The sequence below is a fragment of the Helianthus annuus genome, chromosome 15, assembly GCF_002127325.2.
Source record: "Helianthus annuus cultivar XRQ/B chromosome 15, HanXRQr2.0-SUNRISE, whole genome shotgun sequence".
Classification (NCBI taxonomy): Eukaryota; Viridiplantae; Streptophyta; class Magnoliopsida; order Asterales; family Asteraceae; genus Helianthus; species Helianthus annuus.
The window spans coordinates 3,306,563-3,442,202 of record NC_035447.2 but is presented as its reverse complement, the minus strand read 5'-3'; the positions used below and the strand labels follow the sequence as shown (position 1 = coordinate 3,442,202).

General features: G+C 36.0%; 9 protein-coding genes, 1 long non-coding RNA gene and 1 pseudogene across 23 annotated transcripts; 6 read left to right on the top strand and 5 right to left on the bottom strand.

Annotated features, from left to right (window-relative positions):
* The first annotated feature begins 7,926 nt into the window (after positions 1-7,926).
* Positions 7,927-12,679, top strand: LOC110910122 (translocase of chloroplast 159, chloroplastic). Of its 2 annotated transcripts, XM_022154839.2 has the most exons (3): positions 7,958-8,172; positions 8,245-8,880; positions 9,587-12,679. In XM_022154839.2, the coding sequence occupies exons 1-3, from the start codon at positions 8,139-8,141 to the stop codon at positions 12,481-12,483; spliced, it is 3,567 nt and encodes a 1,188-aa protein (XP_022010531.1). In that variant the 5' UTR covers positions 7,958-8,138; the 3' UTR covers positions 12,484-12,679. The 2 variants fall into 2 exon arrangements, with proteins under 2 accessions (XP_022010530.1, XP_022010531.1); XM_022154838.2 differs by having other exon boundaries at positions 7,927-8,880.
* A 2,212-nt stretch (positions 12,680-14,891) lies between these two features.
* Positions 14,892-20,348, bottom strand: LOC110910120 (stress-related protein). Its single transcript, XM_022154835.2, has 3 exons — positions 20,148-20,348; positions 16,489-16,719; positions 14,892-15,514 (listed from the first exon to the last, which is right to left on the bottom strand). The coding sequence occupies exons 1-3, from the start codon at positions 20,184-20,186 to the stop codon at positions 15,053-15,055; spliced, it is 732 nt and encodes a 243-aa protein (XP_022010527.1). The 5' UTR covers positions 20,187-20,348; the 3' UTR covers positions 14,892-15,052.
* Positions 20,349-29,617: 9,269 nt separating this feature from the next.
* Positions 29,618-34,008, top strand: LOC110910119 (alkylated DNA repair protein ALKBH8 homolog). Of its 2 annotated transcripts, none has more exons than XM_022154834.2 (4): positions 29,618-30,069; positions 31,950-31,978; positions 32,691-32,894; positions 33,583-34,008. In XM_022154834.2, exons 1-4 carry the CDS (start codon positions 29,835-29,837, stop codon positions 33,886-33,888), a joined length of 774 nt encoding a protein of 257 aa, XP_022010526.1. In that variant the 5' UTR covers positions 29,618-29,834; the 3' UTR covers positions 33,889-34,008. The 2 variants fall into 2 exon arrangements, with proteins under 2 accessions (XP_022010526.1, XP_022010525.1); XM_022154833.2 differs by having other exon boundaries at positions 29,620-30,069; positions 31,947-31,978.
* Positions 34,009-34,784: 776 nt separating this feature from the next.
* Positions 34,785-78,747, bottom strand: LOC110910115 (beta-glucosidase 11). 4 transcript variants are annotated; one of them, XM_022154822.2, is made up of 13 exons: positions 78,469-78,747; positions 78,320-78,383; positions 76,182-76,237; positions 39,995-40,070; positions 39,722-39,793; positions 39,562-39,649; positions 38,936-39,212; positions 38,725-38,840; positions 37,387-37,604; positions 37,245-37,273; positions 36,339-36,426; positions 36,098-36,188; positions 34,785-35,155 (listed from the first exon to the last, which is right to left on the bottom strand). In XM_022154822.2, exons 1-13 carry the CDS (start codon positions 78,625-78,627, stop codon positions 34,924-34,926), a joined length of 1,566 nt encoding a protein of 521 aa, XP_022010514.1. In that variant the 5' UTR covers positions 78,628-78,747; the 3' UTR covers positions 34,785-34,923. The 4 variants fall into 4 exon arrangements, with proteins under 4 accessions (XP_022010514.1, XP_035839978.1, XP_022010517.1 ...); XM_035984085.1 differs by lacking the exons at positions 76,182-76,237; positions 78,320-78,383; positions 78,469-78,747 and adding exons at positions 40,175-40,230; positions 41,279-41,342; positions 42,389-42,652 and having other exon boundaries at positions 39,505-39,649; XM_022154825.2 differs by lacking the exons at positions 76,182-76,237; positions 78,320-78,383; positions 78,469-78,747 and adding exons at positions 40,175-40,230; positions 41,279-41,342; positions 42,389-42,650.
* LOC110910116 (beta-glucosidase 11) lies at positions 44,086-55,089 on the bottom strand. Of its 6 annotated transcripts, none has more exons than XM_022154829.2 (13): positions 54,435-55,089; positions 53,424-53,487; positions 51,870-51,964; positions 51,290-51,365; positions 50,808-50,884; positions 49,763-49,848; positions 49,416-49,674; positions 48,162-48,277; positions 47,204-47,424; positions 45,924-45,952; positions 45,703-45,790; positions 45,131-45,221; positions 44,086-44,413 (listed from the first exon to the last, which is right to left on the bottom strand). In XM_022154829.2, exons 4-13 carry the CDS (start codon positions 51,348-51,350, stop codon positions 44,161-44,163), a joined length of 1,281 nt encoding a protein of 426 aa, XP_022010521.1. In that variant the 5' UTR covers positions 51,351-51,365; positions 51,870-51,964; positions 53,424-53,487; positions 54,435-55,089; the 3' UTR covers positions 44,086-44,160. The 6 variants fall into 6 exon arrangements, 5 of the variants coding, with proteins under 5 accessions (XP_022010521.1, XP_022010520.1, XP_022010518.1 ...); XM_022154828.2 differs by having other exon boundaries at positions 51,881-51,964; XM_022154826.2 differs by having other exon boundaries at positions 51,881-51,936.
* On the bottom strand, positions 57,122-67,090 carry LOC110910117 (beta-glucosidase 11). Its single transcript, XM_022154831.2, has 13 exons — positions 66,919-67,090; positions 66,743-66,809; positions 64,266-64,327; positions 64,115-64,190; positions 63,957-64,028; positions 62,897-62,984; positions 62,536-62,797; positions 61,813-61,928; positions 59,956-60,176; positions 58,971-58,999; positions 58,317-58,404; positions 57,745-57,835; positions 57,122-57,466 (listed from the first exon to the last, which is right to left on the bottom strand). The coding sequence occupies exons 1-13, from the start codon at positions 67,060-67,062 to the stop codon at positions 57,235-57,237; spliced, it is 1,548 nt and encodes a 515-aa protein (XP_022010523.1). The 5' UTR covers positions 67,063-67,090; the 3' UTR covers positions 57,122-57,234.
* Positions 78,748-87,579: 8,832 nt separating the features above from the next.
* LOC110910114 (mitochondrial zinc maintenance protein 1, mitochondrial) lies at positions 87,580-90,808 on the top strand. The gene is made up of 3 exons (XM_022154821.2): positions 87,580-87,923; positions 88,601-88,950; positions 90,554-90,808. Exons 2-3 carry the CDS (start codon positions 88,698-88,700, stop codon positions 90,628-90,630), a joined length of 330 nt encoding a protein of 109 aa, XP_022010513.1. The 5' UTR covers positions 87,580-87,923; positions 88,601-88,697; the 3' UTR covers positions 90,631-90,808.
* Positions 90,809-94,915: 4,107 nt separating this feature from the next.
* LOC110910113 (60S ribosomal protein L22-2) lies at positions 94,916-98,154 on the top strand. The gene is made up of 3 exons (XM_022154820.2): positions 94,916-95,055; positions 95,171-95,419; positions 97,834-98,154. The coding sequence occupies exons 2-3, from the start codon at positions 95,193-95,195 to the stop codon at positions 97,976-97,978; spliced, it is 372 nt and encodes a 123-aa protein (XP_022010512.1). The 5' UTR covers positions 94,916-95,055; positions 95,171-95,192; the 3' UTR covers positions 97,979-98,154.
* A 593-nt stretch (positions 98,155-98,747) lies between these two features.
* Positions 98,748-109,187, bottom strand: LOC110913151 (annotated as a pseudogene).
* Positions 109,188-115,021: 5,834 nt separating this feature from the next.
* On the top strand, positions 115,022-120,437 carry LOC110910111. Of its 4 annotated transcripts, none has more exons than XR_002575875.2 (6): positions 115,022-115,329; positions 117,339-117,785; positions 117,859-118,932; positions 118,995-119,226; positions 119,294-119,417; positions 120,190-120,437. It is a non-coding gene; the product is annotated as an uncharacterized LOC110910111 (long non-coding RNA). The 4 variants fall into 4 exon arrangements; XR_002575874.2 differs by having other exon boundaries at positions 117,330-117,785; XR_002575877.2 differs by having other exon boundaries at positions 115,023-115,329; positions 117,394-117,785.
* An 11,175-nt stretch (positions 120,438-131,612) lies between these two features.
* LOC110910110 (protein SENESCENCE-ASSOCIATED GENE 21, mitochondrial) lies at positions 131,613-132,975 on the top strand. Its single transcript, XM_022154819.2, has 2 exons — positions 131,613-131,770; positions 132,572-132,975. The coding sequence occupies exons 1-2, from the start codon at positions 131,730-131,732 to the stop codon at positions 132,786-132,788; spliced, it is 258 nt and encodes an 85-aa protein (XP_022010511.1). The 5' UTR covers positions 131,613-131,729; the 3' UTR covers positions 132,789-132,975.
* Positions 132,976-135,640: the final 2,665 nt, after the last annotated feature.

Sequence of the window (135,640 nt, the reverse complement as noted above, 5' to 3'; positions counted from 1 at the left end):
AATTTTTCTTTTTAAAATTGAGTCAAACAAAGCCGAGCCGAACTAGTTCGTTTAAAACCAAGCCGAGTCCAAGCTTAAGTTTTCAGCTCGGTTTTAAATTCGAGCCGAGTTGAGGCAACTCGGTTTATAATCGAGCCAAGCCCGAGCTTACCCCGGCTCAGCTCGGCTTGGCTCATGAACAGCCTTAGTGTAAAATAATAAAATAATATAAGTTTTGATTTAATTACCTGGTTTCCGATGGATTTGTGTCGGGTGTGTCGTTTTATTGACGTGTAAGTTGTGTAATTAATTACGGATGTTGAGTTATAAATATGGGTAGAATAGGTTTGTAGGTGATTTGGCCACAATATGTTGGGTGAAAGATAAATGCATATGTGGAATAATGTTATGAATGATATTGATGGGTGATTGTGAGTGACTCTTAGGTTATAATTGATTTTTGGGGTTGATTGTGAATGACTCTTAGGTTATAATTGATTTTTTGGGTAATTGAATAGTTAAGCAGATTTAGTGATTTACTTTTTGCTAATCATTGATGTATACACATCTTGCAAATAAATTTGGTGGATTATGATTCGCACCGCAAATCTTTATGGCTATGACTTATGAGTGGTAAAAGGGATTTTTTGATGGTTATGGAATATATTATATACTAGGTTAGAACACGTGTATCACACGGGTTTGAATAAAAGAAATATAATTAGTAATTAATATTATGGGTATTAGATTTTAATAATCCTAAGTTTTACTACTTGGCCGATAATAATCCCAACTTTAAAAATTCCCTCCAATAATCCAACTTGTGAAAGAAATATAATTAGTAATTAATATTAGGGTTAGTGTAATTTTGATAATTACCCTACAATTTTGATAATTACCCTACACGACCAAAATTACTCTACCTGAACATTTACAATGGTTTAGGTTTTTTTAGGTTTTTGGGGGGTGGGGGGTGTTTAGGTTTTTGGGGGGTGGGGGGTTAGTATAATTTTGATAATTACCCTACAATTTTGATAATTACCCTACACGACCAAAATTACTCTACCTGAACATTTACAAAATTACTCTACAAAAACTCAAAATTACTCTACTAGAGTAATTTTGAAGTTGGTGATAATTACCAAAATGACACCGCCACTTTTTTGACTTTTCTTTCACTTCGTACGTTTCGTACGTTTATTTTATTTTCACGTGAACTTAACTCATTTATAAAACCCCTTGTTATTCGCACAGAAGCCAAGTCAGGAAACTCTTGGAGAGCGAAGCCCACAAGGAGAAGAAGAAGAAGAAGATGGAGAATGTTGAACTTCCATTGAGTTTAATAGAATCCCACATACTACCGAGACTTCCCGCAAAGACGGTAGGTCGATGCATGTGCGTGTGCAAACAATGGAAATCGTTTCTATCCACACCTATGTTTGCTAGGATGCACCTCCACCACGTAACCATCAACCAGTGGCGGATTCAGGATTTTTTCCAGTGGGTTCAGTAGTTACGGTGCTCCAATTTCAGAGGACCAGACATAAAAAATTCCGGGTCGGTTCAACGGTTAGGGTCGGGTAATTAAGGTTCATCACACATAATATGATTATGATGACTCTTAATAAGCATTGTTTATTTCTCACTTCTATATCATATTCTATTTTCTCCTACTATTTTCCTTACCTTATGTTAAACAAATAAAATTTTAAGAAAATTTAATGGAACAAATCACATTGGAAGAAATTGGAAATTCGCCTCACATGATCTTGAATTTTTGTTGAGGAATTAGTCAATCACATATCATCTAAGCTATTAATTTTGCATATCTGGCAACAGTTCAAAACAAATTACATCAAACCACTTTCATTGACATGATTATGTGAATATGTGAAGGCAATGAGAAGACTAAATGAATGAATTGACATGTACGAAGCAAGATATTTAATTCAAGTCTCTAAGAAAAGTTACTGGAACCTAAACCCTCAAAAGAAAACCAAAAACAGATGTACTGTTTTTTAAAATTATTCTTCTAATTTGTGTTTTAGAGTTAAGGAAAAAAAGATAAAGACTTCAAAAATTAACCTGATGTCCTGTTTTTAAAAATTATCCTCCTAGTTTGTGTTTGAGAGTTAAGGAAAAAAAGATAAAAACTTCAAAAAATACCCTCCAAAGGGATTCGAACCCGGCATGTAAAATTAAGTAGAGAAAACCTAAACCATTGCACCATTCCTGAGTTTTGTTAGTGGGTTCATCTAGAATATTATTTATGGGTTCATGCCATAATTTTTAATAGCATTTCTACTAAAAAATTGAAACCGAGTGGGTTCGTGTGAACCCGTAGACGTCAACGTAGATCCGCCCCTGCCATCAACGACTATAAACTTCTACGACTTAACCACCTATACGGCCCGTCTGATTGGGAACCCCTCTACGATGGTTTAAGGACCATCCATCCTAAACATAGCCCTGATCTTAGTGATTGTCATATTATAGCAAGCTTGAATGGATTGGTATGTTTAGCAGGCTGGCCTTTTAAGCTATCGTTTTGGAATCCATTGACGGGTGCCTACAAGAGGTTGTCATCTTTACTCGACTATCCTTTTTTTGAGTTTCATTGTAATGATGTTGTCGGTTTCTATACTGACTATTCCAATGATTACAAACTTTTATATTTGAGTTACCCGGGTATCCACGGGGCTTATGTATATTCCAACAGATTGGATTCGTGGAGAAAGATTGATTTTTTAGTCGGCATATCCGCCTGCAGTGAAAGGCCTGGGGCTACTTTGTGCGGCGAGTTCCTTTATTTTAAAGCGAGTAATAGATGGATTATATGTTTTGATGTAAAGACAGAAAAGTTTAGGAAAATAAAATGTCCACTGGTTCCACGTGGTGCAAAAAGTTATCGAAGAAGTTTAGTCGTTCTCCATGGATGCATTCACTTGTGTGTATCCTATACAATCAAAATTAACTACTTACGGTGGAAGCATGGCGATATATGGAGGATGGATGGGTGGGTGAAGGTGGCTGGTTTCAATGACCCGCAACCACTTCATAAGAAGATGTTTACAAGGCCGCGCATATGCACAATGAGTACTGGCAACTGGCTTGCGGTTTTGGATGAGGAAAACAAATCGCTTAAAAAAATGAATTCGGAGGACTTCACAAGACACTATCCGTGTCTCTTCTCCGAGGTTGGGGTGTGCATCTAGTCGAATGATATATATTGAGACGCTTGTGTCACCTGTGAATCCATGATTGGTAATGAATTGCTTGTTTAATCTCTCTACCAAGTATGTTTCCGTTTAGGTTTTATATCATTTTTTCAAATACATTGTAATACTTGTTTAGGTTTTATATCATTTTTTTATTACATAAAGAAATTAGAGATATAAAAACTAGATATTAGTGTATTAGTAGATTAGGTAAAGGATCAAATAAAAAAAAAATATTAACGTACGAAACGTACGTATTGAGGGAAAAAGCAAAAAGTGACGGTGTCATTTTGGTAATTATGAGCAACTTCAAAATAACTGAGGAAAAAGCAAAAAGTGTTGTGTAGAGTAATTTTGAGCATCTGTAGAGTAATTTTGGGAAATGTAGGGTAATTATCAAATTACTCTAGTAGAGTAATTTTGACTTCTGTAGAGTAATTTTGGAAAATGTCTTGCAGAGTAATTTTGTTAGCATTTAGTTATAGGGTTTAGCTTTATGGTTTAGTTTTTAGCTTTTTTTTTTTTTTTTTTTTTTTTTTTTTTTTTGGGGGGGGGGGGGGAGGGGTTAGGTTTTTTTAGGCTTTTTGGGGGTGGGGTGGGGGGGGGGGTTAGTGTAATTTTGATAATTACCCTACAATTGTGATAATTACCCTACACGACCAAAATTACTCTACCTGAACATTTACAATGGTTTAGGTTTTTTTAGGTTTTTGGGGGGTGGGGGGGGGGTTAGTGTAATTTTGATAATTACCCTACAATTTTGATAATTACCCTACACGACCAAAATTATTCTACCTGAACATTTACAAAATTACTCTACAGAAGCTCAAAATTACTCTACTAAAGTAATTTTGAAGTTGGTGATAATTACCAAAATGACACCGCCACTTTTTTTGACTTTCTTTTAATTCGTATGTTTCGTACGTTTATTTTATCTTTACGTGAACTTAACTCTAGTAGATTAACCTATTTGCCAAGGACATATATAAATAGAAATAAAAAATATGTTTAGGTCATGATTCGAGTAAACGATATGTATGTTTTAGTGGGTAATAGGGTCTGCTATAGTGGTATCGATAATACCATACTCGTCTTACACCCATGTAATTTTTTGAAACTAATCTAATTCCCGATATTATACCTAAGTACCCGTCCCAAATGATTCAGATATGAAGTTTACCTGTCCCAAACACTATGATGAATTGAGGCCCGTTTGACATAATTAATATTAATATCCTTTTCATTTGTTGATAACCAAATGTACATACATGAAAATTGCAATTTTTGGGCCCAAAATAACACATTAGGTGTGGGCCTAACATGTTTTCTATACTATAGCCCCAGACCCCAGACTATTGTCATATGCATCATTTGGGCCTGGTTTAGTTCAATAACGTCTTAAGCATATATTATTAATAAATAATGTAAAACTAGGTTTTCCCCACCGCGCTTGCGGCGGGGAATCCGATACCGATATTTTGGGTTAATTTACCATCAGATACCGTACCGTACCGAGCACTTTTGGTACCAACTTTTTTTTGCGATTCTTGGGATTGTTGCTTTCGGTCTAATTATTATTCTCATTATTGTTTATTATTATTATTATTATTATTATTATTAAAACCAGCTTGAATAAGTCTCGACATAGTTATTATTTTCTACGGTAATGTTAACAGTTTTACGTCCCACCGTAACGTAGGGATCTTGATTATAGTTCCTTTGTATATGAATAAATAAATTTCAAACTGATACAATGAAAGCAAATTAGATAATTAGTGTTTGGATTTGAAAATTCACACATCAGGTAAATAGAGTTAAGTTCCTGTGAAAATAAAATAAACGTACGAAACGTACGAATTGAAAGAAAGTAAAAAAAGTGGCGGTTGCATTTTGGTAATTATCAGCAACTTTAAAATTACTCTAGTAGAGTAATTTTGAGATTCTGTAGAGTAATTTTGTAAAAGTTCATGTAGAGTAATTTTAGTCGTGTAGGGTAATTATCAAAATTACACTACCCCCCCCCCCAAAAAAAAAAAAAAACCTAACCCCCCCCCCCCCCAAAAAAAAAAAAAAACTAAACCATTGTAAATGTTCATGTAGAGTAATTTTGGTCGTGTAGGGTAATTATCAAAATTGTAGGGTAATTACCAAAATTACACTACCCCCCCCACCCCCCAAAAACCTAACCTCCCCACCCCCCAAAAACCTAACCCCCCCCCCCCCACACTAAAAGACATTTTACTCTACAAGACATTTTTCCAAAATTACTATACAGAAGTCAAAATTACTCTACTAGAGTAATTTGATAATTACCCTACATTTCTCAAAATTACTCTACAGATGCTCAAAATTACTCTACAGATGTTCAAAATTATTCTACAAGACACTTTTTGCTTTTTTCATTCGTACGTTAATTTTGTTTTTATTTGATCCTTTACCCAAGTAAATATATATTTGATATTTTTATATTTTAGTAATCCTTAATTTCAAAACCAAGGAACCCGAACCAATTAGCTCGACAAAAACTGAAATACAAACTACTATACATGTTAGGAAAATGGATCAACAACACGAAACACATCAGAAACTAACACATGATCCACAAAAACCAGTCTGCTTTGAATTGATTTTAATAATGATGGTCATCTCGAAATTTACATGAAATTTGTAAGTCAATACATACACGATCAATCTACCCAAACACGACCTAAATTACCAGCCTAAGTAAAGAGTACATGGTTTGGTTTGGTTTGGTTTGATATGTAAATATTTACAAATAATAATATAAAAATCGAGTATTGAGGGATAAGGGGTAGTTAAACGAGAACCAAACATTTATAGATGAGGTATTTCATATTTGAAAGCATAGATGAGGTATTTCATATTTGAAAGCAAAATGGGGAAACCCAATCCTTAACGTTATCTTATATGGCCACGTCCAAACAAACTTTTAAGTTTAGTTATAGGAAAAATAAAGAAAGTGACTCAAGTTTAAATTGTAAAGTTATAGGAAAATAAAGAAAGTGACTCAAGTTTTTAATTTTAAAAAGGAAATTTTATAGCAAAATGTCTACGGGTATACATCCATTCACGTGAACATTGTTGCTATTTAGCTAAAAACTAAAGTTTTTGTAATTAAAAAGGTATTTTTTGTTACGTATTATAAATAAATATAAGTATATAACTATCTATAAATACACACAAATATTACAATCACATAAACACTTGTTAAAATCGTTTAAACCGAATCTATTCGGCCGGTTTGAAATATATAGTCCGGTTTATAGAGTTGTTTTGATGGTTAACAGTTGGAGCTGAAAGTTAAATCGCACTGACCATCCAACATTTTTATTATTGTTATTTAATTAATTTTTTTGTTCATTTTAAGAATTTAAAGTTATATATTCGAATCATATCCTCTTTTACTGCCTTTGGTCTCTTAGTATCTGGTGGAATTTGCTGTCTTGGATGCAGATTAGCTTCCCCCTGGAGTGCAACAACATTAAGGAGCTCTTTGATTTCCTTCATTCTAGGCCGGGCTCACCTATTTGGAAGAAGGCGATGTTAACGGTTGCCTTGGCTACAAGTTGGGGGATCTGGAAAGCTCGTAACGAAAAAACTTTCGAAGGAATCTTTATTCCTGTTAATAAATCAGTTGATCTTATTAAGGAGGAAGCGTTTTTATGGATTCGTAACCGGTCCAGGTTTAAGAATTTGGAGTGGGTCAACTGGAGGATGTTTGATGTCTCCGCTCTCATGTAACTTTCGTTAGTTTCCTGTTGTTCTGCTTTCCGTTTTCGGTTTTTTGTTGTGTGTTATTCAGACTCTTGCTGGCTCTTTATATATATATATATATATATAAAGTGATTTGCCGTTCAAAAAAAAGTACAAAAGCCCTAAACTATCAAACAATCAGTGAAATTGGGTGGTGGTGTAATTTTGAAATGGTAGTTATGGGTGGCAATTGTTGACACGATCTAAAATCCGACTCGAACTTGACACACACACAAAAATAGGTTTGGGTCGACTAACATGACCCGTTTAAAAAACAGGTCGGGTTCAAGTTGGCCTGTTAACCCGTTTAAGTATATATATATTTTATTTGTTTTTGTTTTTCGTGTTTTTTATTTTAGATGTTTAGTAATAATAATGTTAGTATTGACATATCATAATATTTATTTGTCACACTTGTACCACTATTAAACATGGTTTCGATAACCCGCTTACAACTCATCAACATGCATGACTCATTTAAAACAACAAGTTAAACACCTCGTATTCGGGTCGATCGAACTTTATGTGTGTGCGAGTTAGGATTGAAATCTTTGACATGAATACTAATACGGGTTGGGTTTGGGTCACACATTTTAGCCCGTCAACTTGTCATCCCGACACGACTGACACTCTTAACCATAGTTAACACATCAACTCAAAAGTTCATTAAAACTAGCCAAATCAAACCATGAACACCTATAACAAGCACATACTAGATGCGTTAAACGGGCTGTGTTCACGAGTTAGCGAACCTAACCCAACCCTAACCCAACCCAAACCCAAAAACTTTATACGAACCCGACCCAAAAACAATACCAAACAAACGAACAATCTCTAATACACTGATTTCTAACCTAAATAAAAACGGAGAAAAAATCATCATGCTAATTAAAAAAAAAAAAAAAAAAAAAACTCAAGGGTCTATGAGGGCAAATTCGTCATTTCACATAACACACCTGCCAGTTAGAAAAGCCCCAAAAGTCCCAAACGGCCAACCAGACAAAAAAGCTTGTATCTAAAATCTTGTAGCGGCTGCGATGAATTCCATCCCTCTACATCAAAACCTTATCTCCCTCCGTATCTAAAATCTTATCATAAACCCTAATTATCCACCTCTTCGTTGCTTCAATTTCACAAATTTCCACTTCTTCAACACGTTCACAACTCATGGATTCAAAGCCAGAAGACGCGTCTCAATCAGGTTCCGTTTCTGTCATTTCTGATCAAATTGAATCTGTTAACGTTACGAATGGTGTCAATTCTGTTAACGTAGGTGATAATACGATTAATATCGATGCTATCAAAGATGTTGATAACAGTAGTAGCTTAAAAGTTGTTTCTGATGATGAAACCGAGGGTTTTTCCGATGCTATTGAGTCAATTTTGGATGAGAATACAGTTGTAGCGGTGAAGGAAACTCAATTGAATGCAGATGTAGATGTAGGTGAGGATAAGGATAACGATGAGACGTTTTCGGAGCCTATGGAGTTTGTTACTGATAAGGTTGATGAGGTTGGAGATGATGCCGTGAAGGATAAGTTAGGGTTTGTGGAGAAGAGTGTGGATTCGAGTGAAATTGAATCGAATTCGAACAATTCGAATGGTGTGGTGGAGGATAAGGAGGATTTAGCTGGTGAAACTGCTTCTGAGGTTGTGGTTAATGGTGTTAGGGGTAACACGGAAGGTGATTCGGTTGTGGAAGAGGTAGGAGATGAGGAGGATGATGGAGATGAGGATGTGTTGTTAGTTGGTGGTGCTGATGATGATGACGGTAATCCGGTTGTTGATGCAAGTGATGTGAAAGTTGGTTCTGAAGGTGAGTCGGTTGTGGAAGGTGGAGATGTCGGTTTGTCGATGCCGCCGGTAGTTAGTAAGGTGGATGATGAAACGCCTGTTACCGATTCCGCTGGTAAGAATGATTTAAAGGTTGCTTCTGCAGTAGCTAGTAAGACTGATGATTAGGCCTGTAAACGAACCGAACGAACACGGACAGACATGTTTGTGTTCGACTGTTCGTCATTTAACTTTAACTGAACAGGCGAACACGCACATATAATTGGACAAATTTTTATGTTTGTGTTCGTTTATGTTCGTTTGTTTAAAACCTAAACGAACAGTTTACAAACGTAAACGAACATAAGTAAACAAACTTTATCGAACATAATTTAACAAACATAAAACAACACAAATGAATATAAATGAGCAAACATAAACGGACATAAAGTAGCTTTTTTATGGAAATTATTGATTAATTACGACAAGTTCTATTGGAAAGCCCACTTTTAAAAGTGAAAAGCCCAAATATCAATTAGTTATATGTATATAAGTAGTTAAAAAGCCTCTTTTTTATATTTATATTTATATACATATAACTCCATATGTATTTATTAAAATATATAAACAAACATAAATGAACGAACATAAACGGACGTTCACGAACGTAAATGAACAAACAACACGTGTGTTCATGTTTGTTCGTTTAATATTATGAACAAATAATTTTGTTCATGTTCGTTCGTTTATTAAATAAACGAACTTCCCGCTGAACAAGTTCATGAACGTTTGGTTTGTTTACAAGTCTACTGATGATGAAATACTTGATTTGGAATCTGTAGGTGGGAATGATGTGAAGGTTACTTCTGAAGGGGATTCTGTTGTGGAAGCCATAGACGTCGATTTGCCGCTGCCAGGAGCAGCGGGGGTGGCGGTAGTTACAAAGACAGAAGAAAGCGGTAGTGATGACGTGGAGGTGATGGATAAGTCTGGTTTATCTGAGAAGATGGATCCGGTTTTGGAAGAAGTGGTGGATAAGGAGGTTGTTGGAGTAACTGAAGGGAAGTATTCACCTTTAGATGTTGAAGTTGAAGATGTAGAGAAAGAAGTTGATTATGCGGGTCAAGAAAACGGGTCAGTGGTGGTCAAGACTGATGTGGATGATCTGGAAAATATTACTGGTGAAGCAGTGGCTGATGATGCAGATAATAGTCAAGAAAACGGGTCGGCTGATAAATTTGTTTTAGAAGAATCTGCTGAAAAAGACGATGATGATGAACAAGATCCACAGTCACAAATGGTTGACGGTCAGATTGTCACCGATTCAGATGAAGAAGATGACGAAGAAGACGGGAAAGAACTCTTTGATTCAGCCGCTTTAGCCGCCCTTCTGAAAGCAGCGGCAGACGGCAGTTCAGAAGGCGGCAACATCACATTCTCTTCACAAGATGGTTCTCGGCTTTTCACAGTCGAGCGGCCCGCAGGGTTGGGTCCATCGCTCCAGGCCATGAGAGCCGCCCCGAGGCCGCAACGGGTCAACTTTTTAAACCCTTCGGGTTCCACGACGGTCGACAACGAACCTAATTTAAGTGAAGAAGAAAGGAAAAAACTTGAGAAACTACAATCCATCAGGGTGAAGTTTTTACGACTTGTTCATCGATTAGGGCTTACACCAGATGAACCAATGGCTGCACAGGTTCTTTACAGGCTGGCACTCATTGCGGGTCGACAAACGGGTCAATCGTTTAGTCTTGATGCTGCTAAACGGAAAGCTACGGAGCTTGAATCTGATGGAAATGATGATGACTTGGACTTCTCTCTCAACATCCTAGTCATGGGTAAAGCTGGGGCCGGTAAAAGCGCGACAATAAACTCCATCTTCGGAGAAGAAAAAACCGCTGTCGGTGCGTTCCAGCCTGGCACGGATTCGGTGAAGGAGATACGTGGCGTGGTAGGTGGAGTTATGTTTCGGGTCTTTGATACACCCGGGCTTCGGGCATCCATAATGGAACAAGCGTATAACCGGAGTGTATTGTCATCGGCTAAAAAAGCCATGAAGAAAAACCCAGCAGATGTTGTTCTTTATGTTGACCGTTTAGATGCACAAACCCGCGATCTCAACGATATTCCATTACTGAAAACCATTACCAGCTCACTGGGTTCCGCCATCTGGCGAAGCGCTATTGTAACGTTTACACATGGCGCTTCCGCTCCACCAGAAGGATCAAACGGGACTCCATTGAGTTATGAAATGTTTGTGACTCAACGGTCACATGTGGTTCAACAATCTATCGGTCAAGCTGTTGGTGATTTGAGAATGATGAGCCCGAGTTTGATGAACCCGGTTTCTTTAGTTGAAAACCATCAGTCTTGCCGTAAGAACCGTGAAGGTCAAAAGGTGCTTCCCAATGGTCAAACTTGGCGGCCGCAGCTACTTATGTTGTGTTACTCGATTAAAATTTTAGCGGAAGCGAATGCGTTGACTAAACCACAAGACCCATATGACAGCCGGAAGCTTTTCGGGTTCCGTATGCGGTCCCCACCACTGCCGTACATGTTGTCTTCGATGTTGCAGTCGCGTCCCCACCCAAAGCTGTCGGCGGATCAGGGCGGTGATGGTGGTGATTCGGATGTTGACCTGGCTGAGTTGACTGATTCTGACAATGAAGATGAAGATGAGTATGATCAGCTTCCGCCTTTCAAACCGTTGAAAAAATCACAGCTTGCTAAGCTTAGCAAAGAGCAGAAAAAAGCGTACTTTGACGAGTATGATTACCGAGTGAAGCTTTTACAGAAGAAACAATGGAAAGAAGAAGTAAAACGAATGAAAGAAATGAAAAAGAAAGGAAACGATGGTTTGACTGGTCAAAGTTACCAGGAAGAAGAAGGCGAAGGAGACGCACCCGCATCGGTGGCGGTCCCATTACCCGACATGGTGTTACCACCGTCTTTTGATAGCGATAACCCCGCATACCGATTCCGATTCCTGGAGCCGACTTCGCAGTTCCTGGCCCGACCCGTTCTCGACACCCATGGTTGGGACCATGATTGTGGTTATGACGGAGTCAACGTTGAACAATCCCTCGCAATCGCTAACCGATTTCCCGCTGCGGTTTCCGTTCAAGTTACGAAAGACAAGAAAGACTTTAGTATCAACATGGACTCCTCGATTGCCGCTAAACACAACGAAAAAGCATCCTCGATGGCCGGTTTCGACATTCAACCAATTGGGAAACAGCTCGCTTACATAGTTAGAGGCGAAACGAAATTCAAAAATCTGAAGGGAAACAAAACCGCAGCAGGAATGTCGGTCACGTTTCTGGGAGAACACACGGTGACCGGGTTCAAAGTCGAGGATCAATTGACACTCGGGAGACAATACTCGATCATCGGGAGTGCGGGTACGGTCCGGTTCCAAACAGATTCGGCTTATGGAGCCAACATTGAGGTCCAGCGTCGCGAGCTCGATTACCCGATCGGTCAAATCCAGTCAACAGTTGGATTATCTATCATAAAGTGGAGAGGGGATTTGGCATTAGGGTTCAACAGTTTGGCTCAGTTCTCAGCCGGGCGGAACTCAAAAGTGGCGGTTCGAGCCGGGATTAATAACAAGATGAGTGGTCAGATTACGGTTAAAACTAGCAGCTCGGAATACCTTTCACTCGCGCTTGCAGCAGTTATTCCTTCCGTTCTTGCGGCTTACAAGAAATTGCGACCTGATGCCGGTGAGAGGTACTGAAATTTTATGGTATTTTTAAGATTATTGTTTCGGGTTATGATTATTGCGGTTCTATTGAATAATAGTTATAATAATAATAAATGTGGTTAATTTAAAAATGAAGCAGTTGAAAGCTTCTGTGTACTGTTTATTCTTGTGGTATGAACAAGATGAGATTAAATTTTGAGGGAATACAATGAATCTACGTTTGTTTAAAGTTGTTGGTTCTGTTGTTTTGTGCATCTTGGATTTTTTGAATCTTGTATGAAATATGATGTGTTTATGAGTTGTTGATTGAGGTTTAGGTGCTAGCGTTTCGCGGTAAATGGTTGAGTGCAAAGTAAGGGGCTGTTTGGCAACATCTGATGGTTAAGTGCTGAACCAGTAAGAGGTCTAAACCATTAAGAGCCTGTATAATGCTTAACCGTTCAGAGGCAAATATCTGACCAATTCAGATTAGAGGTCTTAACCATTTAGACTCTGTATAAATCTTAACCATTCAGAGGCAAATGTCTGAACCATTCAGACATCTGCATTTGAAACAAACAGTCTGAACCATTAAGTGCTGAACCAGTAAGAGCAAGAGGTCTGAACCATTAAGAGCCTCATTAAGAGGTAAACAAACAGTCTCTAAGTCGCTCGACGGACTTTGTAATGCACCAGACCTATAACTAGGGGCGGCAATACTTGACTAGATCTAAAACCCAACCCAAAAAGAAACAGGTTTGGGTTGACTAACATGACCCGTTTAAAATCGGGTTGGGTTGGCTTGTATAAAAACGGGTTGACCTGTTAACCCATTTAAGTATTTAGAAAAAACGGGTTAAACGGGTCATTTTTGGGTTGACCCGAATTTATGTGTGTGTGGGTTAGGGTTGAAATCTTTGACACGAATAATAATATGGGTCGGGTTCAGGTTGCATATTTCAACCTGTCAACCCACCAACCTGACACGATTGACACCCCTACCTGTAACCAATCTTTCGGTTTTTAATAAATTAAAGAGATGAATATGATGATGATGATATATCAACCGTTTTAGGGGGACGAAATTCCATGAAGATAATCATATATATGTTCGTTTATACCACCACATTAATCTCAGTTGCTGTATATATATTTTCAAAAGTAATTATATTTTCAGTATCATCATCCACACAAAAGTATACAACAATGAGCTTGGCATGTGATGTATGTGAAATTGAACTCTAGTGATACATGTTAAATCACCAACATAAACAATTGCTGATTTGTAGATATATGTTTAAATATATATAGAAACATACACACATGCCGGACCTATAGTATAAAAAAATAACTCAGGCTTGGGCCTAGGGCCTCCACTTTAAAGAAAATTAATATGCTAACTATTAATTATGAGTGCAAACTTATTGTTTTAGATTTGTTTGATTTCTTCTATAAGCAAACCACTCTGTGTTATAGTTGTGTTTAGGGTTATAAATGAACCGAACATTCAGCGAACATTTCGTGAACCGTTCGGCGGGAAGTTCATTTTTATTTGCTTGCGCTCGTTTGTGTTTGAGACCAGTGTTCATGAACTGTTCGTGAACAACTGAATTTCCTTTACGAACGAACACAAACATAAACTTAAGTTCGGTATGCGTTCGTGAACAGTTTCGAACATGTTAATTTCCTTAACGAAGGAACACAAACATAGCCTTGTTCGTGGTCGTTCGGTTCGTTTACAACCCTAGTGTTAGATTTTTGCTTGATTTCAAACACGGATAAAGGAGTATCGCTTATAATAATCAAAGAAGAAAAAAGGCCCCAAAATTTCATTTCGCCTTGGGCCTCCAGAAAGGATGGAACGGCCCACATCAACTACTAATCTCTAGTGATTGCGCTTCTTGTATATTGTATCAACACATCATTGTCCATACACCTTCAAATCACTCAGCTGCATTAGTGGATGTTTGAAACGACTTGTTAAAACTCTTATAATAATTATTGGGTTCTACCGTACGTACCGAACAATTCTGACTGGTTTGGTTTAAACGACATAAAATTTTAATCAAAATTGACTAAGTGTTCGATACAATCGGTCATCAAGAACTCAAAGAGGGAAAAATCGGAGAAGAAGAAGAAGAATCACACAAAGAAAAGGGAGATAACTCTCAAAATCATTCGCTACCTTCATTCCTCTAACCACTTCGCTTATAACTCATACAATTGAATAGCTACACTTACTACCCTCATACTATGCTATTATTACACTTAACCCCCTCTACTATATGATACCTAACCCGAAGTATACTAAATACCCCCAACTTAACAGTTACACTACGTAACTAATTATCTCGAACTTAAAATCACAATAATCGCGTGTCAAGAGAATCCCATTACCATACGCAACGCCAAACACCCTTAATTCTTTCTTAAATCACTACTTAACCTAAAAGACAAAATACTATCAGAAGATCAAATCATAAATACAACCAAACTATACTTTTTGACTTGTATTCCACTAGCACAAAAACCATCCAACTAAATATACATATAACAAAATTAACCAATAACATAAATAAAAAAGAAGACCAACATATCATCATATGCGATTTGTAACAGACAATCATGTCTCGACCGGAACACTTTGACCAACCGTTGACTCATTCTCGCCATCTTTAAACACCTTTGCGATTTTATCAATCGGAACCAACGGTAGATACTGTGCCACCACGTAACCTCTCTCCGCGGTATAACAGACTGTGCAGTTGTATTTTTCAAGCAAGAAAGCGGCTGCGGGCACGGCTATTTGAGCTATTTGAGGGAATAATGGAAGTTTATGCATCGACCGCCAGGTGGAGACCGCGTATTTTTCGACTACTGGTTCGTAGGTTTGGTAGAGCTCTTTAGCCGTGGGCTCGTACTTTTTGTACAATGCTTTAGCCACTTTTGTAGTTGATTTGAGTGCCTCGGAAGTCAAATCTCTAGTCACTCCCGGAAGGTTCTTCCCCGCGTATTTCGCGTGGTTTGAAACTTGTTTTGTTAGTGTTGGCACATGGCGGTTGAGCGCGACCAGTGCCTCACCCACCTGCACGTAACGACAACGCCAACGTGTTAATTTTCATCAAAACATTTTGGTTTGTTTCGCTCAAGATTGACTCGCTAAAAGGTCAAATTAAACTCGAGCCAAGATTAACCCAAAGTTTGAACTAGTTTAATAAAGGAGCTCGAGTCTAAGCTTTATACAATTTTTTTTCTATAACCAAAGAACTCATAGGTAGCTTGCGCTAGGCAAGTAAAACACGGCTTACGTTACCCAGTGGAAGTTTTTAAATACAAACCAACGGAAGCTGGATTTGAACACGAGATAACTGAAAGAGGGGCTTAAGCGCATACCACCGCACCAATGTTTAGTTAGGTTATTACATTTTTAGTAGGGTAAATTGCATTTTACGTCCTTTAAGTTTCAGCAAAATTTTAGGCGTTATCCTTTAACTAACGAAATTACAACGGATATCCTTTATGTTTTAATTTATTTATAGCAGATCTCCTTTATGTTTTAATTTCTTTATAGCGGATGCCCTTTATTTTTTTAATCTTTTCAGGGGGGAAATGACACCACCTGTAAAGAGATTAGAACATAAAGGACATCTGCTGTAATTTCGTTTGTTAACGGACAACGCTTGAAATTTTGTTGAAACTTAAAGGACGTAAAATGCAATTTACTCTTTTTAGTATTCATACGATATATTATATAGTTATATGATAAATATGATAAATATGATTATGTATATGATAATAACTAAAAAAAGCGAATACTATATATTACGTCATGTAAATTATAATTATAAGTATATGGAATTAACTATATAATAATTAAAAAACGAGTCGAGTCAAACTTAAGTTTTCTTGAAATGCAACAAACCCAAGCTCTGAGCTCGAGAAGACTAAACGAGCCAAGCGCTCAAAGTAAGGCTCGACTTGTTTACACCCATTAATACTTTCAACCCATGTATTTACACTTCACATGGAATTAAATGCAACATGAGCAGAAACATGTACCTTTATATCAAGGAACTTAAGGAGGTCCAAAGGAACGCCCTGAAACTTTTCGTAGATTGGTCCGATGACGGTTTTAACGGTGTTCTCCGCGCTTTGGACGCTAGGCTTAAACCGGCCGGCGTTCTCCTTGCCATATTTGTAAACGGTCGACAAACAAACAACAGAATAGATCACCAAGGTTTGCACAAAACCGAGATACTTGAGATGCTTCTCTCCTCCATCCTTTTGTGCCTGTGATTTTTCACAATTGAATTATAATCAAATTAATCTAGCAAAATTAACAAAAGAGTTAAATGCCATTTTAGTCCCTGTGGTTTGGGCCATTTTGCCAGTTTAGTCCAAAGGTTTCATTTTTAACCTGTGGGTCCAAAAAGGTTTCACAGTTGCCATTTTAGTCCACTTGGTTAACTTCATCCATTTTTTCTGTTAACAAGAAGGCCAATTTGGTCATTTTGTATGTAATTCTGTTAACTAAAAGGGCAATTCAGCCATATAAAATGACCGAATTGGCCTTCTCGTTAACAGAAAAAATTGATGAAGTTAACCCAGTGGACTAAAATGGCAACTGTGAAACCTTTTTGGACCCACATGTTAAAAATGAAACCTTTGGACTAAACTGGCAAAATGGCCCAAACCACAGGGACTAAAATGGCATTTAACTCTTAACAAAATTCTAAAAAGTATAAAAAACAGATCTGATCTGAAACATACAAAATCAAAATTTTATCCAAAAAACAAAGTTGATTTCGAAAATTCTACTGCAATCTACGATTTTTACGATATCATGATCCTGGTTTAAACAGCAAAATAGGAAAAAAAAAAAAAAAAAAAACAGACTAATGTACATTTGTGCTTGATATATTGTGAATTCATACAAAAATCACAGCAACATCTTCGTCATTCAAACATCACAACATGAAAAAATAAATTAAGGCACATCTGTAATTGCATTTTATAATGTAACAGATTGAATTCATACGAATATCATTTCGTTTACATCAAAATCAGTTTTCTAGACATCAAGTACGATTTAGAGCAATGTCTTCCAATGGCGGATCTAGAAAATTCTTATAGGGGCAACGTTTCAAAAAAAGGGGTAACGAAATCGAAAAAACGTCAAATGTTTTCAAAATTTACACTACCACCGGAGCATCAAGGGGTAGGTTTAACCAAATGGGGTAGCCCAGTTGGCCACCGACATCCACCTCTTCCCAGAGGTACCGGGTTCGAATCTTGGGAGTGACATATGTCGCCCAGGGTAAGAACTCGGCAAGGGGAATTCACAGCGGAGCTAGCTTGGTCGGGTAGCGGCTCCCGGAGTGAGATCACTCCGGCGTTGGGAGGACCGTGCACTATCCCCCCCCCCCCCACATCAAGGGGTAGGTGGGGGCTACCCCTATTTATTAGCTATATCCGCCCCTGATATCTTCGTTGTTTAAGCAGTGAAATACAAAAAAAAAAGCAAATTAACGCACATCTGTAAATACATTCTATATTCCAGAACAGACCGAATTCATACGAAATCATCTCCTTTAGATCAAAAGAAGTTTTCTAGATATCAAATACAATATACAGCAACACCGTCGCCGTTTAAACAGTGAAACAGAGAATAAATCAAATTAACACACATCTGTAAATGTATTTAACAATTCATACGAAAATCATTTCGTTCAGATCAAAAGCAGTTTTATATATATATATATATATATATATATATATATATATATATATATATATATATATATAGAGAGAGAGAGAGAGAGAGAGAGAGAGAGAAAGTATAATGTACTTCACGCCTTAACGTACATTAACGTACTTCACGAAATATATAACATGCGTAATTATTTTTTTGACCAAAATAACGTGCGTGATTTTGGATCCCATGCGTGATTATGTGGTCCCATGCGTGATTATATGTTCCATGCGTGATTATACCCCTGATCCAACGGTTACCATTGTCTCCTACGTGAAGTATGTTAACCTTTCTCTCTATATATATATACATATCAATGCACGTTACGCACATCTGCATTTGTGTTTTATTACGTAACAAAACGAATTCATACGAAAATCATTTCATCACATCAAAAGCAGTTTTCTAGATATCAACAAGAATTTACAGCAACATCGTCGTCGTTTAAACAGAATAATACATAAAAAATCATATCAACTCACATCTGCAATTGCATAACGAATTCATACGAAAATCATTTCCTTCATATCAAAACCATTTTTCTAGATATCATGTTTAATTCACACCAACAATGCCGCCCTTATAACATCAAAATACAAAATAAATCAATTTAACACACGCCTGTAAATGTATTTTATCACGTAACCGAATGAATTCACGCAAAAATCATTCTTATCCGATTATCAAATACAATTTACAGCAACATCTTCATCGCTCAAACCGAAAAATCATATCAATGCACATCTGTAATTGCATTTTGTTACAAAACAAAACTATTCATACGAAATCACTTCCTTCATATCAAAAATAGTTTTCTATACATCATGTTCGATTTACAGCAACATCGTCGCCGTATAAACAGAATAACAGAGAAGAAATCATATCAATTCACATCTGCATTTGTATTTTATAAAGTGTTGTAAAAATCGCGACTAGGCGACGATTAGTCGGCGATTAATCGCTACTCGTCCAGTTACTGAGTAATTTTTCTTAAATCGGTCCATCAACCGACTAGGTCCGACTAGGCAAGCCAAAAGTCGACGATTCCAGCAAAAAAGCAAAAAACCTGTATATTTGGGCCAAAACCTCTAAATTCCGGCCAATTTCCAACCAAATCATTTGAATTCCAACAATTAATCATGTATACTTAAATAAATGAGTTGAGTAAGATTTAAAACCTAGCTACTTAAAATATTTACCTATAAAAATGTATATATTTATACATAAAACTGAAAATTACATATAAAAAACCCGATCCGATTAATCCTGATTAATCCCGAGTAATCCCGAGTAGTCGCTAGTCCCCACTTCACCGGTCGACTAGCGACTAGCGAGTTCTCCAACCTTGATTTTATTCCATAACACAGCAAATTCATACGTAATCGTTTTCTTCCGATCAAAAGCAGTTTTCTATATATCAATCACAATTTACAGCAATATCGTCGTCGTTTAACCAGCAAAATACGAAAAAAATAAATAAATCAAATCAACGCATATCCGGGTCATGGTATCGGGCCGGAAATGCATTGAACCGGAGTTGAACCGGCGACCAGGCGGTCGGACCGGAAACCGGCCGGTCGGACCGGTTTTTTATATATTTTTTCAGATTTAACCCTATTAATTTTTATAATATTTACGATACCTTCCGGTTCTTACATCCGGTCCGACCGGTGGGGCCATTGAACCGGTAGGAAGACCGGTTCAACATCCGACCCGGTTCTGAAAACATTGATAACAATTCATACAAAATCATCTTGTTCAGATCACAAACAGTTTTCTATATATCTAGTACGATTTACAGCAACATCATCATCATCGTTTAAACAAATTAATCATATCAACGCGCATCTGTAGTTGCACTTGTTACGTAACAGAACGAATTCGTACGATTTACAGCAACGTAGTCGTCGTATCAAACAGAATAATACGAAAAAAGTTAGATAAAGCATACGAGGAGAATGAATACCAGAGGCTCCGTGGTCTGATTGGCTTGAGATTCCGCCATGATCTTGAAGAAGAATAGCTTCAAGAGAGTTTGACGGAAATATATTTGTATAGGAAGAAGAAGAAGAAAGAGGAGAAAGTAGAAAAAGGCGCTAACTAACGTCTAACAAATGCGATGTTCATGCGCTTTATACATCTGCTGCGGAAAACTCGAGGGTCTAAAATGAATAACCCATTTCTCACCGTTCATTCATTACTATTACTATATATAACAATGAGTAAAGTTAAATGCCATTTTAGTCCCTGTGGTTTGGACCATTTTGCCAGTTTAGTCCAAAGGTTTCATTTTTAACCTGTGGGTCCAAAAAGGTTTCACCGTTGCCATTTTAGTCCACTGGGCTAACTCTCCATCCATTTTTTCTGTTAATGAGAAGACCAATTCGGTCATTTTATATGGCTGAATTGTCCTTTTAGTAAACAAAATTACATACAAAATTACCGAATTGGCCTTCTCATTAACAGAAAAAATGGATGAAGTTAACTCAGTGGACTAAAATGGCAAGTGTGAAACCTTTTTGGACCCACAGGTTAAAAATGAAACACTTGGACTAAACTAGCAAAATGGCCCAAACCACAGGGATTAAAATGGCATTTAACTCATTACTTTTTGAGTCCCTGTGTTTTAGTGGTTTTAACCACTTGAGTCCAAAATAAAAAAGTTTAACGCCCTGAGTCCCTAGCCATTTATTTTATAACGTTTTGAGTCCAATTTTGTTAATTTTATAACGATTTGAGTCCAAAAAATTGGACTCAAAAGGTTAAAATTTGGACTCAAATGGTTAAAGAAAATGCTTATAGGGACTCAGGTCGTTAAACTTTTTGCTTTTGGATTCAACTAGTTAAAACTACTAAAACACAGGGACTCAAAAAGTAATTTATCCTATAACAATTGTTGTAGGTCTTAGCTACAGTATAAGAATTGACCAAAATTTAAAGCTTATTTACAGCATTGCCATAATTTCTTTTTGTGCCAACTTCTAATAGAGAAAGGACTAGAGAATTGTTACTACCCAAAGCTTGCCATATGGTTTTTCTTTCTCTTGAAGCAATTTTTAGTTTTTGGAAATATGCATATGTAGTAAAAAATGTTGGATGGTTATATGAAATTTTAGAGAAAAATGCCCGGATAGTCCCTGTGGTTTCGCCTTTTTTCACCTATAGTCCCCAACTTTTTAAAACTACCTGAATAGTCCCCAAGTTTTCAACTTTCGTTCCCGGATAGTCCCTAAACCTAACATCAGTTAGTTTTTACAGTTAAGTGAGTGTAAAATGACAAAACTACCCTTACTGCCAAATTAATAACTAAAAAATTAAAAGAAATATAATTAATATTTTACAATTTATGTGGGACACCACCACCACCACCACCACACCACCACCACCACCACCACCACCACACCACACCACCACCACCACCACCACCACCACCACCACCACCACCACCACCACCGTTGCTTATACTCTGCAACTTAACACTTTTACTTCTTTTTTAATCAAATTCAGTTGCAACTCTCAATTCTAACACTATTGTGGCAAACAACAATATCTACGATACAACCAGCAGCTAACCAATTCAATGATACCTTCTTTCTTCGTTTCTGAAACAAATCATAAACACTCAGCTTCTATTACTCACAATTACCTCAACAACACTCACACATACCAAATATCAATTAGCCTAACAATTTCAATCTAAGATCTAATAACCTGCAAATCAACTTTTCAATCCTACTTTCTTTTGTTTTATACAAACAACAACAGTAATATTCAACGATATCAGTAACAAACATCAATTCTTTTTCAACCTGCAAGTCCACCGTATTTCATCACCGGTCACAAAAAGTTTTAAAAAATGCTTTACCGGAAAAACGAAATTTTACGATACACTTGGTCGGAACCCTAGATTGAGTCACCAGAGACGTCTTTTGGTCGGAATCAACAGAGACTTCATCGAGACCCGTTAGCACCAGTGTCGTCTTGCGTCTTCTCCGGCGGTGGACTGGAACCCCAACTGGTAGGAATCGCAGCTATGACTCCGACCGTCGTCTATTCAATGTTGAACTCTCTTCTCCGTCATATAAGCACCCTACGTCGCCGCCAAGTGCCTGAACCCTAACCCTCAGTCAACATCCCCGTCGTCGCCATGGACCACGGTAGCCACCGTCTAACACAGTTGCACGCTACCGAACCCTAGCCGCCGCTTGTGGTTGTCTGAATCAGAACTGTCTCGATCTTCGTTTTTGGATGGAGGCAATGGTGAGAGAGGGAGAGGTGTCGTGGTAATGGGGGAAGTGTGGGTGGGGATGATGTGGGTGGGGATGATGATGATAAAGTAGGTAAGAGTTATAGTGGTGGGACCCACTTATATTTATAAATGATCTATTAATGTTTTACTTTTTAATGAAGGGTAGTTTTGTCATTTTACACTCACTTAACTGTAAAAACTAACTGATGTTAGGTCTAGGGACTATCCGGGAACGAAAGTTGAAAACTTGGGGACTATTCAGGTAGTTTTAGGAAGTTGGGGACTATAGGTGAAAAAAGGCGAAACCACAGGGACTATCCGGGCATTTTTCTCGAAATTTTATAATTATGTAAATTTAGATCATTTCAAACGTATACACACAAGGAATTTTTTTTATGCATATACTAATTGTGTATGGTATTTTAACTACCAATATATTTTAATTAAAAAATTAAAACTTTTATTTGATCATAACTTAATTTATTTAAAAAAAAATAGATAAGTTAGTAAAATAGTTACATAATTATCGTAGTTTACAAAATATTTTACATGAAATATTATATTTTCTATAAGATAAGATGTATAAATTGCCTATATTAGAGTTCGTAAGTTTTTCACGGTTTTACGTCCAATCGTAACACCTATGGTTACTTTTCGAGCCGCACGGATATTCAACCCGCCGCGAAGCGCGGTGGAAAGCGACATCTTTCTTTATAATCTAGAAAGATTATTATCACTTCCCTAATTTCTATAAAGTATATCATAAGTGGAAACCAATAAATTGCCATTTTAGTCCATGAGGTCTAACTAAAACTGTCACTTTAGTCCAAATAGTTTTTTCCTGTCATTTTAGTCCAAATAGTTTTGTTTTCTTCCATTTTAGTCCCTGACTTTTGTCATTTTTTGCCATTTTCATTGACCACCACCTCCCACCACAACCAGGGGCGGACCTAAGGTCAGCCCAGGGTGGGCGGGCGCACCCCCGGGGAAAAAAATATTTAGTGCTAAGTTCCGTCGAAAATCTCATCCGCACCCCTTGGAATTTTTCGTCCGCACCCCTTGAATTTTTCGACCGCACCCCTTGGAATTTTTCGACCGCACCCCTTGAAATTTTTCGTCCGCACCCCTTAGGTAAAAAGTGTTATCAATTTATATATTTAATTTTTTTAGTAAACTCTTATTTAAAAAAAAAAAACTACCTAAATTATATAATTTTTAATCCCTAACTAACTAAACCCAAATACTCATACCTTTACCAACTTATAATTCATAACTAGCTAGCTCACTAAGTCTTAGCCCATTTAACCAAACCTAAACAATATTTCAAACTATAATAAAATAATTAAAGCCCAAAAGCTTTACAAATTCTCTCCCGCTCCCTCTCTCTCTTTCGTCCCTGCACTGCCAACGAATAACATCACCTAGCGACAACAGTCCAGCAGCCGGCGACCACCGTAATCGGCCACCATACCACCGTCGTTCGACACCAAATCTAACCAGAATCCGAACACGGGTAAGTTTCTTTGTTATTTTGATGATTTTGGTTGATATTATAGGAGAAAAAAGGGTAATAAAGTTGTTAAATAGGTTTGAAATTTTGTGTGTTTTAACGTTGTTTATGGTTGTTTAGATGATTTTTAGGGTGATTATGTTGCTTATATATTTTTAGGGTGATTACAACTTACGTTATGATTTTTAGAGCTTCAATAGTTGAAAATTAAATAGAGAAAGAATTGCTTAAGAAATTAGCTTTAGCTGATGTTTTGAATAGATTTCAAAAAATGAAAACCCGCAGGGCGTCGACGTTTTTTATTATTATATAAATTTAGTTTGGTGTTCGTTTGTTTTACATGACCCGACCCGACCTGATACGAACCGATTTTTTTTACTTATATACCTAGGGGCCTAAAATTTTTAAAAATGTTCCGCACCCCCATAGAAAAATTCCTGGGTCCGCCACTGACCACAACCTTCTATCATCGCCACCACATGCCTGCACCGTCACCACCCACCATTTCCACCACCACCGGCCACTTTTCCACCACCCACGCCATTAACCAACACAACCGCCATCATCGTAAAACCAACAACCACCGCCATCATCTTCACTGTAAATCGACATAACACCATCCTCATACTATGACCTGCAAAAAAGAAAGAAAAATGTGGTTTGGCCAAAATTCACCTAAGTTAACTAAATTTTTTGAATGGAGTTAGTGGGTTGGATGAAAATGGCAAAAAATGACAAAAGTTAGAGACTAAAATGGCAGAAAACAAAACTATTTGGACTAAAATGGCAAGAAAAAAACTATTTGGACTAAATTGGCAATTTTGATCAAACCTTAGAGACTAAAATGACAATTTACTCCATTATATTAACCAAGTTTTAAAAGTGTTCCAATTAGGTCGCACAAGTTTCAAAAGTGTTTCAATCAGGTCACTCAACATTCATTTTTCCTTAAAATTAAGGGTTTTTTCATCCATTTCATAGGTAACCGTGGTGATATGGATTTTTGTTTCTTTTTTCCCTTTTATTTGATGCTAACGTCGAGTGATGCCGTGGATTTCAACTTTATTTTTTTTTTATTTTTAATGTAATTAAATAGTTTTTATTTTTAATAAATATAACTTCATATATTAAAATAATTTGACTCCAGCATCTTATACTTCATTTTTTCTTGACACATATAAAAAATGACATGGCTCGATTTGAATGTTAAGTTATCTAATTGGAACAAAAACAACATCAATGACTTAATTAGAACACTTTTAAAACTTGGTTACTATTCTATGAACTAATTTATGTACATAAAATTAAAATATATTTCTCTTTTAGTGGTTACTTTTCAATATAACATAAATGAGAGGATCAAATAGGAAGATTGATTTGGGTAGAAAGTGTAAGAAACAACAATAGAATGACACGTGACAAATAACAAAAAAGATAAGGAATGACATTTTAGTCAATCTCATCTCATCTAATCTTTTCTCTTTCTCTACATAATCAAAAACCACCATTGAATTGTGTTTTACAATCTGGGTTTTACCATTGTCAATTGCATTTTACGACCCGAATTGGTTACTTTTCAATATAACATAAAAGCCGAAAACAGGACATCAAACAACTTCTTAGCAACTGACTAGGCTTAAAAACATTCGTGTAAACCCCAATTGCTTGCTTTTCAAGCCTCAAAATCTCCGGTAAGATTCCAAAAAACTTTCTCTACTTAACCGTCACTGATGCTCAATCCGTTTTTACTGTTGTAAAATACTTTTGTAGTTCATATAACTGTTATTGGATCATATTATGTCATATGTGCACGTCTGTGTTGCATTTTGTGGTTGTTTGTTTATGGTTTGTTTGTACGGTAAGATAGATTAATATAAAATATAACCCGAAGAAACTTGCAACCTTGATTGATCTTGTTTTTTATGTTTATATATACATGTGATGTTGTTATGTTTGATGATGATAAATATAAAATATAAATATTATTTTGATATAACAAACTCAAGGATAGGGTATTTAATGGATATGGTTCATATGGTGGGTTCGAATATAAAAACAAATACCGGTACTTGTTTGGATTATATCTATACCGGTAACAATGTTTGTTATTAGGTCGAAATCAGTTCGATTTCTTACGATACTGGATAGTATTTATTCGGTTCATCATTGTAAGAACAAAAAAATCAACTCTTACTAAAACGTGGGTTAAAATAAGCATGTCACAAACGGTCTGTTCAGAATTTAATCAAGTATTATGTTATCTTACTAAAATTACGAAAAGAGTAAGGGGCTATTTGTTTACCTCTTAATGAGGCTTTTAATGGTTCAGACCTCTTACTGGTTCAACACTTAATGGTTCAGAGTGTTTATTTCCCGAGCAGATGTCTGAATGGTTCAGACATTTGCCTCTGAAAGGTTAAGATTTATACAAAGTCTGAATGGTTAAGACCTCTAATCTGAATTGTTCAGACATTTGTCTCTGAACGGTTAAGCATTATACATGCTCTTAATGGTTCAGACCTCTTACTGGTTCAGCACTTAACCATTCAGATGTTGCCAAACAGCCCCTTACTGATTCAGCACTTAATGGTTAAGACCTCTTACTAGTTCAGCACTTAACTATTCAGATGTTGCCAAACAACCCCTAAATCAGATCACTCTATATAAAATAACTACATTGTGAGTCAGTTTTGATGACATATTCGTGTGTGTTTTGAGAATTTATTTACAACTCGTTTTAGTAAAGTATGTATTGAGAAATAGATAAAAATAATCAGTTCAAAATTTATTTATTTGAAATTGAAATATTTATCCTATTTTATCCTTTATTAATTTACAATTTATTTAAAATTGAAATATTTATCCTTTATTAATTTACAAAAATTTCTACCAAATAAAAACACTATTCATTTTTTCTTTTCTTTTTAACTCTTTTACTTTTCATCTTTTACAATTTTAATCTAACTAGAATTACGACCCGCCGCAATGCGGCGGGGATTCTTAAGTTATAACTAAGTCGATTTAAGACCTGCACGTTATTATTATTATTATTATTATTATTATTATTATTATTATTATTATTATTATTATTGTTGTTGTTGTTGTTTTTTTTAATATAAATAGAGATTAAATATAGCTATAAAATAGCTGGTTTTTAGGTTTATGTTAATATAAATAGGGTGGCCGATGGGGTTTCGGTTCGTGGGATGGGGGACCAGTGGGTGGGGGTTACAAATATATAGAGGGTTGTTGGGAGACCGGGGTGGCGGTTTGGTGGTATTGGGGGGACCGTTTGAATTTTAAAATTCAAAATTTGAAATTTTGACCGCCTGACGTGGCGGGGTGAGCAAATGATAGTCCGCCAGCTCGCTTGGCCAAACCGCCCCACGCCCGGCTTGAAAGCCAAGCCCCAAGGGGCCACGCCCCAACCCAAGCCCACCTGGGGTGGTGCCTTGGGTGTTTTACTCCAACCCAGCCCCAACCCAAGCCCCATACCCCACGGCCTAATCTAATCTTTTCTCTTTCTCTACATAATCAAAAACCACCATTGAATTGCGTTTTACAATCTGGGTTTTACCACTGTCAATTACGTTTTACGACCCGAGTTTTTGAAATGTAAATTTTCAATATAACATAAAAGCCGAAAACAGGACATCAAACAACTTCTTAGCAACTGACTGCAAAGTTTAAAAACTATATGTCGCTGAAGAACTACCTTCAATTCGTATAAACCCCAATTGCTTGCTTTTCAAGCCTCAAAATCTCCGGTAAGATTCCAAAAAACTTTCTCTACTTAACCGTCACTGATGCTCAATCTGTTTTGACTGTTGTAAAATACTTTTGTAGTTCGTATAACTGTTATTGGATCATATTATGTCATATGTGCACGTCTGTGTTGCATTTGGGGATGTTGTTATGTTTGATGATGATAAATATAAATAATATATTATGATATAACAAACTCAAGGATAGGTTATTTAATGGATATGGTTCATATCGTGGGTTCGAATAATATAAAAACAAATACCGGTACTTGTTTGGATTATATCTATACTGGTAACAATGTTTGTTATTAGGTCGAAATCGGTTCGATTTCTTACGATACTGGATAGTATTTGTTCGGTTCATCATTGTAAGAACAAAAAAATCAACTCTTACTAAAACGTGGGTTAAAATGAGCATGTCACAAACGGTCTGTTCAGAATTTAATCAAGTATTATGTTATCTTACTAAAATTACGAAAAGAGTAAGGGGCTATTTGTTTACCTCTTAATGAGGCTTTTAGTGGTTCAGACCTCTTACTGGTTCAACACTTAATGGTTCAGAGTGTTTGTTTCCCGAGCAGATGTCTGAATGGTTCAGACATTTGCCTCTGAAAGGTTAAGATTTATACAAAGTCTGAATGATTAAGACCTCTAATCTGAATTGGTCAGACATTTGTCTCTGAACGGTTAAGCATTATACATGCTCTTAATGGTTCAGACCTCTTACTGGTTCAGACCTCTTACTGGTTCAGCACTTAACCATTCAGATGTTGCCAAACAGCCCCTTACTCAGCACTTAATGGTTAAAACCTCTTATTAGTTCAACACTTAACTATTCAAATGTTGCCAAACAACCCCTAAATCAGATCACTCTATATAAAAAAAACTACATTGTGAGTCAGTTTTGATGACATATTCGAGTGTGTTTTGAGAATTTATTTACAACTCGTTTTAGTAAAGTATGTATTGAGAAATAGATAAAAATAATTAGTTCAATATTTATTTATTTAAAATTGAAATATTTATCCTATTTTATCCTTTATTAATTTACAATTTACAATTTATTTAAAATTGAAATATTTATCCTTTTTTTATCCTTTATTAATTTACAAAAATTTCTCCCAAATAAAAACACTATTCATTTTTTATTTTCTTTTTAACTCTTTTACTTTTCATCTTTTACATTTTTAATCTAATAGTTTTCATCTTTTACATACCTAATAGTTTTCATCTTTTACACTTTTAACCTTGTAGTTTTCATCTTTTACATATTTGTCAAAAACAATTTCCATTTTTAATCCCAACACTTTTCCACTTTCAACTTTGGCCCCCTATACTTTGCATCTTTTACAAATTTGTCATACGATTCGTTCTAGATTTTTTCGAGATAACACGTTGTAACGCGCGCGTATGGTTCAACGATTTTACGGCTATTTTTTATCGTTTAATTGCTCACTCGAAACTCGCGGGTGCTAAGCCAACTTAGTTATTCTTTTCTATGTTTTACTTTTTCGGTCCAATTTTTACGAGTTATCACGCCGTAACGTGCATGCATGATTCATTATTTTTACGTTTACCTTTTGTTAGGCTTAGGAGCTGTCTGTTTATTTTTTAATGAGACTCTTAATAGTTTAAACCTCTTATTGATTCTAAGGGTGAGAGGGGCACTCCTCTCTTAGGTGAGTCCACTCTCTTGCTCACGGCCAATCAACACGCGCCACGTCAACTCCCCTCTTAAGTCCATATTTTGCACTCAAACGTTGGCATCACTCCGCTCACACAATTATTTTTTATAAAAAAAGAAGAAAAAAATACGATTGGTGGAAAAAGAGTGAACCCATATTAACAACCAATCACCCCCTCTCTCTCTCCTCTCTCTCATGCGGTAACCTCTCACCGATCCCCCTCCCCGCTTATGTTCCCCGAGCCGATGGCGGCGGTGTTCCTGCTTGAGGACTGAGGTCCCCGCTCCCCTCCCCAAGAAGTGCCCCGCTTACCCTAACACTTTTAATGGTGTTTGTTTCGTGAACAAATTTCTTATTGGTCAATAGTTAATATTAGTATTCATCCAGTGTCCCCCAAAATCAACACAACATTACAGCAAACCCTAGAATTTAAAACCCATTCAAAATGGACGATTACAAGAAGCTTATAGAAGAAGCATTCGGAGAGTCGTCGGAAGATAGCGACGACGATGATCGTCTCCGGCAGCCGGAAGACTCAAACATTTCCGGTGAATCTGAATTAGTGTTCGGTAAACTGCCTGAATGGGAACGAATCAGTGAAATCAAAGGGTTAAGTTTATGTAGAGATTTCTTAACTCCTCATCAACAATCAACTTTACTAGCATCAATTCTACAACAAGGTCATCTTCTTATCTCTGTTTCCTATGTTACCTCAGATTATTATTATTATTATTATTATTATTATGAGTAAAATGCACGAATAGTCCCTGTGGTTTGGTGAAATTTCACCTTTAGTCCCCAACTTTTCAAAATTACACTCTTAGTCCCTGTGGTTTGACAAGTTGTTACTCGGATAGTCCCCAAAGCGGATGGAGGTTAGTTTTTCTGGTAAAGTGGGTGTGAAATCACAAGGACTATCCGAGTAACAACTTGTCAAACCACAGGGACTACCCGAGTAACAACTTGTCAAACCACAGGGACTATCCCAGTAACCTTCATCCGCTTTAGGGACTATCCGAGTAACAACTTGTCAAACCACAGGGACTAAGAGTGTATTTCTGAAAAGTTGGGGACTAAAGGTGAAATTTCATCAAACCACAGGGACTATCCGTGCATTTTTATTATTACTAGAATTACGACCCGCCGCAATGCGGCGGGAATTCTATAGTCATAACTAAGTCGATTTAGGACGCGCAGATTATGTTGAACCTGTCAAACGGGAAAAAATAGACAATGTAAAAACGTTCACCCACACACGTACGTTGCGTCGTGTTAACTCGCAAAATTTAGAACGAAATGTAAAAACGTTAAACCAAAGACGCACGTTTGCGATGTGTTAAGTCACAAAATTTAGAACGAAGCACAAAGAGAAAATTTTGCAGAAAATGAAAACTATAAAGGACCAAAGTTGAAAGCAAAAAAAGTTGTGAGGATAGATTGCAAAAGATAAAAAGTTTTGTGTTAAAAGTAAAAAACAAATAGTTTTGGGTTAAAAGTAATTTATGAAATACTTTTGTGTTAAAAGTAAAAAACAAATAGTTTTGGGTTAAAAGTTGTGTGAAAAGTAAAAAAAATAATTTTTTTTATGTAAAACCCCCAAAGCGAAGGTTACAACACATAAGTAAAAAAATGAAACTGGTTAAATCGCAAAAGATAAAACTTTTGAATTAGAAGTGAAAAATCAAATTAATCAAAGGGGTTAAATTGTATAAGATAGAAACTTTTGAATTAGAAGTGAAAAATCAAATTAATTAAAGGGGTTAAATTACCAAAGATTAAAACTTTAAACTCAAATTGTCAAAGATTAAAACTTTAGGGTTAAAAAGGAAACAAATACTATCAAAGTTAAAACCTTAAACTCAAATTGTCAAAGATTAAAACTTTAGGGTTAAAAAGAAAACAAATATTAAAACTTTAGGGTTAAAAAGAAAACAAATATTAAAAGTTTAAACTTAACTTGTCAAAGATTGAAAATTTAGGGTTAAAAAGAAAAAATCCAATTTTTTTTTGAGAAACTCTCAAAACCATTGTTACAACTACCATATGCATAAAGTATTTGCTTTTTAATAAGGTTTTAATTATTATTTATTATTTTTTTAAATACAAATAGAGATTAAATATAACTATAAAATAGCTGGATTTTAGGTTTATGTTAAATATACATGTAAAATGGCGTATATACCAGGTATTTTGATATAATGTACTTATAATTTTTTTAATTTTTTTTCTAGTGTATCGCTATTTTATATCCGCTATTTATCGTTATTCGCCATATAGCATATAGGTACTTATCACTATTTGTCTCTAGTCGCCATTAACAACTATGGCCCGAGCTCGTGAAGCTCGGCTCAGTTTGAGCTTTTAGTGAGCTGATTTGAGTAGCTCACGAGTGGCTTGGCTCGTTTTGCACTTCTGGATTACTGTTAAGTTTGATTATTTATTAATGATTAATGATTACATTGATTAGTGATTAGTGAATACTGTTAAGATTGAGTAATGATTAGTGATTACAGTTTTTGTTCTAATATATTTCTTCTTCTGTAACATATGGCTGCAGAAGGATGGTTCACTGATTCATCTCACAATCAGGTTTGACAATCAACACTCTGTTAACAAATGTTTATCGGAAATACCAACGCATAATATCGACATTGTTACATCATTCCTGGAATTTGATCACAACTTAATAACTTATTCTTGTATATAATCGTATGTTAGTGTTGCAAATTGATTCTTAACACGAGATTAAGAACAGTGATTCGTTCACATAGTTTAGCTCATTTAAGGTGTTTAAATGAGCTTTAGTTTTGCTTGTGGGTGTACCTATCTACACACCATTTTGCCTATCTACACACCATTTTGCCTATTTACACACCAAAAAAGGTGTTTTTTGTCCTTATATGCACACCCTGCAGTGTCGAACTGTGGCCAAAACGCGGCGTTTTGGTCCGGTTAACCAGACAAAGACTAACGGGTCTGTTGACCGGACCAAAACGCCAAGCTTTGGCCGCGTTTTGGTCCTATCAACCAGACAAAAGACAAAAGACTGACACCCGGTCTGGTTGACAGGACCAAAACGCGGCCAAAGCTCGGCATTTTGGTCCGGTCAACAGACCCGACAGACACCCGTCAGTCTTTGTCTGGTTAACCGGACCAAAACGCCGCGTTTTGGTCACAGTTCGACACTGCAAGGTGTGCATATAAGGACAAAAAAACACCTTTACAGGGTGACTATCTACACACTTGGTGTGTAGATAGTTTGGCCCTTTGTTAATCATGATTTGTGGTAATCACATTGCAGGCTATGAGGTTTGGTGATCTTCCAGCATGGGCGAATGAACTTTCGACGTGTATACGAGAGCTTATCCAGTATAGTAATTACGATCCTGAATCAACGGACATAACTAGTGAAATGGACGGACAAGATTGCATATTTCCTTCAACGCTACTAAACAGAGAGCCTCTCTTTAATCAACTCATTGCTAACTCATACCAGCCAGGTGAGGTGCGATTATCATATCATTATATATTTGCATAAATCTTTTATTTACAAAACCGGTGATTACGTTTTTGTGTTTGCACATATGTATATGTTCGCATACATATTTGGTTATGGAAAACACACTAATTTGACATTTTGACCAAAGTTTGTTACTTTTTGCATGCTATTGACACGGATAAGTTCATTTTTTAAGAGTAAAGTACACGGATGGTCCCTGTGGTTTATCAAAATTTTGGATTTGGTCCTTAGCATTCCCAAAGTACATGGATGGTCCCTGTGGTTTGCACTTTGTAACGCATTTAGTCCCCAACCAACAAATCTAAAGGTTTTAGCATGTCCAAGTTAGGGACTGAATGCAATACAAAGTGCAAACCAGAGGGACCATCCATGTACTTTTGGAAAATGCTGGGGACTAATGCGTTAGTCGTTACAAAGTGCAAACCACAAGGACCATCTGTGTACTTTTGGAAAGCTAGGGACCAAATCCAAAATTTTGGTAAACCACAGGGACCATCCATGTACTTTTGGAAAACGCTAGGGACTAATGCGTTACAAAGTGCATACCACAAGGACCATCTGTGTGCTTTTGGAAAGCTAGGGACCAAATCCAAAAGTTTAGTAAACCACATGGACCATCTGTGTACTTTACTCTTTTTTAACCAGTCTCATTTTTCATTGTTCAAAATTTCAGGGTATTTGTGCGCATGTTGACCTAATGCGGTTTGAAGACGGAATAGCCCTGGTCTCATTAGAATCATCTTGTGTGATGCATTTCAGCCGTGTTGAAAACGAAGCTGTTACCGATAGAAAACAACCCGAGCCCAAGATCCCTGTGTACTTGACACCCGGATCTTTACTCTTAATATCAGGTGAAGCGCGATACCAGTGGAAGCATGAAATTAACCGCAAACCCGGTTTTCAGATATGGGATGGCTTAGAAATTGTGCAGAAAAGAAGAACTTCTATTACATTAAGGAGGCTCTGCAACAGTGAGTAGTACCCACCGCAATCTGTATGTTTTAGTTGTGCTGTGTTCTTTACAAAGTTTTACATTATATATAAAATTGTAAGCTATATATTTGAAATTCTTGATCCTAAAGTCATCATCATCATCATACTCAGTGTATCCCACCCAATGTTGTAGAAGGCGCTAGGCGCTAGTCGGGCGGTGAGGTACAGCCTAGGGATTAATCGGGATTAATCAGGATTAATCGGAATGGGATTTTTGTATGATTTTTTCAAAATTATATATATATATACCCAATAATATAAAAATAATACTTCAAAATTCACATAAATACTTCAAGTTTTAGATGGTATGGTTCGATTTTAACCGATTTTGACCAATTTTGACCGCCTAGGGCCGATTTTGACCGACTAATATTGTCCGATTAATCCGATTTTTGACCGCCTAGGACCGATTTTGACCGATTTTTTACCATGACCGATTAATTGACCGCCTAGCTCAAAATTAGGCAGTAGATGACCGCCTAGGCCGAAATCCGCAACAATGATCCCACCAATAGCAAAGCTAAGGTAGGGTCTCAGGAGGGTGAGATGTAGACAGCCTTATCTCTACCCCGTTGAAATTCTTGATCCTAAAGTCATCATCATCATCATACTCAGTGTATCCCACCAATAGCAAAGCTAAGGTAGAGTCTGAGGAGGGTGAGATGTAGACAGCCTTACCTTTGCCCCGTTGAAATTCTTGATCCTAAAGTCATCATCATCATACTCAGTGTATCCCACTAATAGCAAAGCTAAGGTAGGGTCTGAGGAGGGTAAGATGTAGACAGCCTTACCTCTACCCCGTAGGAATAGAGAGGCTGCTTCCAATGAGACCACCGGGTCAAAATTTACTGACGTTAAGAACCAATATAGGTCACCCTACTATAAAAAACAACAGGGTCAAACCTTTTATGGTACCTTTTTACTAGTCAATTGAATCAAATGGTAACACAGTGAAAGTTTGATACAACAAAATTTAAACATGACAACATAATATCCGAATCCAACATATGAATGGTAAAAGCTAATATGAAGAAGACAAAGTCTCTTTCACATTCATAGTTTCAAATACGCCACTTGTGTTCTTTCCTTGCAAAAAATTGGCATACCAATGTGCGGATAGCTTAGGATATCGAGTCAACTCTTTGTCATTCAAGTCAACGTAGTACAAACCATAACCGGTGGTATAGCCATCCAACAACTCAAAAAGATCAAGAAAAGACCAAACGAAATATCCCTTCGTGTTCGATCCATTCCTATTACCATGTCACAAATGTAAAAAGAAAATCATAAGTGTCTTTAACGGTAACAAGCGAATTGAGGTTTATCGGATTATCCCTAACAGACCAACTGGGTCAAATACTTTTTTTACTTATACAAGAAACATGTCAAACGGGTTTAAAGTCATCCAAAGTGTTTTAAATTTGTAATAAGGGGGTGTTTGGGATTGCGTTTTCAACCTGATTATTTGATTATTGTGTTTTGAAATCGCAAAAAATCTATTTTGAGTGTTTGGTAAAAAATTAATAAAAAGTGATTTTTTACGTTTTGTAAAGTTCAAAACGTGATAATCCATAAGTAGGTCACCCCTTGCTGCAGGAAAATGTGATAATCCAAAAACTGATTTTTTACGTTTTCACTTGTTTATTTTTTTAAAATATATATAGTTGCCAAACACTCAAATAGTTGATTATCTGATTATTGTGATATCAAACAACATAATCAAATCCAAACAATGTTGATTATCTGATTATTGTGATATCAAACAACATAATCAAATCCAAACACTATCTTTCTGCAGCACGTTTTGTTACAGCTAATTATCTGATTCTGATTATTCAAAACGCATAATCTATTTTCAAAACTCAACCCCAAACACCCCCTAAGATGAATGTTATTGTAATAACATAGTTTTTTTTATAATCATATCTAATGTTGTAACTATTAATATAAAGTGGACAAAAACTGTTTACAGATCAACCCAACATCCCAACGCAACCAAATGAACCGTTTCATCCTAACTTGTGTTAATACATTACCCAACCCGCTTATTATACTATATTTAGGAAAACGCATCATCCATTATTACGCGACCATTAGTAACAAAGCCACTTTTTATGGTACAAATCACCTCTTTTTATATAGAGATACATGATTTAAACAATTTATCATATGCAACAAACAAAATTGAGGTGTACCTTAGTGTATCCAACACACCACCGATGTAGGCATGCAAGAACTCTACCCTCGGAGTGTCTGTCATTGTTCCATTACGGGATTCTACTTGGCCTGTCAAAAAAATCTTTATTTATTTAGTTATTTTTTTCACTTTTTAATGAAACGGATTCTTTTCACTTATGTGGTCCTAACTAAAAGTAGGATATAACATAAGATGAAATAATGCTAAGACTTTATAAGTAACTTATTTGATGTATATACCATTTTCATGGATGTAAATAGGAGGATTTCCATATTCTTCCTTCAGATAGTTAAGTAGCTTTTGCAGGCCCAATGGAACCACCTCAAACTGAGATACAGATATACATGCGTATTATATATATAGGGTTGAGTTCATTTCAGAACTCTAAATAACTACAGAACTTTCAGAACTCTAATAACTCAGAACTCTAAATATATATATATAGGGTGGGGTTCTAGAGTGAACACTAGTGTATTTGCGAACTGAGTGAACAAATCCTGGTCATTGATCTACACACGTGTATGGCCAGGATCTCATCATCAAATCGTAAAATACACTAGTGTATTTCAACATCAAATCCTGGCCATTGATCTACACACGTGTATGGCCAGGATTAGTTCACTCAGTTCGCACGCTACACTAGTATTCACTCTTGAACCTAATCCTATATATATATATATATGGTAAGGTTCATGCGAGAACCACCTTATTGCGAGAACCGCGAGAACTAATGTGAACACAACCTAAAATAGCTAAAAAACCTAAGAAAACCTAACACCCCCCCCCCCCCCCAAAAAAACCTAAACCCCCCCCCCCCCCCCCCAAGCTAAAATGCTAAAAACTAAACCCCCAAAAAACCTAAAAAATATAAATTTTGAAAAAAAAAAAAATTTTTTTTTGGATACTAAAAGTAGCGATTTTTATATAAAAAATAGTAAAAAAATAAAAAAAAATTTTGGGTGTTTTTTAGATTTTTTTAGGTATTACTGTTTGTGTTCACACTGGTTCTCGCGGTTCTCGCAATAAAGGGTGGTTCCTAACGGATCTTTGTCCTATATATATATATATATATATATATATATATATATATATATATATATATATATCATACACATACACATACACAAATGACTAAACATTCAAACCTCATTTGTAGTGATTGCACTTCCATAGACTGCATTCCAAAAAAAAAACACAATATGTCAGTATTTAAGTGAATATTACAAAAACAAGTGAAGTTACCTTAAAGAAGATGTATAATAAAAATAAAATTTAAAAATATTGTACCAAGTGTTACTGCCATGTCAGCAAGAAAGTCCCTGATCTCCATTTCAAGATTACTGGGGTTGTCCTTGACATAATTTGTGGCATAGTGGTTTATGCCAATAAAGTCAAGTGAACCCTTGATTCTCTCTGATTCATGTTTGGTAAAATTTGGAATTCGATTGCCTGCGTTTTTCTTCATTATTTCTGGGTAATCCCCGTTCACCAATGGATTCAAAAACCTGAAATAGGAACCATGAAATGAATATATATACGTGAAGGTTTGATTCAACGATGCTATAATACGATAAACTATTAGATGTGGCAGTTTCGACTCATTGACTTATGGACGGGTTATGTTTATCAGGGACGGATAATGAGTCAAACGGGTCAGATGTTTCTTAAAGTGTATTTTATCACATAAAACTAGATTTGCTTACAAGCTTACAATACTAGTAACCCAAACGCGACATGTGTAACCTAGGTATCTAGACGGGTTACATAAGTAGGCGGGTCAACATGTTTTAGAAAACGTATAAAAAAGTTTCAGTGTTCAATATCTAGTTTCTGAATTTAAATGGTTCGGCGGGTGGAAAACGGGGTGGTCGTCAACCCAAACCCAACACAAATAGCTAAAGGCCATCTCGTTTATGACCCGGGCCCGTTTTGCCCTGACCTTGTCTAGGGCTGTTCATAACGCTCGCGACTCATAGCTCGGCTCGTAGCTCGCTCGAAAGAAGCTCGAGAAAAACTAGCTAAAAAAACTCAAGTTGAGATGACGTGAACCAAGCTGGCTCATTTTGTAACCAAGCCCAGCTCAAGCTAAGCTTGGCTCGGCTCATTGGCTCGTTCTTAGGCTCGTTTAACTCCGACGTAAAGCTCAAGCCAAGTTTAACCGCCTGAATTAATTTTGAGTTTGAGCTCGACCCCACCCTGGCTCGGCTCGACTCGTTTACAGCCCTACTTAAGTCCCTAACTTGTTAAGTTCATGTCGTGCTGGTATTGCTGCCCCTTATAAACCTCCTATATCATTTTATTCCATAATTAGAAAAATATTAATATAAAAGAGTGAGTTAATTGCCATTTACGTCCCTGTGGTTTGTCCAATTATGCCATTTCAGGCCAAATTTCAAATTTGTACCATTTCCCTCCCTGACATTCTCGAAACATGCCATTTCAGTCCAAGAAACTAACCCCTGCTAAAAAAACCTGCTGGTTAATGGAGGGTAAAATTGTCATTTCCATTAGAATTTAGTAAGCAAAGTAAACACAGGTTTTAACAGGGGTTAGTTTTTTGCCACAAATTAAATATAAAAACGACTATTTTGGACAATAAGTTTTCGGTTATAATTGATCACTCACCAACCCAAATAGAAATCATGTGCTCTTTGGGTAGCTTTCACATCTTCAATTGTATTTGAATAAGGTTCATACCAATACGCAAACAAATTTATTCCAACAAAACCATGTTGTGTGGCCTGCATCGTCGCCAATATTTCTTACGCAAACAAGTAGTGAATAACTATTGAATAAACGTTACGGGTCGGGTCTCGATTCTTGGAAAAGATTTTACCTTGTATTTTTTTCGGTAGAGTCTTACTGTCGATGCATGTGCCAGCAACAAATGGTGACCTACAATGTATGGTTCAGATGTAGAGTCACCACCATTAGTACAATTACTTATCTTGTACACACTTGTCCCAAACGGGTAAGAACAACGTCCAGGTGGCGACACGCCCACATCATAACCACCTAAAGCAAATACATTAGCTTCGTTAATCGTAGTCCAGTGCAAAACCCTATCACCAAATTCTCTGAAGCAAACATCCGCATATGCAACAAAGTCTTTCCTGCAGTTGAATAATAGTAACCCATAAAGAACTGTTATCATAAGTCATAACTCAATAGTTGGAACGTTCACTCGTCAGCAAGAAGGTTCACTCAACAGTTGGAACGTTCACTCGTCAGCAAGAATGTTCACTCAATAGTTGGAACGTTTACTCGTCAGCAAGAATGTTCGCTCAACAGTTGGAAACGTTCACTCATGAGCAAGAACGTTCACTTATGAGCAGGAACGTTCACTCAAAGTATGTGTGGGAAAGAAATAAGTTTGGAGATATGTATATGTATAGATCTACCTACATGTTAGTGGCAGAATCCATAGGTAGTATGAAAGCAAAGTTGAAGTTAGAAATGTACACTGCTTTTCTACTAAGCCATCCTCCATATTCATCTTCAAGAATCTGTGGTAGATCATCATGATGTAATGTGATATGTGGTTGTATTCCTAAACAAAATATTAACGACTTTGAAAAGGATGATCGTATTTTAGCTTGACCAAAATTCAGTTATACTTAACCATGGCTGATAAGCTTGTCGATAAGATCATTGTAGTATTGTAATCCCTTTAAATTCACGGGTCCTCTGCCATCTGCAAAAAGAAAAAAAAAGATTACACAAGCACGATAGGCTAAGAAAATCAAGAGCAATGGTGATATATATGCGGATTAGACACCAAAAATAAACACTCAAAAAATAGCTACAATTTAAGGTATGTGTTTAGTGACGGCATCAGATTCCTAATTGATGGAGAAAGGTCTACAACTGATATTTGACAATTACGTTAACATACTTGGGATCAATCTGGACCAAGAGATGGAAAATCTATAAGCCTCCAAACCCGTGTCTGCCATAAGTTCAACGTCTTCCTGCACAGTCAGACTCGACCATATTATTTAACCTGCTATAAATTGAGCTCTTACAGTAACAAATAGATGAGTTGCGGGTCGTGAAAGACCTACATGGTATATACCTTGTATTTATGATACCCGTCACATGCTACATCACCATTTGCTCCATCATAGTTGCCTAAGATTTTGGATCCAAAACATTAACACTCAGACCTTAACAAACATAAATTTATCATAGATAGAATCATCATGCCCTTAGTTTTACATTCGAACAATCACAAGAGGTCCATTCATGGCATATTCTTTCTCATACAAGAAAAGCATACAAAACCGACCCCTCAATTCAGTGGCGGATCCAGGGGTGTTTTGGGGGTTCCCGGGAACCCCCTCGGTTTGGAAAAAGAAAAGAAAAAAATAGTGGAAATTTTATATGATTTAAAAAAGAATAGTGAGAATTAGTGAAAATTTACCAAAAGGAACCCGGTGAAACAAATTTCTGGATCCGCCAACAAAGAGCTCATGGTACTCCTTTTATCCATAACCATTTTAACCAAAACAAATTAGTGATATTTGAAGTCTAGTATTCCTTATGAACCCAACATATCTCCTATCGATGTGGGATTTGCATAGGGTGTTACACAAGGACCCTCCTATTCTGTCACCGTTAGATGCGATAGACTGCTATAACCACGGAAAAACACGACATGGCACACATTTTTACATGTATCGTTGGTAAAAAAGATGACGTGGCAAGATTTTTTTTCCGGTTATAGTAAGTCAATTGCATCAAACAATAACAAATAATAAAACTTGTTACATCACATTATTGTAGTAGTTATGAAGACTTATTAGTAAAAAAATTTTGAACAACAACTCCTAGCGTTTGGTTGGTTGTGAGCAGTGGCATATCTAAAAACTTTTTTTCACTGGGTTTCTTTTGGTAGATTTTCACTAATTCTCACTATTTTTTTTTTCACAAATCATACGAGATTCTTACTATTTTTTTCCCATTTTTTCTAAACCGAATGGGTTCCTGGGAACCCATAAAAGTGGTCTAGATCCGCCCCTGGTTGTGAGCACACGAGTTAACCACCATAATGTCCCATTGAGGACAACTCATTAGTAAATCATACTTCAAACCGAAAACACACGTCCAAACACCCGAATGAGTCGACTGCAAGTACCAACTAAACAACTGAACGAAAACGATGCCGTATTGTTATTACCTGCATGTGCAAATGTGTCCCAAATGCTGTAAGTACGTCCATCTTCCAACACAGCTCCTTCAACCTATTATATTATACATACATATTAATTAACTAAAAGTGGTGATGAATAGTAAAACTAAAGTTTTAGTACTATATTAATTTGATTTTTTCTAATATATTTATTTTGATTTTTTTTTTTCTAATATGCTTTTTATTGAAAATGGATACCATGCCGCTATCGTATCAAATTGAACCGAAACCGACAATGAATAGTAGTTTACTTTTTTCTATCGTAAACTACATGAGTGCCCACAAAAATATTTAAAAACGCATACTTTGTATCTTAAACTATACGAGTATCGATACAGGACTAACCAAACCGATTTTAACCGAACAACATCGATATCAATATCGGTAGTATCAGAACCCGTATTCTTTTTTATGGTTTTCGATAGAAATTCGTAAACTATACGAGCGCCAATTATCGTAAACTATACGAGTATTGATACGGGACTAACCGAACCGACTTCAACCGAACATCGGTACAAATGTCTGTAGTATCGGAACTAGTATTCTTTTTATGGTTTTCGATTTATATAAAACATGTATTCTTTTGGCATATTCTGACTTTATTTTTTTAGTTTGAGTTAATTACTGTTTTCGTCCCAGTGGTTTGTCAAAAATCACTGTTTCAGTCCTTTAGTTTAAAAATTGCGATTTCAATCCCTGTGGTTTCACTTTCGTAACCATTTCAGTCCACCTTGTAATCATTTCAGTCCCTGTACTTTACAGAATAATGGATTGAAATGGTTACAAAAGTGAAACCACAGGGACTGAAATGGTTATGAAAGTGAAACCACAGGGACTGAAATCGCAATTTTTAAACTAATGGACTGAAATAGTGATTTTTGACAAACCATACGAAAACAGTAATTAACTCTTTTAGTTTTTTCTTTAAGCTGCTATAGCTAGTGCCCGTACCAGAACAAACCGAACGGATATCAACTGAATTACCACCCCATAGCGCGGGGAAAAACCACTAGTTAATAATAATAATGATAGTTAATTTAGTAACTGTAAAAACAATTGAAAATGAAATAAAGAGCTAGCAAGCATAACGTCGAACACCTGGTAGGCAGAAGTTCCGGCACCAAAAACGAAATCAGCCGGAAAATCATCTCGTACATACTCATCAACAACACCGTATGCATTGTCATTGTATCCAATCACCATAATAATAAGAAGAATCACAGCGAAATTCGACATCATCTGCTTGCAGTGCTACTGCAAGTGATGAATCTAATCATATTTAACGGCTGGAATTGGTTATTCGCTATCCAATCTTTTTGGACACTAAAAAATAAAATTATTTGTCGTCATGTCACTATTTCTCATGTATGGATTTCAATAGATTTTTTACTTTTATTGTCTATAATCAAATATTCTTGCATTACTTAAAAAGGAAATGTGACATTTTCGTTTTGGTCCCATCTATTTTGTTAACTACTTTCTTTTACTTAAACTTTTATAAAAGTAGTGGGATATGCCGCGTTTTGCGGCGGACTTTTGATATATATTGGTTCGATGAATTACAATACTATTATGATACCGGGACTTGGTATAGCAATCGAAAGAGATATAAATGACCACCGGCATTAGTACTGACGTTGTCCAGACACCCAGTGGCGAAGCTTGACCCGAATGACGGGGGGGGGGGGGGGTCGAAAACGTATATACCCAAAAATTTTTATACGAAACCTACATATATAACACTACTGAGCGAAAAGTTCGCCCCCCCCCCTCGGCCCGTTTTATGCTTCGCCCCTCCAGACACCATCGATTCGCTTCGGCACGGTACTCGGCCCAAATGACTATCATCGATAGAAAACCTTAATTTACTTGAAAATAGCCATATTCTTGTATCGGTTCTGATAATACCAATAACGGTGGAGATTGTTGTTCTGCCAAAATTGTTTTAGTTTAGTTTGTCACAACTATAAAAAAAAAATACTCTCTTTTGAATAGAACTTCATTTGACAAATAAAAGGATAAAATATGTGAAGGTCATCCAACATTTAATGTATTTTATACATATTATCTATACATCAAAAGCATCATATATGAATTACACATGACTTGATTTGATTGTGTTTATGAGTCACATACAAGTTAATTTATCTTCTGTAGCTAACAACTTGTATAATTATATATATAACAATGACAAATCTTCTATTTTTGTATATACAAGTGTTTAGTGGTTAATGTTTTCCCTAGTGAAACAAACACGTGTATATATCCTTTTGGATATGATACAACTTTGTTTTTTAAGTTTTTTCTTTCAATTATTGTAGCGTGTTTCGCTACTGTAAACCGATATTGATCGAATTTCTTACCACAACGTGTAAAGTATTGAGTTTGGAAATGGAGATCTAGTTTTTATAATAAAGTATTGTTTAAGAGGAATGCCCATCACTCTTCATTATTTCTGAATTTTTAAAGTTTTTTAACTAATATTTTACTAATAAATAAAAATTAAATATAAGATTGATATTAGTAAGACCGCGAATCACCTGTTCAAATTAAATGGTAGAAATAAAGATAGATCTACGACTCATTTGGATACAGTTTCCCCACCAAACAAAACCATAGGGCTGTGATTTCTAACCAAAGATATAGATTCACATCGGTTTGGAAAATAATAATAAAAACTTATTTCTAATCTTCATTGTGATGATGGGGTAGTGAAAGTGTGCAAACTTGTTTGATTAAATCATAGTAAATGTTATGCGTTTCTTAGTAATTTCTGAATGCAAGCTTTGTTTATGAGACATAAATTTTATATCTGTGTAAAACTTGGAATAATTTGTTCAAATATTGGGTCAACCGTATAAGGCGCCGCATCAGACCAGATCATGTGTTGCCCACATCATGGAAGAGAATGTGTCTTTTACGTCCACATTTTCAAAAATGCCACTCATGTTCTTTCCTTTCAAAAATCCGGCGTACCAGTGTGCAGAAAGCTTAGGATATCGAGTCAACTCATTGTCATCCAAGTCGACATAGTACAAACCATAACCGGTTTTATAGCCATCTAACAACTCAAAAAGATCCAAAAAAGACCAGGCAAAATATCCCATTGTGTTCGATCCATTCCTGTTACAACGTCGAACAAAAAAATCATTAATAATGATGAGATAACAATTTTAACAAATGATTGTTTTAGCTGAATAATGAACATGTCAGACGGGTTTAAAGTCATCCAAAGTGTGTTTTTAATGTATAGAGCTCCTAATTAGTTTTATTTTTGATAAGTTGATAATTATCGTAAAAAATTTAGTTTTTGTTATGAGTTAAATGCTATTTTAGTCCCTGTGGTTTGGGCCATTTTGCCAGTTTAGTCCAAATGTTTCATTTTTAACCTGTGGATCCAAAAAGGTTTCACAGTTGCCATTTTAGTCCACTTGGTTAACTTCATCCATATTTTCTGTTAACGAGAAGGCCAATTCGGTCATTTTGTATGTAATTCTGTTAACTAAAAGGGCAATTCAGCCATATAAAATGACCGAATTGGCCTTCTCGTTAACAGAAAAAATGGATGAAGTTAACCCAGTGGACTAAAATGGCAACTGTGAAACCTTTTTGGACTCACAGGTTAAAAATGAAACCTTTGGACTAAACTGGCAAAATGGCCCAAACCACAGGGACTAAAATGGCATTTAACTCTTTTGTTATTGTACCTAATATATTAACTATTTATTTAAAACGAACAAAAAATGTTTACGGGTCAAAAGGTCAACCCAAATGATTCGACCATGCTAATAACAACTCATTTCAACCTAACTAGTGTTAACAAACAAAATTGAGGAGTACCTTAGTGCATCCAACAAAGCACCAATATAGGCATGCAGGTACTCTACCCTTGGGGTGTCGATCAATGTTCCGTTACGTGGCTGTACTTGGCCTGTCAAAAAAAAAAAAAAATCTTTATTTTTTACTTTTCCGGACATGCACACGCATATCCAGCGGATCACACAAGTAAAAACATATCTTGTTTTTCACTTTTGTCGTCCTAACTAAAAGTAGGATATAACATAATGTGAAAAAAAGAATGCTAAAATAGAGTAAATTACGTTTTTGGCCCCTATGGTTATATCACTTTTACTAGCCCAAAATAAGAATTTTTAACATATCTGCCCTCATGGTTTCTATAACTAACCTTTTTGGCCCCTAAGTCTAGAGATCATGGGGGCCAAAATGGTTAGTTATAGAGACCATAGGGGCCAAAATGGTTAGAGTTAAGGGCCAAAAAGGTTAGTTATAGAGACCATGGGGGCAGATATGTTAAAAATTCTTATTTTGGGCTAATATAGTAAAAGTGATATAACCACAAGGGCCAAAAACGTAATTTACTCGCTAAAATAAGTAATTTATTTGATGGATACCATTTTCATGGATGTAAATAGGAGGATTTCCATATTTTTCCTTCAGATAGTTAAGGAGCTTTTGCAGACCCAATGGATCCACCTCAAACTGAGATTCAAATACACATACACACACACACACGTGTGTGTGTGTGTGCATATCGGATTATCAGGTCAAGTTAGTACTACAAGTGGAAGTAATGATAAGAAGAGAATACCGGCAAATGATCAAACATTCAAACCTGACTCGGATTGACTTCTGTTCCGTTGACTGCATTCCAGAAAATAAAAACACATTATGTCGGTATCTAAATGATGTATAGGGTAGGGATAGCGTACATTAATTCAGAAGTGTGAGAAGTGTAAGAAGTGTATTATAACACTATATATAACACTATATAACACCATATAAACACCGTATAACACTATGTAACACCATATAACACTATGTAACACTATATATCATTATATAACAAATATAACACTATACATCTATCATAGACATGCTATCAGACAAAATATAGTGTTATATTTGTTATATAATGTTATATAGTGTTACATAGTGTTATATGGTGTTACATAGTGTTATACGGTGTTTATATGATGTTATATAGTGTTATATATAGTGGTATAATACACTTCTCACACTTCTGGATTAATGTACATGATCCTCTGCCTCTAAATGAATATTCTACTTACAGGTATCAGTTTCGAACTAATTATTTACTAGTTGAGTAGTTGGTTGATTTGAGTTTTTTTTTTTTTTTTCTATCCCCAACAGGTCAAATGGATAAACTAAAAAAAATACATGAATAAGGTGAACGGGTCAAAGCCTCAAAAATTAGATAACTATAGAGTTTATAGAGTAAATTGCTTTTTGAGTCCCTGTGTTTTAGTGGACTCAAAACGTTATAAAATGAGCGGTTAGGGACTCGGGGCGTTAAACTTTTTGATTTTGGACTCAAAAACGTTATAAAATGAGCGGTTAGCTTCTGAAATCATATCTGACATTATTTTGTTTTAGAGTTAATTGCCCGGCTGGTCACTGTGGTTTTCACGTTTTTTCACGTTTAGTCCCCACCTTTTGGAAATAGCAGGTATGCTCCCTATGGTTTGTTATTTTGTTACTCGGATAGTCCCCTGATATTTACTCAGGGGACTATCCGTGTAACAAAATGACAAACCATAGGGAGCATACCTGTTATTTCCAAACTAACTGACATCTACTCAGGGGACTATCCGAGTAACAAATAACAAACCATAGGGAGCATACCTGCTATTTTCAAAAGGTGGGGACTAAACGTGAAAAAACGTGAAACCACGGGGACCATCCGGGCAATTAACTCTTTGTTTTATATAGAAAGTTAAAATTTTGGACCAAGAGTATTTCGGATCGGGACAACCCAGCCCGTTACCTAGTCGAGCATAAAAAACTACCCGGTTACGCAACACACCCGACCCATCCAATTTGCAACCTCTAATGAACACAGTTGTATACTTGTATCACAAAATCAAGACACACATAGAAGCGTTGTCGCCATGTCAGCACTGAAGTCTCTGATCTCCATTTCAAGACCTCCGGGGTTGTCCTTGACATATAATGTGCTATAGTGGTTTATGCCAAAAAAGTCAAATGAACCCTTGATCCTCTCTGATTCATGTTTGGTAAAATTTGGCATTCGATTGCCTGCGTTTTTCTTCATTATTTCTGGGTAATCCCCGTTCACCAATGGATTCAAAAACCTGAAATTGGAACCATGAAACGGAAACTAAAGTGAAGGTTTGATTCAAAGATAATAGAGGTGGCTAATTTGAATTGTTAGTTATAAGTAGTTGACTCTGGTCGTATATTATATTTAAGAAAGTGTTTAACGTCAACCCGACAAAAATGTACTTTGGTTTGGAACAGTTAACCCAACACTTGTAACTAGCATGACCCGCATATTTTACTACCTCAAGAATCTATGTAAAGAACCCGCGAAAGTATTAGCATGGGAGTTTCAAATAATAGTTTTCGGTTGAGTAAACTGCCAAAATGGTCCCTGAGGTTTGGTCACTTTTGCCACTTTAGTCCAAAACTCAAACCTTTTGAATCTGGGTCCCTGTGGTTTCAATTTTGTTGCTATTTTCATCCAAAATCAAAATCTGGTCAGATTTTTCAGTTAACATCCAACTTTTTTGTCTTTTTCCTCTCTTTTAACGAAGGGCAAAATGGTTTTTTAACGTTTTAGTATAATAAATTAAAAATTCTGACCATTTTGTCCTTCATTAAAAGGGAGGAAAAGGACAAAAAGAACTGGATATTAACTGAAAAATTTGACAAGATTTTAATTTTGGATGAAAATGGCAACGAAACTGAAACCACAGGGACCCAAATTCAAAAGGTTTGAGTTTTGGACTAAAGTGGCAAAAGTGACCAAACCTTAGGGACCATTTTGGCAGTTTACTCTCTTCGGTTATATCACATTTGATCAACTCACCAGCCCACGTAGAAATCATGTGCTCTTTCGGTAGCTTTCAGATCTTCAGTTGTATTTGTATTTGGTTCATACCAAAAGGCATAGATATTTATTCCAACAAAACCATGTTGCGTGGCCTACATCATCACCAATATCCATTATGCAAACATGTAGTGAATAACTATTTGAATAAAAGTGTAACAAATAGAGGCTTCTCAGTTCTCTTACAACCCTTTACTAATAGATGGGATGATTTGGGTTATATATTTTCCCGACGGGTCAAACAGATAAAATGAAAAATACACAAGAATTAGCCTAAAAGGAAATAAATCAAATAAGTAAATCGGGCATAAAACCTACTACATTATCTCATTAAAAAGATTTAGTCTGTTTGGTATGGGGTAATAGAATGGACGAAGGAATGGAATGGACGAGGTAATGGAAAGGACGAGAGAATGCAATGGATCATTACCGTTCCATGTCTTGTTTGGTTAACATGTGTGAATGGAATGAATTATTGTTGTGTATTGTTCGGTAGGCAAGAAAAACGGAGTAATAAAATCAGCAGTGAGTGGTGATGGTGGTCGGTGGTAGTGATTATGGGTGGTTGTAGGTGGCGGTGGTGGTTGTCGGTGGCGGCGATGGGTGGTGGTGGCGGCGGCGAGTGGCGGTGCGGCGGTGAAGACGAGTGGCGGTGCGGCGGTGAAGACGAGTGGTGGTGGCGGCAAGGTGGCCGTTGGTGGTGGGTGGTGGCGGCGGCAGTTGGTGGTGGTGGTGGTGGCGTCGATGATGGTGGTGGGCGGCGGCGGCGAGTGGCGTTGGCGGTTGGTCGCGGCTGTGGGTGATAACGATGGCGAGTGGGTGGCGGCGGCGACCTTGGCTGTCGGGGTGATGTGGTGGCGGGTGGTGGCGATGGCGACGGCGACGGTGGTGGGTGGTGGTGGGTTGTGCCGAAGGTGGTGGGTTGTGGTGTTGATGAATGGTGCAAGAGAGGATGGAATGAAAAAAAAACATGGGGGGTGGAAGGAATGATTTTGAGGGAATGGAATGTCTTTTGGAATGAGTGATTCCATTCCACTGACCAACCAAACACATTTTTCTTCATTCCCTCGTAATCATCCGTTCCATTCCACCTCTCATTCCTGCATACCAAATTTGACACACTATCTATTGAATGTATGGGTAATAACCAAGAACATGATCATTATACCTGTTTTCACCTCTTACCGAACCCACCCATTCTGACACGTCTACTAATCACGGAAAAGAATTTACCTTGTATTTTTTTCGGTAGAGCCTTACAGTTGATGCATGTGCCAACAACAAATGGTGACCTACAATGTACGGTTCTGATGTGGAGTCACCGTTAGCACAATTAGTTGCCCCAAATGGGTAGGAACATCGTCCAGGTGGCGAGAAACCCCCATCATAACCACCTAAAGTAAATACATTAGCTTCATTAAAAGTAGTCCAATGCAAAACCCTATCGCCAAATTCTCTGAAGCAAACGTCAGCATATGCAACGAAGTCTTTCCTGCAGTTGAAAAACAGTAACCCGTTAAGAAATATTATCGTAATTCATAAATGGTTATGAAAGCAAAGTTGAAGTTAGAAATGTACACCGCTTTTCTACTAAGCCATCCTCCATATTCGTCTTCGAGAATCTGTGGTAGATCATCATGATGTAATGTAATATGTGGTTGTATTCCTGAACAATCAGCATTGGAAAATTGGAAATCGAATTTTGTTGGGTGAAAAATGAACTTGACACTTTTTCTTGATTCTAGCAACCATTTTAAATTAGGCGCAAAAGAACCAACTTACGTTTTGTTAAAGATTTTGGCCGACGTGGCATTGGTCGACCAGGCTCGAGCTCAAGCTCGATTAACTTATGTGAGCTCGAGCTCGGCTCGTTGGTAGTTTCTCAAGCTCGAGCTCGGCTCGTTTATTATCTATTAATTAATATGTTAAATAAAAATAAGAGTTAAATGCCATTTTAGTCCCTGTGGTTTGGGCCATTTTGCCAGTTTAGTCCAAAGGTTTCATTTTTAACCTGTGGGTCCAAAAAGGTTTCACAATTGCCATTTTAGTCCACTAGGTTAACTTCATCCATTTTTTCTGTTAATGAGAAGGCTAATTCGGTCATTTTATATGGCTGAATTGCCCTTTTAGTTAACAGAATTACATACAAAATGACCAAATTGGCCTTCTCGTTAACAGAAAAAATGGATGAAGTTAACCAAGTGGACTAAAATGGCAAATGTGAAACCTTTTTGGACCCACAGGTTAAAAATGAAACCTTTGGACTAAACTGGCAAAATGGCCCAAACTACAGGGACTAAAATGGCATTTAACTCTAAAAATAATATAAATAATAGATTCTTTTAGGCTAACAAGGTCGATAAGTGAAGCTCGGGCTCGGGCTCTACAAGGCTCGGCTCGTTTCGAGCTTTTTCTCGAGCCGATCTCAAGCAGCTTGCGAACCGCTCTGCTCGTTTACACCCCTACTCACACCAGCACCCACGTGACACATGACATGTGAAAAGATTTAGAAGAAAAAAAAATATATTTACGACTTTGAAAAAGATTATCTCCTTTTAGTTATGTTACTTATTAAATGTCTTATTTTAGTTATAAGGTAAGCTTGACCAAATAATTCAGTTATACTTGACCATGGCTGATAAGGTTGTTGATGAAATCATTGTAGTATTGTAATCCCTTTAAATTCACAGATCCTCTGCCATCTGTTGAAAAAAAAAATACACATAAGCAAGATTGGCATAATTACTGAACTTTCTTATAACTAATAGAGTTAATTGCTAGGATGGTCCCTGTGGTTTCACGTTTTTTCACATTTAGTCCCCATCTTTTGAAAATAGCATGTATGCTCCCTATGGTTTGTTATTTTGTTACTCGGATAGTCCCCCAACATTTACTCTGGGGACTATTTGAGTAACAAAATGACAAACCATAGGGAGCATACATGTTATTTCCAAACTGAGTGACATCTACTCAGGGACTATCCGAGTAACAAAAAGACAAACCATAGGGAGCATACCTGCTATTTTCAAAAGGTGGGGATTAAAAATGAAAAAACTTGAAACCACAGGGACCATCCGAGCAATTAACTCTAACGAATATTAACATACTTGGGATGAGTCTGGACCAAGAGATGGAAAATCTATAAGCTTCCAGACCTGTGTCCGCCATAAGTTCAATGTCTTCCTGCACATTTAAATTCAGTCAGACTCGGGCAAAACATTTTGAAGTTGAACGACAAAGATTTAACTTTAAGAGTAAACTTCCGTTTTGCTCCCTGTGGTTTGGTCACTTTAACGGTTTTGCCCCAAACCTTTAAAAATAGCCATTTTCCTCCAATAGTTTGCTATGGTTTTTCCATTTTGCTCCCCTCCCTGCGGGGAGCAAAATGGAAAAACAGACAACTTGGATGGAGTTAGAGGCGGGGAGCAAAATGGAAAAACCATCGCAAACTATTGGAGGAAAATGGCTATTTTTAAAGGTTTGGGGGCAAAACCGTTAAAGTGACCAAACCACAGGGAGCAAAACGGAAGTTTACTCTAACTTTAATTATGAAAAAACAAAAACAAGTACAATGTAAAGCGTTCGCCTTGCATAGGGCCCGCATTAGCTTAAACATGTTAAATAAACCTGTTATAAATTGAGCTCTTGTGGTAACAAAAATATCAGTGAGTGTCATGGAAAACCTACATGATATATACCTTGTATTTGTGGTACCCATCACATGCTACATCACCATTTGCTCCATTATAGTAGCCTGATATTTTGGATCCGGAAAATTAACACTGAGACGTTAGCAAACATAAGTTTATCATAAACAAAATCATCTTATGGTTACATCATACTATTAATCATTGTATGTAATGAACTACCTTTTTTTACCATTTGATGTTACAACCTTTTATTTAGTTACCATTAGATGCGATATTGCGAGAGACTCCTATAACGAAAAAACATGACATGGCACATTTTGTCCTTTTTTGTTAATTTCTCCCCTTTTTTGACCTTTTCCTCATTTAATTAAAATATATTATTATGGCATAAAATGACGATTATACCCTTAAATTAAATGAGGAAACCGACAAAAAAGGGGAGAAGTTAACAGAAAATTCTAACTCAGTTTGCCAATTGGATGAAAATGGCAACAAAACTAAAACCTCGGGGACCAGATACAAAAGATTTCATTTTTGGACTGAAGTGGCAAAAGTGGCCTAAACTTAGGGACCATTTTGGCATTTTACTAAATTTACTAAAAAAAAGTCACCTAGGCATGTTTTTCTCTGGTGTTAGCAGGTCAATTGCATCAAAAAAATAACAAAATAAAACTGTAGGCCTGAGCAGGATGTGGTCTGGACCCATTTACCCGGCCTAGGATGGACCGGATAATAGACCGATTAAGCATATTTGGTTTGGTATGGTTATCGGTTTTTGGAGTTGGGGGTCTCAGCAGAGCCACCTCTCTATGATGGGATTTTACTGGGTACGTTTATTTGTTTTGTTAGTTTGTCATTTATCAGTCTTAATTAGGGTTGTTCATGAGTCGAGCCGAGCCAGGCAAGCTCGGGCTCGGCTCGATTACAATCCGAGATGGCTTGGCTCGGTTTGGATTTGAAACCGAGCTGAAAATCTAATCTCGAGCTCGACTTGGTTTTGAACCGAGCTGGCTCGGCTTGGCTTGGTTTGGCTCAATTTTAAAAAGAAAAGAAATAAATATAGCTATCAAAATTTAGTATTTTAAAATATTATTCAATACTTCAAAAGAATATATCGAAAATAAGTTAAAACTAATACATTACAAGCCAAAATCAAGTTCAACAATACAAAATAAATTTTAAATTTCAACTAAAATACAATATTATTTCATTAGCATGGACGCATGGTAATCAACCTTCAAATATGTCATAGATATCAAATTACACTCCTAAATACATGTAAATAATAATCACTTTTTTTGTAATATATTATAAGTAAAATAATCCGAGCTAAGCCGAGCGAGCTTTCTGCGAGCTTTTCGGACAGCCCTAGTCTTAATTTTGGGGGTAACTTTGTGTTTGGTTCGGGTAGGGTAAAACACGAAAAAAAAAAAGTTCATATTCGTTTGTGGCCCGACCTGTAAAGACCGATACAGACCCATTAGGTCCAGTCTTCGGTGATGAGTTACCAGTCCAGTTTCAACTCTTAACCATCAAAACAAGTTCAACAATGACTGCAGAATGAAAACGATGTCGTATTATTAATTAATACCTGAATGAGCAAAAGTGTCCCAAATGCTGAAAGTACGCCCCTCTTCCAACACCGCTCCTTCAACCTATTAATCACCTAAGTAGTTAATGCGGCAAAATAACGGATATCGGTCAACGACCGATATTTGAGATATCGGTTATCACGGTGGGTTATCGGTAATTTTAACATCATGCTAAATTTATATATATAACAATTTAACACTAACAATTCAGTATATACTCTCCTACCATTAACAAATTAACCTTTTGTAACTTGCGAAACACTAACAATTATAGCAAGTTGGAACTGACTAAGACTTAAAACACTAAGGGGCTGTTTGTTTACCTCTTAATGATTCTCTTAATTCAGACCTCTTACTAGTTTAGCACTTAATGGTTAGCACTTAATGGTTCAGACTGTTTGTTTCGTGAGCAGATGTCTGAATGGTTCAGACATTTGCCTCTGAATGGTTAAGTATTACACAAAGTCTGAATGGTTAAGAGACATTTGCCTCTGAAGGGTTAAACATTATATAGGCTCTTAATGGTTCAGACCTCTTACTGGTTCAGACCTCTTGCTAGTTCAGCACTTAACCATTCAAAAGTTGCCAAACAACCCCTAACACTAACACTTAATTTTTTTTTTGAACGGCAAATTTGGATCACTGACGGACCACTGGAGTATCATCATGCCACCAGCAGAACTACCCGATCATATCCATCTCCACTAGGCAATATAATGGCTATACACCAATTCAGGAGGAAACCCAATAAATCTGGGAAAAACCCCCTTTGTGGGAATCGAACCCATGACCTAATGGTTATAAGCCTTATCCCACCACCAAGATACCACTAGGCTATAATGCCATGGGTAATATTGCCGATATTTTGCACTGTTATCTCGGTTGGGGACCGATAACTGTATATCACTCATATATTGGTGATATATCCGATCTTAACTCCATAGTTAATCACACACATTAATAATAAAAACAATTGAAATGAAATGAAGAGCTAGCATAACGTCGAACACCTGGTAGGCAGAACTTCCGGCACCGAAAACAAAATGAGGTGGAAAATCATGTCGTACGTAGTCGTCAACAACACCGTATGCATTGTTATTCATCACCATAATAATGATAAGAATAACAGAAAGAAGACGAACGAAATTCGACATGGTCTGCTGCTATTGCAAGTGATGAATCGAAAAATAATGGGATTTTATGGCTGAATTTCCGTCCTCATTATCAAATATTCTGACTTGTGACCTTCAACTTTATGTGGTTATCGTTGTCTACGTACAGACAGGCTACCGTCGTAAATCCCATTTAGACCGGGCCGGCTCAATGTTTTTAGAGGCCTAAAGCAAACAATAAAATTGAGGCCGTTTTATCGGTTATCTTCAGGGTTGAGCAAAATTTAAAGTGTACCCAATAACACCCTTCTATTTGAATAACATATAAAAATGATATGTTGTTTTATATCATATATACATACACATATTTAGTTTAATATATTATTTGACTTCCGTTTCATACTACATTATACATCACATAAGCATTGTTCTTTTTTAGGGTTAAAAAACTAAATTTTTAATATTCACATATCTTGAGTTTCTTAATGTTCATCTTCCCTATCTTCTCTAACCTTTCTCACCCAAAAAAAAAAAAAAAAAAAAAAAAAAAAAACACACACAAAACTGAAAATATATCTTGTTCCTTCTATTTTAGAATTTTCTTCTCATCTCTCTCTAGAAATATATATTATATCATCATGTATATATTTACCTATGAAAATGGATAATACTAGCTCTTTTAAATTGGGGGCCTTTCAAGATGTGAGGCCTAAAGCAAATGCCTCATTTAACTTATGCTAGAGTCGGGCTTGATTTAGACATACACAGCCTTACCTCTACCCGTAGGAAAGAGAGGCTGTTTCCAGTGAGACGTCTGACTTGACTCAATAGTAGTTTTGCATCAAGTCTTGGACATAAGTCACATAACACTCGGCAATTAAGACAAAGGCCAATTAGTGCATGTACCGTCTTTCGGCTATCAACGTCATTAACCACCCCCTCTTTTAACATTATTTTCACGAAATTAGTAAAATAACGTTAAAATTAGTGCACTTTCACTTTTGCCCCCAGCGCCCAATCTATAGTATTAGCAATGACGAAGGACCTGTATGCACTTTCACTTTTGCCCCCAGCGCCCAATCTATAGTATTAGCAATGACGAAGGACCTGTATTCTAAAATATTACAGCTTATGCAAGGTTGTGAGATTACTTTATTACCCTTCCTCTTTAAATTGTCTTAAGACATCAAATTTATCACTATGTTACAGTTTTTTTCATTACATTTGTTGTTGATATTGGTTTTCCATCTGTATATGTAACAACCCTTCAAAATATCTCGAACAAAACCGTAAGCGAAACCCCGAACGCGCGTTACAAGACCCGGTACGAAAAACGAGAAAACAAGATCCAGCATGCCCTCGCACGTCGCGGGAGACATGTGGTTACCTACGCGACAGGGGTATTACACGTGTCACCACCGGGTGACACATGGCAAGGCTAGAGGTGACAGAGTTGATCTAAGCCCTAGCACCATCCCCACATGTCGTGGAGGGACAACCCCCGCCCCACTCCCGCGACGCGCGGCCGAGAGCAAAATTTGGTATGTAAGGAGCAAGGGTGGGATGATTTCAGTCGCTCATTCCCGCACTCTGAAATCTCTAGTCACGAGTCTTTGTCTAGTATTTCGTGTATCAAAACCCTAAATCACTTGTACAATACCCTGTCCGATCGATTAGAAAACCCACCAACGAATGCCAAAGTTCTTCCTGAATAAGGCGATACTTTGTTACTTACGTTGTGGTTTTTATATCGTGATTATCGTTAGGTTTGCTTTGGTTTTTACACTAATACGTGTTACATTATGTGTAATTAGGGCTTAGAATTTTTCCCAAAAAAATTAGGGCTTAGAACCAGGAGACCGGATTAAATAAAAAATATAGCAAAGTGAGTAATTCTCTCTTATCAAATGCTTTCAAAACTCTAAATGTTTTCCAGTTAATTATATTACAGTGATTAAGGATTGTTTGTTTATCTCTTAATGAGGCTCTTACTGGTTTAGACCTCTTACTGGTTCAGCACTTAATGCTCAGACTGTTTGTTTCATGAGCAGATGTCTGAATGGTTCAGACATTTGCATCTGAATGGTTAAGATTTATACAAAGTCTGAATGGTTAAGACCTCTGATCTGAATTGGTCAGACATTTGCCTCTGAACGGTTAAGCAGTATACAGGCTCTTAATGGTTCAGAGCCGCTTACTGGTTCAGCACTTAATGATTTAAACCTCTTACTGGTTCAGCACTTAACCATTCAGATGTTGCCAAACAGCCCCTAAGTCTTTGTATTCTTACGGGAAAACTATTGTCAGTATGTTGGGTTTTGTATATATTACTTGATAAGCTTTGCTATTGGACAATTGAGGGCCAATAGTGAGTAATACGACCACAATCACAAGGACTACCGAGTGACAAATACTAGTGGGTAGTTGTAAGATATCATTTTTTTACTATTCCTTTTATATAAAACTTTTACATTTTTTGTTTGTGTGTAGACTGTCATCTCGTGTAATACTTTAATGTATTAGTTTGTTACCATTCATTCGGTTGTTGTCGTAGTAGTAATAGTAATAATAATAATAATAGCAGATGAAAGCGATGCCATGCCACCTTTTTATTGTATCAAACTAACCATAAAACATGAAAGTAGATCCTAATACAACATACTTTCCATCATTTAGCAAAACAAATGGAGGGCAATAACTAATATGAAGAAGACAAAGTCTCTTGTGAATTTACATTTTCAAAAATGCCACTCATGTTCTTTCCTTTCAAAAAACTAGCATACCAGTGTGCGGAAAGCTTAGGATATCGAGTCAACTCCTTGTCATCCAAGTCGACATAGTACAAACCATAACTGGTTTTGTAGCCACTCAACATCTCAAAGAGATCAAGAAAAGACCAAGTAAAATATCCCATCGTGTTCGATCCATTCCTATTACAATGTCGCAAATGGAAAAACAAAAATTACAAATAGGTTTATTTCAACCTAAAATAAACAAAAAAAAAGTTTACAAACCAAAAAGTCAACCGAGACGATTAAACAAAAAAAATTTTTTTTTGTCTTTTCTTAGGATGTAAGAATAAAATTGTCAAATGACAACTGTTTATTCTGTACAAATCACCTTTTTATTGCATGTTTGCTGGTGTATGTTGCAACTTTAGTTATGTAAAAATCAACTACCTTATTTAACATGCAAAATTGAGGTGTACCTTATTGCATCCAACACAGCACCAATATAGGCATGCAAGTACTCTACCCTTGGGGTGTCGATCAATGTTCCGTTACGTGGTTGACCTTGGCCTGTCAAAAAAATACTTACTTTTACTTCTTTTACTTATATGCAGGGCCGGCCCAAGGGTAAGCCAAATGAGGCTTGGGCCTTGGGCCACCAAAACTATAGGGCCTCTACAATTTTATGAAACCACAGTCCATTTATAAAAGATTTAGGGTGTGAGTTATCAAGAGATTGATGGTTGGCAGTGTAGTGGTTTTGTGTATGTATCAATGTTGGTTAGACCCGGGTTCGAATCCCTGGTTCAGCATTTCTTTTTCTTGTTTTTAAATTTTAACACAATCTTTAAAATAATTACACTTGGGCCCTTCAAGTTTAACTTTCAATTACATACATTTTTTTGAGAAAAAGGCCACAAGGTTTTACTTCGCCTTAGGCCACCAAAATGGTTGAGCCGGCCCTGCTTATATGGTCCTAACTACAAGTATGATATAGTAGTATATGGTAAATAAATGCTAAAAGTTTTAAAGTAATTATTGAGGTAAATACCATTTTCATGGATGTAAATAGGAGGATTTCCATATTTTTCCTTTAGATAGTTAAGAAGCTTTTGCAGACCCAATGGAGTTATCTCAGACTAGAATATATATAAAGTAAAGTTAGTACTACAACCGGAAGTAATAATAATAGGTAAATTGGATTTTAATAATCCAAACTGGCTCTTTTTGGCCGATAATAATCCCAACTCAGTTAATTACCCACAATATTCCGAACTCTTCCATTTTGTTTGTAAAATAGTCCGCCGTTAAAAAAAACATAACGGAGTTAAGTTTTTTTTTCCAAATTACAAACCGATGTTTTCGGGTTTTTGATCAGAACAAGGATACGAGTCGATTGATGTAAAACTTACCTCGAATAGACTCGTATTTAGAGCATTGTTTCGAGGTAAGTTTTACATCGATAGACTCGTATCCTCGTTCTGATCAAAAGCCGGATAACATCGGTTTGTAATTTGGAAAAAAAAAAAAACTTAACTCCGTTATGTTTTTTTAACGGCGGACTACTTTACAAGCAAAATGGGAGAGTTAGGATTATTGTGGGTAATTAACTGAGTTGGGATTATAGAGTCAGTTCGGATTATTAAAATCCGATTTGCCTGCCATAATAATAAGAGAATACCAATAAATGATCAACAATTCAAACCTGAGTTGGAAACATATCAGTTCCATTGACTGCATTTGAGAGAAAACACATTATTTCGGTATTCAAATGTATATTCAACTTAGAGGTATCAAAATTTTTTTAAAGAGTTAATTACAGTTTTCGTCCCTGTGGTTTGTCAAAAATCACTATTTCAGTCCATTAGTTTAAAAATTGCGATTTCAGTCCCTGTGGTTTCACTTTCCTAACCATTTCAGTCCCTGTGGCTTTACTTTCGTAACCATTTCAATCCATTTATTCTGTAAGTACAGGGACTGAAATGGTTACGAGGTGGACTGAAATGATTACGAAAGTGAAACCACAGGGACTGAAATCGCAATTTTTAAACTAATGGACTGAAATAGTGATTTTTGACAAACCACAGGGACGAAAACAGTAATTAACTCTTTTTTAAAAGATACCATAAAAAAGGTTAAATAGGGTGAACGAGTCAAAGGTCGCCGAAAGTGTAGTTGTAATGCATACAACCACATAAGTACTTGTATGTAAAAATAATTATTAATATAGAGTTAACATAACTTCTGTAATCATATCTGACTCTAATTTCTTATGTAAAAGCATGCCTTTGTCCCTCTGGCGTTTGACACGTTCGGCTCCTTGGCGCCGGAGGCGGTTCAATTCTTGGCTAGAGTTCAGCGTGTGGTCCACAGTAACTTTTCGACCCCTCAGGGGCGAGGCTTTGTTTTTAGTAGGTTAGGGTTTTCTATTCAGAAGGGGATGGCGGCGCAGTTTGTTGCCCGTCTACCTGCTATCCTTATGTAATTTGCCCCATGATTAATTTAAAATATTGAAGCAAAAAAAAAAAAAAATATGTAAAAAAAGTAAATTTTTTTGGAACAAGAGTATTTCGGGACAACCATACCCGTTACCTAGTCCAACACAAAAGGTTACATGTTATCCCTTGTTACCCAACCCACCCATTTTGCCACGTATAATGAACGTAGTATCATAAAACCAATACACACACCTATAAGTGTTGCTGCCATGTCAGCATACATGTCCCTGGTCTCCATTTCAAAACTACTGGGGTTGTTCTTGATAGATATCGTGTCATAGTGGTTTACGCCAACAAAGTCAAATGAGCCCTTGATTCTCTCTGATTCTTGTTTGGTAAAATTTGGAATTCGACTGCCTGCGTTTTTCTTCATTATTTCTGGGTAGTCCCCGTACACCAACGGATTCAAAAACCTGAAATAGAAACCATGGAATTGAGTCCCTGTGTTTTGGTCGTTTTAATCAAATCATCCCCAAAACTCCACAACCAAGCTCCACGTTACCACCCCCAAACGCCCCCACGCCACCCCAAGGGGCTGTGTGCCGGCGTGAAGGGAGCAACAATGCCAGCCATACCGTTTAGTCTTAGGGCTTTGAGTTTAGAAAGAAGATAAGTTGGAGAGAGAAACATATAGAGGGTTTTGAGTTTAAATAGAAGGGGCGTTTTTGTCTTTTCACAATAAGTTAACAAATTTATTAGACGACGTTATAAATTTGGATTCAAATGGTTACAAATTGAAAAATCAGGTACTTGGGTAGTTAGAGTTTTTGATTTTGGACTCAGGTGGTTAAAACCACCAAAACACAGTACTCATTTACTTATGTATGGTTGACCCTTGTTATATTTTATAGGGAAATTGGCCTGTAATAATCTCATCTAGACCTTATTGGCCATTAATAATCCCACCTCAAAATATTCCCCCCACCAGTCCCACCTTTCACATATTTTTCCTGCAATGGTCCCCCGTTAAAAAAACTTAACGGAGTTAAGCTTTTTTCCAAATTACAAATAGATTTTTTAGGGCTTTTGATTAGAACGACGATACGAGTCTATTGATGTAAAACTTGCCTCAAAACGAAGCTCTAAACGATGAAAACGACGCTTCAATTCGGGTGTTTAAATTTCCAATTAACCAAAATCAAGTCACTTGGAGCACCATTTCGAAGTAAGTTTTACATCAATGGACTCGTATCATCGTTCTGATCAAAAGCTTTAAAAAATCTGTTTGTAATTTGGAAAAAAGCTTAACTCCGTTAAGTTTTTTTAACGGGGGACCATTGTAGGAAAAATAGGTGAAAGGTGGGACTGGTGGGGGGAATATTCTGAGGTGGGATTATTAATGGCCAATAAGGTCTAGGTGGGATTATTACAGGCCAATTCCCCTATTTTATATACAACGGGTCTAAATGGATAAAGTTTAAAAGAAAATGAGTCAAACGGGTAAGAAGTTGCTTAAAGTGTAATTTTTTAATGCATAAGACCAAGGAGTGACAGATTGTGTCTTGTGGGTTCCTGACCTGTTGGACCCTAATCTACACTTGCTACAGCTTACAACACGGGTAGCCTGAACACATCTCTAAATGGGTTGGCGGGTCAACATATGTTAGGGCTCAGGCTAAACGGGTTGGCGTGTTGTAAACGGAGCGACCTATGTCAGCCCATTCATGAGCAGGATTCATTTTACACCCCCCCCCCCCCACACACACACAAAAAAAAAGAGTAAACTTCCGTTTTGCTCCCTGTGGTTTGGTCACTTTAACGGTTTTGCTCCAAACCTTTAAAAATAACCATTTTACTCCCTGATGTTTCGGTTTTTTTGCCAGTTTGCTCCCTGCCCCTAACTCCATCCAAATTGTTTGTTTTTCCATTTTGCTCCCCGCAGGGAGCAAACTGGCAACAAAACCAAAACATCAGGGAGTAAAATGGCTATTTTTAAAGGTTTGGGGCAAAACCGTTAAAGTGACCAAACCACAGGGAGCAAAACAGAAGTTTACTCAAAAAAAAAAAAAAAAAATTACTTATAGAAATCATCACATTTGATCAACTCACCAACCCTCATAGAAATCATGAGCTCTTTCGGCAGCTTTCTCATCTTCAATTGTATTTGAATCAAGATTATACCAATACGCAAAGATATTTATTCCAATAAAACCATGTTGTGTGGCCTGCATGCATCATCACCAATGTCCATTAACTATTGAATAAATGTGTGATAACCGGTAAGATGAAAAATATAAAAGAAGAGTAAACTGCCATTTTGGTCCCTGAGGTTTGGTTACTTTTGCCACTTTAGTCCAAAACTCAAACTTTTTGCATTTGGGTCCCTGTGGTTTCAGTTTTATTGCCATTTTGGTCCAAAAATGAAATCAGGTCATACTTGTCTTATAAAATCCTGCAATTTTGTCATTTTCCTTAGGGGCAAATCAGGTCATATTTGTCTTATAAAATATGGTATTTATTTATAAAAAAGAAATGATCATTTTGCCCCTGCGGAAAATGACAAAATAACAGGATTTTATAAGACAAATATGACCTGATTTCATTTTTGGACCAAAATGGCAATAAAACTGAAACCACAGGGACCCAGATGCAAAAAGTTTGAGTTTTGGACTAAAGTGGCAAAAGTAACCAAACCTCGGGGACCAAAATGGCAGTTTACTCATAAAAGAATTAGGATGAACTTTTAATGCATAATAAAACCTCCTAAATCATCTCTCTTACCCAACCAATCAGTTTTGACACTTGTACTACAAATCATGGAAAAGATTTTACCTTGTATTTTTTTCGGTAGAGTCGTACTGTCGATGCATGAGCCAACAACAAATGGTGACCTACAATGTATGGTTCAGATGTAGAGTCACCACCGTTAGTACAATTAATGTACCCAAACGGGTAAGAACAGCGTCCAGGTGGCAACACGCCCAGATCATAACCACCTAAAGCAAATACATTAGCTTCATTAAAAGTAGTCCAGTGCAAAACCCTATCGCCAAATTCTCTGAAGCAAACATCCGCATATGCAACAAAGTCTTTCCTGCATTTGAATAATAGTAACCCATTAACAAATATCATCGGGGTCGTCGTTCATAAATAATGGTTATGAAAGCAAAGTTTAAGTTCGAAAGAAACGTACACTGATTTTCTGCTAAGCCATCCTCCATATTCATCTTCAAGAATTTGTGGTAGATCACTATGATGTAATGTAATATGTGGTTGTATTCCTGAACAATCAGCATTCAAAATTTGGAAACCGAATTTAAAAAACTTTGAAAAAGATGATCTTATTTTAGTAGTTATTAAATGTGACATATATATATATATATATGGTAGGGGAAGGTTCAAATGAAAACCACTAGTTATTGTGAAAACTAGAAAACTAACTAAAACCCACAAAAAAGGAGGGGGGAAGACTTTTAATGAAGGAGGGGTAAAATTGGAACAAAAAATATATAACTTTTCAAACATTTCCCATTTCTCCATACGTTATCATTTTAAAACAAAAATGGCACCATAAGATCACAAATTTTCTTATCTTTCATTCAAGTATATTCGAGCATATTTTTTATGACATAAAAAAAGATTTATGGTGTCGTCTTGTTTCAATACTATTATTATAGTAGTGCACATGTGCAATATAACATGTACTACAATGTGCATTATATGCTTAAAAATAGCTTTTTGATTCTAGTTTAGCTTTTAGGGTTAGTTTTTTTGGAGGTTTAGGATTAGGTTTTTGGGGGTGGGGGGTTTAGGTTTTTGGGGGGTGGGGGGTTAGGTTTTTTTCGGGTTTATGTTTAGGGTTTAGTTTTAGGTTTTCGGGAGGGTGGGGGTGGGGGGGGGGGGGGGGGTTAGGCTTTTGGTGGGAGGGTGAATTTAGGTTTTTTTTTTTTGGGGGGGGGGGGGGTGGGGGGTTTAGGTTTTTGGGGGGTGTCGGTGGGGGGGTGGGTTAAGTGGTTTAGGCTTTCCGTATTAGTGCACATGTGCAGTACAACCAAAAATTTTTTTTTTTTTTTTGAAATTTTTTTTCCATATATAAAAAGTAGCGATTTTTCTAAAAAAAGTTGTAAAAAAAAAAAAAATTGTATGTTTTTTAGGTTTTTTTAGACTTTTTTAGTTAGTTTTCGAGTTTTCACAATAAAAGTGGTTTTCATTTGAACCATCCCCATATATGGTAAGCTTCAGTTATACTTAACCATGGCTGATAAGGATGTCGATGAAATCATTGTAGTATTGCAATCCCTTTAAATTCACGGGTCCTCTGCCATCTGTGAAAATTAAAAAAAAAAAATTACACATAAGCAAGATGGGCAGAATTACTGAACATTTGTTATAACTGATATTAGACAATTACTTGGGATCAATCTGGACCAAGAGACGGAAAATCTTAAAGCTTCAAGACCTGTGTCTACCATAAGTTCAATGTCTTCCTACACATCACATGTAAAAGCTTACGGTAACAGATAGCTGAGTTGTGGGTCGTAGAAGACCAACGTGGTATATACCTTGTATTTATGGTACCCATCACATGCTACATCACCATTTGCTCCATTATATATATTGTTGCCTGAGATTTTGGATCCAAAAGATTAACATTTCAGGTTTGCTTTCAACCGGACGCACGCCCCTAAATGCGTGCTGCAAGGTTTAAAAAAACGGAAACGAGTTTCGAGGCGTTTTCCCTTCGCCTCACGAGGCGTAAGCCTCGAGGCGAACCGAGGCGTAAGCCCGAGGCGGAGTTAAAAAATAAATATAAATATTATATATCTTATAAAAATAGTAATACTAACTAAATTCATCATCAAATTCATCAAAATAATCAAAAACACACATAAAAAAGACATAAACTGCTTGAAATTGACACAAAAACTCAAAAACATAAAAAACAAATATCAAAAACCCCTGAGGCGCACCTGAGGCGCAGCCTTTTTAGTGCCTCAGCCCCTCTGAGGCGCACATACAGTATAAACTCCCTGAGGCGCGCCTCAGAATCGTTTTTTGGCCGTTTCGCCTTGAGGCGCGCCTCGAGGCACACGCCTCAGCCGTTTATAAAACCATGGCGTGCTGTAATAAACTCACCTTTTAATCCTATTTTCCTAAATCTTTTTACAACTAGAACCTTGAACGAAAGAACACCATTACGTACTCACCTTGATACCACTTTGGTATAAGTAGTTATCTGTTGGAAAATCAGACCCTTTGATATGCGACTCTTTTATTATTTATCAACGAATACGTTTATACTAATCCTAACTAAACTCAAACTTTGTTTCAATAATTAAATAAACTAACTAGACAAACCAACATTTATCCATAATTCTCTCCCTATATATTAATTTGTAACACATTGAGGAATATTACCATGTTTTTTGTATTTTGTGTTTTTTTTTTTCATAGTAAAATTTAGTGGGCAGAGCCGACCCTGAAGGAGGGCGGGGAGGACAACCGAACAGGGCCCGGGATTTCGTAGGGCACTTATTTTTTTTAAAAAAAAAATCCTATATTATATATGTAAAAAAAATTTTAAAAGGGTATAACCAAAAAAATATTAACATAGGCCCACTTAAAAAAAATCATATTGTTTAAACTATTAGCCCATTAGGTTAGTGAGCCCAATACCCCAATATTTTCTAAAAACTAATAAAAAAAGGATTCCGCCATTCTGGGCGGCAATACAGGAACGGAAACGTCAACAGGGATACAGGAAACAACTAAAAATCAATTGTCGAATTCAGTTTACTTATGATTTAGGATTGATTTACGATTTGAGTTATTATGTCGATTGTCGAATTCAGTTAACTTATGTCGAAATCACTTAACTTATGATTTAGGATAATAGGATTGATTTTCGATTTCAGTTATTATGTCGAATTCATTTATTCAGTTAACTTATGTCGATTTCAGTTCATTTATGTCATCGAACATTATTTAGGCGTTAACTTAATTTGATACAAACTTTGTCGATTAATGATTATTTAGGCGTTAATGGCTCCTAAACAACCATCCGGATGGCAAAAACGTTAAAAGAGGAAACGACAAGATGAATTGGTGAAGTCACAAAAGGGTGCTATGCAAAAATTTTTGACGCCTAATCCGCCTATTGTTGAAGTGGAAAAGCCTGAATATAAAGACTCTAAATCTAATGGCAGTTAATCGACAATACAAATAAAATATCTGATACCCCTAAAAATCTAAACAAAACCTGAATATAAAGACTCTAAATCTAATGGCAGTTAATCGACAGTTATGTCCCACTTCCCTCAATTTATGGATCATCCAAACTTCCTGAATTTTTTAATACTTTCCCTCCAACCCGTTTACCTCTATCCAGCAATAATTCTGACCCAACAACTCTGGGTTTGTATCACATAGGGGTGCAAACGAGCCGAGCAGCTCGCGAGCTACTTGAGATCGGCTCGAGAAAAAGCTCGAAACGAGCCGAGCCTTATCGAGCCCGAGCCGAGCTTGAGCCTAAAATAAAGCTCGTTTGCTTATCGAGCCCGAGCTCGAGCCTCGCATGTGAAGCTCGTTAGGCTCGTCAAGCCTTATCGAGCCTTAGTGTAAACGAGCCGAGTCGAGCTGAACTTATTCAAATGTGTTTACCAGCCGACCTCGAACCTAAAAATAAGCTTATTTAGTAAACGAGCCCGAGCCCGAGCTTCACTTATCGAGCTCGCGAGCCTAAAAAGTCTATTATATATATATTATTTTTATTTAATATATTAATTAATAGATAATAAACGAGCCGAGCCCGAGCCGAGCTCGAGCTTGAGAAAATACAAACGAGCCGAGCTCGAGCCTTGAAAACAAAGCTCGAATCGAGCTCGAGCTCAAGCCCGAGCTCACATAAGTTAATCGAGCTCGAGCTCGAGCCTGGTCAAGCTCGGGCTCGGCTCGGCTCGTTTGCACCCCTAGTATCACTATCACTATCACACACCCCCCTTGATCAAAAAAGATGCATTATCCAATCTAATGACATTACCTGAATAATGAGCTAAAGTGTCCCAAATGCTGTAAGTACGTCCATCTTCCAGCACAGCTCCTTCATACTATTATTATTAATAAATAAATAAATAAATATAATAATAATAATTAGTTTACACACGTTAAAAACAATTGAAACTGAAATGAAGAGCTAGCAAGCATAACGTCGAACACCTGGTAGGCAGAAGTTCCGGCACCAAAAACGAAATCAGCCGGAAAATCATCTCGTACATACTCATCAACAACACCGTATGCATTGGTCACCATAATAAGAATAAGAGTAATAAAAGAAAGAAGATGAACGGAATTCGACGACATTATCTGCTACTGCAAGTGAAGAATAGATACTGATAAATGTCATATTTATAAGGAGTTAAATAAATTAAATGTTTTTTTATTCTAAAGATTTTATTTTTTAGTGGGGTCGGGTTTAGGTAATCCCAACCTCAAACCCGATTAGATAAGTTTGTCCAAACCCGTCCCAAAACCCATCAGATTTCTAGCGAGTACCCACGAGTTTCGGGTAACCCATTAATTTTAAAAAGTTTATCCATTGGATATACCTGACCCAAAACCCATCGGGTAACTACTAATCAGTTATATTTAATATTAGGGTAAATATGTTTTAGTGGTTTTAACTAGTTGAGTCCAAAAGCAAAAAGTTTAACGACCTGAGTCCTTATAAGCATTTTCTTTAACCATTTGAGTCATTTTGAGTCCAAATTTTAACCTTTTGAGTCCAATTTTTTGGACTCGAATCGTTATAAAATGAAAAAAAATGGATTCAAATGGTTAAAGAAAATGTTTATAGGGACTCAGGTCGTTAAACTTTTTGATTTTGGACTCAAATGGTTAAAACACGAAAACACAGGGACTCAAAAAATAATTTACTCTTAATATTATCACTAAAGAAAACATATCAAATAACTATAACGTATACGGGATAAAATACTTATGTGTATAGAAAAAAGAATGTATTATATATATACATATTTAAAAATATAAAAGAAATTATATCGGGTACACAATCGGGTAAACGGGTTTACTTTATCGGGTAATTGGGTCGGGTAAACAGGTATATCACCAAATCCCAAACCCGCGAAAAAAAAAAAAAAAAAACTAGTCCCAAACCCGATTAACCGATCCCAAACCCGTACCAGATGTCTCGGGTTTACCCATCTGGTTCGGGTTCGGGTTCGGGTTCGATTGCCATCCCTATTTTTCACCTGTGGGTCCAAAAATGTTTCACCGTTGCCATTTTGGTTCACTGGGTTAACTTCATTCATTTTTTTTGTCAACGAGAAGGGCAATTTGGTCATTTTATATGACCGAATTGCCCTTCTAGTTATCAGAATTACATATAAAATGACTGAATTGCCCTTCTCGTTAACAAAAAAATGGATGAAGTTAACCCAGTGAACCAAAATGGCAACGGTGAAACATTTTTAGATCCATAGACGAAAAATGAAACATTTGAACTAAACTGATAAAATGACCCAAACCATATGGAGTAAAATAGCATTTAAGTTTATTTGTAAGTGCTGCAATTGGGGCCACATGTTTTTTTTTTTGTAACCACTCGTTTAAAAGACCTTCCACATTTTCTTTTGCTTTTCACGTTTTCTCCATTTTATTTATTTTCTTCCATTGCCACGAGAAATTAGAAACGGTTTCCAATAGACATAACTAGGTTAGAATCCGTGTATTATACGGGTTGAATAAAGGGTAATTTTTTATACTAAACATTAAAATTAAAATAAAATATATTTAAAAACCTTTTTTTATTATGCGGGTCGAATAAATGTAATTTTATACATTAAATAACAAAAAAGTTATATCTTTGAAAATATAGTGTATTGTACGGATTGAATAAATGTAATTTTATATAACAAATTAAAAATAGTTATATTTTTAAAAACATTGTGTATTACACGAGAAGGACGAAACATGTAATTTACCCTTATTTGGAATTATCTTCTAAATTTGCAGTGTATTCTATTTTTATCGTTATTCGGCTATTTTCTTTATTGTGAAGTTAGTTTTAGTTTTCTAAAACTTTAACTTCCCCATCCAAATTTCAATTTATCCTAATAAAAAATATTTGAATTATATTTTTTTTTATTCTTTGTTGTCTATGTGACTTGAATACAAGACGTCTCCTCTCAAACCAAAGTGTTTTAAAAGTTGTCTTTGACAATAGACCACCACCCCTATTGATCAATTTACCATATAATATAGTACCTAATGTAACAGTTTAGAACTAATATATTGTATTAAATTTCTCAAATTGTTTCTGTGTTATATTTTTGCTTTCATTCTGTACCATAAAAAAAACCATATTTTTTTTAAATACAAAACCACAAAATGTGAAGCATCAAAATTCTTAAGCCAAAATCTATATATTTAGAATATTAAGTCGATCTATTAATTTAGACTATTAAAATCGATCTGATTAGACCATCTTACAAAGTATATAAAATTATTGTTTAATTAAAATATAATTTCTATCTAATTTAAAAAAACATAAAGTATAATAAAATTTGATATTAATTTATTATTTATTTAGTTAATATAAGATAAGTATAGATTTGAAGATACCTTCAATGAGTGACACGTGTCCAAAAGTTCGTTTCTTTTATTATATTAGATACCATCTTACAAAGTATATAAAATTATTGTTTAATTAAAATATAATTTCTATCTAATTTATAAAAACATAAAGTATAATAAAATTTGATATTAATTTATTATTTATTTAGTTAATATAAGATAAGTATAGATTTGAAGATACCTTCAATGTGTGACACGTGTCTAAAAGTTTGTTTCTTTTATTATATTAGATAGATTAACAATTTAGATTTGAGGATAATATTTTATTAAAGTATGATAAGATTTAATATTAATTTATTATTTATTTAGTTAATATAAGATAAGTATAGATTTGAGTATACATTCAATGAATGACACGTGTCCAAAAATTGATTTCTTTTATTATATTAGATAGATTTGTAGGTTTACGAGAGAATACAAACTTTTGAGATTGATGGAAATCTTTACTATAATTTGTAATAATTTTAAATTTTTTTACATTTATTTTGTTTAAAAATCCAATAAAGGTTTAATGATTGAGTTTTTTTTTTTTAATTTAATTGTTTTCAAAGTTAATCAACAATTGTATGAATTACTCCGTAAATCTTTAAGATTAATTTTTTTTGTTTGTACTTAATTTTTAACCATTTTATTAAACCTAAATTTATTTTAAGATATCTTATTTAAAATGTTTTTTTAACCCAAAAACATGTTTAATAGTGTGGTGTGTATATCAAAGTCTATATGTAAAAGAAATGAGATTTCAATAGTGTGGTGTGCTAACGTGCACCTGGTCCTTTTGCTAAGGTGCACCGGGTATCTGTTTTTTTTTCTAATTCGGTTTTCGTTTTACCGTCGACACTTTACCAATTTACATTTTTAACCCTGAACTTTTGTGATGCTTATTTTTTTATCGTCGTTTTGACGTTTACATGCTTATTTTTATCGTCTGCATCATTTCCACTGCATCTACATCCCCGACGCGAATTACCGTCACATCGCACGGGGGAATGCTAAAAAATCCCTGCAAGCCGCGAAGCGTGTGCTTACTACGACTCTAGTTGTAATAGCAGAAGACAAGGTCTCTTGTGAATTTACCGTTCATTCGGTTGTTGTAACAGCCACATTTTTACTGTATCAAACTAACCATAAAACATGAAAGTAGATCCTAATACAACATACTTTCCATCATTTAGCAAAACAAATGGAGGGCAAAAGCTAATATGCAGAAGACAAGGTCTCTTGTGAATTTACATTTTCAAAAATGCCACTTGTGTTCTTTCCTTTCAAAAAACTAGCATACCAGTGTGCGGAAAGCTTAGGATACCGAGTCAACTCCTTGTCATCCAAGTCGACATAGTACAAACCATAACTGGTTTTGTAGCCACCCAACAACTCAAAGAGATCAAGAAAAGACCAAGCAAAATATCCCAACGTGTTCGATCCGTTCCTATTACAATGTCGCAAATGGAAAAACAACATCATAACAAACAGATTTATTTTAACCTAAAATAAACAAAAAGAGTCAAAGAGTCAACCCAGATGATTAAACCAAACTAATAACAACCCATTTCAACCTAACACTATTTTGACACTTTAGAAACGGACATCGATCTAAAAGGCGGTGAAAGAAGAGATTGCATGTTACAAGAAAAAGGAATAAACTAGCATCATCCCTAATTATGTGTTATAAGAAGTGATCTTTAAAGAAGAAAAAGCTTTACCATTTGATAGCCTTAGCACATACATTTTAAACACTTTTTTTGTCTTTACATATAATGTAAAGATAAAATTGTCAAATGACAAATGTTTCATCATCATCATCATACTCAGTATATCCCACCAATAGCAAAGCTAAGGTAGGGTCTGAGGAGGGTGAGATGTAGACAACCTTACCTCTACCCCGTAGGAATAGAGAGACTGCTTCAGATGAGACCCCCCGGCTCGATAGTAGTTTTGCATCAAGCCTTGGACAAAAGGCACATAACACTCAGCAATTGAGACAAATGCCGATTAGTGCATGTACCCCCTTGTCTTTCGACTATCAACGCCACCACATGATGCATGATTAACCATCCCCCTCTTTTAACGTTATTTTCACGAAATTAGTAAAATAACGTTAAAATTAGTGCCCTTTCACTTTTGCCCCCCGAGCGCCCACACATAGATACATTATATGAGCATACCGCAAGCGGGGCGTCAAATGACAAATGTTTGATCTGTACAAATCACCTTTTGTTGCATGTTTGCTGGTGTACATAGTAACTTTAGTTATGTACAAATCAACTACCTTATTTACCAAGCAAAATTGAGGTGTACCTTAGTGCATCCAACAAAGCACCAATATAGGCATGCAAGTACTCTACCCTTGGGGTGTCGATCAACGTTCCGTTACGTGGTTGTACTTGGCCTGTCAAAAAAAAATATTTATTTTTCCTTCTTTTACTTTTCAGCACATGCATATCCAGCGGATCACACAAGTAGGATATAGTATAGGTGAAAAAATGCCAAAAATCTAGAAGTAATTAATTTGATGTAAAAAAGGCTGGCAATTCGTGTCTTAACAGGTTTAACAGGTTTCTGACGGCGCGCACAACATAAGTTTCAAACATGATTACGACTCGTTTAACTACTTTCTACCTCATGTTTATAAAACAGTTTTATGTTTTATGTACAAAGATGAATAAATGATAGATCCTAACATTGTAATTTTAATTATTTTAAAAATTAAAAAAGTCAAAGGGTGTATTTTTCAGTCAAACAGGTCTAATCGTGTATTAACAGGTACCCAATTGTCAGCCCTATGTAAAATACCATTTTCATGGATGTAAATAGAAGGATTTCCATATTTTTCCTTTAGATAGTTAAGGAGCTTTTGCAGACCCAATGGAGTCACCTCAAACTGAGAATATATATATATATAAAGTAAAGTTAGTACTACAAGTGGAAGTAATGATAATAAGAAAATACCAATAAATGATCAATTCAAACCTGAGTTGGAATGATTCCAGTTCCGTTGACTGCATGTGAGAGTAAACACATTATTTCGGTTTTTAAATGAATGTTCAACTTAGAGGTATCAAATTTGAACTAACTAATTACAAGTTGGTCGATTCGAGTGTTTTTTTTTCTATCTCAAACGGGCACACTAAAAGAGTTGCCCTTAAAAAAAGGTTAAATAGGGTGAACGGGTCAAAGGTTGCCGAAAGTGTATTTGTAACATAAGTACTTCTATAATCATATCCGACTCTAATTTTTTTATGTAAAAAAAAGGGGGATTTGGCCTGTAATAATCCCAACTATACAGTCATTGGCCATTGCCAGTCCCACCTTTGAATATTCCCCATGCCAGTCCCACCTTTCACCTATTTTTCCTCCACCAGTCCTCAATTAAAAAAACTTAACGGAGTTCAGTTTTTTTCCGAATTACAAACTGATGTATTAGGGCTTTCGATCAGAACGAGGATACGAGTCTATCGGTGTAAAACTTACCTCGAAACGGTGCTCCAAACGACTTTATTTTTGTTAATCAGAAGTTTAAACACCCGAATTGAAACACCGTTTTCATCATTTGGAGCACATTTTCAAAGTAAGTTTTACATCATTCGACTCGTATCCTCGTTCTGATCAAAAGCCCTAAAACGTTAGCTTGTAATTTAGAAAAAAACTTAACGGCCGTTAAGTTTTTTTAACTAAGGACTGGTGGAGGAAAAATAAGTGAAAGGTGGGACTGTCATGGACTCATGGGGAATATTCAAAGGTGGGACTGACAATGGCCAATGACGTCTAGTTGGGATTATTACAGGCCAATTACCCTAAAAAAATTAAAATTTTGGACCAAGAGTATTTCGGAACAACCATACCTGTTACCCAGTCCAACACAAAAGGTTACCTGTTATCCCCCTTTACCCAACCCACCCATTTTGCCACCTATAATGAACCTAGTTGAATGCTTGTATCATTAAACCAGTACACACATATAAGTGTTGCTGCCATGTCAGCATTCAAGTCCCTGATCTCCATTTCAAGACTACTGGGATTGTCTTTGACATATAATGTGTTATAGTGGTTTATGCCAAAAAAGTCAAATGAGCCCTTGATTCTCTCCGATTCATGTTTGGTAAATTTTGGAATTCGACTGCCTGCGTTTTTCTTCATTGTTTCTGGGTAATCCCCGTTCACCAACGGATTCAAAAACCTGAAAAACGAACCATGAAATGAAAATTAAAGTTATGATTTGATTCAACGATGATGTATATCACATTTGATCAACTCACCAACCCTCATAGAAATCATGTGCTCTTTCAGCAGCTTTCACATCTTCAATTGTGTTTGAATAAGGTTCATACCAATACGCAAAGACATTTATTCCAACAAAACCATGTTGTGTGGCCTGCATCATCACCAATGCCATTTTAGTCCCTATGGTTTGGGCCATTTTGCCAGTTTAGTCCAAAGGTTTCATTTTTAACCTGTGAGTCCAAAAAGGTTTCACAGTTGCCATTTTAGTCCACTGGGTTAACTTCATCCATTTTTTCTGTTAACGAGAAGGCCAATTCGGCCATTTTATATGGCTGAATTGCCCTTATAAAATGGCCGAATTGGCCTTCTCGTTAACAGAAAAAATGGATGAAGTTAACCCAGTGGACTAAAATGGCAACTGTGAAACCTTTTTGGACCCACAGGTTAAAAATGAAACCTTTGGACTAAACTGGCAAAATGGCCCAAACCACAGGGACTAAAATGGCATTTAACTCATAAATGTGTAATAAGTTAATAACTAGAGGCCTCTGTTAGAACAGATCATGGGAATTTACCTTGTATTTTTTTCGGTACAACCTTACAGTTGATGCATGTGCTAACAACAAATGGTGAGCGACAATGTATGGTTCAGATGTAGAGTCACCACCGTTAGTACAGTTAGTTCCCCCGAATGGGTACGAACATCGTCCAGGTGGTGAGAAACCCAGATCATAACCACCTATAGCAAATATATTAGCCTCATTAAAGGTAGTCCAGTGCAAAACCCTATCACCAAATTCTCTAAAGCAAACATCAGCATATGCAACAAAGTCTTTCCTGCAGTTGAAAAACAATAACCCATTAACAAATATTATCATAATTAGGGCTGCAAGCGAACCAAACGTTCGGCGAACAGTTCGTGAACCGTTTGGCGGGAAGTTCGTTTGTGTTCGTTCGTTTGTTTAACAAACGAACACGAACAAGGAATTTCGTTCGTTTAGTTAAGCGAACAAACATGAACAGAGGTCACGTTCGTTTATGTTCGTGAACGTTCGGTAACGTGTTCGTTTGTGTTCGATAGACATGGACATGAAAACACAAAACGAAACGACACGACCTTCACAGGTTCGTGTTTTATCCTTAACATGTTTCGTGTCTTAAACAGGTCGGTCGACACGATAAGACCTGTTAATTTTCGTGTCGTGTTCGTGTTCGTGTTTACCTGTTTACCTGTTTCGTGCTCCTGTCTTAATGTGCTCGTGTCATAACAGGTCGTGTCTAACACAATATGCCAGCCCTAAACTCTACACTCCACCCCTCCAGGGCGAGTCCGTGTCTTAACAGGTCGTGTTCGTGTCTTAACAGGTTGTATGATACGCTTCTAAGTTTTTTCGTGTCTTAACAGGTCGTGTTCGTGTAACCTATTTATTATCAGGTTTGTGTCCGTGTTTGGAAATACTGACACGATAAGATTTCTTGTTTCGTGTTCGTGTGTTAACAGGTTGTGTCTCATACAATATGCCAGCCCTATATGAAAGCAAAGTTGAAGTTAGAAATGTACACCGCTTTTCTACTAAGCCATCCTCCATATTCGTCTTCGAGAATCTGTGGTAGATCATCATGATGTAAAGTAATATGTGGTTGTATTCCTGAACAATCAGCACTGAAGAATTAGTTATTAAACGTGACATATGGGAAGCTTGACCAAATCTTTCGGTGATACTTAACCACGGCTGATAAGCCTGTTGATGAAATCATTGTAGTATTGCAATCCCTTTAAATTCACGGATCCTCTGCCATCTGTGACAACAAAACACATAAGCAAGATAGGCAGAAATTAGGGCTGCAAACGAACCGAACAAACACGAACAAGACCTTGTTCGTGTTCGTTTGTTAAGAAATATATGTGTTCGCGAACCGTTAACGAACACTTATCGAACGAGATTTTATGTTCGTGTTCGTTTGTTAAGGAAATGAACTTGTTCGTGTTTGTTTGTTAATTTTAGGCAACGAACAAAAACGAATGTTGACGAACACAAATGAGCACAAACTAATGTTCATGAACACAAATGGAAACAAACGAACACAAATAATCGTTCATGAACAGAATACATAATACACTGACACTTATAAGATATTTAATTTATCGGAATTTTGAAGTATTTAAATACATATAAGACTAAAAACATTAATGAACTATCGAACACAAACGAACACGCTACCGAACGTTCACGAACATAAACGAACGAACACGATCTCTGTTCATGTTTGTTCATTTAACTAAACGAACGAAATTTCTTGTTCGTGTTCGTTTGTTTAATAAACAAACGAACACAAACGAACTTCCCGCCGAACGGTTCACGAACTGTTCGTCGAACGTTTGGTTTGTTTGCAACCCTAGGCAGAATTACTGAAATTTTGTTATAACTGATATTAGACAATTAAGTTAACATACTTGGGATCAGTCTCGACCAAGAGATGGAAAATCTAAAACCTTCGAGACCTGTATCTGCCATAAGTTCAATGTCTTCCTGCACATCACATGTAAAAGCTTACGGTAACAAATAGATGAGTTGTGGGTCGTAGAAGACCTACGTGGTATGTACCTTGTATTTATGATACCCATTACATGCTACATCACCATTTGCTCCATTATAGTGGCCTGATATTTTGGATCCGGAAAATTAACACTGAGACGTTAGCGACAATATATTTATCGTAAACAAAATCATCTTATGGTTACATCATCCTATTAATCATTGTATGTAGTGAACTACCTTTTTTTTACCATTTGATGTTACAACCTTTTATTTAGTTACCATTAGATGCGATATTACGAGAGACTGCTATAACGAAAAAAATATGACATGGCACATTTTTTTACCTAGGTAAAAACGTGACTTGGCTATAACTTACCCATCAAATGCATCAAACAATAACCAATAAAAAAACCGTACGCCTAAGCAGAATTCGGGTCGGACAGAGTATATTCAGGTTAGTTCTCGGTCTAAATTTTAAGGGTGAATTCAGGTTTGGTCTGGGGTAAATCGAAATATGAAACATCTTAGCACAAAACATACATACTTGTTCTGGGCCCAACCCGAGACCAACCCAGCCCGTTAGGGGCAGACCTACACCATGATGTGTGTGCGGGGAGTGGCCAAACAAAAATGTGTAGTTTTTAGGAAAAAACCTCGATCACCCTCCTTAAACGTTTGGTTACCCCCCCCCCCCCCCCCAATAAAATAAACCCTGGTCCGCCATTTCAGCCCGTAAAGAATGGGCCACCAAGTCCGGTTTTCAGTTTTGATTTTCCAGAAATTTCAGGTTCGGTTTCAACCCGACGCACACCCCTAAAAATTTGTTAATGTGTGCTGTAATAAACTCCCAAAACTCATGCACCTTTTAATCCTATTCCTAAATCTTCTACACCTATAACCTTGAACAAATAACACCATTACGTACACACCTTGATAGTTGATACCACTTTGGTAGAAATAGATAAGTAGTTATGAAAAGTGATTAGGGGTGTAAACGAGCTGGGCCGAGCCCGAGCCTTCCACTAATCGAGCTCAGCTCATCATGTTTTAATGAAGCTTGAGCTCGGCTCGATTCGAGTCTACTTATTTGAGCTCGAGCTCGAGCGAGTAAAACCCAATTTTCAAGCTCATCTCGATTCAGCTCAAGCTACTATGAGAACAATCTCAAACATGGTTGTAAAAATCCCGACTAGGCGCCGATTAATTCCAATTAACTCCGATTAATCGCTAGTCCCCACCCCACCGCCCGACTAGCGATTACTACAACACTGATCTAAAACAAGCTAAAAGCTCGTCTCGAGCTCGCTTCGATATCGCTTAAACGATCTAAAGCTCGGCTCAACAATGTTATTAGTTTAAAAACTTTAAATCATATGGGCCTAAGTTGAAACCAACTTGGGCTTTTCAGGATTGGATTATAATCATCATTAATCATTATGATATATAAAAAAAAGAGTAAATTACAAAAATCGTCCTTTATGTATGTCACTTACTGCAAACTATGTCCTTTGTCTTCAATAATTACAGAAAACGTACTCGATGTTTGCAAACTCTTGCAAGTTATGTCCTTTAGCCCTAACTCAGTTAATTTTTTGTGGTTAAATCTGACCAAATGGACCCCACATGAGGGTATTTTGGTCATTTTACTCTCATGTGGGGTCCATTTGGTCAGATTTAACTACAAAAATACCCTTATGTGGGGTCCATTTGGTCAGATTTAACCACAATAATTAACTGAGTTAGGGCTAAAGGACATAACTTGCAAGGGTTTGTAAACATCGAGTACGTTTTATGTAATTATTGAAGACAAAGGACACAGTTTGCAATAAGTGACATACATAAAGGACGATTTTTGTAATTTACTCTATAAAAAAAAACTAAAATTTGTCGGGTTCGCGAGCCTAAACGAGCTTTGTATTCGAGGCTCGAGCTCGGGCTCGATAACTAAACGAGTTGTATATTAGGCTCAAGCACGTTCTCGTTAAGGCTCAGCTGGTTCGAACTTTTAACCGAGCCGATCCCGAGTAGCTCTTGAGCCTCAGGGCTTGTTTTACTTTTACACCCCTAAAAGTTATAAGTAAATTATGATATTCATAATTGAAAACACTAACTAAACACACATCCAAACACCCCCTAACCAGTTCAACAATGACTGCAATACGAAACGAAGCAGTTGAACGAAAACGATGTCGTATTATTAATACCTGCATGTGCAAAAGTGTCCCAAATGCTGTAAGTACGCCCATCTTCCAACACCGCTCCTTCAACCTATTAATAATAATAATAATTATAATTAATTAATTTAGACACTCTAAAAACACTTGAAATGAACGAAGAGCATAACGTCGAACACCTGATATGCAGAAGTTCCGGAGCCAAAAACGAAATCAGCTGGAAAATCATCTCGTTTGTACTCATCGACAACACCGTATGCAATGTCATTGTATCCGATCACCATAATAATAATAATAAGAAGAAGAATAACGAAAAGAAGACGAACGGAATTCGACATGACCTGCTACTGAAAGTGATGAATCGATGACGATTAATCGGATTTTATGGATGAAATTATCGAATCTTCCAGGTGGCCTGTGAACTGTCCGTTGCATAATGTTTATAAAAGTTTAAAGAGTAAATTGCGAAAATGACAAAAAAAAAAATCCTTCTCAAAAACAACTTATTAACTTATATAGGGTATGGAGCTTGGGTTGTGGCATGGGTTGGCTGAAAACGCTCAAGTCACCACCCCGGGTGGGCGTGGGTTGAGGCGTGACCCAAGGGGCGAGAGTTTTAAGTCGGGCGTGACCCAGATGTCCTTTGGCCCAAAGTGAAACTGAACCTGTGTAAATCCACTCTTTAAAACAATTACATGATCCCGACCCAAACGTAAACCTATAATTAGACTGTGGGGTATGGGCCTTGGGTTGGGGCGTGGTTTGGCTGAAAACGCCCAAGCCACCACCCCGGGTGGGCTTGGGTTGGGGTGTGGCCCAAGGGGCGGGAGTTTTAAGCCGGGCGTGGGGCGAGTCTAGCAAGGTGACATGGCGGGCTCTCAATGGCCAAACCAAACTAGCCGTTGGGGGCATTTAAAAAAAATTCCTTTATAAATACCTTACCATATTTAACAATTTTCTCACACAATATCAAACACATAAAACACAATCTTGCCATGAGTTCTTCATGTTCAAGTGAATCGTCATCATCATCTGACGATGGTGCGAAAATATTTCTACAAATGATCGCGGCGGTGGTGAAAGCTATCGTGGAAGACGAAGATGATGAGGAAGAGACTCCGCAACATAAACGGAGGAGAAGGTACATCGCTCGTGAACGGCACACCGCTAACAATTTGTTGGTAAGCGATTACTTCTCAGCGGAACCTAAGTATGATGAAAAAATGTTTATGCGTCGTTTTCGTATGAGTAGAAACTTATTTTTAAGGATATCTAGAGATCTTGAGGAGAAGTATGTTTATTTCCAACAAAAACCGGATGTAACCGGGCAATTAGGATTTAGTACGTGGCAAAAGGTCACGACCGCACTTAGGCAGTTAGTGTACGACAATAGTTCGGACATTATGGATGACTATTTAAAAATGTATGCACGTGTAGCTAGAGAAAGTCTTCACAACTTTTGTTCGTGTATTCTAGAACTTTATAGGAAAAGATATTTGAGAAAGCCCTCGATTAGTGACATGCAACAAATATTGGAACATCACGCAGATTATCATGGGCTACCCTGGATGCTAGGTAGTTTAGATTGTATGAAATGGCCTTGGGAACTTTGTCCTACCGCATGGCAAGGTGCTTACACGAGTGGATTTCACGGGATGTCATCCATCATGCTTGAAGCGGTTGCGTCCCAAGATCTTTGGATATGGCATGCGTTCTTCGGTATGGCAGGTTCATAATGATATTACCATCATAAACCGCTCGCCCCTTTTCAATGATCGGGTAAATGGTATAGGACACAAAGGAACTTTCTTTGTAAACGGGGTTGAGTACGTGTATGGGTACTACCTAGTTGATGGGATTTACCCAGAGTGGGGGTTTTCGTAAAATCGTTCACAAGACACGGTACCATCGATCCAAAGAGATTAAAGTTTAATAGGGTTCAAATGGCTGCATGTAAAGACGTCGAGCGAGCATTCGGTGTTTTAAAGAAAATGTGACGAATATTGGCTATGCCTTGTCGACTATGGGACAAGGATCAGATTGGAAACGTGATGTACGCATGTATCATTCTTCACAACATGATTTGGAGGATGAAGGTAGAGCGGTCGTTACCTACTATGATGACGATGACCCCCAACCAGGTAACGTAACAGACGAAGATAAAGCGTCAAATGAATTTTTGATCAAGTAAAGGGATATACATCACAACCTTCGATCTGATTTGGTGGATCATGTTTCAACGATTCCTGGGTTCGAAACCGACGAAGACGACGAAGAATGATTGTTTTTTATTTTGATAATTATTATGTATGTTTAAGTAGTTTGTAATGGTTATATATATAGGGGAAAGTTCATTTGAGAAGAAAATTTAATTGAGAATAAAAAGAACAAAGGGTAATTTTGTAAAACACTAAATAGTTTTTTCACTTATCTCATTTATTATCCTTTTTGACTAATTAATTAGTCATAAAGACTACTATCCCCCACACTAACTTTTTTTGCCTACACACATCAAAAGTTATCTTACATATTTCGAAATTCATCCTACACGTTGAAATTTATACTACACAACTCGTAATTTATCCTACACAACTCGTGATTTATCCTACACTTTAAATTATTTTATTTTATTTTTTTGAAAAAACATATATTTTGAAGATAAGTTACAAAAAATTTAATTTAGTTAGCTATTAAAGAGTGAGACTAGAAATTAATGACCTATGTAGATTTACCAATGTACCCTTATAGTAACATTAAATACTTATATTAAATGAAGTAAAATAAAGCATTCTTATTGGTTGAAATTTCTTCTTTTTTCTTCTTACAAAAAATTTCTTCCCATTTGAACTCTCCACTATATATATATATAGGTAGAGGATCCTGTAAAAAGTCCAACTTTTGTGAGAAGTGTGAGAAATAATTTGGGAATGACAAGTGTCCCTTATCTTAATTAATTCAAAAGGGTATATTAGTAATTGTCCATTCTTATCAATTAATTGATTTCCAAAGATAACTGCCAAAATTATCAGGCGATATATTAGGGATGTGATTCGAATTCGATTTGTTTTATACATTTAATTGTTTACGGTAATTTCTTGTTGTAGTGTTATATTCTCCAGTCAATAGTGTTATATTATGTACAGGTATCTTTAATCTCCTTTTCATAGTGTTTTATCCCCATCAATAGTGTTTTATTCTGTATAGTGTCCTACAGTAAACAAATAGTGTTATATCTTTCTATAGTGTTTTATCATGTAATATACTGTTCCTTTCATAGTGTTTTATCCTCATCAATAGTGTTTTATTCTGTATAATGTCTTACAGTAAACAGATAGTGTTATATCTTCCTATAGTGTTTTATCATGTAATATACTGTTCCTTTTCATATTGTTTTATCCCCCATCAACAGTGTTTTATTTATGTATAGTGTCGTACAGTAAACAGATAGTGTTATATCTTCCTATAGTGTTTTATCTTGTAATATACTGTTCTTTATAGTGTTATAAAAAGTTGTTGTGAAGGAAATTGAAGAATTTATTTCAGTACGAGAAATTCGCTGATTTTTTAGGAGATTGATGGGGGTTTTGAAACAGTTACCATAAATTCACTGATTTATAGGATATTGGTGGGGGGTTTTGAAACGGTTACCATATTTGAAACGTTGGAAAAGTCACTATTGCCCTTTAATTTTACGTAAGGTCCTTCTAATTAAAACACAATTTACATTTTATACCCTATGGATCTCAACCATTAGATCAAATATCCAATGGTTTAAAACACTTCTTACCCTTCTCACATTTTAGACATTTTTTACCATATCCCTACCATATATATATATATAATGTTGATGTGGCTTGGCCACGCCAGCCCAGCCACGCCCACCATACCCCCTACAACTTGGGTTTTGGTTTGTTGATCTTCAAGTTCCACGTGTCAACCCATGCCCCAAACCCCCGCCCCACCATACCCCACGGTCTAGCTGGGGTAGGGGCGCCCATCACTCACCTCCCACTCATCACTCACAACATCCAATCAAGTTCCACCACATCATCGAGCTTTATTCCATCACTAGTGATGGATTTTAGTGGAAATGTCCATCACTCACCACACCCAACAATTTCCCTCAAACAATCACGCGTGATGGTGGTCACACGTGCTCAAATCCACGAGTGATGAGAAGGAGTGGCGGTGGTGTATCACTTGCTATAACTCGTGATGGTGGTGGTATAACGGGGCACTCCTGGTGGCCTAAGTGAGAAGTTACAAATCCTAACTTCTCAAAAACAACTTCTCAATACACAAAAATAACTTAAATAAGCTAACCCAAACACTATAAAAACAACTTATTAATTTTTATAAGTCAATAAGTTATAAGTTGCTCCAAAATAAGCTAACCCAAACACCCCCTTTGACAAAAATCATTAAAAGGGAAAAAATACAAAATAAAAATTGGATGTTAACTGAAAAATCCGACTAGATTTTGACAAAATTAAAAACATAAAGACTCAGATTCAAAATATTTAAATTTTGAACTAAAATGGCAACAAAATTAAAAACATAAAGACTCAGATTCAAAATATTTAAATTTTGAACTAAAATGGCAAAAGTGACATGCGGAACCATTTTTGCAGTTTACTTAAGCAAAATATACAAGATGTTTATATTTATTCGTTTATTGTAGTTTTTTCATTTAAGATCATATATGAATATGATGGGCAAGGCTACTTATATTTATAATAGTTTATTTCATGAAAGGAAAATAAAAGACTATACAATTTGGTGAAATAGTTTGTGAGTAGGTGGTGATACTTCCCGTTACGATGAGTTTGTTACAAGAGAGGAATTTGGTTGTATAGGTTTGTACGATTGTTACTAAAGAGGAATTTGGTTGTATTAGAGTGGTGTGGCGGAACTAGAGTATTAACTCAGGGGTATCCTAATTTTTTTTTTCACTGTACAATCGTACAATATTAAAAAAACGATAATAAATAAATAAAGTAAAACAAATATCTAATAGATTTGTCATTTTTTTTTCATAGCTTGAAATCGTTCCATTACATCGTCATCTTTTACTTCACGTAAAAAATTCTTTTCAACCGTACAAACCATAGCATTGTTCAAAAATTCCGGGCTCATTCGATTGCGTAAATCCGTCTTGACAAGCTTCAATTTCGAAAAACATCTTTCAACGGTTGTGGTTGCAACCGGTAAAAACAAAGCTAGCTTCACTACCCGATAAACTGAAAGAAAAGAACTATGCATTCCCGTTTCAACCATAACACGCGCAAGATCACTTATTCTATTCAAGTTTGCAAATTTATCACCATCACTTATGGTGTGACGAACTGGGCAATTGGGATTTGGGCTTATTATTTTCAATTGATTGGTATCTTCGTAGTTGTGACGTGTAGTGCCTTAAAACTTCAAGGCAATTAGGCAATTATTTACAATCTTTTATTATTTGGGCTAACATTGGGCAACTGGGCTTATTATTTACAATCTTCAATTAATTTGGGCTAACATATTGGGCAATTAGGATTTGGGCTTATTATTTTCAATTGATTTGGGCTTACAGACTCTTTTTTAGGGGTGTCCTCGTAGTTGTTCAGGGGTATGCTTGGTATAAAAACCGAAATAAAAAAAATTTACACTGCCAATAAAAAGTTGAGCCGTAGCCTGTGCTACGGCTCGGACAACATTGTCACACCCCAACCGATGGCGGAATCATCGGGGCATGGCACTGAGCGAAACAGATTGTCCAGAAGTTTCCATAACAACTATCTATATAATCCAGTTAAAGATACGTCCCATACCGTGTCCCGAATAAACAAATACATTATTACAGATCACGTCCAAACAAGTAACTCCGTTCCGACAACTCAGATTTAATTTAATACAAGACATAAATATTGTTCAAATGCTCCTAAAGACCCATTCTGACAAGATCTACAGACAACTATGCTCTAGTTGATCTTTCCTGACAGACAACTATTTGTTGGGGGCCTCTAGAGCTTTATTCAAGCCTCGCTTTCCTAGCAAGCAAACATCTTAAACACCTGTCACATACGTTAAAATACAGTCAATACAAAAATGTAAAGGTGAGCATACAAGTTTGATATAGCATATAGAGTTCGAGTAGATTACGCATAACCAGCACGTACACAGAGGAAAACGAAGCATGTTAATTATCGACATGGACCTATCGATACCAATGACTGCGGGTTGACCGTCCGAGACGGTTCGCAATACATGATTACCACCGTAATCCATGCAAGTAATTGTCCTTAACAACCCCCGTGTGAACGGGTGCTGAGTCCAAACTATAGTACTATGTCGTTAAGGCAGGTAGACAACATTTCCACGTGTAAACACAATCAACAAGCATTCATTTAGTCACGTAATACATGCGAATCGGTTAGCGTTCAAATGATTTGAGTAGTGTGTTTGATAGTGATTTTGATAAGTAACGTATGTAACACCCAAAAGTGCTAAAAGCAAAAAGGGATCAAGTATACTCACAGCGGTTGATTGATGGATTGAAGGGAGCGCTTGAGAGTAGGGTTAGCCTGAACAGTTTGATAGCATAACGATGAATACACATAGAATGAAGACAAGTGTAAATGGGTCGAACAGCCTAGTCGATCGAACGGCAGGTTCGATCGGGTGGGTTGTTCGTTCGGCTGGACAATCCGTTCGGACAGCCTACCCGATCGGCCGGTAGGCTCGATCGGTTGGACTGTTCGAGTGGATTGTTTCTTCCCTTGATGTGTTTGTGTGTGAGAATTTGAACTTTTGAAGTTTTCGTTGCAGTATTTGAGAACACTGAAGTGTTCTTACCTTTCAGGGCGATCGATCGATCGATCGGTCTGTTCGATTGGTCGGCTTATCCGATCGGTTAGGAACTTCAGTAGTAGCCCTCATTAGGTTGTCACTCGATCGATCAGCCTATCCGATCGAGCAGCCTGTTCGTTCTGATAGTATGTTCGATCGGGTGGCACCACAATGCGTTGAACGAGTTGAAAATTGATTAAGTGTTGAAGCATAGTATCTCATGATCCGAAGAGTAATGTTTACCAATCGATTAGGTCGTTCGATCGGTCATTACTTCGTTCAATACCATACCTTATGAATTTGTCAAGGTGTGGGGCCACATGCTAGCCGATCGGCTAGCCTGGTCGATCGGCTGACATGTCCGATCGGTTGGGCTGTCCCTTCGAACAGCCTAACCGTTCGGTCAGCATCCTGACCTGGTTGGCCTGTTCGTCTAACACTTGGCTGTTCTGTTTAATTGACGTTATGTTGAGGTAGTTTGGCAACGAGTTGAACTATGACACTTTCGTTCTTACTTGTTTCTCCTGCTCGGACATGATTCACCCAAGTCCGGCCGGTGAATGGTTCGGATCGTTAGTTTAACGTTTAACCCGAAGTCGGTGAACCTCGTAGATAGAACCCGAATCTTGAACCACCCAATCATTAGAACGATCGGTGAGTTGGCTCAGGCTCCGTTTCTACTGGTTTGAAGACATTGAGTGTAAAAGAGTTGAAAGAAAGTTGGAAATCCTCCTTTCAATCCTTTACATCATGTGAATGTTTAGATCTTTGGTAGATATTGACTTGTTTATGTGGAAATCGGTTAGATCCGTGCTATTCATGGTGGGTTGAGGCCAAACATGGTGTTCTTGAAGAACACCATGATGACATCATCCTTGAATGCTTAGATCTTGATGATTTCACGGTTAGAAATCAAGATTTGAAAGATAGAAAGGTGTAGAAGTGTGCATTGATCAAGAAAGTACAAGATTTAGGTTGGAAACTTACCGAAATCGGAAGAAATATGAGGAAAAGAGGAGGAGCACGAGCTGGTCGGTCAGAGCTTTCCAAAAGTGGAAAGGATGACAATGACAGCCCTATTTATAGGCTCCAAAAGAGGAAAGGGCTGGCCGATCGGCCATGGATCCCGATCGGACAGCCTGCTCGATCGGACAGTCCGTCCGATCGGCTGGGCTGTTCGATCGGCTGACAGCCTGATCGATCATCAGCCTGGTTCGAGTGTTCGGTGCGACGATTTTCGATATTTCGATTTCAATTTAAGACGTTACGAGTACGATAGAGTTTCCTATTCAAATTACTTTCAGTCCCAACTACTATATCTAACATACAATCTCCTATGATTCACCCCATCCTTGTGTTACCATTTGTCGTAGTTCGATTTCGATTGTATTCGATTTGAGTTTCGATTGATTCGATTGAGTAACACACCAAACATGAATTAAACACGCACATGTAGCACATAAGGCACACACACACACGTATACAACAACCAAAGTTCGCATAATTCGAGATTTGAGTTCGATGATAGTTAGATCGGTTTGATTATAAATTAGTTAACTTTATCACATTGTTACTTCCTACTAATCATAGTCGTAAATCGGTTCGCGTTGATAAAACATTCGATTACTTCGATTCTTCCTGATTACAACACTTACTACAAATAAAACTGAAAATAAACCATCTATAGTCAAAGAAAGTCAAAGTTGACTTGTACTTTGACTTTGACATTCGAAAACATGGGGTGTTACAAACATAAGGTCCGCCCTGTTGTATTGGTTTGTACAATATCGTATATAACAATCGAAATTAAATACCCAAATACGGTACAATACTGTATGATTGATTTTAAAACAAAAAAGACGAAATATTGATTACAGATAATACTCATTCTATGATAATGATTTTTATAAATAAAAGGGCGTACTTTAGAGTGGGTTATAGATTGAGATTATGTTTTGTGGTTTAACATAACGCTCCACCATGTTGTTATCACGTAGATAATAGGCTTTAACTAACATGCTCTTTAAATATAACGTTGTGGTTTAACTAAAAACTAAAATAAATTGGGGTCATTTACATATATCCCCTTATTAAAGTCACTTATTACATATTTACCCAATCCTTAAAATCAATTACATATTTTCCCTCCCTAACACACATATATATATATATATTACATATTTCCCCTTCTTAATCTATATATATTACATATTTATCTATTTCACTAAAATTACTCTTATTAAATTATTTTTCTACCCTTAATAAAACTCATTTTAAGTTCTAATATTTAACTAAAATTAAAATTATCATTTTAAGTTTTAATATCAAAGGAAATCAATCAAACAAAAACAACAAAAAAAATAAAAATAAATAAGAACAAACACAACAACAACCTTTTATCAATAAGGATCAACCTTAACCCAAAAACAATATCCATCAGTTTATGTTTTTCAAAGAATCGAATAAGACTTGAGTAAAGGATTAGGACAAACACCATTTTATCAAAGATCCAGAACTTCTATTGCTATCCCCCCCAAAGACATTCGACTGAGATATCCCCAAATCCAATGTTCCTTTTTCTTTTCTTTCAATTAAACACACACAGGCCCACGTACTACACGAGAGAGAGTCGGAGAACACAGAATTAGAGAGAGAAAGAGAAGTGTGTCTGAGAGAGAAAGGGGACCAGCCATGGCCTCCGGCCGGCCACCCGATTCCGGCGACGGTTGTGATGAGTGGCTAGAACAAGTAGGATCGTCGCACCCGACGACGGCATGACGGTTGCAATGAGTGGCTAGAACAGGTAGAACCGCCTTCATCAGATGTTGTATGTAGATGTTGTCCAGCACATCTACGGTACGGTTGCCTGTAGATGTTGTCGTGCACAACCTTAGGTCTCAACATGTAACTGATTAATAAAAAAAAGAGTTAATTGCTCGGATGGTCCCTGTGGTTTCATGTTTTTTCACGTTTAGTCCCCACCTTTTGAAAATAGCAGGTATGCTCCCCATAGTTTGTCATTTTGTTACTCGGATAGTCCCTAAGTAGATGTCACTTAGTTTGGAAATAGCAGGTATGCTTCATATGGTTTGTCATTTTGTTACTCGGATAGTCCCCAGAGTAAATGTTTGGGGACCATCCGAGTAACAAAATGACAAACCATAGGGAGCATACATGTTATTTTCAAAAGGTGGGGACTAAACGTGAAAAAACGTAAAATCACAGGGACCATCCGAGCAATTAACTCTAAAAAAAATTACAAAAGGGTAAATGGGTAATCTTACAAGAAAAGGAGAAATATGTAAATGATTTTAAAGGGTGGATAAATATGTAATAAAGGCTTTTAATAGGGGGAAATATGTAATAATCCCAATAAATTGTATTTGGTTGATTTTTTGTGGCCCCCACGTTTGCCCTAATATAAAAAAAGTATAAGCCTTAAGAGTAAAAATACAAGAACTTGAGGGACCATACTTGCAGATATGCCTAAACATCAAGGGTCAGTTAGCTCCAAATCAAACCGGCGTCGTATAGGTTCAGGTATTCTTTCTGCAAATCGGCGATTTGATCTGTGACAATGGCGGCAAGGGTTTTATCATCGGAAGCGGTTATAGCTTACCGGAATCTGCTCAGAGCCACTCGGAAATCGTTCGCCGGAGACACCGTGATGCTCCAAGGATCGGCGGAAGAGGTGCGGAAGAAATTTGAGGAGAATCGTCACGTGACATCGGAGCCGGAGATCCGGAAACTTCTAGACGAAGCACGTGAAGCGTCTGATTTCATATCGAACATGATTGTTCAGGCGAAACTCAATTCGCGCGGCGGTTACGGTATTATTATTATAATTATTACGCAATTTGTTACTTATGAATGTTATGAATCGCCGTTTGCAGAACGTGTGGTTTTTGTTTGGTGTCTGTTCACTGATTTATGTGATTAATGTAGATTTTAGAAGTGATTAGTTTCTAAGGTGCTATGTTAAGGAGTTTGAGTATTTTAGGTTTGCCTAATTTAGTTGCTGCTTGTTGAATCGAAACGATTGTTTGTGGAGATGTATTTGAATGATTTCGTTAGGCGTTGAACTTATGAGTTATGTGATTCTGTGATTGATGTGGAATTTAGAAGTGATTAGTTCCTAATTTAGTTGCTGCTTGTTGAATGGAGATCTTTGTTTTAAACACTGCATACGAGAAATCATTTCTTTGTGGATATTGATTCGAGCGGTTTCATTAGGCATTGAAGTTATGGACTCTACAACTAAGGCAATTGAATTCCAATTTGAAATGTCGGTTTTCTAGGGTTAGGAATTAGGATTGGAGGTGTAGCTCATTAATAATCATGCTTTAGTTCTTACTGGACATTAGCTACACCCTCATAGAATTTCATTTTCTTGAAATATTGGTTTAAAAAGAGTGAGGCACTCTGAGACGTTTTGGACTTTGGTCCCAAAAATCCGAAGCGCGAGACCCGCACACCACATACGTGAGGCGTGCGTCTATGTACAACCAGATAAGCCTTTATTTACAACTAGAAGCTGCATATCTTTCATATTGTTTACATATAAACCTATTTATCGAGTAAACCTTTCATAATATCTTCATCCCTTAGGTTGTTTTACAAAAAAACCCCAAAAGGACCCAAATTTTGAACGATTTTGTCCCAGAAGAACTACACGAAGCATGTCTTTTTTCTCCTGATGCGTTTCCCCCCCAATGCCTCACGCATCATGCGCACCTTATGAAACCAAGCTTGAAGTCAAACTTAAAGATTTCACTTTTTAGTTTTCTACGTGTAAGTTTTATAAGCATCTTGTTCTGAATTTATTAGTCACTAGCCAAAACTAATCAACTAGGTTTAGTGATGTTATCATGGTCATAATTTGTCTCGAGGCTGTTACGGAATCTGTTGCAATAAGCACATCAGTTCTTTTTCTTTTTAATATGGTCAAAGAGACAACCTTGTAACCAGTGGGACCAGATAAAGTGCATCTTACGCTGGTGGGACCAGGCAGGTGGCCTTCAAGGGGTTAAGACCGCACACAGTGTGGGCGTCGAAACCTGGCGTTGTTGCCAGTCCACGCCCGCTTTTTCATCCCGTGCCCAGCGTTGTTAACGGCGTTGTCCTGTGGGCGCCGGATTTCCACCGGCGTGAGCTAAACTTCGCGCTGACGTTTAACCCCAACGGCTACTTTTTGTAGCCGCCCAGTGGATTAATTTCATTGCAACTTTAGGACATTTTTAAAATTATCAATGCAAAAGTGTACACAGTTGTTATAATACGATGTTTATTTTGTAATATTGGTAGGTACGATGGTTATCTCGAGACCACATGTCATGCATGATGATTGATGATTAAATTTGTATTATCTACTTGTTATTGCTTTTGACATCAAGGTTCCAAGCTTAATTATCTTTATCTTAATTATCACTACAGAAGTGAAGCCCAGCAAGGACCATGCAGGATTAACACTTGAAGTCCCTTCTGAAGAAATTTTAAAAAAATCTTCTTGATAAAGAAGTATAAAAGGCTAGAAGCTAGTAAGTGAGCGTATTTGTTGTTCTGTGACATTATATGCTCATATTTTTTTTGTTCTGTAACCAATCATAATTTTTAAGTTTTCTTTCAATCAACTTATATAACTCTACCTTGAGTCATATTTTTCTAATAAATAAGACTTATTACATTATACCCTTTTATTTGCTCTCCATGAATTTGTAGCTTTAGTAGTTTTTATTGTTTTGTATCTGTTTTGCAAATACAAACCTATTTGATGCTATATAGGATTATATCCTATGTAGTTATTATCACGATATGTCAGTGATATATCGCTTATCGGACTTCAGGTGAGATATCGGTGCAAAATACCGGTCAGAATATCGGTACCGATGTTATTGGCGATATTGACCGATACTTGACCGGTTTTCCCGATACGAGTACCTTTCTTCTTAGTTCTACCATTCGTCTTTCTTCTTATTGCTGCTATTAGTGTTTTAAGTCTTAATGAGTTCCTACTTGCTACAATTGTAGTGTCTTGCAAGTTGCAAAAGGTTAATTTGTTAATGGTAGGAAAGTATAGTGAACTGTTAGTGTTAAATTGCTATATATATAAATTCAGCATGATATTAAAATTACCGATATCCCATCGTGATTACCGCTATCTCAAATATCGGTCCTTGACCGATGTCCGATTTTTTTTACCGCATTACCTACTTAGGTTATATCACTTACCGCTCTTTATTACCCTCATCCTGTTATTGTTTCTCAACACTTTCCACCTTATCCGAAAACCATTTCTCTTTAGACAATACATAAACATGTTCATCATTCGAATCATTTGGGTTGACCTATTACCCGTAATTCCGTAAACATTTTTTGTTCATTTTATATGAATAGTTAATTCTTAGATTCAAAAACCGAAACTATGTTATTGAAATAATTATTAATAGTTTTAAAATAGGGTAAATTACTTTTTGAGTCCCTGTGTTTTAGTGGTTTTAACCACTTGAGTCCAAAATCAAAAAGTTTAACGACCTGAGTCCCTATAAGCATTTTCTTTAACCATTTGAGTTCTTTTGAGTCCAAATTTTAACCTTTTGAGTCCAATTTTTTGGACTCAAATCATTATAAAATGAACAAAATTGGACTCAAAACGTTATAAAATAAATGACTAGGGACTCAGGGCGTTAAACTTTTTGATTTTGGACTCAAATGGTTAAAACCACTAAAACACAGGGACTCAAAACGTAATTTACCCTTTAAAATAAAATGATTTAGGAGCTCTATATATTGAAAAGTACACTTTGGATGACTTTAAACACATTTGACTTGTTTTTAGCTAAAACAATCATTTGAGTTTTAACCCGGTTGGCCCGTTAAAATTAACCATAATCTAAATAGAACCATTGACCAAGTAAATGAATTAAATTGTCACATCAACAAGTTTCTTATGATTTTTTCGTGAGACATTGTAATAGGAATGGATCGAACACGATGGGATATTTTGCTTGGTCTTTTTTTGATCTCTTTGAGTTGTTGCATGGCTACGAAACCAGTTATGGTTTGTACTAGGTTGACTTGGATGACAAAGAGTTGACTCGATATCCTAAGCTTTCCGCACATTGGTATGCCGCTTTTTTTTTTGGAAAAAAACATGAGTGACATTTTTGAAAATATGGATGCACAAGCAACTTTCTCTTCTACGTATTAGCTTTTGGCTTCCATATTGTTCATAAGGGGACTGGGGGTGCTGCCCATTTCTCCGTGATAGAACAAGTTCAACGCGTGATGGAATGCAACATACCACCGCCACCTTCATTTTTTCACGCGTGATTCTTCAACGCGTGATGGTTTGTGTGTTGTGAGGGTAATTGTTGGTTAGGGGGAAATTGTTGGGTGTGGTGGTGAGTGATTACCATTGCCACTAAAAAAGGTTGTGAGTGATGGAATAATGGTTGATAACATGGCGGAACTTGATTGGATGTTGTGATTGATGAAATTTTTGCAAGTGATAATCACCCCCTCCCCCCTAATAATACCTGATATTATGATTGTATTGTCCATTCAAAATGTGCACATGCTTTTTTTGCTTTACCATTCAAATCTCAAGTAAAATGTCATTTTCGTACCTGAGGCTAGCCTATTTTTTACGACTTTCGTCCAGGATACAATTGACCCTAATGCAAAAATAGAGTTCAGGCCAAACACAGAAGATGACCCACACAAAAGGAAACCAGACATCACAAAGGCCAAAGACCTTTTGGGATGGGAACCAAAGGTAGCCCTTCGCGACGGATTGCCTATGATGGTGTCGGACTTTAGACAACGGATCTTTGGTGATCATAACGACAACGGTGCCACCGTCACAGCCAGTGGCTTAGGCGGCAGCATGGAGTCATAGGATCATCAAGTCCCTTCACCCATTTTTAATGTTTAGTATAGTAGGGAGGTCAAAGTATTTCATATTTGAATTATTTTGTGTGTTTGGGTCTTATTTATGGTTCTGTATAATACCGTATAGTTAATATCAATGTTTTAAAAACCGGTTTATACCGGCCGGTTGAACCGGTTAAACCGGATGCCGGAAGCTTGACTGGCACAAGTCATACCAGTAAACTAAGAGAACGACACAGAAGTTGTACCGCCGGTAAAATGGGTTATACCGGTATCAGGTCAAAGGTTAAAAATTTGGACTTTTAATCTTTTATTGGTCCAAAAAATGACAATTTACCTTCTTAGTAAAATCTAGCGCCCAAAAAGGTGCCAATAATGAATTTTGGATTATTTTTTTTTTAATATGGATTAACTTTTGGAATATTTTTTAGGCAAATTGGAAAATAATAATCCCATCTTTCTGAAATTGGCCGATAATAATCCCAAGTCAGTTATTGGCCAATAATAATCTGACTTCGTCCAATTTTTTTGTAAAATAGTCTGCCGTTAAAATAACTTAACGGAGTTAAGGGTTTTTCCGAATTACAAACCGATGTTTTAGGGCTTTTGATCAGAACGAGTATACGAGTCGATTGATATAAAACTTACCTCGAAATATTGCCCCCCAACCCACGAAAACGGTGCTTCAATTCGGGTGTTTAACTTCCAATTAACAAAATTCAAGCCATTTCGAACACAATTTCGAGGTAAGTTTTACATCAATCGACTCGTATCCTCATTCTGATCAAAAGCCCTAAAACATCGATTTGTAATTCGGAAAAACACTTAACTCCGTTAAGCTTATTTTAACAGCAGAGTATTTTACAAAAAAAAATGGATGAAGTCGGATTATTATTGGCTAATAACTGACTTGGGATTATTATAGACCAATTTCAGAAAGGTGAGATTATTATTTTCCAATTTGCCTTTTTTTATTATGGAATAATGTAGTTTTGGATTATTTTTTGAGTAGAAATTATATTTAATAGCTTTATAGGGTTAATTAGTCAACCCGGTTGAACTGGGCGTTCAACCATTTCTAAGCCTAACCCGGTACAATTTAAAAATCGGTTTTTAAAACATTGGTTAATATTAAATTGTTGCATAAATATGCAATAATTTAAAAAGTGTACAAAACGGGCCTAAACCAATTTGGTTTACAAACCGGTCCGAGTTTTTTTAGTTTGGTCTTAAACCAGTCTGGCTCAAACAGGCCCTGATTAAGAATATACTTTAGGGTTGAAAACCCCAACCCCACCCAAACTAACCTGGATAAGGTTCAAAACTCATTTTAGCGTCTAAACCAGTTTTTATCAGTCTTTTTTGGCGGGCTCAAACCAGTTCAGGTGGAACTGATTCTCAACACAAGTATCCCAAACATATACCAAACCGTTTTGAGCCAAATGGTTTTTCTACCGGGTCGGTTTCTGAATAGCCGGGCCTAAACCGGTTTTTTCACACCTTTATATTTGACATAGAATAGAAGACGATAGAGGTACACAAACCGGTTAATCTTCATAACCAGTTCGGTTAACCTGTTATGACGGTTAATTTCACATTTTTTTAGTTATTAACCGATTATTGCTTTAATTGAACCAGTTAATAACTTTAACCGGGTTGGTTAATAACCAGTTTTTTTTGCCTTTTTTTGAATTTTTTGTTTTTTTAGGGAGGGGTGGGGGTGGGTAACTGGTTTAAAAAAACCGGTTAATAACGAGTTCATATACCAAAATATCTATAAGCGTTTACTAACCAACGGTTAAATTAATCACTAACCGGTTAATGTTCCATCTGTTAATAATGTTAATAACTGGTTCCAGTTAATTAACGGGTTTTTTTTTCCGGGCCAATTTACCCTCATAAATCATTCCATATTTGTGGGCCTTGTAGCTTAATTTCTATGTAGTCTTTTAGGCCCAATACACAATCCAAACACATAAACCCTAAAAAGCCAATTTCCACATTTCCCCCAATTCCATTTCGCCGTCTTCGAAACGAATCCACAGGTAACTTCATCTCCAATCTCCAATCTTCTGTAAATTTATTCAGTACTCAATCATTCATAACCTGTTGTCACATATAAACTTGTAAATCAACTAATTTTACCCTTAATTTGTATAGAACAAACGGTTTTGAAGCGAAGATGAGTCGAGGAGCAGTAACAAAGGGCGGGAAGAAGAAAACGGCGACGTTTGTGATCGATTGTGGAAAGCCGGTGGAGGATAAGATCATGGAGATTGCGTCGCTGGAGAAGTTTCTTCAGGAGAGGATTAAGGTTGGAGGTAAAGCTGGTAATTTAGGGGATTCTGTTACGATTTCTCGTGAGAAGAATAAGATCTCTGTTACTGCTGATAGCAACTTCTCTAAAAGGTAATTGTTTTTTTTTTTATAAAATTATTTGTGTTTTTGTACCCGAAGAACAAGTGATTATATAGTTTTTATATATATATATATATATATATATATATATATATATATATATATATATATATATATATATATATATATATATATATATATATATCTTAGGTTTTTAGCATTTCTTATCCAAAATATAGCTACAAATAAGGTTTATATACGATTTTATCTATAAGTACAAGCCCAAAAACCTATTCTACAACAGTTTGATGCTTAAAAACAGCTTATGTACATGAGGCGCGCGCCTCAGGCCTGAACCCCCTTCCTCTTGTAAAAGTGCGCCTCAGGTTACCTAAGGCGCCTCAGGCGCGCTTTTTAAAACCCAGGATTGACCTAATTCTAGCGGCGTTGAAACCGTCCTGTTGAATCCTATTTAAAGCTATATAGGGTTTAGCTCATGGTTACCTAAATCGCGGTACCCTCCGGTACAGGTACGCGCTAGTCGGGCGGTGGGGTACCGACTAGCGATTAATAGGGACTAATCGGAATGAATCGGATTGAGAATTTTATATGTAATTTTTAGTTACATATATACACACACATTTTTATATGTAGTTTTTTAAAGTAGACATGTTTTAACCCCTCACTAACCCATTTTTTAAATAATTGGAAGGAATTTATATGGTTTGGTCAAAATATGGCCGGCATCTAGCCAAAATTTGGCCAGATTAGGACCACCATTGACTGCCTAGCTACTAATCGGCCATTAATCGGTGAACCTCCGATTAGTGATTAATCGACGACTAATCGGAGACTAGTCGGGATTTTTACAACCACGGGTACGCGATTCATCAAATTGGGTGTGTTTGTACGAAGGGGGTAGGTTCATTTCGGTACGAACCGGTAAGGTGTACCATGTATAACCGATATGGTGTACCATGAAATCTGCTTCAATGTACCAAAATCATTCAATAACATATAAAATATTATCAAATAAAAAAACAGAAACATAGTCAAATAATACAGAAACATTGGAGGGTACCTTACATTTTGTACCGGATCTATACCCTACATTTCAATCACAATTACCAAACACTCCTCCTGTCTGGGCTCAGTTATGTTCTTAGTTTTGGTCTGAGTTGGAATGCACTGTCTTGTAGGCTTAACCGCAGGGGCGGAACCAAAGTTTATAGGCTTGGAACCAAAAGTTATTTGTTTATATATACAAAATTTAAGTAAAAAATGAGTTGAGGCCTTTAGTTGTAAGCGGTAGTTGGAGGATTGACGACTCTTTGACTAAAAGGTTTGGTTCCACTAGTGCTTAACGGCTAGCCAATATTTTGAGAAATTGCAAACCGAACTCTTAGGACTTGGGATTTAGGGTTTGGAATAGGGCTGTTCATGAGCCGAGCTAGGGCAAGCTCGGGCTCGGCTCGCTTATAAACCGAGCTGGCTCGGCTCGGCTCGGCTTGGTTTGGCTCGATTTTAAAAATAAAAATTAATACATATCTCTCAAAATTAAGTATTCTAAAATATTATTCAATACTTCAAAAGAACATATTCAAAATAAGTTCAACCTAATACATTACAAGCCAAAATCACGTTCAACAACGCAAAATAGGTTTTATATTTCAAGTAAATACAATATTTGTTCATTAGCATGGCAATCAACCTTTAAATATGTCATAGTTATCAAACTACAAGCCTAAATACATGTAAATAATAATCACTTTTTTGTAATATATTATGTGTATAAAAATAAAATATATTATAAGTAAAGTAATTCGAGCTAAGCCGAGCCGAGCTACCAAACGAGCCAAACCGAGCCAATTTGGCTCGTCACGAGCCGAGCCGAGCCGAGCTAGGGTTACTTTCTAACCTAGCCGAGCCGGCTCGGCTCACTTTCAAACCGAGCCATATTGAGCGAGCTTTTTCCGAGCTAAATCCGAGCAAGCTCCGAGTCGCGAGCTTTTTGGACAGCCCTATTTTGGAATTGCGTTTTTTAGTCAAACATATATTTTTTGTATATTGGAAAAATGATTAGTTTGGATTAAAAATCTTGCAGATTAATAACACCGAATATCTCAAAAACAAAAATACTATATACAGAATAATTGTTAAACAGCTGGGTTGGTTTACGCCGCTGGTTCTGTTGGTTGAACCTCTAAGCGTTAGACCGCCAATATTGAACAGTAAACCGAACCGTGTGAATCTCAAACCGGCTGAACCATATGACTTGCTTCAGTTTGGACGGTTCGGTTGTGTGAAAATTCATATTTTCGATGTTATCTATTTTAATGTTGAATCCCAAATCACAATGTCGTATCTGTTTTCGATTACGTGTGTAACCTTTTCAATTGTTTGCATTTTATCTTCACCATTTGCAGTAAATAATATTCTGTATACTTTTATTAACAATTATTCAGGTACCTGAAGTACTTGACAAAGAAATACTTGAAGAAGCACAATGTGCGAGATTGGCTTCGTGTGATCGCTTCCAACAAAGAGCGCAACGTTTACGAGTTAAGATACTTCAACATTGCCGAGAATGAGGGTGAAGAGGAAGACTGAGCAGAGCAGGTTGTGGTTGTTTTATGATATATTTAAAGACTTGTTATTGTTTCGACTTTTAAATATTATTTTGCAGTCAAAATTCTCGTTTATGTGCTTTAGCCTGTTACACATAACCCAAGTTTTGTTGCAATGTTAAACTTCCTCATAGTTCTATGAGGTGCAAATTTTTGAAATGTCATTAAAAGATGAGTCGTCGTCATCATCATACTTAATAAATCCCACCAATGGCAAAGCTAAGGTGGAGTCTGAGGAGTGTAGATGTAGATAACCTTGCCTCTACCCCGTAGTAATACAAAGACTGCTTCCAGTGAGACCCCCGGCTCGATTGTGGTTTTGTATCAAGTCTTGGACCTAGGGCACATGACAATTGGGGACAGAGACCAATTGGTGCATGTACTCTCGTGTGTGTACAGAACCTTTTGATTTAAATGGACCGGTTAAGGTTTTTTGGATATTGAAAAATTCAGTTTCAGTTTCTGTCTGGTTCTGCTTAATTGCTTATACCCATAGGCGACTCACTTAGTACCACGAGAGCCGTTTAGGTATAATAAAAATGGGCGTATATATCTTATGTAATACTTCCAAATCAATCGAGTTTTGAGTTAAGATGAATTGGTTCCTCAAGTTTTTATCTTAACGGTTCAATTGAATTTGTTCTCGTTTTTCATTCTTTATCATATGTATGTAATGCTGCTTATTCTCATGATGGACAAATGTGTAGATTTAAAAGTAAGATTAGAAAGGTATGGGAATTGGCCCGTCAAAAAAAAAAAAAAAAAGACTATTTACATAATTAACTCTATTATTTAACGGTATATGATACATCAAATATTGATAAATCAAACTATAAGTATGAAAAACTATTTGATGATTGCAAAAACATAAATGTGGTTCTTCATTGTTTCAATTAAATGGAACCCAAAGTTTTTGGAGATTAATGACCCAATGAAGAGTATAAGACTAATAATCGGCTATAAGACGCTCCCAAACTTTCAAGCAGGTACTGGAGTGCTATTATGTTGTTTCGACGATCTGTATTTCCAGGTGATGAATCTGCATTTACAACAAAATGCAAAACAAAAATTAGAACAAACCGGTCCTTATTTAAAATAGAGTAAATTACTTTTTGAGTCCCTGTGTTTTAGTGGTTTTAACCACTTGAGTTCAAAATCAAAAAGTTTAACGTTCTGAGTCTCTAGCCATTTATTTTATAACGTTTTGAGTCCAATTTTGTTCATTTTATAACGATTTGAGTCCAAAAAAATTGGACTCAAAAGGTTAAAATTTGGACTCATAAGGACTCAAATGGTTAATGAAAATGCTTATAGGAACTCGGGTCGTTAAACTTTTTTGCTTTTGGATTCAACTAGTTAAAACCACTAAAACACAGGAACTCAAAAAGTAATTTACCCTAAAATAAAACTAGAAACTTTAAAGTTTGTCGTTTTGCCTTATATTTGACCTCAAAAGGGTGAAAAAGTTAAAACTAAAAAGCTTGGCTAAAAAACGAGTCGAAAATAATCCTAAGAGATGAAAAACATTATAGGTGTTGACCCGACCTGACCCAAATCAAATTGTCATAGCGAGTTCAAATGTTACAACTTAAACTTCCTAAATCATTTTATACAAAATAATTAGATTAAAAAAAAAAAAGTTTGGGAGTCAACCCGACACGACCGGTTTGAATTGGCAAAGTGTGTTAAAATGTTTACATCTTCCTAAATTATTATATTCAAAAATAATTAGATTATTGATTTAGTAGCATAGTTTCTCAACCATACTTAATAAATGAAATCTTTATAAAAGTTTACATAAAAAGGATATAAAGTTTTGGGAGTCAACCCAACCCGACCCGACCCGTCTTATATTAACCAGATTAACTTTATTCATTTTTTATACAGATTGAATAACCTAAATAACACATAATCAACACAAGTAATATCAATTCATTCACTTGCCTGAAGAAGTCCCTCCACAAGAGCTCATACATCAACCAGTTCATCCCCGAATCACCACCATCTTTTCCAATCGAGCCAGCCGAAAACGATCTAAATTTCACTATTTTTGTTAATACAGTAGACAGATTTGAAGGCAAAATGCCCCATTAAACAACAAATGTAAAGGTCACATATGTATTCAACTTTTTTTTCATTAAAGTCAATAGTCAAACCATATATTATAAGTTTAAACTACTTTATAGCAGAGGCGCAGGATAGAAGGGGCCCAGGGGGTGTGCCTGACCCCCTCCCCCGAACTTTTCGCTCAGTAGTGTACGGTATGCAGTTTTCGCATAGAATTTTTTAGGTATATACGTTTTCAACCCCCCGGTTATATAATTTTTTTTAGGTATATACGTTTTCGACCCCCCAGTCGTAAATCTCAAGCTTCGCCAGTGCTTTATAGGTCACCAAAGTATGCATCTAGTTTCATTTAAACTACAATTATAAATGAAACATGGCCTACAAAGCATTTTATAAATGTGAGTCGCCTTAACGAAATATAGTTGAATACTTGGGTGACCTTCACATACATTATCGATTTATCCCGAAACAAATATATAAAAACTATAGTGAAAAACCCGGGCATACCTAGAAGCGGAGTTTTTCAATTCGTCAAACACTGCGCGAGGAGAGATACATCCTAATGCAAGCCACGGAGAGATTTTGCAGGAAAAACTTGCACCATAAACGCTATCGTTATTTCCATCATTGGTTTGTTTCGGAGGATGGGCTTGGCATTCGGCTGCAAACTTTTTAAGCCTGTTTAATGCTTCGGTTTCACCGCCTATAAGGGGGCCATTAATGACCGGTTTGACCTGCACAAAAGTCAATGACATTATCAGAATGTAGTCATGTACCAAATTTGGGTCCGTTGTCGTTTTAACAAAGATCCATAAACGCTATCTTGATTTCCATCTTTGGTTTCTTTTGAATTTTACGAATTATCAATCTATTAATGCGATAAAAACATATTTATCAAACACAAGTTAACATGAGCATTTGTGAAGAGCAGTTCGTGAACCGAACGTTCAGCGAACAGTTCGTGAACCGTTCGGGGGAAATTCGTTTATGTTCGTTCGATTAGCTTAACGAACGAACACGAACAAAAAATTTAGTTCGGTTAGCTTAGCGAACGAACACAAACACATGTCTCGTTCGTTCGACTACGTTCGTGAACGTTCGGTAATATGTTCGTTTACGTTCGTTCGTGTTCGTTTGATTATATCAAAAAAATAATAAATAATAAATCTTTTTTCTAAACATATTGAAACTTGAAACCCTATTTTTTTCTAAGTTAACATTCTTAGACATTTTTGGGGATAATTATGTCTAAATTAGTTAAACTTGATTCATCGTTTGGTGGTCTAGTAGACTTCTTGTGTTTTGATTTATCATTTAATGGTTGTATTTAACTACTTATATCCAGTGTTTAAGGATAACGATGTTTTTCTTTTTTTTTTTCAAGTTAAACGTTCGTTTGCGTTTGTTTTTATTTGCTTGTGTTCTTTTGTGTTCGAGACCAGTGTTCACAAGTTGTTCGTGAACAACTGAATATCCTTAAAGAACGAACACGAACATAAACTTATGTTCGGTATGCGTTCGTGAACAGTTCGCGAACATGTTAATTTCCTTAACGAACGAACACGAACATGGCCTTGTTCGTGTTCGTTCGGTTCGTTTACAATCCTAGTAGAATCCACAAAAGTATGGTAGTACAATCAACTAATCAAACATAACTAACTATTCAAAACCTAAAACAATATTAATCTTAATTAATTCATGGCTGCACACATGTTGAGCACTTGAGCTAGGCCCAAGTTCGGCGTAAGAAAGTTTCAATATTGATTCGCAAACACATTAGCTCAAAAAACATTCATGAAAACTGTTAGATATAGTATACTTAACTCAAAGTCAACACAACCAGTTATCATCATACTAAAAGATGCAGAAGGTTCAGCGTAGAGGGGGCAATCTTGACCCAAAGCCTTCCAAATGGGTTGGTTTGGGTTGTTTTTAAAATTATATGGGTTGGTTTGGGTAAGATATTTTAATTAAATGGGTCATAATGGGTCACTTGAAATTTCATCTTGTTATTTTCGGGTCAAAACGGGTCGACAACATTAGAGAAATGGGTCGATGTGGGTTAGTGTTTTAAAGAAACGGGTCAGGTTTCGGATCGGAATGGGTTTCGAGCCGGCACAAGTATCCGCACGAGACGGGTTTGGATCGGAACGGGTTCAGTTCAAATTGAGTTTCGGGCCAAGACGGCTTTCGGCACGACACATGTTTTGGATCGGAACGGGTCGATTCGGGTCGGGTTTCGGGCCGACATGGGTTTCTGCACTGGACGGGTTTCAGATCACAACGGGTTTTGGGCCGACACAAGTTTCCGCACGAGATGAGTTTCGGGTCGGGATGAGTTTCGTACCGTTTCGACCCGTACCGTTTCGATGCGAACCGGACGCGTACCGTTTCAACCGGTATCGTTTCGACGCGAACCGTTTCGACGCGAACCGTTTCGAATACGCGAACCGTTTCAACCCGTACCGTTTCGAATCGAACCGTTTTGACGCGAACCGTTTCGATGCGTACCGTTTCGACGCGAGCTGTTTTGACCCGTACCCGACCCGAAACCCATTCTGATCCCAACCCGAAACCCGGTCGTATCAGTTAGCATGGAGATCGAAGGAAGAAGCTTCTACTTTGTTGTTGCTCACTTGGCATCTGGTGAGAAGAAGGAACCAACAAGTTTCTGAAGGCACTGTATTGTTATATTATCATTTCTGTTATGTTAGTGCACGACACGCTGTTAAACCTGAATATAATTAGAAGATAAACCCATTGTCTAGAAATGATAATATAATAATATACCAGTGTTGATTCAAAGGGTAAAAATGTCGTTTTGATGACAACAAGATGTTATAGATGCAGCTATTCAAAATAGGGATGAGCTCGGTACCGTCCGGTACCGAACCGGTACCGGTACCGAAAGAACCGGTACCGAAAATCCTCAAAAGTGGGTATCGGTACCGGTACCGAAAGAACCGGTACCGAAAATGTTAAAAGTCGGTACCGAATCGGTACCGAAAAGGTACCCGGTTCGGTAAATTCGGTACCGGTACCGGATCCATTTTGCTCATCCCTAATTCAAAAGACTTCATGGAGTAAAATGCTCACAGACAACAAATGATCAACTTCTCCATGTTGGGTTAATCGAGTTAGTGAAGGCACTGTATAGCCCGTTAACGTCCTTGGTGTACAATCACTTTAAAAAAAAAAAACAATTTTTAACCAACCCGACCCGACCTGACCCGAAACCCGTTCTGACCCGAACCCATTCCGACCCGAACCCGTTTCGACCCGAACCCGTTTTGACCCGAACCCGTTTCGACCCGAACCCGTTTTGACCCATGACCCAACCCGACCCGATCCGACCCGTTTGCCAGGTCTAGTTCAGCGCTACAAAAACTGCATTGCGTACAAAAAAAACTGGGAAAAAAAGGGTCAAAAGCTGCGAAAAAACTGTCTAAATCAACCTAAACTAGTCTAAAACGGGCTTTTTAAGCACCTTGCGCCTTAAGACTTTGACTACCTAGCTAGTAATATGCTTAGAGCGCGTTTCTAGATATATCATGCATTTAAAGTTGGTTGATGGAAGGTATTAATGGGGGCCATGAGTTTTCCGGTAACATGTTCTCACACGTAAAAAAAAAGGTTCGTTGCTGAAATTGGAAAACATATAAAGCCCGTTCCTTTCGCACAATTTGCTCGAGTTTTTGTTAATTTAAAGTCAACTCAGCTAGTTATATGCCTAGAGCTCATGTTATATTTAAACTTGATTTACCCTTATTCATTTGCAGCTAGGGCTGCAAACGAACCAAACGTTTGACGAACAGTTCGTGAACCGTTCGGCGGGAAGTTCATTTGTGTTCGTTCGTTTACTAAACAAACGAACACGAACAAGAAATTTCGTTCGTTTAGTTAAACGAACAAACATGAATAGAGGTCATGTTTGTTCGCTTATGTTCGTGAACGTTCGGTAACGTGTTCGTTTGTGTTCGATACTTCATTAGTGTTTTTAGTTTTTATATTTAATTAAATACTTCAAAATTCCAACAAATTAAATATCTAATAAGTGTCGGTGTATTATATATTCTGTTCATGAACGATTGTTTGTGTTTGTTTGTTTCCATTTGTGTTAATGAACATTAGTTTGTGCTCGTTTGTGTTCGTCAACGTTCGTTGTCTAAAATTAACAAACAAACACAAACGAACACGAACAAGTTCATTTCCTTAACAAACAAACACGAACATAAAATCTCGTTCGATAAGTGTTCGTGAACGGTTCGCGAACACATATATTTCTTAACAAACGAACACGACGTTCGTTCGGTTCGTTTGCAGCCCTATTCTTAATTCTTAACTAGCACAACATCTGAAATCCATACCTGAGCCATATTAGCAGTATGACCAAGACCCAAATCAGCCAAAGATGGAATCTCACCAACCTCCACATTCCCACAAGAAGGCAACCCCTTCAACTGATCAACACACTCAACTGCCCCCCTAACCTTAACCCCCTTCACTTTCTCCCTAAACCCCCCATACTCACTTGGCATATTCTCCACTTCAAATGGCAAATCATCAACATGATACAATGTACCCCCCCAACACCACTTAACCTCCACCCCTTCATCTTTCAAACCACTTTCAACCTTCTTTTCACCTCTAACTTCATCCTTACCCACCCCCTATGCATATACACTCCTTCTGCCCCAACCCTCTTCGCCAGTTCGACTAAAACCGACTCGGGTTTACCGACCCGAACGACAAGATCCGACCCTTTTGCCTGGAGATTTTTCCTCAAATCAGACACAGATTCAATCAAGAATGAAACTTTATTGCAAGATTTATCAAATTTATCAAACCCATTTGGGTCAAAACAATAAACAGGTAAAACAGAAACGGATTCGTTATTGGCTAATGTTAAAGATTCATTATCTTGAACACGGAGATCGGTACGGAACAAGACGACGGAGACACGGCGGAGAGCGGCGGCGTTTGAGGGGTCGGAATGGCGGCGAGGGGTTAGATATAATGGGTCTTGAAGTGGGTTTGCTGAGAGGGTTGATTTTAGTGACGATTTAGTGACGGAAACAGGGGTTGAAGAGATGGAAAGATTGGAAATTGATGTGATTTGAGTTGGGATTTTAAGGGTTGGTTTTAGTGACGATTTAGTGATGGAAACAGGGGTTGAAGTGATGGAAAGATTGAAACTTGATGCAATTTGAGTTTGGATTTTAAGGGTTGGTTTTAGTGAAGGAAAAAAAATATTCCTGCAAAATATTTTGGGGCTCCTAAAACGACATTAGGCTATAATGACATGAAAAAAAATTATAAGAGTAAATTACACAGATTGTCCTTTAATTATACCCTAAATTGCAGTCCTTGCCCTTTCCCTTTAATTTGTGCAGGCCATGTCCTTTAAATAACAAATTTGCACACTCCTTGTCCTTTGCTCCAAACCCCATCCAACAACCCAGTTAAATGCACCCATGTGCCTCTCACATGATGGGTAAAATTGTAATTTACCCTATATAACTATTCTTTTAACTTGTACGAGATAAATGAAACTTGTACGAAGAATTACAACTCAGCCCGACGACATTTAAAATTTAAAGTGGTAACAAACTTTACATTGATTTATATATTGTATAAATATTCATGCAAAATATTTGGGGGGATCGCCTATATAATTTTAAAATTTTCGGACAAAAATCGAAAACTATACACTTCTAACCGAAACATTGGAGGGGGCGAGTGCACCGTGCACCCCCGGCACCTACTAACCTACACCCCTGGTGATAGTGGGTGGTAGTGGTGCCAGTGGTGGTGGGTGGGCGGTGGCAGGTGGTGTTTGGCGGTAGCGAGGGGCGGTGGTGCAGAGGTGGCGGTGCCCGACAATGGGTGGTCGACGGTGGCTGTGGTGGTTGGTGTGGCGGAGGTGATATAGCCATATAGGGTAAAAGAAGAAATGAAATGGAAAAAAAAACAAGGATGTAGATAGAATGAATTTTAGGTGAAATAGACAAGGTAATAAATGATTTCATTTCATTAACAAACCAAACATTTTTTTTTCCATTCTCTCACAATGGTTCATTACATTCCGTCTCTAATTCCTATGTACCAAACAACAACTGTAGTCGACTAACGCCCTCATTCCACATGGGGGCGCCAAAGACACCCATCGCTGCCACAATTACAGGCGTGAAGGAGAAAAGAGACAAAGCCTATTGAACATCAATCAATCACACATTTTATTATTATTTTTATTTTAGTTAAATCAGTTGTGAATGTTTGATTTAGTTAAAGTTTTATTGTCTACCTAGTAGTATTTTTTACACTTTTTAGTTAAATCAATACACTTGGTATAGTTAATGGGATAAGGTGAAGATGCAACTTTGTGTTAAACATGTGATCTTTAATAACCGAAAATAAAAAAAACTGTAAACTATAGAATTATATCTACTAAAAGGATTCAATCGTTTATTTCATCACCACGAAGGTTTAGTGGTTGACCTAAAAAATATTTGTTGGGGGTGTAGATAGGGTGTTCAACCATATTTTCAAATGGTGCGGTCGGATTTTTTGTCTAAAATATACACTAATTTGTTTTCAAAAGGTGCGGTCGCCCACCTTAGCCAAATGGTAGGTCCGCCCCTGTGAAGGCTTCGACATTTGTATTTATTCGTATGACACATATACTATAAGTCTATAACAATTAGGTAAAATTTTCATAAAATAAGGTTAAAGAGAATATGGATCATGATTAAGACTGGTGATAAAATAATATTTTTAAGTTTTATAGATTTTGTGGCTATGAATAGTCACCGTATGGCTAATGTCGCTAAATATTAGGTGACGACTAGACAAGTAGATGCATGATTAGAATACTCTCAAAAGAAAATGTGTTTTTAAACTTTAAATGCAATGAAAAAGTCGTTTTTTTAAAGCGGTTCGGTTTTTAAAACCAACCGGTTTTTTTTTGGTGGGGAAAATTTTGTTTAACCGGTTTTACATAGTGGGAACCCGAACTGATACTAATCGATTTAGTTCGGTTAAAAATCGATTTGGGCCAAAAATACCGGTTTAAACCGATTTCGGTTTTTAAACTACATTGGACTAGGGACTTGTAGAGATAACCACTAACTTGGTGCTGTTTTTTTTTATATAAAGACTTTCCTGACCTCTTATGTCTACGTCGCGCAATCCTTTGGGTCTGAAGACTTTTTATTTTTTCGAATACCTTCAATAAAAAAGGTTTTGCACATCCTTTTTTTGGTGCAGATGTGGATCAAACTCTTCTTACCCCTTTTGTTTTTTTTGCCAGATATCAGAAACACACAAAAACTCTAGAGCTGTTTTTCCATCTCCTCCATCCCAGCCGCCGCCCCCTCCTCGCGTCACCATCTTCACAACCACCAATCCGAAACCGTCATATGCGCACCTCATCGTAAATCTTTGTTCGTCGGAGTGTTCCGTCGTGCTGCACAACCTCACCAACGAAAGCCGTTGCCATAGTGACGTACACCGCACCGTGTACCAGCGCCGCTATGTTCTCGTAGTTATCTTATTCGATGCATATAATCACATAAAACGCATATAAAACTCAGTATTTAAACACATTAAAGCTCGGACTTCACCCTCTACATCACTTCATTTATAACAATACATCTAAAAAAGGTGTTGCTTTAATAAAAATAATAACATTTAAATAAAACGTTTTACGAAAAAAAAAAAAAGTTATGAAGCTAGAGAGTGAGTTTTTCTGGTTTAATTTATTCATTAAAGAAATACCAATAGTAATTAACATCTTGGAAACCACAGATATAACAACATTAAATGAAAACTAGCAACATTAAATAACTAATATTAAATAATAACAATGGTTTCCTTCATCTACTATAAATGGCCCCACACCACCCCATTCATTCCACACTTTCTGTGTTCTTTTTTTTTCCATCATTTCTTTTTCTACATCGAGATTTTGTTAGCTTTTGTATTTTTTTCTACATCAAGGTTTTTGTAGTTTTTTTTTTAATTTCTGATAATTGTTTTATTTGTATTTTGTGTCGGTTGGTTCGCTCATGGGCCCCACTAGGCTGTTACTGAGCTGTTATGGTTTGTTTCTCTGGTGGGCTTGTAGTGGGCCTCCGGCCTTTTTAATAAAAGTGTTCTGTGAGTTTGTTAGATCCCAATTCCATTTCACTCTTCACTCAAACTGTTCCTCTTCTTTCCCTCTCAAAAGTTGATCTCTTCACTCAAACCGACTCGGGTTTACCGACCCGAACGACAAGATCCGACCCTTTTGCCCGGAGATTTTTCCTCAAATTAGACACAGATTCAATCAAGAATGAAACTTTATTGCAAGATTTATCAAATTTATCAAACCCATTTGGGTCAAAACAATAAACAGGTCAAACAGAAACGGATTCGTTATTGGCTAATGTTAAAGATTCATTATCTTAAACACGGAACAAGACGACGGAGACCGGCGGCGTTTGAGGGGTCGGAATGGCGGCGAGGGGTTAGAAATAATGGGTCTTGAAGTGGGTTTGGGGAGAGGGTTGATTTTAGTGACGATTTAGTGACGGAAACAGGGGTTGAAGAGATGGAAAGATTGGAAATTGATGTGATTTGAGTTGGGATTTTAAGGGTTGGTTTTAGTGACGATTTAGTGACGGAAACAGGGGTTGAAGAGATGGAAAGATTGAAACTTGATGTGATTTGAGTTGGGATTTTGAGGGTTGGTTTTAGTGACGATTTAGTGAGGGAAACAGGGGATTTAGAGATGAAAAGATTGAAACTTGATGCAAATTGAGTTGGGATTTTGAGGGTTTGTGGGATTTTAGGGAGGGAAAGTGTGATTGATGTGAATTGGGGGTTTGATGGTGGTTTTGTATCTGGGGTTTGTGAATCTTGAGGTTTTGGATCCATTTTTGGTTGATTGGAGAATGATGAAGGTGAAGATGATGAATAATGGATGTTGAATATGAAGGTTTGGATGGTTGAATTTGAATGTTGATCTTTCTGGTGTGAAGTCTGCTCTGTTTTTGGTGTGGTTGGTGTGAGAAGAGAGGAAGGCGGACTGAAGGTTGGTGGGAAATATAATAATGTGCAGTCTTGTTTAAAGATTTAAAAAGTTTTTTTAGCGGTAAATTTGGATCACTGTCAGATCACTTTGGAGAAAACCCAAAGGCAATAATGTTATCGTGTCAGATCACTTTAGTGTTATCGTGTAACTAGTGAAATCACCTGAACATATCCATCTCCACTAGGTAATAATATTTATACACTAGTTTAGGAGAAAACCCAATAAATATGAAAAAAAACTCATTGTGACATGGAAAAAAATTAAAAAGTTATAAGCTTTTGAAATATTTGATTAAATAATGTGTTATAATTTATAAGGCCGGAGGGTGTGGTATAAAGCCCCTAGGGGCTTTATCACGCCACCTCAGCGCCACGTTATGTGCAAGTTACACAAGGGGCTTTAAAGCCTCTCCTTTTTAACTTGCATAGTGTTGTATAAAGCCCTCTATTAAACAAAATTAAAAAAAAAAAGATTTTATTGGTTGAAAATAGGTGGGCCCCTCAATTTTGCTCGTTAACGTGTTGGCGGAAGGGCCATGGCGCCCCCTTTAACTGCGGCGGTGTGACCGATGACGTCCCTGGGATGCTATGGAGGATAAGGTGACGGGGTGGCATTAAGCCACACCCACCGGCCTAACTATTCTTTTAACTTAAGAAATACACATTAATTATGTTTGATATTTAAGACTTTTATCAAATACAAAAGACGAGTGACATCTGTTATCGAAAACCCATTTGGACCCCCATAATATAATGATATGGGGTAATAGAGCTACGAGTAAATGTAATGGGCGAGGTAATATAACGGATAAATGAATGAAATGTATTATTATCATATAATTGTCTTGTTCGGTTATCATATTAGAATGTAATGACTTATTACTTTGTGTTGTTTGTTAAGCTGTAAAAGACAAAGAATAAAATTAAATTGGTCGTGAGTGGAGGTGGTTGTTGATGGTGATAGGCAATGGCGGAACTTGACCAAAAGTTTCGAGGGGGCGTAAGTTATGGGACCCAAATTTTTTTCCTATCGTTATGTTTCGGGTCGGCTATTCGATTCGGGTAAGGCTAAATAATAATAGTTCCAAATAGGGAATATACCACAGAATAATAATAAAGTTTTAGGAGTGTTCCAATTAGGTCACTAATAAAATTTATTGTTCCAATTAGATTATTCTACTTTATTTTGGTGTTCTAATGCTAGATATTTTACCTGAATAGCAGGTCATAGTCCTAGATGGCATTTATTTATGGTTAGTTGTTTATCTTCTTTTATGACTATAATTTAAATGTTTTTGGTGTATGAGTAATTAGTACTTTCTTTCATTAAAAATTTACTGACATCTAACTATTTTTTCACGATTTTATAAAAATTTTGATAACTTTTTAGAGATTTTGATAAAAAAAATCACATTTTTTTTATTTTTTTCGCATTTTTTTAACTTTTCTACAATTTTTTAAAATATTTTTAAATCTATTTCGCATTTTTTTCTAACCCATTTGGCATTTATGTGCCATGTCAACAAATTTTTTAAATAAAAAACCTAAATAAATGTCATGTAGGATGAATGACCTTCTATTTAGGTAACATATCTAGAATTGAAGCATAAAATGAAACTTGAATGACCTAATTGGAACAAAATAAATTATGAGTGACCTGATTAGAACACTCTTGAAACCTGGTTACTATTGTACAAAGTTAACCCTTCCAAATAAAACTAAAAATTTCATTCATTCAAAGTTCAAAGGACTCGTTCTTACAACAAAAAAAAAACAAAACAAAATAAATTTTGTTTAACAAACAAAAGACCAATATATATATATATAGAGAGAGAGAGCGGTTAACATACATTAGGCCTTATCATACTTCACGTACGCGAGTATAGTAACCGTCAGATCAGGTCCATGCGTGATTAATCAGTCCTCTGCGTGATTATTTAAACATGCGTGATTTGAACATGTATTCGTAATAACGCACAAAAACTGCTCTCCATGCGTGATTAGGTCCATGTATAACGTCCCATGCGTGATTAGGTTCCATTTATAACGTGTGTTATTTTTAAATACACCTGCGTAATTTGCTCGCGTACGTTTTGTAGGTTAAGCTGTAATGTACATTATACTTTCTCTCTCTCTCTCTATATATATATATATATATAATGGTACGAGATAAATGAAACCTGGACGAAGAATTACAACTCAGCCCGACGCCATTTAAAATTTAAAGTGGTAACAAACTTTACATTGATTTATATATTGTATAAATATTTAGGCAAAATAATTCGGGGGAATCGCCTATATAATTTTAAAATTTTCGGACGAAAAATCAAAATTTATACATTTCTAACTGAAACATTGGAGGGAGCTGGTGCACCCCCCCGGCACCTACTAAGTACTAACATACACCCCTGGTGATAGTGGGTTGTCGCAACCCCCCGACCCCTGCCCCGGAAGGCGGGCGGCCGCGAGCTTGTAGAGTTGGTGGTATCGGTGTTTATTAATTTGGCAGCGGAAATTTCATCAGGACCGTAGTTAGAAAATAGTTTATCAGAGTAAAACACCATATTTGTATAATAATAAATACATGGGAAAAACCCAAGTTTCCATTACAAAACATGTTTTTAGGGATAACCCCTAATTTATTGAAATAAAACTTCTTCTTTATTTAGGTAACTTTTATAGCCAATTTTCCAAGCCTTCAGTGCTCTCCAGCTGACTTCTATTTTGCTTTCACATTTTGTTACCTGAAACGCAATTTAAAAATATTTTATCAGCAAGAAATACTGGCGAGTGAATCCAAGTTTAATCAAAACAAGTTTTATCATTTTACAGCATTGAGGGCAACCCGCAATTACATTTGTTTATATCTACTTTAATTACCACCCACGGTACTGTTAATCCTGACTTGTGGTCATGCTACTACTCACATTGTAGTAACAAGTAATGTATACAAAACCCCAATATACCGACGATAATTGTAGATTTGCAAATACTCAATCACTGTGAATTGTAATTTAAAACATTTGAGGTTTTGTAAAAACAGTTTACAAAAAGATGAATTACTCACAAAAAGGGTTTACAAAAAGAGGGTTAACTCACATTGCTAATTTAGGTATTTTCTTGTGACTTCCTGGTTATAATCTATTAAATTAAACAATGCACACGCGTTAGTATAATAACCCAATTTATATTAGCTATACCCTCCCCCCGAGACAGAACTCCAACGACTGAGTCGGGCAGAGCCTAGACATGCGTTATGGAGCTCTAGATCAATCGGGCATAGTAACCAATACGTAATCGGGGGTTATAATACTTACAACGAGGCAGAGCTTTGCTTTTTAGTGGGTATTATACCCGGGAATTATAATTGCTATCAGAGAATTGAGAGAGAGTTTTTGTTTTTGAACGAATTCTCAACTGAAGCCGATCTCATCTATTTATAGGGCTGATCAGCCTCTTTCTCGCGCCCCGCGAGAGAAACAAAAGGGGTTTTCGCGCCCCGCGAGACCCTCTAGGGTGGGCCCTAGGGTTGCTGAATCAACGGCTAGCTTCGACACGACTGGGACACGTGGCGGCCTAGGGTTGCGCCTGGTGTCAAGGGGGTCACGGCCCGCGACAGACCTCTATGTCTGTGTCACGCCCCGCGAGCAAATTAAAATATTGTTTTTATTTGATTTTTAATTGTATAAAGGTATTTCGGGTCCATTTTTCGTATACGGGGTGTATTTTAAGACATATAAGGATGTTATTGGGATTTTAGGAGGGTTGTTATATGGGTGGTAGTGGTGGCAGTGGTGGTGGGTGGGCGGTGGCGGGTAGCAGCGATGGTGGGTGGTGTTTGGTGGTAGCGAGGGGCGGTGGTGCAGAGGTGGCGGTGCCCGGCATTGGGTGGTCGACGGTGGCTGTGGTGGTTGGTGTGGTGGAGGTGATATAGGGTAAAAGAAGAAATGAAATGAAAAAAAAAACAAGGAGGTAGATAGAATGAATTTGAGACGCTTTAGAGGGAGTAAAATAGATAAGATAATAAATGATTTCATTTCATTGACTAACCAAACACTTTTTTCCCATTTTCTCACAATGGTTCATTACATTCTGTCTCTAATTCCTATGTACCAAACAACAACTGTAGTCGACTAACGCCCTCATTCCACATGGGGGCGCCAAAGACACCCATCGCCGCCACAATAACGGGCGTGAAGGAGAAAAGAGGCGAAGCCTATTGAACATCAATCAATCACACATTCGTACGACACATATACTATAATAATTAGGTAAAATTTTCATAAAATAAGGTTTAAGAGAATCACACATTCGTACGACACATATACTATAATAATTAGGTAAAATTTTCATAAAATAAGGTTTAAGAGAATATGGATCATGATTAAGACTGGTGATAAAATAATATTTTAAAGTTTTATAGATTTTGTGGCTATGATTAGTCATCGTATGGCTAATGTCGCTAAATATTAGGTAACGACTAGAAAAGTAGATGCATGATTAAAATACTCTCAAAAGAAAATGTGTTTTTAAACTTTAAAGCATGCAATGAAAAAGTCGTTTTTTTAAAGCGGTCCGGTTTTTAAACCGAACCGGTTTTTTTTAGTGGGGAAAATTTTGTTTAACCAGTTTTACATAGTGGGAACCCGAACTGATACTAATCGATTTAGTTCGGTTAAAAATCGATTTGGGCCAAAAATACCGGTTTAAACCGATTTCGGTTTTTAAACTACATTGGACTAGGGACTTGTAGAGACAACCTCTAACTTGGTGCTGTTTTTTTTTTTTCTTTTTTTTTATAAAGACTTTCCTGACCTCTTATGTCTACGTCGCGCAATCCTTTGGGTTTGAAGACTTTTTATTTTTTCGAATACCTTCAATAAAAAAGGTTTTGCACATCCTCTTTTTGGTGCAGATGTGGATCAAACTCTTCTTACCCCTTTTGTTTTTTTGCCAGATATCAGAAACACACAAAAACCCTAGAGCTGTTTTTCCATCTCCTCCATCCCAGCCGCCGCCCCCTCCTCGCGTCGCCATCTTCACAACCACCAATCCGAAACCGTCATATGCGCACCTCATCGTAAATCTTTGTTCGTCGGAGTGTTCCGTCGTGCTGCACAACCTCACCAACGAAAGCCGTTGCCATGGTGACGTACACCGCACCGTGTACCAGCGCCGTTATGTTCTCGTAGTTATCTTATTCGATGCATATAATCACATAAAACACATATAAAACCCAGTATTTAAACACATTAAAGCTCAGGCTTCACCTTCTACATCACTTCATTTATAACAATACATCTAAAAAAGGTGTTGCTTTAAAAAAAATAATAACATTTAAATAAAACGTTTTACGAAAAAAAAAAGTTATGAAGTTAGAGAGTGAGGTTTTCTGGTTTAATTTATTCATTAAAGAAATACCAATAGTAATTAACATCTTGGAAACCACAGATATAACAACATTAAATGAAAACTAGCAACACTAAATAACTAATATTAAATATTGCCCATGGCTTTATAGCCTAGTGGCATCTTGGTGGTGGGATAAGGCTTTAGGACCAATAGGTCATGGGTTCGATTCTCATAAGGGGGTTTTCCCATGTTTATTGGGTTTCCTCCTGAATTGGTGTGGCATTATGCTTAGTGGAGATGGATATGATCGGGTGGTTCCTCTGGTGGCACGATGATACTCCAGTAATCCGTCAGTGATCCAAATTTGCCGTTCAAAAAAATTAAATATTAAATATTAAATAATAACAATGGTTTCCTTCATCTACTATAAATGGCCCCACACCACCCCATTCATTCCACACTTTCTCTGTTCTTCTTTTTCCATCATTTCTTTTTCTACATCGAGATTTTGTTAGCTTTTGTATTTTTTTCTACATCAAGGTTTTTGTAGTTTTTTTTAATTTTCTGATAATTGTTTTATTTGTATTTTGTGTCGGTTGGTTCGCTCATGGGCCCCACTAGGCTGTTACTGAGTTGTTATGGTTTGTTTCTCTGTTAGGCTTGTATCGGGCCTCCTGCCTTTTTAATAAAAGTGTTCTGTGAGTTTGTTAGATCCCAATTCCACTTCACTCTTCACTCAAACTGTTCCTCTTCTATCCCTCTCAAAAGTTGATCTCTTCTTTCACTCAAAGAGTTCCTCTTCGTATCTTCTTCAATTTCTCAGAGTTGTTCAATCCTCTCAAAGTAACTATTCTTTTTGATTTATTTGTTATGATTAGCTTTCTGTTTTACATCTGATATATTGTTTATTCTGTTCAGATTTCGATCGATTTAGTGAGATCTTTGTTTTTGTTTGATCGGTTAGGGTTTTAATCAGTTTATATAGATCTGTGATATCGTTTTCACTTTTTGATTGATTTAAACCTATATTTTAATCGGTATGTGCTTTTAATATATGTTTTACGTTTCAGTGTTAGGTTTATGTTATAGATCTGATATATTGTTTATCCTGTTAGGATTTCGATCGATTTAGACTGAATTTTTCATCGGTAGGTGGCTTTTAATGTATGTTTTATGTTTGAGTGTTAGGTTTATGTTATAGATCTGTGATATTGGTTGATCTGATAGTTATTCATTGCTTTAGACTGAATTTTTCATCGGTAGGTGGCTTTTAATGTATGTTTTATGTTTGAGTGTTAGGTTTATGTTATAGATCTGTTAAATTGTTTGATCTGTTAGTTATTCATCGATTTAGGCTTAATTTTTGATCGGTAGGTGACTTTGATGTATGTTTGAGTGTTAGGTTTATGTTATAGATCTCATATATTGTTTGATCTGTTAGTTATTCATCGATTTAGGCTTAATTTTTTATCGGTAGGTGACTTTTGATGTATGTTTTATGTTTGAGTGTTAGGTTTATGTTATAGATCTGTGATATTGGTTGATCTGATAGTTATTCATCGCTTTAGACTGAATTTTTCATCGGTAGGTGGCTTTTAATGTATGTTTTATGTTCAAGTGTTAGGTTTATGTTATAGATCTGTTATATTGTTTGATCTGTTAGTTATTCATCGATTTAGGCTTAATTTTTGATCGGTAGGTGACTTTTGATGTATGTTTTATGTTTGAGTGTTAGGTTTATGTTATAGATCTGTGATATTGTTTGATCTGATAGTTATTCATCGCTTTAGACTGAATTTTTCATCGGTAGGTGGCTTTTGATGTATGTTTTATGCTTGAGTGTTAGGCTTATGTTATAGATCTGTTTTAATGTTTGATCTGTTAGTTATTGATTGATTTAGACTGATTTTTTGATCGATAGGTGACTTTTGATGTATGTTTTATGTTTGAGTGTTAGGTTTATGTTATAGATCTGTTATATTGTTTGATATGATAGTTATTCATCGCTTTAGACTGAATTTTTCATCGGTAGGTGGCTTTTGATGTATGTTTTATGCTTGAGTGTTAGGCTTATGTTATAGATCTGTTTTAATGTTTGATCTGTTAGTTATTGATTGATTTAGACTGATTTTTTGATCGGTAGGTGACTTTTGATGTATGTTTTATGTTTGAGTGTTAGGTTTATGTTATAGATCTGTTATATTGTTTGATCTGTTAGTTATTCATCGATTTAGGCTTAATTTTTGATCGGTAGGTGACTTTTGATGTATGTTTTATGTCTGAGTGTTATAGATCTGATATATTGTTTATTCTGTTAGGATTTCGATCGATTTAGACTGAATTTTTGATCGGTAGGTGGCTTTTAATATATGTTTTATGTTTGAGTCTTTGGTTTATGTTATAGATCTGTTATAATGTTTGATCTGTTAGTTATTGATTGATTTAGACTGAATTTTTGATCAGCGGGTGGCTTAATATGCAAGTAGTTTTGCGTGCTATTCGATCTCATGATTACTTAAACAATGATCTGTTAAGATCTTGGTTTTGAATAGTCTTTTGTTTGAATATGTCAGTTTTCGATCGACTTAGACTTAAGTTTTCATCTGATTATTACAAGATGATTGTTGCGTTTTGATTGATACCTTGAACTGTGTTATGTTTGATCTGTTAGTATATTTATTGCTCTACTACTGGTATCGATCTACCATTGTGTTTTGATTTTTAACGTTTTTTCTTGTTCTGCTGTAGCAGTTTTATGCATGATTCTATTTTTTTTTAAGTTTATTTGACGATTAAACAACACTTAAGGTGTTATATGATGATTTTAATAGAGATTTGTTTAGATCTTTTAGATGGCTGTAGAAATTGATATCGATGTCGATTTGATTTTGCCGAAGCATTTGACAGTCGGAAGTGTAGAGTTCATCAATGACTGGAAAAGGAGACTGAAGATTGATCCTGATTGTGTTGTAGTCCTCGTTGACGATTCTTTTATTAAATGGACTATACAGCACAAGAAAGAACCGGTTCCCTTGATTCAAGCACTTATCGGCGTTGCTAAGGTTTCGTTAAAAACAACAAAGTGTACCATAGAAAGTATTTCTTCGAGGTTCTGGAAGCACCATCGAAACTCTCAGATTGCAGACAACATGGTTTGTATACCACGTGTTTGCAATCACCCTCCGCACTATCTCAGTGCGGAGGCGTGCATGAGAGAGGTGCTGTCTCTTCCAAAGTATAACAAATATTTTTTCGCAACCCTTAGGAAGGAAGTCTATGAAAGCGCAGCAGTGAGAAATGTACATAATCTTTCTTAGTATCTTTATTTTTTTCATTTTAAAGTTTATATATTGATTTGTTTTTTTTTTTAAGGCTCGGTTTAAGCCAGTCATAACCGTGATAGATGGTGCCATGGTTATTAATGAGGTTAACCTCTTCAGAAAGCATGGCGTTGTTGTTAGACAACGTGTTAAAGACGAGAAGATCTTGCAGTTTGTTGATGACAAGCCTTCTAAGCAGTTGAAGTTTGTGAGAGAATGTTTTGGTCTGTTTGGAACCGCATACGTGTTGTGCGACGCTTCCTTTTTGGTTTGGGCTGTGGATGAAGACATTGAACCCATAGTTATTAAAGGCGCTAGGCGCACTCAAGGTGCTTAGGCTCCGCCTAGGGACTAGGCGAAAGGCGCAAAAAAAGCGTGGGCCCGAGAAAAAAAAAGCGCACTAACATATAAAAATTTAAAATACATTATGTAATGGAAAATAACATCTTTTTCACATACCAAAATATTCTAATACCATAATCTTCAACAAAAAAGTACCAAATCGGATGTTTGACAACACAAGATTTCAATCAATAAAAAAAACAAACAAACTTTATAAGTTGGTAAAACAGAGAACTAAAGGTCAACCTAGTTATCTCTATACAGAAATTAATTGAGAAATACTAAGTTTGATAAGAAAAACTTTATATGCAGAATTAAAATGAAAACAAAAACACTACATTGTGAATGCAAAATCAGAACTAAATCAGAAATAACCAGCTGGCAAAAACAATATCAAATCAGAAATACACTGCAGAATATGAGGAGTTTACAAATTATAAAAATAATATCCCTATTTATCAGGAACATGTAGAATTAAATCATAAATATACTAATTTGGATTTGAAGAATTCGAACTGAGATCTGGATTATTAGAGATATAATCGGCTGGAAATCCCTATAAATACTCCAGAACATCAGGAATCTACGAATTAAAAAAATGTTTATCAGCAATTCAGTATTAATTGCGCTAAAATTACCTAGGAATAAGGAGCGCAATGAATGCGCTTTGCTCAAAAAATTCGCCTAGGCGCCAAAAGCGTGCGCTTTTAATAACTATGATTGAACCTATAAATGTCTTATGTGGGTGTCTTCGTGTCTACAACATCGTACTCTTGACTACTGAGTAAGTATGAATTACATATAATTTACGACATAAACATGATTAACAATTTTTTTATGGAACAGAGGCGTGTTGGATGAAATCAGAGTTTGTATCAAGGACAAATGGAGTCCGGTTTGCCACAGCGTTTTAAACATGTTATCTTCTTGCTATCATGGGGATGATCTAGAGGATCGTCAAGCAGTTCCCATCATTATTGACAGAATAGAGTGTGTCAAGCAGGTGTTGAAAGACTCGTTTCATGATAACTTCATTCTCGCAACGTTTGAACAAGACGCTTATGAGGATATAACAAATGTGAGTGTCTTTTAAACTATGATTATTATTTTATCTTTTTACTAAACTGCTCCTTTTGTTATTTTAGACTCGTGCAACACCGTTCATATCAATGGATGACAGCGTGATTCGTGTTTTGCCAATTCCAGACGATCAAAGGGCATTTTTTGAAGAGTTTAAAAGAAATATGATTCTTTAGTGATGATCATCAGGTATGTTCATGCTTTTGGTGGTTAATGAATGTGTTGATTCTGGCTGTCAAATTGTTTTTGGGAGAAATGGTTAGGGATTGAGTTTTATTCTTATAGTTGTTTAGGATCAGGTTGTTAATGTTATAAGTCTTTGACTTGTGCTTGTTTCAGTTGTTAGGACTGTTTCATGCTTGTTTAGGCATAGTGTAATTGTAGCGCGTATGTTTGAACCTGAATAGGCGTTGTTGAAACTTGGGGGTAATGATTGTGTTTTAGTGCCTAATTGAGATCATGAATTACTCTATAATAACAATTAAGGAAGACTCTTGTCTACAGTAACCAAAAAGAACTTCCTTTTATACATAATTACAATAGTGCCATCACTCCAATGTCTTTGTCAATGCAAAGAACAGCAATCAGATTGTTTTAAACTCTTTTTAGTCCTCATGCTTATAAACTTTATTTTTGGAACTAAAAACTGTCTTTTTTTCTTTCTTTTGGGTCTTTTGAGTTAAAATTTCTCTATAAATTCAAGTTTGGCTACATCTTTTGTTAAATTTTACATCATGTGACGGTATTGGCATTTTGTTTTTCGATTTTATCGGTATTGGTTGTCGTCTGCTTACTGCTTAGCATGGTTTTACGACCCCCGCACCCGCAACGCGGGGGTTAGTTAATTTACGACTCAGATATTGTGTGTTGATCGCTTCTCGTCGGTGCGAGAACGTTTTAGCTTGTCAGAGTTTGTTCATATTTGTGAATTATAATAATGAATTATTTTTACTTGTTTCAGGGGACTGGTTTTTAAATACAGAGAAGAAGGCTTGACTATGCTGTTGATGTTTTTGAAGAGACAGACGAAGAAGGCTTGACATTAATGTTGATGTTTTTGAACAAATTGTTACGTTTCTTGAGAGTTGCCTACCCTTAAATACGTAGCTTAACTAAAACCAGAATTTAGATACATAGCTGAACATATTGAAGAAACACACGATCCCCTTATATTCCTATCCTATATAGAAATTGCTCTTTTAAGTGCTATAGGATTGTCCCATCTAATTGCATGCCGCCCTTTGGTTTTTAATACCTTATATATAATAATCCTCCTAAATTAATATAAACCTGAAATGGTAGATACTATATTTATTCCTTTCATTTCCATAAAGCTTAATACCTTCTAATTTTTTTTTCTTTATAAAGGTGGTTTTTTTCTTGAAAAGATGGTGATGGTTAGGACAAGTGTGTCCGACCTCTGATATAATCAATATTTTTTCGGTCTACAGGTTGGTGCTTTGTTAAGAGCATATTGTTGACAATCGTGATCCCTTTTATAATTTACCAAATGGTTTGGAAATCCCTCGGTTAGTAATATACAATGTTTTCAAACCCGGACCGGACCGGCCGGTCCGACCGGTCCGGTTCCCTACAGCAAACCGTTCTTGCAGTTGGCCGGCAGTTGGGCCGGCGGCCGGCGGTTCGGCCGGAAAATCGGTGAATGGTCGGACCGGTTTCAACGTAATTTATTTATTTCTGAGTTCCGACGAGTGAATCACTATGCTAACCGGTTCGTTGTCCGGTTCTAAAAACACTGGGAGAAAGAGACAGGATATTTGAAGATGCCATTGCCGGAGAGAACGATAGTGGCCGGAAAACTTACTCAGTGTTTTTCTTTAATATCAGTGGGGTGAAAAAGCAAAGTAAACCTATCGTACTTTTGATATTTAATGGAAAACCAAAACTCAATTTAAAAGTCTATTGAAGTCCACAATGTCCACAATGACATTGGAAACACTAAACAATTATTTACCTTTTCTTTATTTTTTAATGTTAACTATTATTCTTCATCTTATTTTTATTTAAATATAGAACTTGAAATAAAAATAGAACTTTGCTTATTTTATCTGATTCCATAATATTTAGAATGTTTGTTACATTTTTAAATATATTTTTGTATTAGGTTCTAAAATTATATATAACAAGAATTCTAGAAAGATATTATATATATATATATATATATATTAATTTATGACGTAATCCGGGTCTTAAATCCGGTCGAACCGATCGGACCGGTCCGACCTTTGACCCCGTAAGGCGACCGGGTCGTCCTCCGGTCCGGTCCTGAAAACATTGGTAATATAGTCTGTGCTTGCTTTGATACTAATTGTATACACAAAATGATTGAACGAACATTAGGACAATTAGTGTGTCTGACCAAACAATGTACCAAATGGTTTGGCAATCTCGGTTAGTAATAGTCTTTGCTTGCTTTGAGATTAATTGTATACACAAAAAGATTGGACAATAAGTTTGTCTGACCTCTGATATAATCAACATTTTTTCGGTCTACAGGTTGGTGTTTTGTTAAGAGTGTTAGCAATCTTGATCCCTTTTATAATTTACCAAATGGTTTGGAAATCCCTTGGTTAGTAATAGTCTGTGCTTGCTTTGAGATTATAACTTTTGTTATTTCAATTCTTGTGATAGATAATGTTCGATAACAATAATTTGATCCATTATATTTTTAGTGATTATCATAGATGATCATGGTTTTAAGGATATACTCAAGGTATTTAAAATTTTCTGATTTGCAAGACAGCTAGTCCAGTTTACTTGATGAGAATAATTATGTTAGTTTAATTATCACTAAATTTATTAAACCTTGTAAATCATTTCATGTAAAATATTGATTCTAATTGAAATAATGTTGTTTTGTTAGCGTACTTAACACGATATGTATTTAATCCGTTAAATATACCATTATTAATTAATGATCTGTTAACGTGATATTGTCAGGCGGATATTGTCATCCTACTAATCTAATGGAGCGAGCCCCCGTCCTAAATTCTATGGAAGCCAAACCAAAAACCCGAGCAGGTGGAAGACGTTACAACTGTTTCGACCCCTTATCCATCCAGGGTGCGTTGATGATTGTTTGCTTTCACTGTCGTGCATACAACTTGCATTGTTTAATGAATTCCACCAATAGTATTGCCAGCAAGAAAGGGACAAAAGCCACATCTGGTAACCCCTATGCCAATGGTGATCATATAAAGTATGAAGGCGATGAAAATGACCCAAGATACCCCTTCCGGTGGCTCTCGTCTTGTGTACCACTGCTGCTTGTGTTCGGGTTTTCACGTATTTCTTATATATTATGTATTGGTGTTATTTAATGGTGGTCGATAGAGGCTTCTTGTTTAGCTTGAGAGATGGACTCGTGAGAAGTTGATATGTGACTAAACATGTCTTGCTTGTGCAGTTTGGTTATGAGTTAAAAATAAAATATGTAACAGATGTTCCAGTTTTTAGATTTTCAATCGGATTTGTTAAAATATGTATTGGTGTTTTTAGATTTTCCATTTGGTTGAAGCAAGGATTTCAGATGGGATTGGCAGGTAGACGTGTTGACAATTATGTAGAACCAGTCACTACTTTATTTTTGTACCCATACTTTTTTTTTTTGTTGAAAGGCCAACCAAAATTCATTAAAAGGCACCCAAGCAAGACACTTAGGCACCCATCAATTACAAAAACTGGTACCTATGACCAGATCCCACCAAAAGAAGAAATATAAACAAAGTCAACCTGTATCACCTCTTCTATTACCTTTGACAGCGCAGCCGGCTTTTGATTAAAGACAGCATCATTTCTGGCTTGAAACGCTTTCCTCCGTTTGGCTGACCCGCTGTAGAACTCATATGCACAGAATGTCTTGAACCGAGAAAGCATATATCGGCTGCACCTTGCACCACTGCGATATATTTTGTGCGAACCCACATGACACAAATGTATACGTTCAAAAAAAAAAAAAAAAAAACCACGGGCGACAATTTAGAGGTAAAACTAAAATAAAATGCAGTTGGATTTATATTGGGCTACGTTTTAATTAATGGGCTTGGAATTAACCGGGCTTGCAGAGTAGCCCACTACTTAAATATAAGTATTGTTTTATTTTATTTTTCTTTTGCGACTTTCATTAAGTTTTTAATGCGTTACCTTTTTTAATTGTTTTATCTTTTGCGACTTTCATTGAGTTGTTAACTAGGTTATAACCCCGTGTAATACACGGGTTGAACAAAAATGTAAAACACTAAAGAGTGACATGTGACTTTTATTAAATGATATAGATATGTGGATAATGAGAAAACTTAGTTAAATAATAAATATATGTATCTATAAAGACACCAAGCACCTATACTTGATATATTCAACTGAAATTTAGTTTTTTAAAGATAAAGCTTATGAATATTAAATTTAGTTTTTTTTAAATACGGAAGCTTACGAATACAATATACGTATTATTTGCTATTAGAAACTAATATATATATATATATATATATATATATATATATATATATCTTCCAAACAAAATTTGTGATTAAAATATATATATTAGATGCTAAATTTGCATTTTATAAAAATATCTTATGATACGTCGTCTTTACTATAAAAATCAGAACATATATATTGTTATAGTTTATATTTACACCAGCCTTTTAAAAGATAATAAAAACAATCTCTGTAAACAAAGATACAATTTCATAAGACTCATTTTATTCTCACATCCTTAAATTCTTATTTTCACAACCTTTTCATTCTATCTCTTTTTTTATATATCCATGTATATAGAGAGAGAGGTGGGAATGGTGTGTGAATTTTAACACCTCATAAAGCTTATTAAATTGGAATTAGTATAATGAGTGACAGATTAAAATTAATAAAGAGGTCATTTCAGCTTTGGCTAGGTGTTAGAGATTCTTGTTATGATTTATTTGGCGTCATTTAGTAGTATGTTAGTGTGACTTTTGCCATTCAAAAACATTAATAAAGAGAAAGTGAATCAACAAAGTTAGAATATAATAAATTAAATAAAAAGAAAGGAATTAAACATAAAAAAATAGAAGAAAAAAATTGATAATTGATATTTGTTGACAACGTTGACAATATCATTTATTTGTTTAAATTATAAAGTTTGTTCGTATTCATATTATATCGGATTAAGTTTTTTAAGGTATTAATTTATCATTAACAATAGATATAATTATACTCAAATAATATTTAAAAAAAAACTTTTTATCAAATTGAGACAACCTCATAGAACGACATGTGTCATTCAAATGGTTTCTTTTATTATATAGTATAGATACGTTACACATTTTTTAATTAATTATTGAGCTTTCATTTGTGACGGAAACATAAAAGGTAGGTTTGTAAGAAGTTGATTGTACACTAATACGTTCAGACCGGGATAACGAGTTGACTCGCTTGAGACGGTGGAGGCGAGGTAGTGTTCGGTATTTTGCCACACCATAGGGATTGATCGGATCGAAATTGCAGTTTGTGGATACATTTTTTATAAAAGGTAGAGAGATTTTATAAAGTTTCGAGTTGGGTAAAAGAAATGAGGTGGAAAAGGTTGAGTTTTTTTTATAGAGGTGAGTTAATATTTTTTTAAATTAATTTTTTTTTCAAAGACTCGTTGGTGTGCAACGACTATAATCCATGCCAGGGGCGGAACCAGAGGGGGGTCAAGAGGGTCCGTTGACCCTCCGGTCATTGGAACTTTTTGAATTTTTATTTATAAATTTTGAGTTTTTGAATAACAAACTTAGAGATGGACCCCCTAATTTGAATCAGTATAGAATATAAGCTTATGATGACCCCCTAACTAAATCGTTATGGTTCCGCCACTGATCCACACCAACTGCACCATGACACGTTAACACCAAACTTCACTCCACGCTGGTGGAAAAGATGCCGCCCCATACAACGCCGCCCTTCATGTCGTTTCCGGGACGGTGTGTTCAGTTCGTATGATGTAATCGTATGTGAAAGTTTTCACTTATAGGCTCCCAAGAGCCACTTACCCCATTATTTAATTCATGTTCTTATCCTTATATCTAGTTTATAACTTTCATATACTAATAACCCATGACACATACACACCTTTATTCAAAGCAATAATCGAATAAATTCCGTTGGTTTCTATAATATATTAATGTGATAATAAGAGTATGCTTGTGAGTGATACCTAGTATTAACAAGAAATATTATATTAGTTTTTCATAAATGTATGGATAGATTGTTAATCAACGACAAACCTAGTACGATGACCATAAACGAGATGTTGGAAGTTTGGTGTGAATGAAAGTCTGAAGTGGTAAAACCACTTTGTCCACATTAGTGTGTGTATAAAAGGATAGGTTATTTATAAGGTGAAACATGCCACTTATGCATTTGACATGATAAATAGTTGTTTCTCGTTCATGGTCATCATAATAGGTTTGTCATTGATTGACAACATATCATACATGTATAAAAAATTAATACAAGTTTTCTTGTTAATGGACACTCTTATCAACTATCTAACAACTATAAGAAATCACATAAACTAATATATACAAAACTATATTTCTTTTTTAATCCTCGTTATATTCTATTTCGCAAACCAACTGAATTTATTCGGTTATTGCTTTGAATAAAGGTTAATAATACATGAAAGTTATAAAATAATATAAGTATAAGAACATGAATCAAAGAATGGGATAAGTGGCTCTTGAGAGCCTATAAATGAAAAATTCCCAAACCCATTAAGGGGGTATCTTCATTATTTTGACAAATTTGGTAACTTGTTTATCACAATTTGACTTTTTAATAACTCATATATGCCAAGTATTTTAAATTAGTTGGAGTTGGCTAGATTCATTGTTCTTTCATTATGATTGATATATGTTTTAGAGTTAATTACATAGTTAGTCCCTGTGATTTGCACAAAGTAACAAACTTAGGTACTAATAGTTTAAAATCACATTCTAGGGTATTAATTTTTCATTTTGTAACGTTTGAAGGTATTAACATTATTTTTAGGTTTAAAATCACATTCTATTAGTACCTAAGTATGTTATTTTGTGCAAACCACAGGGACTAACTATGTTAATACCCTAGAAGTTAATACCTTCAAACGTTACAAAATGAAAAGTTAATACCCTAGAAGATGATTTTAAACTATTAGTACCTAAGTATGTTATTTTGTGCAAACCACAGGGACTAACTTTGTAATTAACTCTATGTTTTATTAAGATTAGTATTTATATTATTAAAGTGATATTGGAATTAAATAACTTTAACTTTCACTAATTGGCCTCTATCACTCTTAACTTTCGATTTGTACTAAACCACTCCAACGTTTAATTTATTGGCCGATAGGACTCCCAACACTAACCTAGTTTGCTGACATCAGTTGTCACGTCATCAAAAAAGCCAAGTCAGATGTCATGCCAACTGCCACATCATCAAAAAAACCAAGTCAGGCGCCATATCAGCTACACGTCATCAAAAAATTCCACTTCAGATGCCGCATATATCACCACACAAGTGCCACATAAGCAAAAATAAACTAACTGGATTATGGTTCAGTTAGTTTGGAAGTGTTATCATCCAATAAGTTGAAAGTTGAGAGTGGTGTGATACATATCGAAAGTGAGGAATGCTATCGGTCAATTGGTGAAAGTTATGGTTATTTAAATCCAATATCCCATTATCAAACATACCAACATAGAAATAATAATAGTTCTATATTTTATTTAAAATCAGTTTATATATAAATTGTTTATAACACAATATGGTTTTTAAAACCGAAAACATTCGATAAAGATGCAAGTTGTCGTTTGACTTTTATTTTACTTGTAGAAGTCAAGAAGCAACCAGGCCACTTGCACGGTCAAATGGGACATGTGGACACAAAGTTTGACGTCCATTTTGCAAGCAAAAAACAGTAAACTCTTATAAAAATTTATTAAATTATTATATCTTTATAAAAGTTTTCTCTATAAATACCGTTAATGCATTATTTATCCATTCATCATCATATATTTTGATTCCAAGGGTTCTATTCAATTTCTATCATTCAAATTCTCAATAGGTGCTATGGCTAACGTTAAGATCATCTCAACTTTGATAGCGGATCAACTCTCTCTTGGTAATTTTGTGCTAATGTTCGAAATTCAAAACATGAGTTTAAGGATGAAAAAAAAAAAGTGAAAAAATGTTTTAGTTTGATCGATGTAAAGAGTTTTAAATGTTGTTAATTTAAGAACCAATAATACTTGATAACCACACAATTCACTTGTATATTTTGTTTTAAATGTGATACAAAACGAAGTTACATAACCACCCACCCTACTATTGCATTAAATCATCGATACACTACGTTAAAGTGCTTTTTGGGGTTGTTGCAGTTCTCTATATAAAATTGGTTTTGAAAGGAAAAAAAACGGGAAATTGGTCAGTAATAATCTCTATTAGACACCATTGGCCATTGGCAGTCTCACTTTTGAATATTCCCCCCGCAAGTCAAACCTTTCACATATTTTTCCTCCACCGATCCGGTTTTAAAAAAACTTAACTCAATTTTTTTGAATTACAAACAGATGTTTAAAAGCTTCTAACCAAAACAGCTATACGAGTCAATTGATGTAAAACTTACCTCGAAACAGTGCTCAAAATGACTTGATTTTTTTATTGGAAGTTTAAACACCCGAATCGAAGCACCGTTTTGAGGTAAGTTTTACATCAATGAACTCGTATTGTCGTGGATTCACAGCGAAGACACAGTGCGGGTTTTTTTTCACATCAATGGACTCATACCGTTTTCGTCCATGATTTATTACTAACATGATCATTATGTTTTTTTTTATAATTTTAACAGGCGTGGATTCACAACGACGACACAATGCAGTTTGTTTGGCATTGTGAAAGCGAGTGGAATTGCAATGGTGAAAAGAGGAGGTGAGGAATCGAAGAAACCGACCCCATGGGTTCCAGATCCAGTAAGTAACCGGTCATTACAGACCAGAGGACCAAACGAACCAAGCTGATGCGGTGGACCTCCGGGCAATGTTGCTGAAACCGAAAAACTGTAAACATAACTGAAACTTGTAAATGAATCAAAGAGATGAATGCTTTGTTCATAAAACAATGACTCGAGTCCTCCACAACATATGATCAATTCATCAATAATGAAGTATATGCTCGTATCTAGTTGGGGGTATTGTCCTTTACTAAATAAATGTATTTGCTTGTATTTTGATGGGTACCTTCCCCTTACTAAAAAAAGATCGTTCCTGACTAAAAACTGTATATGTTAGTGTACATGGAATGTTGTACGATTATTCATTTGTTTACTACTATTAGATATTGTTGTCACCCAAAATTTTGAAAATTAAAGAGAAAAAAGTATCATATTTTTTAGTTTAAACATAATTGTCTTGTATACATATGTATTCATTTTTTTTTTCTTATTTTGTAATTTTAAACTATTGTTTTCTACACGTTGGAATTTAAATAAGATCGGGTTCAAAATACGTTATTTTTGTGAACCACAAATACGTGTGTTGTGTTATGTCAAAGGTGTTTTTGGGTTTGTGTTGTTTTTTATGTGTGTCAACATGGTTAATATGACTTATTTAAAACCCCTAATTAAGTTAGGGTGGAGGGTATAAGGAGCGGTGAGTGGTGCGGTGAGTTGAAGTCACCGATCGGTGACCACCCCCACCTGTTTGACTTATACGGTGACTTGGAGAGAGAACCCAAAATTCGGTGATTGTTCACCAATGAATTGAGAGGAGAGAGATAGGATGGACCAATGATTTTTTTTTAATTGAGGGGTGTTTAACTATACCTAGTGATTGAGTGTAAAATAGGGAGTAAAATGAGGAGTTGACATGACATAATATTATTGGGTAGAATTTCACTCAAACACCCAAAATTGTTTGACTATACCCTCCACCCTTAAAAATAAATTACACTAAAAACCTTAAATTTAAATCATAATTAACAGGGCAAAACAAATTAACAGGGTAGGTTAACACTCGCCATCTCATCATGTTAGACTTTTTCGTTGTGCTATGGATTTGTGTTTAAATTTTATTTATTTTTTACATAAATTTTTTTATTTCATTCCAATCAACAGGACAAATTATATAAGGATAGCAGGTAGACGTGCAACTACATGTGTGAGCTTGTTGGAAATTTGAATCTATCTCTACATGTTAAAAACTCTATGGGAATTCGAATCTATCTCTACATGCTAAAAACTCTAAATTCGATTCGACGGGGATTCAAATTTATTTATTTTCTATTTTTTTTTTCAAATTTGCATTAGCTGCAACTTTTGAATTGAATTTGAATTTACGATCTCCAATTTCATATTCGAAATATATATAGTTTATTTTTATACATGCCTTTAATAATATGAGCGTTTTAAATTGAAATATATCTTTATCTTTTTAAACCGAACCAATTCAAATTCGAATCAAATGTCAGTACGAATTTGATTCATGTTTTCTTAATTGTATTCAAATTCAATATTCGAAACTCAAAATCCGATTCGTTAAACACTTATAACATCTACACACATCCTACATTTTTATCTCTAACATTAAACTGTGCTTTGGAGTGTGATTTTCAAGGTTGCACTCAATTCGTTTTATTATGAAAGATTTCTATAACGTTTGATGGAGTGTTATTTTTCAAGGTTGCACTCAGTTAGGTTTATGAAAGATTTCTATAACATTTGTAGCGTAACTTAAAACTTAAGATGACAAAGAAACGACTCGACTCAATCATAACCACCTTCCTAATAAGTTTATACTTCAACATTATTGTTTTTTGTTTCTCCAATCCATTCATAAAGCATTTTATTTTTCCCATTTGCTACTAGAATACATATACTAAAAGCCAATTATTTGGAGGACAAGAATATATGTAATTAAAAGAAAAATTAGAGTGGTTGTAAACCGGAGTCCCCTATGTTGTAGACATATGTAAACCACCAATACTATTATATTGCATTTATGCATTATTGTGGAGATGTTTCATTTAACTACACAATAATGTTATCATCCATACAACTTCGACATTTGTTAAAATATTTTATACACGCCAAAATAGATATTTTATACAACAACTAAACATCAAAATAAAAGCCCTTTTTTATACAAATAAATATTTAGAGATTTAAAAATGTTGTTGTCCATCCACCTGGTGCAATACACGTTTAGATAAAAACCATGAAATGTTGTATTATAAGAATAAGTATTTTTATACAATTTTAACGTACGCACATATTTTTTTTGTTTATCAGATTATATTATTGGGGACAAAATTTATATAACTTTTTGTACAGTTTTTTTTTGTTTTTTGCAAAAAAAAAAAAAAAAAACAATTTGTTTTACACATTTTATTTTATACAATATTTATATTATATTACTAACATAGTTAATCAATATACAAGTTACATTATTGGGTATAATAACATACGTGTAAGAAACCTCACAGAAAAGTTAGGTACAAGAAATGTATAATTTTTATTTTTAACTTTAATAAATTTATATATTATCTCCCCCTGTCTATCTTGCAACGCAAGGTGCAAATAAAATAAACAAGTCAAACATATATTTAATTTTCATATTCTTCGACTTTAATGATTTAATTTTCATATTTTTCGATTCTATTGAAAGGACGTCGATGAATACAATTCACTAGTTCGATTAGCGGGTTAATATTACCAATTTTATCGATGTTAAAATCTGATACGACATTAACGTAACTCCAGATTTAAAAGTTTTAATTTATTCGTATAAACGAGTCTAAATTAGTTTCTGGACAAACCTGAAAACACGTTCAGTCAAATGCGTCGTTCTTGGGTCAACCTATCGGTTAGTGGGCTCGGGTTCAAACCGGTTTTTTGACATGTTTTACAAATCGGGTCAGGTCTAAACAGGTTTCAGGAAGCGAGGCTATGAATCGTCATGTTGGGTCAAGTCCAAACCGGTTTGTGGAAGCCGATTTCTTTGGTGAATTAAGCAGGACGCATTATAAACTGGTTTGGCGGGACGCCTTTATTTAAGTCAACTGATAAATAGTCGTGTCGTGTTTGAGTTTGACCTACCAGGCATCAGCACACGATCATGACCTATTTAACACCCTAACTGATCTCGAATTCACGTACCGCACGTGAGTTGCAATAGACGACTCTAGAACTAGCATGTTACATCAAAAATGTATAACGACCTTTTAATGTTTAAAAACGTTAAAACAAACGTCTCTTCACAACTTGTTATGGACACCTGGCCCCATTAGTCCACTTCCTTGACCCGGCCCACTTTCACCCCTTCTTCCTTCCATTCTCTATAAATACCACCCCATTCTCATTCTCATTCTTCATTCATCCATAACTAACTCCAACTTCAACTCAAGTTCTCCATTCTTAAAGCTTCTAGACCTTCTACCGCTACCGTTAGAACGATACGATTCAAATCTTCATTCGTCGCAATGGCTAGCGTTAAACTCGTCTCAACCTTCATCGTCGTTAGGTAATTTTGCGTTGTAGTTTAATTCTATGATTTATATATGTCTCAGATTAAATATTTTTGTTGATTCATTGTTTGGTTTTTGTTAGACAATTTTAATAATCATAGCGATTGTTTCATCCTAAGATTTTTGTGATATGTTGTATAGTATGCAAATTGTGGTGTATTTATTCTAAAAAATCTAGGAATTGTTGTTAAATAAATAATCTGACGATACATTTTTGTGATATGTGGTACAATATGCAAATTGTGGTGTATTTATTCTAAACAATATAGGAATTTTTGTTAAATAAATAAATAATAAATAAAAAAAAGAGTTAATTACATAGTTAGTCCCTGTGGTTTGCACAAAATAACATACTTAGGTACTAATAGTTTAAAATCACCTTCTAGGGTATTAACTTTTCATTTTGTAACGTTTGGAGGCATTAACTTCTAGGGTATTAACATAGTTAATCCCTGTGGTTTGCACAAAATAACATACTTAGGTACTAATAGAATGTGATTTTAAACATACAAATAACGTTAATACCTCCAAACGTTACAAAATGAAAAGTTAATACCCTAGAATGTGATTTTAAACTATTAGTACCTAAGTATGTTACTTTGTGCAAACCATAGGGACTAACTATGTAATTAACTCTAAAAAAAAATAAAAATTTGACAATATAATTTTTGTGATATGTTGTATAGTATGCAAATTGTGGTGTATTTATTCTAAAAAACATATAGGAATTGTTGTTAAATAAATAATAAACAAATAAATAAAAATTTGACGTTACTTTTTTTAATTATTTTGTTTAGACGTGGATTTGCGACTGTGACACAAGGGAGTGTATCCGGAAGCATTAGGGGAACCGGAGTGGCAATGATGGCGAAAGCAAGTGAAGAATCGAAGAAATCGACTCCATGGGTTCCGGATCCAATAACCGGTTACTACAAGCCGGAGGGACAAACGAACGAGATTGACGCAGCTGAGCTTCGTGAAATGCTGTTGAAACAGAAAAACCGTCAGAACTAAATTCGTTTAAAGATGTTAAAAGATGAAGATGAATGAAACCTATTAGCTTTGTTCATCCGATACACATTGCAACGATATGGTTTTTCTAGAGGAAATGTGTTTATTAAATAAAGGTGTATTGTTTCAAATAAGATTTACGTCTATATCGTTGAATAAGAATTATAATTATCAATTCACTTCAATTTTATTTGAATTAAAAGTTTTACGTCTATATCTAGTTATTCGGATCAAGTTTATTTGAGATATGACTTGATTCGAGTTATTGGGATCGGTTTGTTTGATTTTTGACTTAGTGAAAGGGAATTTTAATTGGAATAAAAAAGAGAATATGAGAAAATATAGCTAAAACAAAATAAAGAATTTAGGTATTTGTTTATAACAAAAAAAAGTAAAATATATTCGAATTCGAGCATATCTAACCCGATTTTAAAACCACTTTTGAACTTAAGATGTTTCGAAATTTGGTGATGGCATATTTTATTATCACTTCTTTCTAGTTTTTTTAACGACGAATTTCTTTACACCTAGGTATTTCAAGCGGTTTTGCCTCTGCTACTGGACCACCAAACCGACTTCGTCGGAGATGGAAGTGTCTAGGTCCTGTTCTTGAGTGTGAAAGGTTTGGGGGGTTTGGGGGGGGGGAGATAAGACCAGGATACATATAAAGAGGTTTGGAAATGGATGAGCTAAGTAAAAACGTGTGGAAATGACAAATATACCCTTTGACTGTTGCTTAGAATCGTTGACATTTAACAACGTTATGTGTCAGAGGCCAAGTTCGATGCAATCGAGACTTGTCGGGAGTAAGACATCATTTTTTTTAAATAGGAGATAAAGATGTCAGCAGGCCCAAAGACCATGGTGTAAAATTTCAATTTACTCTTGTTATTATAATAAGCCATCTTCCATGGCAAAGTATTAGCATACACAAATATATTCGCAGGATCTAAAGATTGGAGAAAAGTTACCGAAATGGTATTTTTAAGTTTTAACGACTATATGGGAAATTTGGAAGGGGAGGAATCTAAAAGAATTCGAAGACACGAACACTTCTATGACAAAAACAATGGAAGACATACTATTAAAATTCCTTTTTATGGCTCAAAGAGAGATCGAAATTTAAGAACTTGATATGAGAGAGATGTGTAGATTTCAACATAAGAGACATTATACTTTAAAATTTTCATAAATTGGGGGTTTGTAGTGTAATTTTCTTTCGAACTTTGTATCTGCTTATAGGATTTTTATAACATATACTGGCCTTATTTTATAATTATAGAATCTTACTGTTTAAAAAAATATAAGTCCAAGTTACAAGAAGAAGCGGCGCACCTTCACAAGTGGACAAATTCATGTAGAACTCATGACCCACACACACATACATAACTGCTTCAAGGGGAACCCAAACCAACTTAGCATGTTTCACGTAGACATACCATGTACCAACCAATAATTTGGTATGGAATAAAAACTTTTAAATAAAAATATATTAAAATTACAAATTCTAGTATTTTGTAATGTAATAAACTAATAATATACAAATCAACTCATTTTATAACTTATTAACTACGGGTAAAAGAGAAGATATGACTATATGGTTTAACTTGAATTATGTATGATTTTATTATATTTAATTAATACACGTGTGTAGAGTTTAAGACGTAACTTAAAAAAAAAAAAAAAACTATGAAAACCAGTCTAGATCATTTATTTATTTGAACAATTATCTAAATCATGCGGAGTATACAAAGTAGCCATAGACCGTTCGCCGTTCATCTACGGATGAAAATGACATGGTAACGTAGTCACCTAATGCAAAATATTTAACTTTAATTTATTAAAGGAATGAGATTGACGTAATATTAGGAGGGTTATGGCCACTTAATTATTAATTCGGTTAATCTTTGGGGTAAGGTTCATTCTCAATTTAACGTGAGAAGCAAAAGAAGAAAGACATATTAGTAAAATACTATTTCATTTATAACTCATATCATTAATTTTTCTTTTTTTGATTAATTAGTCAAGTAATCATTAATTATTCTACATATAATCTACAAAACCTACACATATCAAAATTTTCCTACATATACCCTACACTTTATAGAATTTTATCCTATATAGTCGAAATTTATCCTACACACCTCGAAATATATTCTACACAATTCGTAATTTAACCTACACAACTAGTAATTTATTCTACACTTTAAATTAAGTTGTTGTTTTTTTTAATTTGGAAAAAGTATATATATTTTGAAAAGAAGTTACAAATTTAATTTAGTTAGTTATTAAAAGGAAAAATACAAATTAATGATTTATGTAGGTTTACCAATATACCCTTATATTAAAATTAAATACAAATATTAAATTAAGTAAAATGAAGCATTTTTATTGGTTGAAACTTTTTTTTTTCTTCTTACAAAAAATTTTTCTCATTTTAACCCTCCACTAAACCTTTATATTTTAAAGAGGTAAATCATTGATAATCAGTGAAAAACTTGAATTCTTTCGGTTGATGTGAAGAAAGGGCTATGAATAATCTTTTAATTACTCAAATAGGCTAAGAATTCAAAATATTATATGTAGTTACAATTGTAAACAGTGGCGAAGGTTGAGATTTCTGACGTAGGGTCGAAAATGTATATACCCAAATATTTTTATAGAATCGGAGGGGTCGAAAACGTATATACCCAAAAAATTTTATACGAAAACCACGTATATTACACTACTAAGCGAAAAGTTCGAGGAGTCAGACGTCTCCTGACCCCTTAGGCCATGTGTAGTCATAAAGCCCCCAAAGGGGCGTTATGCGCCATGTGGCATGCCACGTCACCCCGGGGCTTTATGGGGCTTGA

Coding starts and splice junctions, on each gene's coding strand:
- LOC110910110 (XM_022154819.2), top strand. CDS start 131,730: ATGGCTAGCGTTAAACTCGTCTCAACCTTCATCGTCGTTAG. Junction 131,771..132,571: donor TCAACCTTCATCGTCGTTAG/GTAATTTTGCGT, acceptor TATTTTGTTTAG/ACGTGGATTTGCGACTGTGA.
- LOC110910115 (XM_035984085.1), bottom strand. CDS start 42,529: ATGATGTCGAATTTCGCTGTGATTCTTCTTATTATTATGGTGATTGGA. Junction 37,605..38,724: donor CATGATTTCTATTTGGGTTG/GTGAGTGATCAA, acceptor TTCCTATTTCAG/GTTTTTGAATCCATTGGTGA. Junction 35,156..36,097: donor GGTGTGTTGGATACACTAAG/GTACACCTCAAT, acceptor ACATGGTAATAG/GAATGGATCGAACACGAAGG.
- LOC110910113 (XM_022154820.2), top strand. CDS start 95,193: ATGAGTCGAGGAGCAGTAACAAAGGGCGGGAAGAAGAAAACGGCGACG. Junction 95,420..97,833: donor GATAGCAACTTCTCTAAAAG/GTAATTGTTTTT, acceptor ACAATTATTCAG/GTACCTGAAGTACTTGACAA.
- LOC110910117 (XM_022154831.2), bottom strand. CDS start 67,062: ATGTCGTCGAATTCCGTTCATCTTCTTTCTTTTATTACTCTTATTCTT. Junction 61,929..62,535: donor TCTACCGAAAAAAATACAAG/GTAAAATCTTTT, acceptor TGATGCATGCAG/GCCACACAACATGGTTTTAT. Junction 59,000..59,955: donor CATGGCAGCAACACTTATAG/GTGTGTGTATTG, acceptor TCTCAAATGCAG/TCAATGGAACTGATATGTTT.
- LOC110910122 (XM_022154838.2), top strand. CDS start 8,139: ATGGATTCAAAGCCAGAAGACGCGTCTCAATCAGGTTCCGTTTCTGTC. Junction 8,881..9,586: donor GCCTGTTACCGATTCCGCTG/GTAAGAATGATT, acceptor TGGAATCTGTAG/GTGGGAATGATGTGAAGGTT.
- LOC110910120 (XM_022154835.2), bottom strand. CDS start 20,186: ATGGCGGAATCTCAAGCCAATCAGACCACGGAGCCTCTG. Junction 16,720..20,147: donor ATCAGACCACGGAGCCTCTG/GTATTCATTCTC, acceptor GAAAAATCACAG/GCACAAAAGGATGGAGGAGA. Junction 15,515..16,488: donor TTAAGTTCCTTGATATAAAG/GTACATGTTTCT, acceptor CGTTACGTGCAG/GTGGGTGAGGCACTGGTCGC.
- LOC110910119 (XM_022154833.2), top strand. CDS start 29,835: ATGGACGATTACAAGAAGCTTATAGAAGAAGCATTCGGAGAGTCGTCG. Junction 30,070..31,946: donor AGCATCAATTCTACAACAAG/GTCATCTTCTTA, acceptor ATATGGCTGCAG/AAGGATGGTTCACTGATTCA. Junction 32,895..33,582: donor ACTCATACCAGCCAGGTGAG/GTGCGATTATCA, acceptor TCAAAATTTCAG/GGTATTTGTGCGCATGTTGA.
- LOC110910114 (XM_022154821.2), top strand. CDS start 88,698: ATGGCGGCAAGGGTTTTATCATCGGAAGCGGTTATAGCTTACCGGAAT. Junction 88,951..90,553: donor CAATTCGCGCGGCGGTTACG/GTATTATTATTA, acceptor TTATCACTACAG/AAGTGAAGCCCAGCAAGGAC.
- LOC110910116 (XM_022154826.2), bottom strand. CDS start 54,578: ATGTCGAATTTCGTTCGTCTTCTTTCTGTTATTCTTATCATTATTATG. Junction 51,937..53,423: donor GGACACTTTTGCTCATTCAG/GTATTAATTAAT, acceptor CCAAAATATCAG/GCTACTATAATGGAGCAAAT. Junction 45,791..45,923: donor CAGAAGTCAATCCGAGTCAG/GTTTGAATGTTT, acceptor TTTGAATCTCAG/TTTGAGGTGGATCCATTGGG.